General features: G+C 35.6%; 6 protein-coding genes and 1 non-coding gene across 13 annotated transcripts in view; 4 read left to right on the top strand and 3 right to left on the bottom strand.

Moving 5' to 3' along the window:
• Window positions 1-25,285: 25,285 nt before the first annotated feature.
• Window positions 25,286-43,796, bottom strand: LOC112049441 (myelin expression factor 2). 3 transcript variants are annotated; one of them, XM_052886475.1, is made up of 10 exons: window positions 43,607-43,796; window positions 43,100-43,530; window positions 41,670-41,820; window positions 41,100-41,163; window positions 39,477-39,639; window positions 38,419-38,544; window positions 36,935-37,768; window positions 36,184-36,319; window positions 32,891-32,970; window positions 25,286-32,383 (listed from the first exon to the last, which is right to left on the bottom strand). In XM_052886475.1, exons 2-7 carry the CDS (start codon window positions 43,484-43,486, stop codon window positions 37,493-37,495), a joined length of 1,167 nt encoding a protein of 388 aa, XP_052742435.1. In that variant the 5' UTR covers window positions 43,487-43,530; window positions 43,607-43,796; the 3' UTR covers window positions 25,286-32,383; window positions 32,891-32,970; window positions 36,184-36,319; window positions 36,935-37,492. The 3 variants fall into 3 exon arrangements, with proteins under 3 accessions (XP_052742435.1, XP_052742436.1, XP_052742434.1); XM_052886476.1 differs by having other exon boundaries at window positions 32,891-32,975; window positions 43,100-43,796; XM_052886474.1 differs by having other exon boundaries at window positions 43,100-43,796.
• Window positions 43,797-44,160: 364 nt separating this feature from the next.
• Window positions 44,161-51,193, top strand: LOC112049442 (survival motor neuron protein). 4 transcript variants are annotated; one of them, XM_052886597.1, is made up of 7 exons: window positions 44,161-44,351; window positions 45,285-45,429; window positions 46,189-46,362; window positions 47,634-47,813; window positions 49,349-49,479; window positions 50,303-50,457; window positions 50,547-51,193. In XM_052886597.1, exons 1-7 carry the CDS (start codon window positions 44,310-44,312, stop codon window positions 50,548-50,550), a joined length of 831 nt encoding a protein of 276 aa, XP_052742557.1. In that variant the 5' UTR covers window positions 44,161-44,309; the 3' UTR covers window positions 50,551-51,193. The 4 variants fall into 4 exon arrangements, with proteins under 4 accessions (XP_052742557.1, XP_052742558.1, XP_023943086.2 ...); XM_024087318.2 differs by having other exon boundaries at window positions 44,162-44,351; window positions 51,117-51,193; XM_024087319.2 differs by having other exon boundaries at window positions 44,163-44,351; window positions 49,370-49,479; window positions 51,117-51,193.
• A 131-nt stretch (window positions 51,194-51,324) lies between these two features.
• LOC112049436 (uncharacterized) lies at window positions 51,325-98,460 on the bottom strand. Its single transcript, XM_024087311.2, has 4 exons — window positions 97,797-98,460; window positions 59,443-59,528; window positions 58,801-59,143; window positions 51,325-56,839 (listed from the first exon to the last, which is right to left on the bottom strand). The coding sequence occupies exons 1-4, from the start codon at window positions 98,351-98,353 to the stop codon at window positions 56,734-56,736; spliced, it is 1,092 nt and encodes a 363-aa protein (XP_023943079.1). The 5' UTR covers window positions 98,354-98,460; the 3' UTR covers window positions 51,325-56,733.
• An 8,215-nt stretch (window positions 98,461-106,675) lies between these two features.
• Window positions 106,676-122,164, top strand: LOC112049431 (spermine oxidase). The gene is made up of 13 exons (XR_008251583.1): window positions 106,676-106,743; window positions 107,889-108,059; window positions 108,701-108,913; window positions 109,138-109,345; window positions 109,815-110,011; window positions 110,397-110,771; window positions 111,233-111,481; window positions 116,639-116,809; window positions 117,776-117,988; window positions 118,909-119,116; window positions 119,370-119,560; window positions 120,208-120,582; window positions 121,079-122,164. It is a non-coding gene; the product is annotated as a spermine oxidase (transcript).
• A 291-nt stretch (window positions 122,165-122,455) lies between these two features.
• On the top strand, window positions 122,456-128,877 carry LOC112049443 (histone H4 transcription factor). Its single transcript, XM_024087320.2, has 7 exons — window positions 122,456-122,950; window positions 123,874-124,018; window positions 124,537-124,778; window positions 125,386-125,589; window positions 126,181-126,401; window positions 127,641-127,895; window positions 128,464-128,877. The coding sequence occupies exons 1-7, from the start codon at window positions 122,717-122,719 to the stop codon at window positions 128,819-128,821; spliced, it is 1,659 nt and encodes a 552-aa protein (XP_023943088.2). The 5' UTR covers window positions 122,456-122,716; the 3' UTR covers window positions 128,822-128,877.
• Window positions 128,878-129,712: 835 nt separating this feature from the next.
• Window positions 129,713-131,922, top strand: LOC112049440 (ribose-phosphate pyrophosphokinase 2). Its single transcript, XM_024087315.2, has one exon. The coding sequence runs from the start codon at window positions 129,936-129,938 to the stop codon at window positions 130,959-130,961; it is 1,026 nt and encodes a 341-aa protein (XP_023943083.1). The 5' UTR covers window positions 129,713-129,935; the 3' UTR covers window positions 130,962-131,922.
• A 10,003-nt stretch (window positions 131,923-141,925) lies between these two features.
• Window positions 141,926-144,179, bottom strand: part of LOC112049437 (60S ribosomal protein L36) — a 2,661-nt gene continuing 407 nt past the window's right edge. For both annotated transcript variants that reach the window (XM_024087312.2, XM_024087313.1), the window contains exons 3-4: window positions 143,365-143,457; window positions 141,926-142,097 (exon numbers count right to left, since the gene is read on the bottom strand). In XM_024087312.2, coding sequence (XP_023943080.1) covers window positions 141,951-142,097; window positions 143,365-143,457 — 240 coding nt within the window. In that variant the 3' untranslated portion in view covers window positions 141,926-141,950. The remainder of the gene's footprint in view (window positions 142,098-143,364; window positions 143,458-144,179) is intronic.

Genomic DNA, 144,179 nt, shown 5'->3' with positions numbered 1-144,179 from the left:
CTATTTCAGTCTTTAACATCAAACTATTAACATAAACATAAATTTAATTGTGAAATGTTATCTACCTACTGTATGATATCCACCAGTAGACACCGGATGACATGTTACATAGAATATCAATTTCGTGTAAGGTAACTAGCATACGTTAAAGATAATAATGCCTGCAAAAAGGATTTCTACGGCGCGGCATCTAATTTACGGAAATAAATAGTTTGGCTGTAGGTCAATGATTATTTTATACTAAAGATATGTTACATGCCTACAAAATCACTGCAAAAACTTATCCGAATTTAGCTACTACACTGAGCGCACATATACACATTTCTGGGTTTACTTACATTAAGATATTAGTGTTTATATAGTTTTTACATATCCTAAACACAACTCGACATTGTAGACAATATTTAAATTATGTGTTTAAATAACTTTCGTTGTTTAATAAGCGACTAAATGAAATTAAGACAATTATGCACATTTATCCACTTCAGGTTTGATGCGCTAATGGCCTATCTCTAGTATAAAATATCGTTGTTGTAGTCTCCAATCCCAGGCTCCTCACCTACCCTCTTTAAAAATTAATTAATTTTAAATAGTCTCCGGGAAGGTTTTGAGGACCCAATAATTTAATTTTATTTATTTCTACTCTATATTGTATTTCTCACTGACAACTACTAATAATTTATTTAACACACTATATATATATATAAATATTATTATAAAGGTATATATATATAATTATTTATTATGTTCTTATTATTAATTATCAATTAGTAACACTTCTTCTTGTTGTTTCCGTCCGCGTCACCACATGGTTCCACGGAAGACCAGCGCTGCGCTGGTGCATCCATCACTAGCGTAGCACATGCTGAGTGGTGACCATTTTGGTACCACACACATCATTTTTTTTTTTGGATTTAATTTAATCATTAGTTTAATATCTTTAAATTATTAGTTTACTATATTTTTAAAATTTCTGTCTTTTGTTTTAGGTATTTGTTGTCTTTTGTGTATTATGTGTGTGTGTGTCCAAATAAAATAATTTTCTTTCTTTCTTTCTTTCTTTACGTATTTATGTTGGTAGGATAGTACTAGTTAACTATAAGCAATAGGGATGATGACAGTTTTTTAAATTGTATATAAATTAAGAGTATGCTAATAGTAAAGCAATTTTGTCAAAGTAACAGGGTGTCTACGATCATTACTTTCAGAGCTACAGGGATTTAAAGGGTCAGATTTGCGTCGCTGCCGCGGATCCCTGAAAAACGCTCCATACAAAATGGCACGAGTTAGTGACGTCGTTGGCTCGCTGATCGTTAGATTTGTACGGGCGTTCAAACAAAATTACTAATATCTTTGTTATTTGCGTTTATGTTTGTAGTTCATTTATTGAAAAATGTCACATTTAACATAAGGAAGCTAAAACTGTATGAATTTTTATCTAATTACGATAAAAGATTTTTATTAGATTTTAAAATTTTATAATCTTATTTATTTTGCAAATATCCAGTCAATCTTTGCCTTATTTATCCCATTTATTATAAAAATAAATATTTTTCAACCTAGTCATCATCCCCATTGGGCAGCTTTTAGTTCGAGAATCATTATGATTAATTCGGATTGGATGGAAAATACATAAGATATACAAAGCAAATACATACATACACTCTAAGACACATTTCACAATAGTCGAGTAAAAATTAAAAATCCCATTTTAATCTTTTCGCCCCAAAAACACAGCGTGACGACACTTTGATGATTAAAATCTCCAAAAGAATGAAAATATTTTTTTTTTGGAAAACTTTTAAAGATTCAAAAGAATTAAAGACAATACTTCCCCGACATTTTTACATAATGAATGTCTGTGATTAAAATAATCCCACTAAATGTAGTAGTTTCTTGTCTTTTGACAATACCGCAGACTTTAAACGCTATTTCAAACTCTATTCCATAGAGAACAGAGTTCAAAATTGCTCATCACGATCCGATAGAATGATTCCATACAATGTAACCTAACACTTGCATGAATTAATTTGCACAGAACATTCTAGAATTCAATTTGGTTAAGCAATTTGAATGTAACATTTTATATGAAATATATGATATTACGGAAATGCAGTGACCATTGTCAGCTCAAATGGCTTAATTTCCCAGAAAGCATGCTTAATTTCCTCCATTATAAAGCCTTGAGCAGGACTCGATACTCACAGGTCATAGGTTCAATCCATTTTTTTATTATTTATAAGTTAGCCCTTGACTACAATCTCACCTGATGGTAAGTGATGATGCAGGCTAAGATGGAAGTTAGGAGTTGGATGAAAATCCACACCCCTTTCGGTTTCTACACGACATCGTACCGGAACGCTAAATCGCTCGGCGGTACGTCTTTGCCGGTAGGTTGATAACTAGTAACGGCCGAAACTGCTCACCAGACCTAGACCAATTAGGAAAACCTCAATCGGTCCAGCCGGGGATTGAACCCCTATTGACGTACCCACTCCCAATACCTCTGGGACATAATTAATATAGTCCCCGAAAGCGTGTGTGCAAAAATGAAAAAAAAAAGACTTTTTTTTTAATTGTGTACAAGTTAGCCCTTGACTACAATCTAACCTAATGGTAAGTGATGATGCAATAGCTTGAAGCGGCATAAGTTGTTAGAAGTTGGATGAAAATCCACACTCATTTCGGTTTCTACACGACATCGTACTGGAACGCTAAATCGCTTGGCGGTACGTCTTTGCCGGTAAGGCGGTAACTAGCCACGGCCGAAACCTCCTACCAGACCAATTAAGAAAACATCAATCTGAGATCGAACCCATTCATAATATTAGGTATGTTTCAGTTTTATTGCATTGCATAATATTATATGAGGTACAAATTAAAAATCCTACTATTAATATTATAAACGCGAAAATTTGTATGCATGTTTGGATGTTTGTTACCCTTTAACGCCGCTACTGCTAAAGCGATTTGGCTGAAATTTGGAATGGAAATAGATTTTACTCTGGATTAACACATGGGTTACTTTTTATACCGAAAAAATCCATAGTTTCCCGAGATTTGAGATGATGATTTTGATGATAAGAATGTTTATTACTCTTTCACGTCTCGACTACTGAACCGAATGAGCTGAAATTTGGTATTAAGATATATTACAGCCTGGATTAACACATAGGCTACTTTTATGCCGAAAAAATTCATGATTCCCGAGGGATTTGTGAAAAACTAAATTCCACGCGGACGAAGTCGCAGGCGTCCGCTAGTTAATTAATAAATAACCACCACCTTTTATTAGTCGGCTATATCATAATAATACTAGTATTCATGTAATTTGTAAATAGATTATAGTACCTATTAATTTTGTTAATAAAATAGATATCAAATGTTATCTTTGCGAAGGGCAGGAAAATTCTCTCTCCGACATTTTTCTGCGGCGGAAAATTGAATTGTGGCCCCGATTACCGTTTACCTAAATGCGAGAAAACGAGGAAAAAACACAGCTTCCGTTTACATACTCTCTTAAGTTAATATGAATTTGGGTTTGAAACTTAAATTTACCTTTTGGAAAATTGACGAATTAAAGGAAACTCTGACACGAAAATGCTTATAGCCGAAGGGGAATCTTCTGCATGTGCTTTAGTGAGGCTTTGAAGCAGCGACATTTTATACTATAGACATGTTGCTTTTTTATACTTTACAAGTTAGCCCTTGACTACAATCTCACCTGATGGTAAGTGATGATGCAGTCTAAGATGGAAGCGGGCTAACTTGTTAGGAGGAGGATGAAAATCCACACCTCTTTCGGTTTCCACATGGTTGAAAACACACACACATCTCCGGTGATATTGTCCTGGAAGAGCATAATATTTAAGATATTGACATGTAGACATGTAGTCTTGTCCACTTGACTGAAAATTGATGATCGAAACTAAATGGCATATGTTATCAAGATTACATGACAATATCCTAAATCTTAAATGTTCGCGGACGCGCGAACAGACTGTTTTAACACTGTTATAAGGAAAAGATGTGTGTCGATGGTCCGAAGGGTGAGGGGCAGTTCCAACAGCATTATTAAATATGCTTTCCCATGACAATACAAACATTCCCTCCTACGATGTGTGGCATTACCTAGAAAATACCCCAGCACAGCATTTTGACCTTTCAATAAATACTCGCAATTGACAAAAAATATGTAACCCGACACGCACTTAACCGATTTTTTTCGCAAATTGCAAAGATAAAAGAACATGACAAAGAAAACGGCGATATCATTAAATATAACCGAAACAATTTTTGAATAACCATTCACCTAAACGGCCTTGGCTTATTTATTTTTTGGCAATTCATGCTAACGTTATGCCGTGGGAAATTACACTTTACGCGGATTCGTGCCAAAAAATTGCAGCTTATGTGACAGCTTAAAATATTAGTAAAGCTAACGATAATGGCGTACATCTGAAATTAATATTGCACGTGAACGGAATTTTTTTTTATGAATGGAAAAATTTTCGTGCGAATTATATAGTCCAAGAGAGTATTTTTACAATTGATTACTATAAATTCAGATGACAACCTAGAGGATGTGACCTCTGCCTCCGAATCCGGAGGGCGTAGATTCGAATCCGGTCCGCGGCATGCACCTCCAACTTTTCAGTTGTATACATTTTAAGAAATTAAATATCACGTGTATTAAACGGTGAAGGAAAACATCGTGAGGAAGCCTGCACACCAGAGAATTTTCTTAATTCTCTGTGTGTAAAGTCTACCAATCCGCATTGGGCCAGCGTGGTGGACTATTATAGGCTTAACCCCTCTCATTCTGAGTGGAGACTCGAGCTCAGAAGTGAGCCGAATATGGGTTGATAATGATGATGATGACTACAAATTTAATTTTCCGTGAGTAGCTTTATTTTCATCCGACGCTCAACTTTTATATTTACGAAAAATCTTGATTCTGGTAGTTAACAGAATCAAGAAATCAATAAAGAAGAATAAAAGAATCAAGATATCTAGCTAATGAAAACTTCTGAGTGTAGGTACTGGTAGATTCTGGTAGCTAACAGGGTTACTAGTTAAAAAAGAGGTGTGGTCGTAGGAACGAGATAACGTACCACACAATTTATAGGATGTGGATATAAAGTAGTATTACTATTAATTATTATTATTTAATTCAATTCAATTCAATTTATTTATTTGCAATTGTACAGTTACATTAGCTGGTATACAATAAATGTTGAAATAGGTACATTATACAATTCGCCATATACTGGCATGCAAATTTCTTAAAACACTATCTAAAAATCACTAGTCAAAATAAATACAATATTAAATTAGTTAGTTACAATATTAATTTAGCAATCAAGCAACAGTAAAAAAAACAGCTGGATAGTAACAATTTTTGATGACCTCGTTGTTGATACAAGGAGTTGTTCAGAAATTTGTACTAACCAGCTGTTTTTTAACTGTTGCTTAATTAATAGTCAAGGATCTGTAGAACATTTTTTACAACTGATTACTAACAAGTTAATTTTTCCTGAGTAGCTTCATCTCGATGAGACGCTCAACTTTTTTATTTACGAAAATTCTTGATTCTGGTAGCTAACTGAGTTACCAGAAAATAAAAATATCTGAGCGTCCGTACGAGATAATGTACCACAAAGTGTTATTAAAACAATCCACCCCATATAACTGAATATTATTGAAGCTTTATGATTTCATAAAGCCTTTTAGCCTATTATGTCCCTCAAACCGGACACCTATTATGCTGTAGCATTACCAGGTTAACCATAAAGAGCCTCATTATATTTAAAATAGTATTAATAAATGCTTTCATTCAATATAAACTATATTTCTCGTATGAATGGACTTTGTTCAACAAATATCCAGGCAATTAAGGCTAATAGCGGCGAACGAACGGCTGAATAGAGACCGGCGACTTACTTGATAACATTCACCTTTATGACGCGGCTAATGTGATAACTGATAACATACAAATGATAACATGATATATAGGACGTTAGCGAAACGGGTTTGATAATTCTAGTCTCATTAACAAATTTAAATAGGGTAATGCTTGGAATACTTGCGTATAAAAACGTCTTGTTCGAAATGAAACATGAATTGGAAGTTTTTAATTTTGATGAATAAACCCAGGTAGTGTACAAGAGTTATTGGTGTGTATTTTTTAAATCTTTTTTTTATATGCACTAAGGATACAATTTGCAAGTGGTTCTACCAAAAGTAGAGAAGTATCTTAAATACGACAAGGCGTTTTTGGAGACGACTTTTTTTGTTAATAAAATGCACTTTTTTTCTTTTGATTCCCGTTCTGTAATATCTCAGTATTTTTTTTACAAGCAACTTACAAAATAATAATTTTAATCAATACAAATGCATGAGTGTACGTCTCCCACTTTCACCAACCTCCATTGTGGGTTCTTGCATACAGACGGCAAATCTATACTTATAATAAATCTGTAGAGAGGTCAATTCTATACAAAAAAAAAAATTTCAAAAATGACTATCAGGGAGTGATCACTGATCGATAGTGATGCCAAAAATGCAATCAGTAAAAATTTTGTCTGTCTGTCTGTATGTTCGTTATAGAAACAAAAACTACTCAATGGATTTTAACGAAACTTGGTACAATTATTCTACATACTCCTGGGCAGGTTACAGGATACTTTTCATCACGCTACAATCAATAGGAGCAGAGCAGTGAAGGGAAATGTTGGGAAAACGGGAGAAGTTACACCATTTTTTAAGCTTCCGTCGCGTGTGCAGCCTCAATGGTAAAAGCTACAAAGAAATCATGTATGACCGAAATATTCTCCTTAAAGAAGGGTTGGCGTAGAGGTAGGGTAGGGGTAGGGTAGAGCTATGGTAAATCGAAAGGACTGTACTTCTAACAAGTTAGCCCACTTCCATCTTAGATTGCATCATCATTTACCAACAGGTGAGATTGTAGTCAAGGGCTACTTGTAGAAAAAAACCCAATGCGTAAGACCGTGAGACGTCAATTGGTGTAAGTCAAATTGACGTCATCTTTGCCGGGTTACTGATAATAATAATAATAATAATAATAATTTATTTATTCATGAGAAAGTACAGAAGGTTTACAGAACTTGCTATAGACATACATACTTTCTACCTTGACAGGTGTATGAATATTAAAAAATAATATTATACTAACTAATAATTCCATAATTAAATATTCAATCGGTGAACATGGTATAAATAAATAAAAAAAAAAATACAAGTACAATTAGCATAATTTGACGAAGCATTCTTAACATCAAATATAAATAATTAATATACTATCAGAATCCATTAAAATTAAACAATGTCAATATAAATGCTATGTCAGGTGTAATGCAACATTAAATCAATCAATGTCATATAATTAAAAAAATGAAGTCAAAAATTAAAAATTAATGTCAGAAATTAAAATTAAAATTGTCAATAATTTATAATAAAATCATAACTGATTATTTATTGTTTCATTAATGAATGAAGGGATGATTTTATCACTTTGCAGGCATCAGTGTGCCGGTCGTCTTTGTTACGCCTCACTCCCAGTAATCCCAACAACACGACAAACAAAACGATACTTTGCGGTAAGTACTTGGCAGTAGTAATTCCACGCTTTGTCCCAAGGACCCCAGTATACGACCAACTGAACATTAAATACAGATCCAGAGCTATCAATCTATGTTAGACGTCACAATACCACTCAAGATAAATTATTTATCCACTCAGTTGATAACAAACGTATCGGCTGACGAACGTCTGCGGGCTTCGGATCAGACAAAGCCGATAAGCCGGGGATTGGATTTGATATTGTTGAGCTGTTATGTTTTAGGATTTATTTATATTTCAACCGTTTTTAATAAATAGACTGGGCGGCCGAAGTTTTATTTTTCAATTACTACTGATCTCTCAATTCTTGGTGATATTGAATAAATAAAAGCATTATATTGATGTCATGTGTGCATTATGAAGGTCACACTTGGTTACAAAAAAATTATAATAACAAAAAATCAACCGACTTCAAAAACATAAAATGTACCAAGTAAACTAAAAAGCGATTTGGTAACTATAATAAAAAATGGTATAGAAGATTTTAGTCAATCAATTTAGTTTTTCCTAGTGCTCATGAAAAAAGCGAAATATAACATCGTATTATGTTCTACCTACTGATCAGTTTGAAGGCGGTGCTAACCCAGTGATGTATTAATACAAGCCATGACAGAATATCCTAAAGATTTAGGTTTAGGTTAGGATTTTAAGGTTTTTCAGATTGTGTTCGCTCTTGAAACGGCTTAAATTAAAACGACACCGCTTTTTTCTTGAGCACTAGGAAAAACGAAATTGATTGACATTATAATACGAAATCCAATTTTTTTTAAGTGTATACCAACAGGCAAAGACACCCGTACAGCCATGTCTTCATACTCGTATTTGCATCACAATTTAAATTACTGTACTGTTCAAATTGTTAATTAATATTAATATAAATAATTTTTAATAAAATTTATTAATTATTTAATTAAAATATACCTACCTGAAATTTTAAAATATAAACAAAACATTGTCAAAAAATCAAGCACCCAGAGCTGCACAAAAGACCAAAAACCCAGAACTTTAACTGTGCTATAATAGTAAAAAGTGTAGTGTAATAATGTAATAATAAGTAATGTAATTTTTTAATTTATTACAGTATGAATAATCTATGCCATTATAATATATTTTTTAATTTCATTAAGATTAAATAAAATACTTTAGATATATGAATACGTATTTTATAATCAAAGCACTCCTATTATAAAATACAAACAAAAAACTCAACCCTACGTGCAATTAACAAAACACCTCTTGCTCAACTTAATTGCTGCGTTTCTTTTCCGCTTTTAAGCCAACGCTAAACCTAGGTGAGGGGGAGTAATCCTGTAACACTCTGAGGCCCTTGAAGTCGACGCGAGTGAGTTCTCGACGAAAAACCACTTTGAAAAGCTCAAAAATTTTCATGTTTTTATGACTTTTAACGCCGTGGTACTTGACGCGAAAATGTACTAATGTGAAGAGGTGAAGTTATAATTTATAGATAACCCTATCTAGGTCCCTCTTCCCTCCTCTCATAGAGATATTTCATTCTTTCATAGAGGTAAGGGGGACTAATTTCCCCACTTAAACCCATACCACATCTATTAGAAGCTGCAGTCTCATACTATTTTAGCTGGTTTTAACCCTACATTTTAATTATTTTGATATCAAGTACTTGTTTGTAAAGTTAAAAAAAAGAATTTTCAAAATCGGTCCACAAATGACGGAATTATCGCTGGACATACATAAAAAAAAAAAAACATACATACAGCCGAACGTAGAACCTCCTCCTTTTTGGAAGTCGGTTAAAAACAACAATAAAGGCTCATTTTTATTTTATTTTATTTACAATCAATTGTAATGTAGTTGGTTGCATAGAGCATATGCCGTTTTTCACACCATAACAGTCTTCTGACAGAAGAAGAAAAGAAGAGAAGAAGAAGATGCAATGAATGCATGGAGCAATGAGCGGGGTACATCGTTCGAAGAGCCGATGGACGTTGGGGTCCCAAGGTGCTGGAATGGCGACCCCGCACTACAAAGCGCAGCGTTGGTCGACCCCCTACCAGAAGACGCTGGTTGCAGGCGGCTCAGTATCGTGATGTATGGAAGTCCCTACAAAAGGTCTATATCCTGCAGTGGACGTCCATCGGCTGATATGATGATAATGATGAATAGTCTTCTAATAAACCATAAGCTTTAAACAACTATTGTACCTACTATAAAGATAAGAATTCCCGCTCAGCACTGAACCGGTGACAATAAAGGGAAATTATTATATTTCCCAGTAACAAGCACTCACTGAAAAATATTCTCTTCGCGGAGCTAGAATTGAACAAACGATTCCAGATTGCAAATCGGAATAATGCATAGATAAAGAGGGGGATGTAGCTAACCGTAGCAAGTGCTCGCGGCTTGCTTGCCAAATAATAAAAAAAAAACTTACCATAGATAACTTTTGAAGAAAGCTTTAAAATTTTTAAACGCGGATATATTTTTAAAGAGCATCTTCAAGCACTGCTTACTTGAAATATTGATAGGACTCTATCTTTTGGCTATGGTTTTAAAACAAGCTTCTGTTATAATCTTTTTTTATGGAATATGCTGAAATTATCGTAGCAATAATTTGTATGTAAATAAAACCTGATAAATGTAAATATAACCTGGTATATTACTTTGGCAGAAAGTTTTAAATTAATATAATCATTAGCATATGTCTAAATAGTTTAGTACAAAGCTGAGCCCCCCTAGCCAAGTGGCACATCGATTCCCTTTCTACGATCGCTAACGCTTCGAAAACTAGAAAGATGTATGGGAATGACATTTGCTATCGACAGGTCACGTGATCAAGATCTGTCATTCCCATACATTTTTCTAGTTTTCGAAGCGTTAGCGATCGTAGTTAGAGAATCGACGTAACTTCCATTTGGCTAGGGGGGTAGGACCCCGTTTTCCTATAAGTGCGGGAATTGAGAGCGTAAAACTACCACGCTGTCCCAATGCACTATGGCGTAGTGATGATTGGAAGACAACGATATTTATACTATAGACATGTCAAGCGCGTCAAAAATGAGGCGCACAAAAGAAACTAATAATAATTGTCTTAATTTCATTGTGCTTGTGTAAGGTCAGTGGAGCAGCTAAATTCGGATCAGTTTTTGTGGTTTACAGACATGTAGCTTGTCTAATAGTATTAAAATCTTTGCTGTAAGGATAATTTTCAGTCGTTGATCGTAATAACGGCTGCTCTCACAGACACAGGGGTTTGACACAACCAACTTCCCAATTTCGGACTAAAATATCAAAATGCCCAAAAAAATAGCCCAACGCACATACGGTGAAGGAAAACATCGTGAAGAAACCTGCATACGAGATAATTTTCTTAATTCTCTGCGTGTGTGAAGTCTGGTGAAGTGAAGTGGTGGACTATTGGCCTAACCCCTCTCATTCTGAGAGGTGACTCGAGCTCAGCAGCCGAACATGGGTTGACAACGACGAACGACAACGACAACGCCCATAACAAATTTTTTAATTAATTTTACAGCCCTTTAAGGCCTCAGTAACAAACAAAACAGGACCACAATAAGCCTAATAGGTGAGTAAGATACGCACCACGACATATCTCAAGACGAGAAAAATACAAATGACAACAAATAGCGACGCAACCGAAAATATCACTCTCTTTTTCATTGCGTTGGGTCGAAAAAGATGGGACAACTCCACTGCTATTGGTTGACCAAAATCTGTAAACACTCAGACTAACCACTTAAACTAAAGAGGCAGTTATAGTATTTAATTAATTAAATTATAACAATTAATAGCCTTCCTCTTTTTGGAAAGCAGTTTATTCAGCCTCAGTTATCGTGATAATAGCGTCACATACCTAATTATTAATTAAGCCATTCATTAATACGATAAAAGCCAGTCTCACATCATTAGTGCGAGTTGGATACTTTTCCCAATTATTTCGTAGATATTTTGAATGGAACTGTTACTGCCATTGTGTCCATTGGGCACATTGTTTCGGTTATTGTCTACTTATTGCTCCTAATTGCGTATTCAAGGCTTTTTTTATTCGAAATTGGGGCTTGTTAAGCCATATGAAGTAATAATATGTGACGAACGCGGAATTAATCGTTATAAGATAACTCAAAATAATATTAATTTCATTTTATACATCGACCTTATCGATCGTAGACAGAGAAGTCAATAGACAAATAATTGATTGGCGTGACGTTGTTAGTCTAAAGATGTTTTGTTGATATTTTTATATCACAACACTACACTGAACCATTTTTTCGCCAATATATTTTAAACTAATTCGTTACTTATAATTTGCAAAATATAACTGAAGTAAGCTTTATGTCTATTTTTTAATAAAAGCATAAAATCTATTATTGAAAGACAATCGTCACTTGTTTGGTCTGTTGTTAAGACTGAAACGCGTCATGACACCAAATATCAAATCGCCCTCTATCGTTCTTTTACAGAGTATATGCATAAGTTTTTTGATACAATACGATTCTCTTTTGATGACCTCCGTGGCGCAGTGGTATGCGCGGTTGATTTACAAGACGGAGGTCCTGGGTTCGATCCCCGGTAGGGCTGATTGAGGTTTTCTTAATTGGTCCAAGTATGGCTGGTGGTAGGCTTCGGCCGTTACCACCTTACCGACAAAGAAGTACCGCCAAGCGATTTAGCGTTCCGATACGATGTCATGTAGAAACCGAAAGGAGTGTGGATTTCATCCTACTGCTAACAAGTTAGCCCGCTTCCATCGTATATTGCATCATCACTTACCATCAGGTGAGATTGTAGTCAAAGGCTAACTTGTAGAAAATTTTAAAAAATCAGTCTAACTACTTCTCTGTCTACGAGATGGGATTCTATGTCTTTGATCCCATTTTCTTCAAGTTAAAAATAGAACAAGTCCACAAAGGGTTTTGTACCTACTCTAACTAAAGGACATATCTCTAAGTGAGCATCATTTTTAATCTCGCCACGGCTCAGAAATTGATGAACCGGTGCTTAATTCGCTTGTAGAATAATCTGCTGGCTGGAGCCAATTAACATTTCCTACCAAAATTCGTCGAGTCAGCCAATTATAGCTGGGACTGCCCGCACAACGAATGTTTGGGATAATTGAATTATACCCAGATCTCACCGTAATTCCTTTACCATGTTGTTTTAGTAATATCTTATACTGGGTCACTCGAGGATAGACTCTGGTTAAACATAGACAAGGTTATAATTATTTTCTAGTCTAGAGCACCTACGACCTATATGATTGACTGAAAAATGAAATAATGTATACCTACTTAGTTTTAAATAGTCTATAACCTATAGGTAGACTTTAAAGCTCATTATCAGCCCATATTGAGACCCTGCTGAGCACGAGTCTCCTCTCAGAATGAGAGGGGTTAGGCCAATAGTCCACCACGCTGGCCCGATGAGGATTGGCAGAATTCACACACGCAGAGTATTAAGAGAATTCTCTGGTATGCAGGTTCTCTCACGATGTTTGCCTTTAATGTTTGAGACACGTGATAATTAAATTCTCAAAATGCACACAGCTGAAAAGTTGGAGGTGCATGCCCCGGACCGGATTCGTACCTATAGTCCTACACCCCCCGGAATCGGAGGCAGAGATCATATCCACTGGGCTATCGCAGCTCATACTACACCCGGCTATATTTAATCTCCGTATTCTCACGACAACAGAAACTATGCGGGTGAAACCGCTGGCCTCGGCTAGTGAGGAATCTAACAGAAATAGGAAATTTTCAAACAAAGAATTTAAAAATAACCTAAAAGAGTATCGGTAAATAACAGGGTATGTTATCCTGTCTACCTTTTCGTTCCTGTTTCCGTCATTTATTATTTTTGACGCAAATTGAAAGGAAGAACTCCTCGACCGCGCTCCCGCCTTTTACTTTAAGTGTTTGATCTCTGATCGTTGAGCACAGAGCAAAACTGGAAATTGAACAGAATACAGTTAAAGATAAGCCTATAAAATCTAACATGATACAGTACTAGGTTTTTCATTTTTCACTCTCAACGAAATCTGGTACTGAGCGGGACCGATGAACCAAAATAATTTGACCGCGTTCAAGGAAGGATTATTTTGGTTCATCGTTTCTGCTCAGTATCAGCTTCAACGCAAGCGCGTTCCGGTATAAGCAATTAACTCTAAAAACTTCGTGTGAACAATCATCATCATTTCATTACAAATGCAAGTGAAAAATATATTACGGTTATATTATATGTTTTTAATTTAAATTGTAGTTTTACGAATAGAAGAATAGAATAGTTTAAAATAAAAATATCATAGTATTATTATATCTACTCTATTTCAAACTATCTAAACGTATATTTTAATATTAAAACAATGAATTATTTTCCAGTTGGTATACGCTTTGAATTGAACGCGCAAGTCAAATAAAATATTTGTTAATGAAAATCAAACACGAAATACCGCAGTAGATTTTCACTGACAGACAAACAAAACAACAATTAGGGTTGACTACAATTTATAAGCATAAAATTGTTTTATTTTGATCCACTTTTCTACGTATTTATATTTACGTAAAATAGAGTAATTATCATTTTTTAGTTTGATGTTTAGTCTGAGTCTGTACATCTTTGTGTCTGTCTGTGGCACCGTAGCTTCGTAAATAATAATAGACCGATTATAGTGTGGTTTTTTGTTTAAAAACTGACGTGACCCAGTTTGTTCCTAGCTTTGATAAGCAAATCCGGAGGTTCCCAAAATTATATAAAAAAATAATGACATTTTTTTTATATGTTTTATAATTATTAGGAGATCATTCATGCTCAATTCATTGAGCAAGAATGATCTACTCAATTTTGATTTACTCTGTTATCAGCAAATAACCGATGAATCTAAACTAAACTCAACCTTTTTCAGTAACAACGTATACAAAACGAGCATTTCCAGATGTTGAATACACAAATACTTGCAAATTATTCTTGCAAATTTTAAGTTAGCCTAAAATATATTGCTGAAAAAATAGTACAATGACAAATTCTAAATATCTTTTGACATAAAATAACTCTCCAATCAGTTGTCTATTCACTTATCTGTCTACGAACTAAACTATCTTTATATTCTTCTATAATTTCGTTCGAAGTTTAAAAAGTTACAATATTACCCCGACTTGTAAAAGATTTCTGAAGAATTCCAAGATGTATATTTCATATCAATAAAATATTTCTTTCATAAAAATAAAAGTTTAAAAGTTAATAAAAGTTGTCAGCCCTATAAATAATTGAAACCGCGCCTTCCAAGGACCCCGAAGTTTGTTTCGAACTACGCCGAATGAATTCGAGAAATTGCCGAATGATAATTTATTGTGTGAATGTGAGGCTTTACGCCACCAATAGGCGAACTTCACACACAGTTCAGAACATGGGCGAACTTCACACACAGTTCAAAACATGCGCGAACTTCACACACAGTTCAGAACATGGGCGAACTCAAGTTCAAAAACTTAGCAATCTCAAGTTCATGCATTCGAATCTATGTTATAATCCATTCTTAATCTATACTGCAGAGTTTGTTTATTTGCTTGAATGCGCTAATCTCAGGAACTACTGGTCCGATTTGAATAATTCTTTCACTGTTGGGAAGCTACATTATCCCCGTATTCCTACGGGAATGGGAATGAAACCGCGTGGAGTCTGCTAGTCTAAAATATAAAAACTAATCTTGAAAATGTTCATAAGCGCAAATCTCTAAAACGACTGAACCGATTTCGCTAATAATTCTTACGGAGAGAAAATTTAAACAAAAGTATAAAAAACAACACTTTTCTATACCCGGGGTAGGTAGGTATAATGAATTAATGTTGAGTCAATCATTACTGTCCCGATAATCGTTTCAGTCTTATAGCGAAAAGCTTCGACCAACACCTTAAGAAGCTTTCGTTTAACTGTTGGATCAAGAGTCGGATACAGAAGGCCACTGATTCTTGAGACGGCGCGTATTGTGAGGAGATTCCTCACTCTGGAGCCCTGACCACCGGTTGTTTGGACACTCAAATGTTCCGCAGCGGGAAGGGAAGGTAAGGTAGGTTGTAATATATAATGTTTTGTGTAGGTATATTTAATATTTTATTAATTATTAAAAAATAAAGGACAAAAAATATTTGAGAGAAAAGTGAATGAATGATGATGGACGAATATAGTGCCTTAGTTTAGAACCTATTTATAAATAACGTTTATTTTACATTTGTTCTTCATGTCTATTAATATATTTGTTGTACAAAATTCCCAACTCCACTCACACACAGCGGGTTTACACAGCAGAGCAAATATATACGTTGTAATAATGGGAAGGCGTGTCAAGGTCCCGAAAGTTTACAAACTACGACGAATTTTGAAATTAATTTCTGAAATTTCCATACAGTGATCTGTTATGGAAGACTCCTCCTCCTTATTAGAAGGCTCAAAGTCACTCAGCTGGCGATGGAGCGATCTATGCTTGGAGTTTCTCTGCGTTATCTGATCAGGAATGAGGAGATCCGCAGACGAACCAAAGTCACACAGCACAGCGAGTCGCGAAGCTGAAGTGGCAATAAGCAGGCCACATAGTTCGAAGAGCCGATGGACGTTGGGGTCACGAGGTGGAATGGCGACCCCGCACCGGAAAGCGCAGTGCTGGCCGAATCTCTACTAGGTGGACCGAGGATATCAAACGGGTTGCAGGGAGCCGCTGGATGCTGGCGGCTCGAGATCGTTGCGCTTGGAGGTCCATGCAAGAGGCCTATGTCCAGCAGTGGACGTCTATCGGCTGATAAGGTTAGGTAAGGATCTGTTATGGAAGCATTTAATTCCTACTAATTCATGTCATGACACAATGATATTAAATACTTTTAGATGTGCTACTTGCGCCTGAAAAATGAGACGCCCGAAAGAGGAAATTTATAGTCAACTCAATGTTAGTTGTGTTAGTTAGTTAAACAAATAATACCTAAATATCGTCTACAATGTCGAGTTGTGTGTTGAAGTGTAAAAACTATATATACATAAATATATAATGTAAATAAAGACAAAATTGTGCATATGTGCGCTCAGTGTTGTAAGGTTGTAGCTTATTATGCGGATCACTTTTTGCGGTGATTTTGTAGGGACGTAACCAATCTACCGTGCCCAGTGGATATGACCTCTGCCTCCGATTCCGGAGAGTGTGGGTTCGAATCCGGCCCGGGGCACCTCCAATTTTTCAGTTATGTGCATTTTAAGAAATAATATCACGTGTCTCAAACGGTGAAGGAAAACATCGTGAGGAAACCTGCATACCAGAGAATTTTCTTGATTCTCTGCGTGTGTGAAGCCTGCCAATTGGGCCAGCGTGGTGGACTATTAGCCTAACCCCTCTCATTCTGAGAGGCGACTCGAGCTCAGCAGTGGGCCAAATATAAGCTGGTAATAAATGAATGAATTCTACTACTCCTCGTTTAGATACCTATATTAATATACCTAAACGAAGAGTAGTAGTCCGAGGTGTAAATATTTCAATATTTAATATCGCTGCATAATGATTTCAATATTTTATAACTGAAATATTCTTTGTACTACACGTACAAACAAAAATAATTGCACTTGTAATTACATTGCAATTTCGATCTCGCAAAGCAATGAAGAATCGCTAAGCAGTATCAATGATGCAATCAGATATTGCGAGCCTCTTAATTACTGTTTCGTACTACCCACCCTAGTACGAAATCATTCTACTCGGAAGCGTGTTCGAACTCGGAATGGTCTTCGAACACAATCTTCAAAAAAATCAACATAAACTACGTCTGCAATTTTTTTTCATGAGGTACTCATAATAATTATGTATAGAGTAATATTTAGAAATTTTGAAAGAAACATGATAGCCCAGTGCCTTCGATTCGGAGGGCGTAGGTTCGAATCCACCTCTTCAGTTATGTGAATTTTAAGAAATTAAATATCACGTGTCTCAAACGGTGAAGGAAAAACATCGTGAGGAAACCTGCATACCTGAGAATTTTCTCAATTCTCTACATATATGGAGTCTGCCAATCCGCATTTGGCCAGCGTGGTGGACTAAGGTCTAACCCCTCTTATTTTGAGAAGAATATAAATGTTATTGATGAATATTTGCAACCACTGCACGAAGCATGCAATGCACATATTTGAAAAATCTTTCTCTTTTACGATTTATAGGTATTGTTTTAATGTTTATACTAATAACAGTCGTAACGATATTAGACAGTCAAGTCGGCTCTGGAGAGATTTCATGGCGTGCATTGATAAATAATAAAAAAGATTGTTGTAGTGAAATAATCATTGCTCGTTAAAAGTTCTAAAATAACCGGACAAGTGCAAGTTAAACTCGCGTGAAGGGTTTCGAACGATGTTAGACTATCAAGTTTTTTTGGAATCTGACCTTTTCGCACTTTTAACGTGATCAAATGAAAAGCAGACCTAGGCAGGATCTATAAAATTTTGCCGATGCGTGTCTCTAGTCTCTGATCTGGTTTCTCAGACCGTGAACTCCGCCCGCCTTCGTAGATTTAAACTTTTTCTTATTTTCGATATTCGATACTCGAAATACGAACTTATACCAAACCTCATGCTAAGGGTATATGTACTAATGATCCTCAATTTCCTTTAGACCTTTAGTTTTTTTTGTTACAAAGGAAATACAAAAAGGAAAGTGCTCTCTTTATAAAGGCCAAACGCCCCAGAACAGTATTGACTCCTTGAATGTGCAATATTGCTTTGAAATGCTTGCAGAAATATTACTAAATGAATTCTAGAGATGTTTTGAACTTAATTGCACCAAGTTTCAGTGTTTAAAAACATGAAAATAGTGGTGCAATATTAATTGAAAAATATTAATTACATTTGTTAGAATATTTTGCATTTTTTGTAATGAATAATTGAAGTAACGAGCGATGGAACGGCTCGGAGTGTCTCTGCGTGATCGAATCAAAAGTGAGGAGATCCGCAGAAGATCATATATTCATCCTACTGTTGAGCACGAGTCTTCTCTCAAAAAGAGAGGGGTTAAAAATGAGAGGTAAGGGGCTATTGGTTCACCACGCGCGCTAATTACAGGTACTATTGGTCCGATTTGAAAAATTCTTTTAGTGAAATAGCCCATTTATCGAGGAAGGCTATTATATTTTATTCCCGTATTCCTACAGGAACGGGAATCACGCGGGTGAAACCACTCGGCGTCTACTAGTACTATTATAATATCCTTCAATAGAGTAGTTGACTCATATCAAATTTAATATAAACAATATTAATTTCGTGTAGTACATGGAATAAAGATCCGAAATATATCGATATCAATTAATGAATATTAAGGATTTCTTTTAAAACTTAATTCAAATATTAGCACGAGTTTTTTCAAATTTATCAAACGTCATAAACGCTGTCGTCCAATTTGTGACGTCACTAACACACTTGATGTACTAAACGTCAAAATAATTCTTAATTAATATTCTTGTCAAACGCTCCGTTTGTAAGGGATTTGTTATAGTGACGTCATGATACAGTTGAAATATAGACCGTCATGGCCGACAGGCGTTTTGGCTCGTATTGTCCAGTACAGATTTAGATGTTAAAATAAAATGTTCATGTAATCACATCTCGATTTTTTTTTCAATCTAGTAGAACGTGAACTTTTTAAGAACATTAAAAAAAGTGTCAACTAGCCTATTGTGTATTTATACCTTCCTAGTAATTAATGTGACCCACAATACGAGCGCCGGATTAAGCCGTCCGGACTCGTTTCATGACGAGACACGATTTCAACAGAATCTATTGTCATCAGGCATTATAAGGGGCCCTACCATAGTTTACAATGACTTTTTAATTCTTTAACCGACTTCAAAAAATAGGAGAATCTTCTCAATTTGATTCTGTTTTTTTTTATGTTACGCCTCGAAGACCGAGGCGTAACATTGAATATATTGATGTTTATGATACATTCGGGTAAATAAGGTTATAAGGTCGGCAATGTTAACTAATTTATACATAAAAAGCAAAGATTAACTGGATATTTGCAAAATAAATAAGATTATAAAATTTCAAAATCTATTAAAAATCTTTTAACGTAATTAAATGAAAATGTACCTATATCTACAGTTTTAGCTTCCTTACATTGAATGTTGCATTTTTCAATACGTGAACTATAAACATAAACGCACAAATAACAAAGATATTAGTAATTTTGTTTGACCGCCCATACAAATCTAACAATCATTATGTACCTACGACGTCATTTTGTGTCAACCATCTTGTATGGGACGTTTTTAGGGATCCGCGGCAGCGCCGCAAATCTGACCATTTAAATCCCTGTAGGTCCTAAAGTAATGATCGCAGATACCCTGTTACTTTTACAAAATTGCTTTGCTATTAGCATACACCTAATTTATATAGAATTTAAAAAACTGTCATCATCCCTATTATTTTTGTATTTGAAAGGGTAGGTATACTCCTGAGGTGGTCACATTGTCCCTGATGATGGTGGGTACAGTGTTATGTTGTGCAACTATTGTTTTCCATAAAAGCTTATATAAATATTTTATATTAAAATATTTAACTTTAATAAATGTTAATTAAGGAAATTTTAATTTAATAAGCATGTATTTTTTTCAAATTTTCCAAACGTAAAAAACGTTGTCGTCCATTTTGTGACGTCACAATGTTACTTGATGTATTAGACGTCAAACTAATTGCTAGCTAATATTTTTGTCAAACGCTTTGTTTGGTAAAGGATTTGGTTATGAACGTCATAAAACAGTTAAAATATAATATATTGGACATCATGGCTGACAGCGTTTTAGCTCGTATTGTCAAACAATTATTTAAAAATTAAAATTCTCGTGTAATCACGTCTCAGAAAAGAATGATATTTTTTTTCAATCTAGAAGAACGATAGGTAATGAACAATTTATGACCATTTAAAATAGGTGTCAACTAGCCTATTCTGACAATATTAGATAAGTACTAATAGAAACACGGGTCGGATTGATAACCTAATTTTGAAATTTGGGTAAAAATTGAAAATCCAGCACCCGTGGTAGGGGCCACAGCCGCCGCCCAATACAATAAAATGTAATCGGATTTCGTTATGATCATGACACTGGTTTTCATGTCACTGCGATCGCATCGAGCTTTTTATGAGGAAAATAATGGAAAGTTGAAGTTATAATCCAGACATACTTATAATATAAAATCACGAGGAAGCCAAATCTTCTGCTTTACTTAAAAAAGGTTTTGTTTTTTTTTCACGACAAGTTAGCCTTTGACCGAGGTCTGCACCTATAGTCTGGCAAGTTTGTTAATGACACTCCCATGATATGCGGGCGTCAAGGGGAAACACTCCGAAATCGTGCATTCAAGGAAGTGAGGTACATAAGTTCGACGGTTTTTCATTCATCGCTCACGCCCCCCGGCCTGCGCGGCCCAGGAAGTTGAGTGGAGTGTTACGAACGAAGTTGCCAAGCTATAATGTTAAGTGCAGTCTTAGATGGAAGCGGACTAACTTGGAAGAGGTACGAGTCTCATCATCTACATCATTATCAGCCGATGGACGTCCACTCGCGGAGAGGCAGACTTCACACACAAATTAATAAAATTCTCAGGTGAACAGGCTTACTCACGATGTTTTTACTTCAAAGTCAAAAGTCAAAGACAAAATTCATTTATTTCAATTAGGCTTAGTTTACAAGCACTTTTGAAAGGTCAAGATTATGTCATAATTTAATGGTGGTAATAATAGTCGAAAACTTAAAACTAAAGTTACGAGGGTTCCAAACGCGCCTTGGACCGAGTCCCACAACAAACTCAGCCAAGGTTTTTTTTTTGTTTACCACCATTTTACAAACTTATTTAAAAATAAGCACACAGTCGTATATTACAGTTTAACGCCAAGCTTTTTTATCATTACAGTTTAACGCCAAGCTTTTTTATCATTAATATAATCATTAACACTATAATAAGCCTTTCCCAAAAGTTTGCTTCACCGTTTGAGATACGTGATATTAAATTTCTTAAAATGCACATACTTACTGAAAAGTTGGAGGTGCGAACCTATAACCTCCGGAATCGGAGGCAGAAGTTATATCACGGCTCTTTGGGTAATAGCACTAACTTCCCCACTCCAGACTCTATTTTCTACAGAATTTTCACTAAAAATTCCTTAGAAAAGAACGCTTAGCTCACAGCTCTACCCAGGACACGAACCTAGATCTTCGCAATCCGATGAAACATAGTAACCACTGGATCCAACGAGGCAGTAGGTAAGCTGATTTAAAAAATAAAAAATTAAAAAAAATCCATTTCACCGCCAAACTTCAGTTTGAACACGGCACCTGATGATGATGATGATGATGATGATGATGATGATGATGATGAAAAAAATTTAGAAATCTTGGGATAATTTGCACTACTTATAAGTATCACTCGAGACAATTTTAAACTAATCTAACAATAATACTTAGGTTATTAGGTATCTAGCAATAATGTGAAATGGCGACAAAAAAACCTTGGCTGAGTTTGTTCTGCGTTCTTGGAACCCTAATTTTCATCACCGTGACAATGTAAAAACAATATCAAATGTTTTGAGTGATCAAAATGAATAGCTATTCTTAATGACGAATTATGACTTTAGACTTTTCGATAGCCCATCTCTTCCATCATAGTCATTTACTATGATCACTTAGCAGTACAGTCACGTCTCGAGTCTAGACCCCAATGTTTCCAGTCACTTCGCTAATGAACCGCACCAATTGAGCCAGTACTAATTAATTCCTTAGCTATGTACAACGAGCATCACTAGTACGGGGAGACATCACTCCAATATAAATAAATAAAAGTATTCAAGAAAACACTAACTCAATTTTTTAAATACTTAAATGTGATTTAGATATTTGTTGATATCTTGGTGATGATAATAATAGTTTTAGAGATGTCATCATTATGATATGATAATCATCCTTAACACTCCGACATTCCATGTCGTTGTCCTGTCTGATGGCTTAGGCACATTATTGATGAACTAATTTTGAAAATCTTTACAAGACTCATATGTATATTTCTATGTATGTCTTTGTCATAGGACGTCCAATGGCTGGTAATTATAATTTCTGGTTTACGATAAGAAAACAAAGAAAATAGGCACAAATAAAATAAAGTCCTGGAACAAGATCGCAGCTGTCCATATTGACTACAGCAGAGACACAATCAAACAAACGCTTTTATCAGTATCGGTCAAGCCGTTCTGAACAAATAGATAGATAAAATTATTGTCTCGTTTTAATAATCTTAATTAATATCAATAATTAACATAAACATAATAATATAGCTGCTAATGAACATTTTGATCTGTATTAGTATACACGGCCTAATGGTCCAGTACTTTTATAGTGTGAGACTGTAAGTTTGTATCACTTTCTGGGTAATCCAGACAAATAAGATAGTCGTAAAATTTAATTAGGTGATCGTCTATTGTATTGTATTGTCCAGACTGTTGTATCAAAACCTGATAACTTCGATATAAAACCAACGTATTTTGAGTCTAGACACGGTCTAGACATAACTAAGGGATGTCTAGATAAACTAATGCAGTTGCGGAATGAAATACACTTAAATCAAAAGTTGTGGCCATTCCAAGACGTGGGATCTCTAGCACGTGGTGATTTTGTGGTTGTTGCATAATCGGAGAACCGTAATCTATACTTCTATACTAACACTAGCGGACTTTGTTCGCGTGAAACCCCCTACCCCTACCCTACTCCCACTCCCTACCATAAGTATCCCTACTCAACCCTACCCCTACCCTACTTCTACCCTACCTCTAACTACTACCAATAATGAACACACCCGACAGAAAAACGGCTGGAAAAGTCCAAGTTTTTACCGACGGCTGGATCCTTTTGACCACAACTCTAAAATTATCCACGGGTTATGAAAGTTCTTGAGCATGTTGTACTGTGTGTCATGCAATTACCTGCGATGTTCGTAACGGGTTTACGTTACGAACAGCGCGGTAATTAAGTTAATTTGAGATTTCACCACATGTGACGTGGACAATACGAACGCCACGAGCGTACTGAAGCCGACCGTACGACGAGCGCTTCATATCGCAAGTCGTTCCCGCCAACCGATCGCTACCCCTCTCTAACTCCACACTCTTTACGGAAACAAGTTGCGCCACCTAGCGTTAGCACAAGCCAAAACGAGATCGAGCGACGTCATCTCAGACTACTATTTCCTTCATTTGTTTATACCTATTTAATTCGATACGAGTCATCTACCCTATTGACGTTGTTTGATACTTATTCTTTGTTGTATTAGTTCATTTATAGATAGGAGGGCACTTAAGCGATAATTGCGGCATTAAATTACCTTAATCTGGCACTGCTTTCTTCTTCCTTTCTTCCAGTTACTTGTTGGAAGCATGACTTTCTTCTATGTCATAAACTGCGGAAAAATTAAGCACCACAGGAGTTACAAGTATCACTAAGTGGATGGATAGTTTTGTGCAATATTTAAATATTTATGTACGCATATGAAATATAAAATCTGTGTAGGTATTGGTTCTAGATTGCATTCAATAAAAACAACAAAAACTGCTTAGACACACCACTACAACTTATTACCACTCCGGAGAAAGCAGGTTTACTCCCAAGTTTTCCTCCAAGACTCCAAGCTAGTAACCTTAGTGCAAAGAGTTAAATCCAATCGTTCGTTAAGGTAAACACGACACTATTATACATTCAGCGGACGCTGGGTCCTAACCCGGATAATTTATTCCGTTCCACGCAAACACCTAAGATGAGCTATATCCATTTTACATAATCTTGGCAATTTTTATTCCTTAGTCACCTTTGGACGACCGTTACCTACCTTACTCAGATGTTTTATTAACCCTCGGTTTAATTTCTATCGTGGATTATATTTTTAAATCTAATAAAGGTACTTACGAGGTAGCAGGCCCGTGTGACTTGGTCCGAGTGAAATAGGGATGATGATAGTTTTTTTTTTTTAAATTATAAAGGAGTGTGCTAATAGTAAGAGCAATTTTGTAAAAGTATCAGGAAGTCTGTGATCATTTATTTCGGAGCTACATTGATTTAAAGGGTCAGATTTGCGGCATTGCCACGGATACCTGAAAAACGCCCAATACAAAATGGCATGAATTAATGACGAATGAGCGAACGACTAGTGTGTGGGAACAAAATTTACGATAATAATCATGAATGCTTGATTTTAGGTATCAGCGGGAACGCAGTGACATAAAGTTAACATATCACTACCTAATATAAAGTTAATATTATAAATATTTTTAGGAACCAGTTGGGTAATTTAATAAAAAATAACGACATACAAATAATTTATTTACACACACATGTACTTTGTAATAAGAATTTAAAGAAAATTCAAGATATACACTACACTACATTATCCTAGTAACAAATTCTCAAACTCAAAATGTACAGAGTTTCGACCTTACTCGACCGAAAATTTTGAAAATATCGTCTCGAATGAAGCGCGTAGCGACTAATACAGCCTTGTGGCGCACTACCACCACCTTTTATCCCTACTTTGATGATGTCATCTCGGAATTCTCCTAACAATATAGTAAAATTTGCATATAATAAAAGACCATCTGTAAGTTGTATATTTATTTTTAATACACAGTAAATTAGGTGATTTGCCCTAATTTCGATGTTTAACAGTTAAAGCCCATAAATAACAAACAGAAAAAACTATACAATACAGACTAGTTATCTGTCAGAAATTCATTTAATCACAATTAAAAAACATTGATCTTTAAATTGGCATATCTGATCTTCAACGTACATAAACCATGTATACCTCGTGCGCATTAACCTGACACGTGGCTACCAAACAAAACACAGTACAAACATCATTCGAGCCAAGTGTCAACATAACCCGCACGATCTATACGTGTATGTATTTTAAAACTTATATCTATCCGTCGACGATCTTAGATGCCATAGATACACAAATACACAGAGACACACAAAAATACGTCAGGGACATAAGAGATTCCTAACTAACAATCACATTTAAAATAGGTACAACCAGAACAAATCTATTTTATTTTAGCTTAGTACATTATGGACATATTTCACAGCAATCGATGACAAAAAGATTTTTGAAAGAATTTGAAATTTTAAAAAAATCTTTTCATCTTTAAACATAAAGGTATCACAGATTAATCAATAATAGGCAGATAGAGCGTACGGAATACGACAGTGTCGTAGCCGCTCCAAATACAAAATTCAATAATGAATACATTCTCAAGTCAGTATGACACGAAGCGTCGCATTTCAATATTATTCAAGAATAATGGCGTCTTATGTTTTTAAAATATTAAAAACTGTTCACAAAAAGTAAAGAAATAAGATGGAGTATTATTAATTGATTATTATATTAACTAGCGGACGCCCGCGACTTCGTCCGCGTGGAAGTCGATGTAAACTTTCAACTACCTATATCCTACCTCTACCTTACCCCTACCCTACCCCTACCCTAGAAACCCCCTTTAAACATAAGAGTAGACAAATATAATTAGAAAGTTTCGAACTGCTAAGCTATCGGGAGTTACACGTGTTATTGTGAGTCAACCATAAAAGATAGACATATATATGCCGTTGTGTTTTTTTTATATAATTTTAAGGAGAACATTTCCGTCATACATGATTTCTATGTAGTCTTAACCATTAAGGATGTACACGCGACGGAAGCTTAAAAAATGGAGTAACTTCTCCCGTTTTCTCAACATTTCTCTTCACTGCTCTGCTCCTATTGATCGTAGCGTGATGAAAAGTATACTATAACCTGCCCAGGAGTATGAAGAATAATTGTACCAAATTTTGTTAAAATCCGTCCAGTACTTTTTGTTTCTATAAAGAACATACAGACAGACAGACAGAAAGACAGACAGAAAGACAGACAGACAGACAGACAGACAGACAGACAAAAATTTTATTGATTGCATTTTTGGCGTCAGTATCGATCACTAATCACCCCCTGATAGTTATTTTGGAAATATATTTCATGTACAGAATTGACCTCTCTACAGATTTATTATAAGTATAGATTTACGAAATAGTTGTTAGTGTTAATTATGAAAAAATTTGTTTGTATATGCGGATGTCAAGGAGACGCGTGACGTTTGTTTTGTTATGGGTTTCACCAGCTTCACCACGCTGCTTGTAAACACTCATTCTGTATTGTAAATCTTTATTCTGTGACATATTTAAAACTCTGCTTTAAGCCTTTATGGCTCATAGATTCAATAGCCATTAAGTCGTACTGAAATACATCAATTCAATCCCATCCATTGGACTATTAACGAATATTTGTATATACATAGCACACTACATACATTATAAAAAAATAATGACACTGTCTATGTTGTTACATTAATATGGAATGTTAAAAATGTTATACTAAAACCAGGACATTACTAACGCCATCTAGTAGATTATTTTTAAGACTATAAGATGGCGCTGGTAAGTCAAATTAAATCAGACAGATTTTGAATGAAAGAAATCACTGTTATTTTTACAGGTTCGTTCGATCGCGGCTATTCGACCAATCCACAGCTATTTTTTATGAAATTGGTTAACTAAAAAAAAAATCATTGATTTTTTTATGCATAATCTGAATTGTTTTATATAATACATCTTTATATGACCAGGCTGTTACCTTGCCAATTTAATTCTGTCTTTGCTAAAAAGTGTCTGGAAAAGACATTTTTTTTTTTCATTTATTTTATGGCCCTGGATACTGACTCTGGAAAAGACATCTTGTGTTTATACTATACACTGTTAGAGTCTGGCTAATGAAAGTAGAGACGGAAATCGCCCGCTAAATTTAAAAAATCATTTACACAAATTACAAAAACATGCGATTTCATAATTTGTATATGTAACCTATAAATAAGTATTAAACTCAGTTATTCCAATATTTACACTATAATTTTCAGAATTTACTCCGATTTCTTTTTAAATTTGGCGGGCGATTTCAGTCTACTTTCATTAGCCAAACTTAAGTATCCAGGGCCGTAAAATAAATAAAAAAATGTCTTTTCCAGACACTCTTTAGCAAAGATAGAAGTAAATTGGCAACATATGGCAACATCCTGGTATGTATGTATAAACTTTATACATAGACAATAAAAAAGAACTCAGACATACTTTACTTACTTTCAACTTTCAAAGTCCAGGAAATAATTCTAGATGGCGTTTACACTATTGTACATAAATTGGCTATAGATTAGTCAATTTTAAAAAAAATAAGCGTATACGCATTCTGGTTCTTTTAGTTGGTACTAAACGAACAGTAGAATAAATGTAGATAGATGTAATATTAAATATTACCTGTGATTCATTGTTTCTATTAGGAATCATTGTTTAGGAAGTAAATGTTCATGTAAAATATATAATAATTGTATTATATTTGGCACAATAAAACATAATTATATTATATACAAGATTTATATAGATTCATACATAGTTCATTAAAAAGGACACATTCATCCGACAACGATTTCCAAAAAGGACAATACAAATAAATACCTATACAATTTCATTATACAAAAAAAGGTTTTTTAAAAACCACATTAAACCGCCTCGATTTAAGTTCTTTTATACACAATCTTCATTATTTTCTACCTTACCCACAATTATTCAGTCTCCTATATAACAGTCCAAAATGAATAGATTTTATTATTATTACATTTTCAAGCATATCATGACGTACTTATTCAAAAATCCTGTATATCATTAACAACATACTTCAATAGGCCACTAAACCACTACAAGGCCAGGCCTCCCTTTTTTAAGGCGACGGAATATGGAGCTAAGACCCACCATGCTGCTCCAAGGCGAGTAGGCGGGCTTAGGATGATAATGACAAACTCTTTAACGATCACTATCAGATGTTAATGATTATCCACCACCAACTTCCTCACTCAAGGGCTGAGAAACTAACATACAAGATCAAAAGTATATTATTATAGTGCTAAATTAATCTAGGTACAAAATTAACAATATATTTGCAAAGTTAGTAATTTGACTTTACGGCTTAAAAGATAATACTTTTGAAAATATTAATCCCAAGGGAGATATTATAGCGTACCTACATTAATCATGTCCTTTTAAAATCCTTATTACATATTTATACACATTTTATACCCTTTCGTCCTACTAACATTTAGACATTGTCTCTAGGGACACTATATCTATGGGCTATTAGATAATAATCAAAAGATAACTTATTAAATGAACATTCGACTTGGTCGTTACAATTGGTTTATTTAATTAAAATATATGTATTTTAATAACTTAAACTTAATAATAATATAATTAACTATAGACCCCGGCAAGTAAGTTGAGCGAAAATAAGTCTGCGCTGGTACCTACAGTAGGCTAGTTGACACATTTTTTTAAAATGATCTTAAATTGTTCATTATCGTTCTACAAGCCGAAGTTCTGAAAACAAATTATCATATTTTTTTGGAGACATGATTACATGAAAATTTTGATTTTTATATATTTATTTGACAATACGCCTGTCGGATAAGATGGTTTGTATTTCAAGTTCTTCATGTTGCATGTTAACTATTTTTTACCAAACAAAATTAATTTAGTCAAACGCTCGCTCATTTTGTGACGTAACATTGACACGTTTTTGACGTTTGGAAAATTTTAAATAATACACGATTTACAACTTAAATTTTGTAAGAAATCCTTAACTGTTATTAAATAATATCGATATATTTCGGACCTTATTCCATGTACTACGCGAAATTAATATTGTTTTTTTTAAGAGTCAACAACCCTATTTTAAAAAAAAGTTAGACGCGTGCCCCGCAGTTGCCCGGTACATTATAAATGTCAAATAATTGAAACTTTCGTACGCGTTTGTAATGACATCAACATATTGCAATGTTATTCGTGGCATTGCTACAGTACGTCGCTAACAATAAACGAAAATGTGTTACTACGCATAGTTCAACTTGCAAGCCGCTTACTATAGCTTAAGTCTAGCCGCTCAGAGATTGCATTTCTAACACCTGTCAATGTCACCTTTTTACATTGGTTAATTCATTAAACTATACAAAAATGAATCGCTTAACGTGTTGCTAAGCGCAAATTGGCAACCAATTAATTAACAAATATAAAAAGGTGACATTGACAGTTGTCAGAAACGCAACCGGACTTTAATACTGATAATATTCATTTGGTACAGCGTTACTAATAGATGGCGCCACCAACATTTTCGTTTACGCTATCGAATCGATTGAAAATTGTGATTTTAAAATACGAAATTTAAAAATCGAATACCAACGGTTTTTAGCCGACTCCCAAAAAGAAGGAGATTCTATGTTCGGCTGTATATTTTTAACGTACCTTATAAAACTAGCGCCATCTATTGATAGTCATTCAAATTATCGATTCCCATACAAAGATAAAATTATTTAATTATGCTTATATAGCTAACAAATAGCTGACATATTATCTTTTTTCTTAAGCTACCAGTATAGCAAACAAAGCCCAAGAAAAATTAAATCAATAAAGTCGTTTTTGAATTTTTACTACACAGCAGTGTTTTTGTATATATTAAATCAGTGATTTGTAGTAGATAGTATATAAATAGACATATATCTATAATCTATATATTTAAAGTATTTACAACAATTTCATAGTTCATTAAAAGTTATTATTTTTAAATATTTCACGATAATTGAATAAATTTTATTCATTGTAATCTAAATATTTAGCCATTTAAAATTAAGAGGATTCAGTTTTGTTTTTTTTTACAATTTCTTCAATTAAAACTTATATTAGTCATGCTAATAATAATTACAGCCATTAAATATTAATTTACATAAAAACATTTATAACACATCTACTATATGAGCTTACACTTAGGTATATGCACAATAGACAATATAAATTAAATTTAGAAACAGTAGAGGAACTGGCTCTATAGGTATAATTCATGGCTAAAAGCAGTGGCGTGCATAAGGCTTATAACTAACATCCGTCCAACAATGACCTACGCTAGTGTAGTATTTAAGTAAGTAGACGGCCTCCGTGGCGCAGTGGTATGCGCGGTGTATTTACAAAACGGAGGTCCTGGGTTAGATCCCCAGCTAGTTACCACCCTACCGACGAAGACGTACCGCCAAGCGATTTAGCGTCCCGGTACGATGTCGTGTAGAAACCGAAAAGAGGTGTGGATTTTCATCCCCCTCCTAACAAGTTCCCCCGTTTCCATCTTAGACTGCATCATCACTTACCATCAGACGAAATGCAGTCAAGGGCTAACTTGTAAAGAATAAAAGAAAAAAAAAACTCTGAGTAAGACTCTAAAACCCTTTCAGGTCCTTCAGAACTAATTCATGCGTCAGGCAAAGGGCGCACCGTGGTTTGTACGCAATAACTTGCATAGAGACATAGATCTCCCCACAATAGCTCAATATATGAAATAGCTCTCGAAAACTTAATTTGAGAGAGCCGCCACCCACCCCTACCAACTAGTGGTTGAGGCTTGCAGCTACATCCCCGATTCTAACCCTGATTAATAAGTCATAAGTAGATAATAATTATAGTAATAAGGCCGCCTTTGCATGCCAAGTTTAATTTATATTTTTATTGTTTTAATTTATAATTGTATTTTTGTGTGCAATAAAGTATTTCTTTTTCTTCTTCTGATTGTAAATCTAGACCATTGATTCCCAAAGTGGTCCAGGTGGACCCCGTGGGGTCCACGAGAGACTCCTTGGGGGTCTACGTCGGCGTGCCCAAAAAATGGGGGTCTACAATTCGTTAGCGGGGGTCTACGAAAATTTATCTGATTTTATAGAGGTTTCATACCAAATGAGGAGTTTTCTCAATAAAAGTATGAATTGATTGGTTTTTTGTACTGTACCTAAGTAGCCTAAGTAGACATCAAATAGGTAAGTTGGCTGGAATCACTTTTTAGATTGGAAAACTTTATTTTTTTTTTTAAATTAATGAAGCATTTCGGAAGCCAAGATTTTATGTAGAATGTAATGTAATGTAGTTCTGTAGCAGGGGTCCGCTGGAACCACCAAAGTTTTGAAAGTGGTCTATGAGATAAAAAGTTTGGGAACCTCTGATCGCACAAAAAGCGTAATTTACGATCCTGACGATGACATAACGAACAACAATGCTTCCCAAGCAACACAAACACAAGCCACATAACGTCTTTAAAAATGCACTGCCTACCCTAAGGACTCAATACAAACCTATGGACCATAGAATAAATACATAGTTGGACAAGGAATTTTCCAACCTTCACTTAAAGTGCGTACCCTAGTTAAAAACCTTATGCACGCCATTGAAGGTAGCAGTGCACATCCATGAAGGGCACGCCACTGTCTAAGAGATAGAGCAGACTGTGCAGAAATAGCGCTCTGCAAGTCATCTTGGATTTTTAACACGTTCGCTGCGGTACGAGGTCAATTGACCTCGTACGTCTAGCGTCTTCAGCGTTCGGTGCGGTACGATTTTGATGGACCTCGTACCGCACCACATAAAGTTCTAATATGAAGTCAAAAAACCTCGTACTGCACCAGAGGAAAGTACAGAAAAATCAGTACCGCAACGAACGTGATAAGAGTTATTTATTTGTTTTAAAGAACATTATTAATAATTTACAAAGTCACCTTGGAGAACAACCTCGTATCTATTACGTTTCCTGGCTGAAAAACAATATAAAATATTAATTAAAAAAGAATCTTCACTTTAATAAAAAAGAGATTTTCCTCACAAAAATCGACTATGCAAAATGTGATTGAATAGATATACGTATTTAATTAAAGTTAAGTTCTACTTAACACGTTCGCTTCGGTACGAGGTCAATTAACCTCGTACCACACCACAAAGTTTTAGTGCGAGGTCTAAAATCCTCGTAATGCACGGTACCACAGCGCAAAAAGTATTAGTACGAGGTCAAAAAACCTCGTATTGTATTGGTAAAGTATCAGTGCTGCAGCGAACGTGTTTTTGAAAGAATTTCCAAACAAACTTACAAACTGTATCTCTTATTAATATTAGTTATCATACCATACCATACTCGTACCATACCATATCTATAACTAATCGCGCGGGTCGGAAGGTGGATAGCGCGCGCTAGTCTTAATAATAAAATAACCGTAATCGAAGAATTTTTAACAATATAATGAAATTACATATTAAAAGTAAATCACCTTTTCTGGCTGTCGGGCCATACTTGATCGTCTTCCTGGATATCCGATCTGATTTCATCCCATTACTTGATGATAATTCTCTGTACTATGACTTAAGGAAAATATTAAACGATCAATATAAATCTTAATTATTTTATTTTTAAACCATTTCCAAATTATGTAAACATTCCCTAAGGCTTTCTCTCAAAATTCCATGAATATAACCAAAACTCCATCCAAATCGGAACAATTTCCAGCTCGGCACTATATTAAGCGAGCAATATAGCAAATAAGCGATATGAAATTGACAATATATATTATAACTAGCGGACGCCCGCGACTTCGTCCGCGTAAATTTCGATGTCAACTTTACTACTACCCCTACCATACCCTACCCCTACCCTACCACTACCCCAACCCTACCTAAACCCCTACATCTACCCTACCCCTACCCGACCCTACCCTACCCCTACCCCCACCCTACCCCTACCCTACCCCAAACCTACTCCTACCCTACTCCTACCTTACCTACACCCTACCCCCATCCTACCCCTACCGCCATCCTACCCCTACCCTCCCCGTACTCTATCCCTTTCCTACCCCTATCCCACCCGTACCCCTATCTCACGCCTATCCTACCCCTACCCTACGCTACGTGGTGGAATGACCAAGAGAAATAGAGACTTCTATGCTAATAATATAAAGAGGTAAAGTTCGTGTGGTTGTAGGAGGTAATCTCTGGATCTACTTGGAAAATTGTTTTACCAATAGAAAGGTACGTTATTTGCGAGTGTCATAGGCTATGTTTGATCCCCATATTCACTCGGGAACGGGAACTACCTAAATGAAAGCGCCGGGCATCATATAGCGGAATTTCTGCGTCTTTTAGAAATTTTGTATTATCTCCGAAACTATTTAAGTAATTAACATACTGTAAAGGGCAAATCTTATCTCCATAATATCCTTGTGATTATTAAATAATTTATTTTAATAAGGATTAAAGTTTACGTGTATAAATAATGACGTAAACCTAAGTATATAAAATTAATAATTTTTAAAACACAAAAGGTACTATATCTGCTAATATATAGAAGATAGATATATGGTGTCGCGGACTTTTTTGTAGAACTTTTAAAGATACATAAAGTCTCCATACATTAATTTCAATTTTACACATAAGTTAAGGCAGCGCATGCGAATAAGTCTGTTTAAGAGGATTTTCAGTCCGACCTGTATGACAAAAACTGTGATAACTCGGCTAATATATATGATACCAATATAAAATAGCCTATAGCACTCCCCGATAATGTAGCATTCTACTGGTGAAAGAATTTTTAAAATCGGACCAGTAGTTCCGAAGATTACCCCATTTAAAAAATGTGACAAACTTACAAACTTACAAACTTTACCTCTTTATAATATTAGTATAGATTATACGAAAAATAACCATATACATATTAGTGTATTTATTTTATTTATATATACTTTATTGTACAAAAGGAAAACAATAACAAAGAAAATAGAATATCTGGCAGACAACCTTTGGGTAAAGGAATTATTGAATTAAAATGCGGGATAGTCAAAAAAAAAATAAAAAAGAAAATACAAAGAGAAAAGAAAATACCAATAATAATTAACTATAAAAATAAATAAATAAAAAAATATATATAAAATATACATAATAAAAATATATACATTAATTATATTTTAATCTACACTTATAATAAATCTGTAGAGAGGTAAATTCTGTACATGAAATATATTTCCAAAATAACTATCAGGGGCTGATTAGCGATCGATACTGATGCCAGAAATGCAATCAGTAAAATTTTTGTCTGTCTGTCTGTATGTATGTTCGTTATAGAAACAAAAAACTACTCGACGGATTTTAACGAAACTTGGTACAATTATTTTCCATACTCCTGGGCCGGTTATAGTATACTTTTCAGCACGCCACGATCAATAGGAGCAGAGCAGTGAAGGGAAATGTTGGGAAAACGGGAGAAGTTACTCCTTTTTTACAGCGATACTACTGTAAGGGCTGGATTAAAGAGGTCTAAGGGCGGACGAAGTTGCGGGCGTTCGCTTGTATATAATAAAGTATATAAATATATACAAAATAATTTTGAGTAAATATATCTCCTACACCATGTAATGTTTACAAAGTTCGCCACTAGATGACGCCTCTTGTACTTTAAACGGCGCTATCGACTTTCACTTCAGATTACATAAGCTCTTGTCGTATACGCACATAAATTAATTTCTTGAAAGAAAAACTCAATATTTTTTGAAGACTTTACCGGGTACTCCAGGACCTGGATTAGGTCTAAGATGTTAATTGGTATTTGGTAGATAAATAATAATTATATTTATAATTAATAATAATAATAATTAATAATTGTAATTAATAATAAGTTAGTTACGTTAATTATAATTTCGAGAGTCTAGATCTAGTTTAACAAAAAAAAATGTTAGACAGTAAATAGTCTTTCTCATTGGGCGAAAGGAAGGAACGAAACGAATTACGAAATATTTATTCAATATCCATGAGTTTTATGACCATACTGCTCCATATTCATGGGGAATCTAAAAATTTAGTTTATTTTTTTTTATAATAAATTAAATATTTAAGAAGTAAAAGATGTGTATGTATTCATAGAGAATCAAAAAATGTAGTTTAATTTTTTTTATAATAAATTAAATATTTGAGAAGTAAAAAGTTTTAGCCACCTCCAGCAAGGAGGATTATGCCTTAAACACATTATAACGCCTCGGACTTGAACCCGCTCCATATTGCCTCGAGCCGTTCAGTATAATTTGTATTATAACTCCACGATTCAAAGCACACTAATAGGATATTTAACGGAACGCCTCGCCTCGGGACCAGCTTACCGCACGCTGTCGTCATGATGGCCGTTCGCTAAAAGCTCGCTTACGTCACTTATATTTATAAGGCATATGAGGCAAATTAAAAGCTTATCCTGTTTCTCTCCAATGCTACCCTACACAGAACTGTATTTTTGCAAAAAAAAAATAAGGATTATTATTTTTACATAAAATATCCAAATTGAACATTCAATGGTAAAAATATTTATAATAAAGTTAATTTTAATATATTGAAAAATAATTATGTAAACATCTCAACGGGCTTAATTTTTTTTAATTATTTAAAGTTATAAAATTTTCAGATTGCATCAAGGATTTTTTTCTAGCTCTCAAACCCTCCTAAGTGACATAAGCGCGCGGCCGGCGAGGCGATAAGGAGGCGATCCGTGTCCGAGGCAATAGGTGAGTATTGTCCTTAAAAAGGATACGTAAACATCGGTCGGCGTCGGCAGGGGTCGCAAATCGAACGTTGGCGCAGCCAGGGGTGGTGAACTCTAGGAACACCACGTGGCCTAACTCCATCAACTTCTGGCCTAAATTCACGAAGTTCGTCGTTGGGGGCAACTGTAAATAATAAATTGTTTTTTTGATTTCAGTACTTAAAAAATAAATAGAAACGGAACGTTTATAGGATCACTTTGATTTTAGTCTGTCTATCAAGAACCTTTAACTCTGGAACAGGGGACCTGGAGGTCTAGACGAAATTGGCTATTTCGTCTATTTTTATGCCAAGCTTTTTCAAAAAATTTTTGAATTGGAAAGGAGATGGTACAAAATCGTATGGAACCCAGGATCAGTCATTGTACCCTGGCGGAAATAAAAGAATATATTTTTTTAACTCTTTTTGATTATGCAAATCTCCCAAGGAATGCAACACTAATATAGGTAATAATGGCGGATTGATGACGTTTTCAATGCAATAATCGATTTGACGTTTGCTGTCAATTGTCATGTCATAGTTGCTTTATGGGCGCCATCTTGATATAACAATTGATGAAAAACTTTGGTTTTAATTTTATATATTTCTTTTTATTTAGTTGCATTTATTCACTTTATTTGGATTTTTATAAAATCCTTGATTTTTTTTTAAATTTCAATGATACGGGGTACAAGAATGGACCTGAAATGGACCATCTCCTTTAGCACTTAGACAATTAAAAGAAATAGGAATAAACTTACATTAGTTATTTGTACCAACACTGGATCCGGTCCTTTGAACATCCTCACACTTGTTGCATAGGGTATGTTCGGTCTCATTGGACCATTCGGTACCATCGGTACACATGGCACCATACCGGGTTGTACTGATCCCATCATAGGCCCAGGTCCTGGGTACCGAGGTCCAACCATCTGTTGCCTGACCATCGGACTCATTGGACCTTGTACCGGACCTCGGATATTCTTATTCGGACCATCCAGACCCGGTACTGGTGGACAATTGGGATACATTACACCTTGGTGGACCATTGGAAAACCAGGTCTTTGAACTGCACCTTCTTGGTATGGTCTTGGTCCTTGTATTATCATGGATTGAATCGGTCCTCGGATAGGACTTTGCATTCGATTTGGGACCATCATTTGATTGGGTCTGGTTACATTATTATTTATTGGAGTATTTGTTCTTATTGGAACTGTATTAACCGGTTTTTGGCCTACAGGCCCATAAGACCCTAGAGATTTAGGCCGTTTTCTTTCTCCAAAGATTTACTTCTCTCTTTGCTCGGACATTTCTGATTTTCAACACAAACAAACTTGGCAATTTCGTCTATTTTTATCCCAATCTTTGTTCAAAAACGCCGTTTGGAATAAACACGCGTCCAAATCTGAAGGTTTTCCCTTTCGCGAATCTCTTGTAATGTTCGCCAATGTCTTGCAAAGGATTGCCGTGTTTGCCCAATCCTGGGCCAATGTCCGCCAATCCCTTTGGCAATGCTGGTTTGTGTTGTAAAATATACTCATTTTCACTTGCAGGGTTTTGCCGTAATATTGTTGCCCGTTTAACATTGAGACAGCCTGAAAAATAGGAAATTAGGAAACATATCAATAAAATGGCAACTAATTGCTCGTTTGTGATTTTTTTTAATAATTAAAATATCAAAATTGTATTGAATATTGATGTATTATACAATATAATATACTCCCAAGGTCACAAGTCCTGGGTTTATCTTATATTGTTTCATGTGGGCATGAAGAACATGTCCGACTTTCACTGGAAGATAATAATATTAAAAGTCCCATTAAAATCTGTTCAGACGTTCCAGAGATTAGCAACAAACAAAGTGTGACAAACACACTGACAAACGAAAATTTTTAAAAGTTTGTGTTTTAGTATTGTGTAAATAACAATAAGCGCTTAAGAACTAGGCATAACGATAGCAGCGACAGTGATTGTACCATTATTTTGTGGTAGAGGAAACACCTCGAGCAGGTCCCAGGACTTGTGACCTTGGGAGTAGGTTTAAGGGATCCCTTTAGAATGCATCAACACTCACCCTCTCCGCCCAACATGTTCTCATCATCAATCATAGGAGTGTCATCAACGAACTTGCAAAGCTTTACTACCTACTTCTACTAGCTATACCCTACTTGTACCCTACCTCTAAACTACCCCTACCCTACACCAACCCCCTGAAATAATAAAATTTAAATAAATATCATTTTACCTGCACCGCTTCAAGTGGGTGGCTGTACATAACGCTGGCGTGTTTCGTGTTCATGCTGACGGAGCAGACCAGAACTCTGCCCGCCAGCTCCAGAACCTCCTTCAGCTCCGATTTATCGCATCTGAACTATGAAATACAAAATAGTAGATTGTTATAGGTACAAGTGGTTAAATAGTTATATACAAGTTAGTTTTAGGGCACGAGCCGTAAGGCGAGGGCCTCTAAATAGAAACCGACTTCATAATGGGTTTAGCCCCGCGTGTTACACTATACTTTTCACTACGATTGCAAGAAAATAAAATAATTGAGTACAGCTGTATTCAATGTTAAAATTCTTTATGCAAACGCAGCTTGCAATCAATAAATATCAAATGAAAAAAATTACGCATTCCACACTCATGAACCCTGTTTTTCATTTCAATTTCAAATTTTTATCCAACAATCAGGTCATAAAATAAAAAAATATACAGGGTAAACTCCGTGTAACGTCACTCGATTGAACGACCAACTCCCTAAAGCGTCGACTTCACATGGCTTTGATTGGTCTAGCTTGCTTTCCATACAATGATACACTCTATATAGCGTTACACCCACTCTCTATAACGGCAACTAATAAAAGTACCTTTTAAGTTGCCGAAATTAGTAAAAACTGCACAGCTGTCTACGTTTTTTTGTCGCTTTATTATCCTAGCCCGTAATAAATTCGACTGTCTTGCTTAGAAATTCGTTATTTTGTTTACAAATCGAGATTTCACGTGTACCCTGTTGTTGACCATGACTAATAAATAAAAAACATAGACTTAATACGTCTTTCTTAGTTGCTCACAAACTTCAAATAGTAAACATGGCTAGTAAAAGAAAATCACTGTGTATTGACGAGTGTTTTACCCTTACATTTTTCTTTTTCCATATAACAACCACTCTCTATAACGCCATAAAATGTACCTACAGTCCTTTTAGTGTCGTTACACTGTATATACCAAACAGAACCTGGTCTTGTATCAGACTTAGCTTCACTTTTGTTGAAAACATTAAATAAAACTACATTAAACACTTACATCAGTAACAGAAACCCAGTTGGATATAGGCGATTTGATACCCAGCGTGTCTAGGTAACTCTCTCTTAAGTAGAACTCATTTGGATCAATGGCAAAATCCTCATCGGGCGTAGAAGATCCGGCGGATTCCTCTTCTCTCGTCTCTTGTTTAAATTTACTGCTTCTGGAAATTTATTACATATATTTGTTTTTGCAATATATTTATTTATTTAATTATAAAATTACATTAAATATTTAAATATATAATATACAGAGTCAAATAATCAGATCAGCTTTCGCCTCGTCAAATAGCCCGCCTCTAAAAGCACCTGGTTCAAAGGTGCCCATTAGGCTGGCGGCGTTACATTAATTAAGAACCAGCACATATAGTACCATGAATAGTTTAAAAACCTAAAAAACACGGTTGATACCCATATCATGGGGGTGAATTTCAAATAGCCTGTCCGCCATATTGGATATAAGTCACGTGACAATTTTTTTCGTAGTCCTGACAGCAAACCCTTTCTTTTGATACCCATATCACGGGAACAAACGGCCAGTCCGCTATCTTAGGAGGCCGCCATATTGGATTTGTAAAGACGTTTCTTAGCTAGTTATGTATTGTCATCAGAACTCAGAGCGTGTGCAAAAGTCATCCTAATCGAAGACAAATTAAGATTCCAAGATTTTCTTACATACGTAGTTACAAGTGAAGCTTGTATAAGCGTGTTAAAAAATGCGCAGTTTACCATAGGAATAAGAGGATAAAATAGTCAAAAAAATTTTTCGGTTCACTAGTTTCAGAGCTTATTCAATGCATACAGACAAACAAACAAACAATCAAATTTTTTCTCTTTATAATAGTAGTATAGATTCTATTTGGATATTGTTGGAAAGCTATACTGTAAAAAAATTAGGAATCCTTCCTAAAACTCCAATAATGTAACTCAAGGTGTAAAAAACTCCCTTCAAACATTGTTTACTTCGCATGTGCTGCAAAAGCTATTGATAATAGAATAAAAATGTACTACGACTTTACAAACACGTAATTTTTACAAAAAGTGTCGCTTACATAAACGCATAACTTTTTGAATGATTCAATTCGGATATTTCATTCAAAAGATATCAAATGTTTAAAAGTATTGTAAAAAAAGATGCGAAGTCGCCGCTCAACTAAAGAATGGTTGAACTGATTGATCTGAAAATTGGTGGAGAAGTAGCTTAGAACTAGGAGACCGGCATAGGATACTTCTGGTAGGGGTAGATATGGTAGGGGTAGAGTATGGTAGGGTAGGGTAGGTAGGGTAGCTGTTCGGTAGAGCTAGCGTAGGGGTTGGGGTACGGTAGGGTAGGGTAGGGTAGGGTAGGCGTAGGGTAGAGCTAGGATAAGGGTAGATTAGAGGTATGGTAGGGAAGACATGTACATAAGTCAAAGCAAAGCTTACATGGTAAATGTTTGTTTGTTACTCAATCGCACAAAAAACTGGGGATGGGTGGATGGGTTGGTCTATTGTCGTACCCACTCCTAACACAATCTTTCCCGACTAGCTGGAGGGAAATAGGGAATATTGGTCATATTAAAAAAAAAACATGTGAATTTCAAAGGCAAAGTATACTTTGTAATGCAAGTTATATTCTACTCACTTGTTTTCTAATACTAAAGTCTTTGCAGATTCTGCATCACTCTCTGGTTCAGCTTTCGTCTTGTCTGTAAAATTGAAATATGGAAAGTTTATTTTAATACAATGTATTCACATCTACCATTAGGCTCAAAGCCTCTTTCCTTCAAACCCTGGTATGGTATGGTGTTGAAAAGATTTCCCATTCTTGCTTTTTCATTCTGATCCATGATAACCCAGTAGATACAACCTCTGCTTTTACCGCAGAGGGTGTAGGTTCGAATCTAGTCTGGGGCATATACCTCCAACTTTTCAGTTATGTCCATTTTAAGAAATTAAATATCACATGTCACAAACGGTGAAGGAATAAAATTCTGAGGAAATTTGCATAGCAGAGAATTTTCGTAATTCTCAGCCCACCAGCCAGACCTGGACCAAGAAAACCTCCATTGACCCAGCCAGGGGTCAATCCCAAGCCCTCTGTTTTGTAAATCCACCCATAGCGCATCATACCTGTGCACTACAGAGGCCGTGAAATTGATGATTAATGATTAACTTCTTAACTTCTTATGTCAATATCTACATGCTCTCTTACCTATACAATGAACACTCAGTTTCCCTAGAGCCTCTTTTTCCCTCAGCTTTGCCAGAACGTGGTAGAACTTTTCCTTCTCATCAAATTGAAGATCCACTTGACAATTCCCGGTATTTTTCTCTCTGCTATCATTGACACTCTCGACTCCACACTAAAAGTATGTTTTAAAAGAACTTTCAAACCCTGAAACTAATAGGGATGATGACTAGGTTTAAATATATTGATTTTTATGATACATTCAGATTAAAAAATTACAAAATAAATAAGATTATAAAAATTCAAAATCTAATAAAAATCTTTTATTGTAATTAGATAAAAATTCATACAGTTTTAGCTTCCTTAAATTAAATGTGACATTTTTCAATATATGAACTACACACACATATAACAAAAATAATAGTAATTGTGTTTGAATGCCCATACAAATCTAATGATCATTATGACCTACAACATTATTAAATTATCCATTTTGTATGGAGTGTTTTTCAGGGATCTGCTGCAGCGCCGCAAATCTGACCTTTTAAATCCCTGTAGCTCCGAAAGTAATGATCGCAGATACCCTGTTACTTTTACAAAATTGCTTTACTATTAGTATACTCCTAATTTATGTACAATTTAAAAAACTGTCATCATCCCTATTGTCTGCCAAAGGACTAAAGAAAAGAGGACAAAAGCAAAAACTTATGATACAGTTTTAAAGTCCTACTGTCCCACTAATATTAAAAATGTGAAAGTTTGTATGTATGTATGTATGTATGTATGTATGTATGTATGTATGTATGTATGTATCTCTTCAACTCAAAATCTACTCCAAATTTCGAAATTTGGAAAGAACACAGATTGTATCCTGGATTAACTTCCATCCTGGAAAAAATGCTATGGGATTTGTGAAAAACTGATGAACTTCATAAAATCCCAGAGAATATGGCTATTTCCAGATTTAGGTCAGACATTCCAGTTTAGTTCATTTGGAAAACATTCCAAGCAAACTAAACATATAGTACTTGTAGGGCTTACTGTGTATAGGAGACAAATATTCCAAAGAATCACAATATTAAAGTGAATCAATATTGTGATCTAACAAATGAATAAGCTAAAAATGTCCATATATAGGCTGTACACCATAGAAGTAGGTGCTAGAGGATTACCAGCAAAGTCTCTATAACTTAAAGACCTTGGCTTCTCTCTAGAACTGCAACAAGTTCTAACAGAACAGGTATCCAAAACTGCTCTGACAGGATTTTACCAAATCTAGCTAGGCAGGCAGAACATGAGCATAGAAGGGGCGTGTTAATTGTCAAGGAATTCCTTAACCCTACGTCCATTGGTCACAAGTCCAGGCCTCTGCTCAGAATTTATGACTCTACCACACAATGTACCACACAATGTACCTCCTTTTTAAATTCTATTAAAAATAGATAACAACTTACTTCATGTTTGACAAATTTCATTACTTCATCCAAAGTCCAGTCTCCTGGTGAATTTGTTATCATCAATGTATAATTTTTCTCACCCAAACTGGAGGAATCATTGGACTTTGGAACCTCGTTTAAGGAGTCAGAATATCGCCTCCGTTTAACACTTTCATTTGAATTCTGCGAATCCTCATTCTCCATCTTGTTGGAATCTTCAGAGAATTTTCTCTTTGGATTTAATTGTGTATCTTGTATATCACAATCGAATTTGGAATCTTCTTTTTTCAAGTTTAGGCTAAATATCTCTTTCGCACTCACGCGCCTCGCTGCAGGTTGTATTATTTCGTCTGAATCAAATCCCGGTACCTTATCACTATCATTATTTTGTTTATTTGAATCCATAATAGACACACGAGGAAATTAACCCAAAATCATCACTTTCACAACTGAAATATTAACAATATTTATTTTTTTCTGTCTCAGTAAAGAATGCCGTAAACATAAAATCCACAAGAAAACTACACTGTTATATATTAGCACTGCAACTGAATTATTATTTAAGCAGTTCTGCCACAAGCAACTAAATAATCGAATTATTTAATTCAATTCAAAATTCAAATTCATTGTTTTGCCTTTTCTATTTAAAAAGTTGTCGGCAACTCGACAATTTTATTTTTCCGACACAGTTTTCCAAACATTATCTTTTACAGACTTTATATCGATCAATACTACAAACTGTCAGTGTCATTTGTCAAACCACAGGTAAAGGTTTTTAAAGTAAAGGGAACCCGTTTGTTCACTGCCAGTCATTTCTGACCTCAGACGAATTATATAGGGACCTGCCTCGCCATACAAGTATATGATCTTTGTTTTTTTTTTTTAAAATTAGAACATACTTTATTTTCAAGAACTACAAAATAAAATAAATTAAAACTAAGAATTACTTTATTACGGTATTACGTTTGTTGGAAAGTTCACTTGAGAGTGAACTTTATAATCTGTGTCCATAGTTGACGTAACCGATTAATCTATGGTTGACGTTGACGTTTAGTTGATGTTTCATCCCTATATTCAATGTACTCTATGGTTTCATGTTTTTATGTGTTTGTGCTCAAAAAGTCAAAAACATTTTAAAAAATTAAAAAACGTTCTATGAATTTGTAAATTTTTGTAAATTAATTCAACATCATCTAAAATAACGTAAAACTCCTGAAAAATTATAAAAATGTCGAAGGATGACCTGCTTTACGTGAGAAATATGAGTGCAGTAAGTGCAGTTGTCATTTTATATGTATAATTTACAGCATTCACATATATCAAAAACCGCCGATTTGGTCAACAAATTAAGAAAACTTGGGAAATCCACTTCAGCATAAATAAAATCTCGTGTCACGGTTTTTGTTGTCGCACTCTGACTGACCGATTTTAATGAATGTTTTTTGGTTTAATGGTTGGTATGAGAGTTAATTGAATAGTCATTTTAGTAAGTATAATTTTATTGAAAGAAATAATTTTTTACAAGTTACATGATACATTAAGTTACATGATTATGTATTGGTGAGCCTTTCATTAACTTCTTATCTATGATTTCTGGCATTAAGTACATAGGATTGTTATATCTTGTTGAATAATTGAACTGAATGTTTGTTTTATTCCATAGCTTTCTTTACATACTAATGCTGTGTGTTTAAATGTGTTTAAATGCCTACCTTACCAAGCTTTTAACATATTGCACACCAAACTTTAGCTTAAGGATGGCATACAGTAATAATATACAACTTACCATACCACTTCCAAAGCCAATGAGATTTCTCAAAAGTAGATAGCATCTCACTATCCAATGCAACATTGACCCTGGGAATCCAGGTATACCTCTGTATAAAGTTATATGGAGACAACAAATAAGGTTCTAGTTAAATAATTGGCTGAATAAAAGTATGTTTCTTGAAGAAAAAAACATTTTTTTATCACTCATCTTGATCAAAAAGTTTGCAGGTGTACCAATGTTAATGATCTTTGCTGTAAAACATTGTTGTAATCTTTTTGATAAGCAGTGGTTTCATTATTAAAGTAGAATTATCAATATTTTTTTAGGTATAAGTGAATTGCGGGGTGGTTAGGGTTAGGCCATTGCTGGGGTTATTGCATTGCTGGTTCCCTTTTATGGTAAATCAGTACTTTTTTACCATGTATTTTTCAGTCAGAATCAGAGGAAAACGAGGATCTACAAGACGTTTGGGATGATAGCAAGCTGAACAGAGCATACGACAAGGCTTTGAGCATGGCTAACATTGAAGTGGCCAAACGACTGGCAATGTCTACTAATACACAAGTTGCTAATGATGGTAGGTACTTTCAAATTTTTACTTTACTAAAGTCCGGCCGCTCAGTGATTGCGTTTCTGAAAGCTTAGTGATGTAACATGAGAGAGAGAACAAAGAAACGAGGCAGCTGAATATGTATGTCCTATTTGCACAACCTGTCAAAAACACAATTTCTATGCGGCCGGACTTTAGGGTATATCCTGCAGTTTCATTCGCTATAAAGCTTTATATTAAATAACCTTTAACTTAAGTGACACTATAAAAGTATTTTTAAACTTGTGAAATCCACCAAACATCTATTTAGCTTACAGCCATAACTGCCCTTAGACCTCTTTAATCTGGCCCTGTCTCAGAATCAGTTTTACTTCCCCTTTGTCTTTGTACAAAAAGCAATTAGTTTTTGATATTTTGTGTGGAGTGACTTGACACTGGCGAGATAAACTGTACCAAGTTGGCACACATGAAAGCCATAAAGAAGAATTAAAATGAATCGACCTTTTATATATCTTTGGATGATACATATAATGACTAGGTTTGGTATTTTGGACATATTGTTCAGAAAACACCTAAATGGTGTTAGTCAATTCATATTATGGGGACTACAACTACAACTTTCAATTGCAAATAATATAAAACATAAAATTTTCTTAGGAATATTATTCATATAGAAACTCCTTCAAATAGTTTCAAGCTTTTGAAGATCAACACAAGTGTGTTCATATATAATTACTTGTTGTTTAAATATGTTTGATTTGTTAGATAAAAACTTGTATCTTCCAGGATCTAAAACCAATAAACCTACACCAAACTCAGCTTCGAAAAGTCAAAAGAAACAGAATACAACATGGAAGGCAGGCATGCATTGCCGCGCTGTCTACGAAGAAGATGGCTTGGAGTATGAAGCGTTCGTCATAAGAGTGATTGACACGAAAGAATGTGTTGTACGCTTTTTAGGTATGTATATATACAGGATCCTCGGGAATATTTCCCATAACTCAATATTTATTCAAAATGTTCAAGGAATGTGTGTTCTAAAATGAATATTTTGAATATTTTTGAATATTATTTGAATATTTATCAATATTTTTCTGAAATTAAAAATCTAACATTTTCTCCATGCCATCTAAGTCATAATAGAATTCATAATAGTACAGGTACACAAGTAAAATGTCTAATAAAGATCACATAAATGACATGAATTTATACTTCGTGAAACAAATAATCACTTATTGCGGGTAGGTCGCCGTTGGATCGGGCGGACAGAACGTCGCTTCGCCGTCGTCACCTATCGATAAAGACATAGTGATGGGGAAACTTGTATCGACCATATTTATCGAGCCGTAATTTTTCGTGAGATTTACCTATCGATGAAATTAGTTTATTACGGCTAGTAGGGTTTTTGATGACGTAAAACTTATGAGTCAGTTTTAGTATGCCATCTAAGTGTAGCGTGCCTTAAGACTCGTCTGTAATGAGCCTTATTATAACGCACAATGCTTAGTTATGCAAGTTTATGCTACACGGCCGAAAACGGGTTTGCGACGCTCCAGTCACTCGTGGTCGCTCGACATTGACGCTCGATTCCTAAATAGTAATCCGCTATATATATTTCTTACTGTAACCTTTTGCTATCGATTAAATATTATTAGAACCTCAGACTTGTTTCACTATAATTCCTTCTCGAATTAATTCAATCCATAAATTGAAAACCTACACTAAGCACATAAAATGCGCGGCCTCCAGCCGCGCGCGTACCGATCCTCCGTACGTGACATCGCCTTTACAGGCTACGACCGGTAATTTCACCTAAGCACATAACTATGCGGAGTGTACATCGATTTTTACGCGGACAAAGTCGCGGGCGTCCTGTAGTCCTTAATAACGATGTATATATATTTTTTAAAATGCAATTCGGTATTATGTCAATTACTTGGTATGAAAGGATACTTTTTTTTGTAGTTACGAATAATAAAATATTAATTACGCAGTGCAGTTCCCATAAGTATTCTCATTAACACGTTCGCTGCGGTACGAGGTCAGTTGATCTCGTACGTCTAGTGTCGTCGAGAGATACGAGGTCGATGAACCTCGAGCCGCACCACATAAAGTTTCAGTATGAGATCAAAAAACCTCGTAGCTCACCAGAGGAAAGTAAAGAAAAATCAGTGGCGAATGTGTTACTACCTTGGAAGTTATGGGAAATACACGCATGTTTTAATTTTCAGGCTACGAAAACTCTGAAATAGTAAAATTGAATTCCCTGAAGCCATCTTTAGGTAAAAGGGAGCGAAACAAACAAATCGAGGAAGCGCTGGTCGACAATATGGACGATGGGTTGAGCATTCGCTCGCACACCATTCAGGACATGGACGTCAGCGATAGGCCACAGAGCTGTGTCAGCTTAGGTATACTTTTAAAAATACATTTTATTTATTCTTTCTACTTCAGGATTCTATGATATTAAAGCTAGAGTAAGAGCCATGATAGCCCAGTGGATATGACCTCTGCCTCAGATTCCGGAGGGTGTGGGTTCGAATCCGGTCCGGGGCATGCACCTCCAACTTTTCAGTTGTGTGCATTTTAAGAAATTAAATATCACGTGTCTCAATCGGTGAAGGAAAACATCGTGAGGAAACCTGCATACCAGAGAATTATCTTAATTGTCTGCGTTTGTGAAGTCTGCCAATCCGCATTGGGCCAGCGTGGTGGACTATTGGCCTAACCCCTCTCATTCTGAGAGGAGACTCGAGCTCAGCAGTGAGTAGAATATGGGTTGATGATGAAAGCTAGAGTACCCCAGGGCTCAGTGTTAGATCCAGTCCTATACACAATCACAAACTCCTGGAGTATCAGTAGCAACTTTTGCTGACGATACAGCATTACTAGCTGAAAATGTAGAAGCATCAAAAATCTTACAAAAAAGTCTACAGAATTCCTAGTTATTTGTATAACATACTTAACAGAAAACTGAATATATATATCCAATGAATTTATTTGCTAGCAAAAAAGTTTTGAAAGAATTCTTATTAACATTGAATTATGAAGAAGTTAAAACTCTACTGAAACATATTACATAATATGAGTACAACATTACACACACACAAACACACACACACACTTTTATGTTTTTAGGTTTTAGTTATACCCACTATGATTAATTATAAATATTTTTAATTACGGCTCGTTATGGAAGAGCGGAGCCTTCTGTCACAGGAGTGTACAATTCTTGAAAGCAGACTAGCCTTTAATTATTATTTGTTACTGATTGATGTTAACGAAATAAACTATTTGTTAACTACACTAAAAGTGTAGCAGGAACTATAAACTGCGATTGGAACACCATCCCAATACACTGGCAGCTCAGCTCACTATACCAGACTATCTTAAAAGACAAAGAATCTTGGAGCTGGATATGTAATAGTCCAGTTTTAACAACATTATGAATGTCCCCAGTGAGGGATACTGGTGTTTCATCATCATTGTCATGTCAGCCGATGGACGTCCACTGCAGGACATAGGTCTTTTGTAGGGACTTCCAAACATCACCATGCATCCAGCGAATCCCTGCGACTCGCTTGTTGTCGTCAGTCCACCTAGTGTCACATACCAATATCCAAAACTCATCTGCTCATAGTCAAAATCAAAATCAAAATCAAAAATCATTTATTTCAAGTAGGCTCAGTTTACAAGCACTTTTGACACGTCAGTTGACTATTTGTAAAGATTCTACCACCGGTTCAGAAGGCAGGTTCTGCTTTTCTTCTGTCTTTTTGACTGATTTTCCTTAAAGAGTATAACCCTAGAGTTATGGAAAATACCCTTCAGCACCCCATATAAGTAAAGCAGAATAATTAACGAAAACTTGCTTTTGAAATTCTCATTTAAATTTCCTTTTATTTTGGTCAAAATTTAATTGATCAATTTTTTATACATGTTTTAGAAAATAATTTAACCGTTCCAGTATCTGTGAAAAGGAAAAAATCAAAGAAGAACAAATCAAAGAAGACAAGCGAGCTGTATCTTCCAGAACTACCTTCCATGCCCCTACCAGATATTGCACACTTGAAGAATGTAAGTCAATACATATCTACATTCTTTTCGCTATAGAGGAAAGGGATTTAGACTCACCATGCTACTGCAGGGCAGATTGGTGGGCTTATACCTGAATTAGAATAGTATTTGATTGTGTAAATATCTTGTGTGACTTATCTTAGATGAAAGTATCTGAAATACAGATACAATAAACGTATTTACATCTTGTATTTGAAATGCTTTTTGTTTTGTATCTTATATTTATTTTCTATACATTACGATACATTTTCCTGGTAAATTAGTATTTTGAAGATACTTTGTTTCCCAAGATACTTTTCCTAAAATGAACTTCGCAGTTTTTCTTTTTTAAAGGTATATACGAAGTTGTTGTACCCACTTACTTATACCAACAGTGGTGGTATAAAAAGAGGTTATTGGATTACTTGAGTTTATATTTCTTAGGCACCGTGAACACCGTCACGCTGCCACAAAGTAAGTATTTGGATATTTTGGTAGTAATTGGTGAATTACTACATGTATCCATATTTTTCTCTTTGTGTATTATGTCTACTTCTAGCTAACGCCCGAAATTCCGTTCTTGAATTTATGATTTTTTACAATTCCAGCAGTAACCATGAAATTTTCTGGGATGGGAAAAGTTGCCTATGATCTGCTTCGGGGTCTAATGTATCTCTATACCAAAATTGTAGACTTATTTCTCAATTCTCTACGTGTGTGAAGTCTGCCAATCCGCAGTGGGCCTGCGTGGTGGACTATTGGCATTACCCCTCTCATTCTGAGAGGAGACTCGTACTCAACAATGAGCCGAATACGGGTTGTTATTGATGATTATTATTTTCAGATGGTTGCAATGGACTTGCCCCTTCCACCTCCGCCTCCCATCGGTTTCCCCACATCCAGCCACAAACCTGACAGCGAAGACCAGGCCATCTCCTCCATGCTCCTCAGCTGGTACATGAGCGGCTATTACACTGGACTCTATCAAGGCATGAAACGGTAAAAATAAAATTATTTTTTAATAAAATTATTTTTTAATAAAATTAAATAAATAAATTAATTTGTTTTTTTTTTTTGTTTTTTACAAGTTGATGCAATCTAAAATAGAAGCGGGCTAACTTGTTATGAGAAGACACAGAGTAACCAGAGTTTTTTTTTTTCTTTCTCTACAAATTAACCCTTGACTTCAATCTCACCTGGTAAGTGATGATGCAATCTAAAATAGAAGCGGGCTAACTTGTTAGGAGGAGGCACAGAGTAACTAGAGTTTTTTATTTTTTCTCTACAAGTTAGCCCTTGACTTCAATCTCACCTGATGGTAAGTGATGATGCAATCTAAAATAGAAGCGGGCTAACTTGTTAGGAGGATGAAAATCCACACTCCTTTCGGTTTGTATATGACAGCGTACCGGAACGATAAATCGCTTGGCGGTATGTCTTTTTAGGGTGGTAATTAGCCACGGTCGATGCCTCCCATAAGCCAGACCTGGACCAATTAAGAAAACCTCAATTAGCACAGCCGGGGATCGAACCCAAGACCTCCGTCTTGTAAATTCACCGTGCCACCGACAAAAAACTTGTATGTATAGACTAAACATAACTTTAATTAATTTTTTTAATTAAAGTTTTTTTTTTTTTAATTAAATTTTTTTTTTCAGTGAACGGAACGAGAAGAAACATCACTGCGAAAAATAATGATGTAGTACAGTTTTTAATTGATTTTAATATTTGTTTTGTTTGAACGTATATTGCATTGCTATACGACAAAGATGACAATATGTAGGCAAAGTTATATCATTATGTGAAAAATAATGTAAAAAATTAATAACTATGCAGGATGTCAAAAATAATAAATAAAAAAATTGGTTTTATAATTTTTAAAAAGTTTATTTTGTAATGCACGTAACATAAAAAAGGACTAATAAAAAAATAAAAATGCTGTATTATCGATTAAAAAATAAATTAAATTAACATTCGTGCTAAATTGGCCTGTAATGTCTAAACTAAATTGACAGGTCTATTTTTCGTTTTACAGTTTTTGTTGTAAATAAAAAGTTGTTTTTTGAAAAATGGTCTAAATATATTTTAGGAAGTAATATATTATGTGCTTGAAAGTTATAAATATTAATTTTTAATTTAGATGTAATATATGTTTTTAGAAAAGCAAAGTCCACATGACTTTGCTTTTCTTCAATGAATGTTGGAGATTTTTTTTAATAAATATAATCAAATTTATATAAACACTCTTCATGAAAACATTTATAAAAAAAATTTGGATATTAAATGTGATGTTAAATTGAAAATAATTCGCAAAAAAAAATATAACAAATGTCAATTTAGTTTAAAAATTCTAGACCAACGCACTATTATTATGCCTCCAGTTAATTATATTTGTTCAAACTATGTACAAAATTTACAGAAAGTTCTTATTATGAACAGTTTTATTTAGTTTTGAATGCTTCAAAAGTTTGTGATACATTCATTTACACAGTCATTTCTGAATAGAACTATTTTAACAGATCAAAAAAGGTTACTGCTAGTCTAAGATCTGGCATTAGAAATATATACCCTCATCTGTTATTCATTAGTGCTATGAAATAATTGATAGATAACGTTCACAGTGCAAATAGGTTGCCTAGTTAAATTTCGGCCAAACACATTTTTCATTCATCCAAGATCTAGAAAACCATGAACTAGGTCAAAGGCAACCTAATATAGTCAAATTAAGCATAAAATAAGCATTCATCAATATGTCAAATATTACACGACTAAATAGCTGATGAAGGTATATAAATAAAATGATTTAATATCTGGCAACCCCACAGTTGCATTGTGAAAGCAGACAACCTTTACTTTTTCAATTCTTTTGGGTATATTCTATTAACAAGTTTACGATTTTATTTAAACAACCAATGAGGGAAGGATAATAAATAAATTAAAAAAAATAATTAATAATTCAATACTGTCCGGCCGCAATTTTACTAGGCAACGTAATGTGTCAATGTGAATATTTACAATCATTTATACATTTCATAGGCCGGATCTCGTACTATGTCATCTACAGCTCGTGCGGACTTGACACCTGCCTCGAATGATGTTTGTACTGTTTTTGTATGATTGTGTTTGGTGTCAACTTAATGCGCACGAGTTATACATTCGTGCCAGTAGTTTCAACTGTCAAATTTGTACAGAACAATTGCAAAAATGTTGAATTGCAACAGAATTTACACCATATATCGTTTAAATTGTCATCATAAAGAAAATTGTTAATATCGTAAATTGTGACAAGATTCTCTGCGAGTTGCTTCGATATTTTATTTATTTTACATCATTTTAGATAAACTGTAAGTATAAAAAATAAATATAATTTCTAAGTTATTCGGATTTAATGTTACAAATAACTTGTTTATTTGACAATTAAAACGTTACGATTAAATTATTAAACAATTTTTTTTTCATTTACATTGGTGGGTAATCTCTGTGAAGTTCATTTTTAACAGACTTCCAAAAAGGAGGAGGTTCTACGTTCGGCTGTATGTATGTTTTTTTTTTTTTTTTGTATTGTAAATTTCAAAATATTTTAGGAATGCATGTAAGTACTTCGTCCTTATTTTATTGATATTTTCAATGTTGAAGCATTTTGGTATCTCTTGGTCAAAAATTAATTATTTTAATTTTCAATTTTATTTGAGCACTTATATTAAAGTCAAAAATGTTGAATAAAGTCCTCGATTAAAATTGAAATTTTTCGAGAATAATGTATATTTTTCGTTGAATGAAATTAAGCTAAAACAATAATTGTTTAAATTAATTGAATCCATGAATAAATAGTATTATTTTTGAACCAATTTAATTTTTTATTTCAATAGCCTATGTAGTGTTATTCAATATATTAATAATTATTTACATTTGAAAATCAATATTAGAAAGTCTATAGCTTAGCAAGCTTAAAACTCACTATTAACGCGCGCCTACCGCGCGTGGTCACCTCGCCGTCCGTTCGCCAGCAACGGATGTTCTAGAGCAAATGGACATTTTTGGATGGTGGCTTATTAAGGAACAATGCATTATATATAAATGTCAAACTAATATACTTTTTTTTAAGAATATTGAAATTCATTTTTTTAAATTACTTTATAAAACCATGTGAACAAAAATGGTATCTGATTATGGGATACATCATATTCAGCCCACTCTTGAGTTCGAGTCTCCTCTCAGAATGAGAGGGGTTAGGCCAATAGTCCACCACGCTGGCCCAATGCGGATTGGCAGACTTCACACGCGCAGAGAATTAAGAAAATTCTCTGATATGCAGGTTTTCTCACGATGTTTTCTTTCACCGTTCGAGACACGTGTTATTTAATTTTTTTTACATTTACACAACTGAAAACTTGGAGATGCATGCCCCGGACCGGATTCGAACCCACACCCTCCGGAATCGGGTCATATCCACTGTGCTATCACGGCTCACGGACATTTTTAGGTGACATCTTATACGTGTCCGAGGCGTAATAATGAATTTTGAGCTTAATACGAAACTGTGTAGAAATGTCAAAGTAATATTTTTTTTAACAGTATTGAAGTTCATTTGTTGAAATTCTGAACATATTTTTGGACTTCTTTTGAAAATGATTGCATCACACTTCAATATCGATCAATCTATTCGCATTGTCACAAAGTCTAATATTTTATGTTCCACATATAATTGTAAGCCGGATTGGATAAGAGTCTTTTAACCAGTATTATGTTATTGTATACTAGCGGACGCCCGCGACTTCGTCCGCCCTTAGACCTCTTTAATCCAGCCCTTACAGTAGCATCGCTGTAAAAATGGAGTAACTTCTCCCGTTTTCCCAACATTTCCCTTCACTGCTCTGCTCCTGTTGATCGTAGCGTGATGAAAGTATACTATAAACTGCCCAGGAGTATGAAGAGTAATTGTACTAAGTTTCGTTAAAATCCGTCGAGTAGTTTTTGTTTCTATATCGAGCATACAGACAGACGAAAATGTTACTGATTGCATTTTTGGCATCAGTATCGATCACTAATCACCCCCTGATAGTTATTTTGGAAATATATTTCATGTACAGAATTGACCTCTCAACAGATTTATTATAAGTAGGTATAGATTTCGTCCTTGATAATATTTAAGCTACTTCCTTAAATATTATATTACCTACTACTTAAAAATTAGGGCATGGCAAAGTGTAACTTATAAATATCAATAGAATAAAATAAAAATACAATATTATTTACATTAAATACCACAATTTACATATAACAAAAAAACCTTTAGGGTAGTGTCACACTTGTATGACTCACCTCTATAAATTAAATTAGTTCACGCCACTTATAATAGCTAAAAGGCGCTGTTTAGCAATCAAAAGTTAGCGTTAGTTATTGACAGTTAAACACATTTTATTAATTATATAATGATTTATTTATTTTGCTATCATCCGCGAAAAGTCGACGAACCGGAGCATCCTCAGGAGATGTTGACTCTACAACGTGCAATTGCAAAAATTGTAGAGTCAACATCTCCTGAGGATGCTCCGGTTTCGGGGTGAAACGTACGTAGAGAGTATTTTGTCGGACCTGGGTGACGTTGTCGCATGGGTTCGTCGACTTTTCGCGGATGATAGCAAAATAAATAAATCATTATATAATCATGATGAACTTCCGCAAAGTAACGCCTGCTTCTATCCAACATTTTATTAACATTTAAAACAATAGGGTAGTTGACTCATATTAAAATAATATAAACAATATTAATTTCGTGTAGGTACGAATAGTACATGGAATAAGGGTCCGAAATATATCGTTATTAGGTAATTAATAAAAGTTAAGGATTTCTTATAAAACTTAATTTAAAAATCATGTATTTTTTCAAATTTTCTAAACGTCCATTTTGTGACGTCAAAATGTTACTTGATGTACTAAACGACTAATATTTTTGTCAAACGCTACGTTTCGGAGGGATTTGTTAACGTGACGTCATGAAACAGTTGAAATATAGACCAACATGGCCGACAGCGTTTTGGCTTGTATTGTCAATAAATATTTAAAAATTAATATTTTTCATGTAATCAATAAAATAAGACTTTTTTAATCTAATATAACGCTAATGAACAATTTAGGACCATTAAAAAAAGTGTCAACTAGCCTATTTTTTCAATAAATGTTTTTTTATTATATTACTGTATATTACCCAGATTTGTTTTAACTAAAATGAATGGGTAAAAGGGTAAACACAATTTACACATAACAAAAACTCTATAAGGTAGTGTCACACTTGTATGACTCTCCTTAGTAAATAATAATTATTTCACGCCACTTACTTAAAATAGCTAAAACGCGCTGTTTAGCAATTAAAAGTCAGCTATTTGTTATTGACAGTTACACACTTGACCTCTGCATATATCAACACATGTATTATTAATTAATTAATAACAATCTCTTTAAATAACGTTTTTTGCATGATGTTATGGTATAGACCCCGACAAATAAGTTGAACCAAGATGACAGTTACAGCCCAGGTACAATAATTATAAACAAAAAGCGTTACGACCAATGATTATTTTATACTATAGATACGTGCCTACAAAATCACCACAAAAAGTGATCCGAATTTAGCGATTCCACTGAGTTACATACACAATTTTGTGTGTTACTTACATTATATATTTATGTATAAATACTTTTTACACTTCCTAAACACACAACTCGACATTGTCGTCAATATTCAGATATAATGTGCTTAAATAACTTTCATTGTTCAAAACGTGACTAAATTAAGGAAATTAAAACGCAATAGTGCCACTAGATGGCGCTGTTTCAATTCCTTAGATATTTACATTCAAGCGATCGTCACAGTATGAAAACATTGAAAACTCATACTAGGGACCCTGGTTGCCTTAGTTTTGATTCGCTAGTGCCCTATCTCTAGTATAAAATATCATTGGTTACGACGCGTTCTCCGTGGTTGTCCGGTATTATTAAATAAGTCAAATAATTTAAAAATTCGTACGCTATTGTAATGGCGTCAACTTGTGGGCTGCTAGACTCCGCACCACGAGATTAGTCCCGTAGACGCGGCGCTAATGTCTTAATTCATTTATGCGCTCTCATTGTCATTTGTGTAAGGTGCTCTCAATTTTAGTTCAAGTTTTAGCCGCGGGACTTCTTTCCTGGCGCGGAGACTATGGTTACTCGTGGCACCTCTTACTGTACAACCGCATTCTATACATACGAGTATATCAATTTATAAAGCTATGTTCAGACGAGCGTGCTGAGTTCGTGCGCGTCGTGGCTGAGGTCTATGGTGGCGGCTGGGACGCCTGGTGTGGCTGCACCTTCTCCAGGAGGTGTGCTTGTTGGAGGCCTGAAAAAAAAAATGTATAAGGTTAGTTGAAGTATAGGTATATTGACAAATCTCAGGCTTTCAGCGTACTAATCCAAGCGCGCAGTAGGTAAGTCATGGCGTAATAAAATAAAATACACTTCTACTTCCATTTCGTATTTTACTCTATATGGAACCTCAAACCATATCAAAAAGCTATTAATTCCGACAGCTATAGGTCGTTTGATAATGTTCATTAATTACCACACGGGTAAACCGTGTTACAATGATTTTACTGGCTAAGAAATCCAGGCTTCCATAAAAGAGATTCCATTCTCTGCCACTGCACATAATTAGCCATTGTAGCACTCGTGCTGTCTATTGTGCAACTCAACTAATTGCACTAAAATCACTCGTGCTGCAATGGCCCTAATTACATGAATATTCAATACAATAAATACAGAAAATTCACAAAATGCACAACAATAATATGAGGTTTCTAAGTTAACCAATTCTAATTTCTAACACAAGATTTTCTTAGACAGGGATAATTTTTTATATTCCTGAACACACAACTCGACATTGTAGACGATATTTAGGTAATATTTGTTTAAATAACGTTCGTTGTTGACCACAACTAACATTAAGTTGACTAGAAATTTCCTCTTTTGAGCGCCTCAATTTTCATGCGCTTGTAACACATCTAATACTATTTAATATCATTTGGGATAAGTCATGTTCAGAACAAAGTGATGTTAACTGAACTTATTTAAACAAACATTTATCTAACTAAATCTAATCGAGCCTTAGTTTGGTACCTGTTTATTGTAATAAAAAGAACAGTGTAAAAACAGCATCGCTACCAAGTTATTGTAAAAAATATGTGGTTAAGATCAGTGACAACCAGTAAATAGGTACCTACCTCTTTAATGTACGGTTTTTATGCATGTGTGGCAAAGTATGTAAAATGATACGGTTACGTACGGCAAATTGCGGACAAGTTTCGCTGTATAAAAATAAAAGGTGGCGGTTTATCACAAGTACCTATTTAATACATAAACAATAAACATATAATAAAACACTAAATTGCAAAATACTGCACAGGTAACATCTACATGAGTTTTAGACAAACATAATATTCTACCTACTAGCAAATTGACACCGCCATTAGCTAGATATTTTCAGGTAAAAAAATAAAGTTTAAAAACTATAACCCGACTACATAAAAAGGGGTCACGGTAGAGTCGTGGTGCCACAAATATTTTCAGACGTTTGGTTTCTTTTCTCCGCAACATGGCATTTTTAAGTGTCGTCGCACGCGACTGCCACAAAGGCCGCCACAAGAAGCAAGAAGGGGCCACAAAAGTAGCTGAAGCGCGCGACAGCCACTTGTGGCCGGTGGTCGACACATGCGGTCGGTGGCTGCTACTTTTTTTATGCAGCATGCAGTATCATAATGAACTCGAAGAAAGTTTAATTGCGCTGCTTTTGTTAAGAAAACGTCGTCGTAGACGACTAATTTTATGCAGGTTAAGATGGAAGCGGGCTAACTTGTTAGGAGGAGGATAAAAATCCACACCCCTTTCGGTTTCTACACGGCATCGTACCGGAACGCTAAATCGCTTGGCGGTACGTCTTTGCCGGTAGGGTGGTAACTAGCCACGGCCAAAGCCTCCCACCAGCCAGACCTGGACAAATTAAGAAAATCTCAATCTGCCCAGCCGGGGATCGAACCCAGGACCTCCTTTTGGTAAATCCACCACGCAAACCACTGCGCCACGGAGGTCGTCACGTTATTGGATACATCCAATTTTAACGGAGAGAAGCGAGCAGGAACTATTGTAGCGTGTGGCGGCCACTGGCGTCAACCGTGTGCGGCGAGTCTATATAAAATGTATGAAAACTACAGGAAATATGCCGGTAGTGGCGTTTTGTGATTGTGGCCGGTGGCCCGTGTGTGGGAGCCCTAATAGGTAGTGGTAATTTAACTAATGAGTACTTACCTAATAATATATGGACCTCCTTGCTGTAACAACGTGATGGGATGCGTGTACGGCGCAGTCATGCTATGGAAGCTCAGGTTACCGCCCACGCCCGTGTTATTCAAGTGCCCATTGCCCATGATCACGCCATTGGACGTGTTCATGTTTGTGTTATTCGCGCTCATGTTCGTCGTGGTCATGTCTGGACTGCGGAACGCTTTGACTAAGTTCGTCTTCTCTTTTTGCCACACGAAGACATTGTGTACCATCGCACAGCCGCAGAAGATTATGCCGACTCCTATGAAGACTGACGTCACGATTGCTGGGGTTGAGTGGAACTGGATAAATGTGTAGAGGATTATACCTGGAATGAGAAAGATTATGTTAATTTAATGGGGTAATAGAACAGTTTTCTTAACTTTGGTTATTTAAAATTTTTATTTTTAGACATTAGAATCAACTTAAAAGAAAGGTAATTTGAATCCACGCAACCTTAATAATGAAAAATTATTTGTGAACTTAACTTATGTCTATCGATACTTGAAAATTGAGTTGCAACTTACCGACAAAGAATTTCTTTTCAAATTCAGTAGCGAATTCAGTAGCTTTTTTCTGGACCTACACAAGAATTACTTACCCGTTAAAAAAATAAGAATCACTTACCCGTTAAAAAGACTGGAATTGAGATAAAAAAGCCTCCTACGGCGCAAACTCTCGTGATCGCCGACTTTTGTAAGTATTTGTTAGATCTGGAATAGAGGACAAAACAGCTGTTATAATATTGATAACTAATTACACAGTAGGTATAGGTCTATAAGCTGAACATAATAACCCATTTTCAGGTGTTAACACGTAACCATAACAACCATAGCAACATTACACGCATTACAATCGCGTACGATTTTTTTTATACATTTTGCACAGACACATGTCATTATGGTTCAACTTAATTGCCGGGACCTATACATAGTTACACGCCCAAGTAGGTACCTATCTAAAACATGACTGACAGCATACTAGTATTTTTTATAATCCTATTGTACAGTAAGCTAATAAGGTAATGTCTAGAGTTAGCTACATTAACCAAACATTAACATACTGTTTTGGGCTTGCCGATGGTTGTTTTTGTTAGCTTATCTAATACAGGTAGGTAGGTATATAACTATATGCATAGTTAAGCAAAAGATTTATCTTACTAGTTACCTACTACACAAGTTAGTATATGACTTACTTAATTCTTAGAATACATAATATTAAGCTAATTCTTAGAATACATATTATTGACGTGCACCGCCTAAGTGCCTAACCTGAGGACTGACTATGAATCCGTATTTGAGATGCAGTTTTCCAATCAAAATATTTATTCCACCAAATTTGATTCGATTTTACAATAAATGCACTAAAATCGGCTTTCTGACTTAAAAACACGTATCCATTCAGGCTAGTTGGAACTTTTTTAATGGTCTTAAATTGTTTATTATCGTTATATTAGATTGAAAAAATATATAATATTTTTTTGAGACGTAATTACCCAAAAATTTTAATTTTTAAAATTTTTTTTTGACAATACGAGCTAAAACGCCTGTCAGCCATGATGGTCTATATTTCAACTGTTTCATGACATCACTTTTACAAATCTTACCTAAATAAATTAGTTTGACGTTTAGTAAGTACATCAAGTAACATTGTGACATTACAAAATGTGACAACGACGTAACGTTAAGTTTTATAAGAAATTCATAACTTTTATAAATTAATATCGATATGTTTCGGACCCATATTCCATTTACCTACTACACGAAATTAATATTGTTTTTATTAAATTTGATATGAGTTAACTACCCTGTTCAATGATTGAGAGTTACAAACCAAACATGCGGTACAACATTACTTTCTTTTGCGTTGGGTTTTATAAACTAATAGTAGACGCCGCCCGGTTTCACCCGCGTAGTTCCCGTTCCCGTAGGAATACGCAGATAATATATAGCTTATAGCCTTCCTTGATAAATGGGCTATCTAACACTGAAAGAATTTTTCAAATCGGACCAGTAGTTCCTGAGATTAGCGCGTTCAATCAAACAAGCAAACTCTTCAGCTTTTTATTATTAGTATAGATTTCAAATTTAACTTAACGGCTGGTACAACCGTTAACACACCATGTGCAATTGTCAACGGTTATACTAATTGCATGTTTTATTGGACACGCTTCGCTAAATGGACACGTGGGGACTAACCCTTTTACGCTTCGGTGTAGAAACCGAAAGGAGTGTGGATTTTCATCCTCCTCCTAACAAGTTAGCCCGCTTCCATCTCAGATTACATCATCACTTACAATCAGGTGAGATTTTAGTCAAGGGCTAACTTGTAAAGAATAAAGAAAAACATTTTGTGGTTTACGGTATATGGTCTCCATATTACCTAAGTAATTAGATTGAAGTCGAAAGTCCAAAGGAATGTTAGTGTGTTTGTCTCTTTGTACAATAGGCAGTAGGTAGGTAGGTATGTCTATGTCCATTGGATGTCCATCGACAGACATGATATCTCTAATGGGATTATTACCTAAAGTAGTTTTTATAGTAAGTAAATATTATATCTGTAACAACATGTTATTATCTAATCACACAGATGCAATAAACATGTATATCAAATTGCAGCTTTGAGTGAACTGTCAATAGATTATGATATAAGTGTCTATTACTTGCTTTCGCGCCTCATAGACAAGTAAACTGTTTTACTTGTCTATGAAATAGAATTTAGGATTTAAGAATTTTAACGTCAAGTTAACTAAGAAATTACTTGAGCAAAAGTAATTACTTGATTAAAATACGGCGGTTAGCCGCATGTTATAATTCGGATACTCCGACCAACTCTAGTCTATGTAATTCAGTTCTATCAGCTGACTAAGCCGGTTATTTTGCTCAATACAACAATTTCCAACTAAAAATAAAAATGAAAATTTTCCAACTAACTAAAAAGTATATACGTACGAAATAAGTATCTAATTTATATACCTATCAATAAAAACTAATGTACAATCAAGGCCGATGCAATAAACGTAATGCAAATGTCAACTTTGAGTAAACAGTCAATAGATTATGATTATAGTTCGTTTCATGTAGGATGGTGCAGGTGACAGTTCGTTTCACTCTTGAAAGTTTGCCGCGATTCACGATAATAGTGCGTAGAACGTCGTATAGGCGACTGTCACTGTACCCATGCTATCTGCAAAACACTGTATGTTATCTTTATTGCGTTGCCTTCGCGCCTCTTAGCCGACACGTTGTATTTCGGATACTCCGACCATTTTTTTAAATTTTAATTCTATTTATTCTATCAGCTGACTGAACGGCCTCCGTGGCGCAGTGGTATGCGCGGTGGATTTACAAGACGGAGGTCCTGGGTTCGATCCCCGGCTGGGCAGATTGAGATTTTCTTAATTTGTCCAGGTCTGGCTGGTGGGAGGCTTCGGCTGTGGCTAGTTACCACCTTACCGGCAAAGACGTAGCGCCAAGCGACTTAGCGTTCCGGTACGAAGTAGTGTAGAAACCGAAAGGAGTGTGGATTTTCATCTTCCTCCTAACAAGTTAGCCCGCTTTCATCTTAGACTGCATCATCACTTATCATCCGGTGAGATTGTAGTCAAGGGCTAACTTGTCAAGAATAAAAATTAGGTACAGACTAAGTAAACAAACACATATTGCTTATCTATAATAACATTACATATATCTAATCAGACAGATGCGTTATACATTAATTATAATGCAAATAACTATACTATGAATAGTGATTATGTTATCAGCATCTATCAGTTGCCTTCGCGCTTCCTAGCCGCCATGTTGTAATTCGGATACTCGGACTAACTTTTTGTAATTCAGTTCTATCAGCTGACTGAACCGGTTCCTTTGTAGATTCATACAACAAATTCCAAGTAACAGGTACGTATACACTGATCGTTTAGAAACATCCCAGCAACAATGTGGTTTTATTGTTGGACGCTTCTAATCTGACATAGTTTAGTTATTGTAATATTTACGCATATTTTGCTCTAATTGTACCTGCTATTTTCCAACTTCATCTGGCTAGGTCCACGGTAGAGTCCGCACCATGAAACAAGTCCCTTAGACGCGGCGCTAATGTCTCAATGGCGCTCATTGTAATTTGGTAATGGCGGCCATAATGTGTAAATTTTAGTAGTTGTAGTTTTAGCCGCGGGACTTCTTTCGTAGCACGGAGTCTACAATAATTTTGCATTCTCACCTAAGCAAGCTATTACCAAGAAATCTAATCAAATATCAGAAAGTATTTCTAATTTATCTTCAAAGATTTGAACCACAAATACTACATGCGCGGCAACAGAACTGATAATTTTGTTTGCACATCGTGTCTTTAATTGCGATGTCTAAAAGAAAGCTTGTAAAAAAATTAATCTTTAATGCTTAATTTGTTTACACGTCACTCGTATATTGGCATTTGGCACTATTCTAAACGACCAGGCTGTACACGTCCACAATGCACGAAACGAAGTAATCGTGAACATTCCTCTGTCGTGGGATTTTATTTTCGGTTGTTTGTGAGTGTTATGGCGGGCGAAATGGCGGCAAAAGTGGCCCGGCGCCACTGCGATACATGCTATGATCTTAGAATGTACGGAAATGAGAATTCATATAAATCTATAATATAATAGGTACCTACTACATACTCTATACAAATCATACAAATTTTGTTTTTTATAAATCCGCGGGTACCGTTAATTTTTTAACTGACTTCCAAAAAGGAGGAGGTTCTACGTTCGTGTTTTTTTTTTATGTATGTCCAGCGATAATTCCGTCATTTATTGACCGATTTTGAAAATTTTCAAAAATTGTAGAGAAGGCTAGTGAGTTTCTTAGTATTTCCATAAGGTATTTTAAACCATTACAACTTTATGAAGGTTTGGAGTTGGTCTGATGATGGAGCCGAAACACAGACGATGGAACTCAACGATTTACAGCAGTTACCTTTTGTTTGATTTCAAAACCTGGAAAACCTTTTCCAGGTTTTCAAACTGATCAGAAGGTAGCACATAGGTGAGATGTTATTTTATGCTTTTTAGTTTAGGTTAATTTTTGAGTTGGAAGTCGGTTGAATTTTTTTTATTAAAATTTTTATTCAGGATAAAAAGTAACATTTATTGTGCTCTATTCTATTCTATCTATTTCGTCCAAAACGCTACCACTGTCAGGCAGTTAATCGATCAGAAACTTCAAATTGGTATTCAAGTTAAACGTGTAAAAAGAAAAAAATATTTGCTAAAATTGGAAGCATTTGACACTATACCTATAGATAAATATTGGTCAATAGTAAAATAAACATTTAAAAAAAAGGTTACGCACCTGTGATTTATTGCATATCTAAAGTACTTATGCCACTAGTGTGAATTCTAAAATAAACAAACGTTGCATTAGTGTAAATGTCTCATTCGAAACGTGAGACGTTTATTGGTCAATCCAACATCATTCACGATCTGGCAATTTATTCATGGATAGCGCGAACGTTTGATAGCTTCCTCAGACCAATTACCTTAGGACCTGCCTCGACGTTACCTCTATGTCAAAAGTATATGATCACGATCTAACGTGTTTATAAAACTGTTTTTATAGAATCGATGTTTCATTGTTGTAATCGTTTTCGTCGTGTAAAGAGATCCCTATAAAAATGTCGGTTTGTGTAGTTGCATGGCACTTGCATGAACAACTTCTAGTTTACTATAAGATGACGTTACATTTCATTTGTAAGTATTTCTACCTTAATTATATTATCAAATTTCTAATAAAAATAATATCTAATCTAATCGATTCTTCTGAGGGAACAGCAAAACATCGAATAAGTAATCGAGTAATCTGTGGATAGTCTAAGCGATGTGTTTGTTAGTCTGTGTAAAAATTACATGTGTGTGTAATGCGAATCATATGTAATACTAGCGGACTTAGCCCGCGACTTTGTCCGCGTAAAATTTAGTTTTTCACATATCCCACGGGACCCATGGATTTTTCCGGGATGAAAAGTAACCTATGTGTTAATCCAGAGTAAAATCGATTTCTATTCCAAATTTCAGCTAAATCGGTTTAAAATCATCTACGCAATCAAAAATCATCAATATAAACCTGTGTCTAAGCTCCATATCCTTATCCCCTTTAATAAGGTCCTTAAATAGATAATGATGATGATTCAATTTGTACCAAGTTGAACGTGAAAGGGCGAATATAATAATTACATTTACACGCAAATCGACGTGCACATCGGTTCACACGAATATAATTACCTGTATTACATTTTGACCAGTCATAATATATACTCTACTATATGTATGTATATTCAAACGAAACTGAACTTTAAATATAAGAGCGTTAAAAATTTAAATAAAACGGTTTCGTTACAATTTACATATTGTTAATGGCTAGGGCTGTCGATCATGTTAAGTAGTAAGTTTTTTAAGTAGTAGTAAGTTTAAGTAGTAAGTTAGAGTACTGCAAACAACTTTCTACATAATATAATTTGTATATGACAAGATAAGGAGCACATGTTTCGTCGGAATATTTACATGCCAATGGAGCTGCTATTATCCACTAATCTATTAACTTCAAAAGCTATGAGTTACCTAAAATGTTTCCTTTTGTAGGAGGACAATCAAACAGTGACAGTGGTAAGCTACAGACATCATCATCATTATTAACAACCCATATTCGGCTCATTACTGTACACGAATCTCCTCTCAGAATGAGAGGGGTTAGGCCTTGTCCACCACGCTGGCCAAATGCGGATTGGCAGACTTTACACACGTAGAGAATTAAGGAAATTCTCTGGTATGCAGATTTCCTCACAATATTTTTCCTTCACGTGATATTTAATTTCATTTAATGCGCATAGCTGAAAAGTTAGAGGTGCATGCCTCGAACCGGATTCAAACCTATGAACTCCAAATAGAAGACAGAGGTCATATCCACTGGGCTATCAGATCACGTCGCTTATCAAAGACAAACATCATAGCTTAATAATACCTACACAATATTATAACCACCACAGGAGTAATATCGCACCCAAATTCATGTACATAATTGTCTGTCATTTTCCGAGAACTAGCTTAGATTTGGTATAATATAACTTATACTAAACTTGAAGTTTTTGCCCGTATTTTACACTTTTACACTACACAAAAAGGTATTTTTACGGAGCTCTTTAGCCGTCGAACACGATTACAACTACGAAACATCGATTCTATAAAGACAATTTTTATAATCGCATTAAATCGTTGATCATATATTTTTGATATAAAAGTAAAGTCTAGCGAGGCAGGTCCTTATTATATAGTCTGAGATAGCCACAGAACACATTTCTTTGACATAAACAAAAATATTCCTGTGTACCTATTTTTTTGCGGTCTACTAAAAACGATTGATGATATTGAATTATTGAAGAGCAATTTTATTTACCAATTCCATTATTTAATACAACAAATCGTTGACATCCCTAAGTCTTAAGGTAGTAGCAATTTTCGAAGGAATTCTACCTGCAATGTTCACAAGGCTATAGTGATGTTGTAATTTTACAAAGGTATTAAGGTACAAAGTACTTTTACTCATTTCATTATAATTATTTAGACTTTATTTTAATACGAATAGAGGTCATAATGCATTGGAAATTACGATAATTAAACTAAAGGGCTCATGATATGGCTATGGGAATTGGAAAGCGATTATCAATCTTGAATTATTTAATGATAAGGTTTAAAATGCTATAGAACTTTTTAATTATTATCACGTTATTAAAGTTTTATGCCTACATTTAAACTGTTTACAGCAAAGTTAGTACAAACTTTGAATGACTTTTATAAAGATTGAGTAAATTTTCTTTCTTTCTACTACAATAATCTATCGCCCCTTTCGAATAAAATATAAAAAAGTTAAAAAAGGCACTTTTAAAAATATGTGTCACAAAGCATAAAGAAAGGCTAACCCGACATCCCAATCGCCTCGCTAACTCACTGGTGGTAGCGCCGCGAATCAAGCGCCTGAAGCAAGCTGACGTGCTCGATGAGTAGTTGATGGCAGAGCTCTGACTCTCCTGTCAGAAACCGTCCCTAAGTCACAGAACTTACCTGCTTATAGTCTCACGACTGATCGCAGATATCAAGGAAAAAACCTTCATCGATCTCCTATTAAAAAGTGGATACGACAGTCAGCGACCAAAAAACGTCCCCACTCAATGAGTGCCAAACACAACTTCTTGGCACTCATTTCAAGTAGTCGCATTTGCAAATTCAACCTTAAACTTAAATGGTTGAATTTGTTCTGAATTTGGAATTTTATTGAATATTGGGCTATATTTAAATGTCTTTATGTATAATTTTCTTTACCAATAATTTTAAAACTGTTAAAATTTCCCAGTTTTTAAGAGAATTTTTTTACATGATAGTGCGTTCTTTTATCATAAAAGGTCAATGGTTACCTACTTCAAAAGTGTAATTTGTACTATAATAAATAACTATGAGTATAATTTGTTACCTACTTAATTATGTACCTACTTAATAAAGTAAATAACAAGTATGTAATTTATTCGTCACTTGATAAAAATTTAGCGGTGAAAAGTTCCTAAATTCAATATTTCATCAAATAGGGTTAAAATCATCAAATATATCGTTTACGTTACTGCGAAGTTACGAAATACTACATATCTATCTATAATTTATGGTATTACAATATGTCAAAGAAGGTCTCATGTCGTTTGTAGGTCTTCGTTATCTGTGGTAGTCGGCGATTAGCCTATTTAACCGGTGGAAAGTAAAACTTAACGGCTTAATTCTATTATGAATCTACTAGGCCAGCCCTTTAACATTTTTAATATCAACACATGCCTACACATATTTTATTTATTTTAAACTATCAGACACCCCGCGGTTTCACCTGCGTAGTTGCCATTCCCGTGGGGATTTGATTCACTCAAATACTGGGATAAAATATAGCTTATGCTCATCAGGAATAATGTAGGATTCCAATGGTGAAAGAATCAGTCCAGTAATTTCAGGACCAATTCAACACAATACTTAAATGTTTTTAAATAAATGTAGTATATGCTCCTAATCCCTGGAGAGAAAAGACATTGGACTTGTATTGCACTCAAATTCACCAATAAAATTGTCTGTTGTTTTTTGAGGGGAACGAAGTAAACTCACACATCAAAAATATTTAACACCTATAAATCCTATGTCCTTACACTACACACAACTATAAATTTAAATCGTAATGCACAATGTAATTTTAACACAGTGAAACATCGATTCTATAAACGCAGTCGTGATCATAAACTTTTGACAGAGGGGTATAGCAATGATGTTAAATACTGTTAGATGTGTTACTAAGTTAGTAAAGAGGAAATTTTCACATCTCAAAGTTAGTTGTGGTCAACAACGAACGTTATTTAAACAAATAATACCTAAATATCGTCTACCATGTCGAGTTTTGTGTTCAGGAAGTGTAAAAACTATAAATACATAAATAAATAATGGAATTAAAGACAAAATTGTGCATGTGTGTAGAGTTTTGTAGCCTTTTACTTGGATCACTTTTTGCGATGATTTTGTAGGGATCGGTTACGTCCCTTGGGATATAGTCTAACGAGGCAGGTCCTATGGTAATTGGTCTGAGGCAGTAAGCACTTAAAATTATGTTGATGATAATTTTCGTAACCTGAAAACCAAGGGTTTCAAACAAGACTAAGAGAAACAGTTTTTATTTTTGTTTTCAAGACTCGAGTGGGTGTTGCGTGTTGACCTCTCTAGAATTCTAGCATGCCGCACCACCCACTACAACCAGTTTGTGGGGTCAAAATTCGGATACCTATCTGTGACTAATCGACGGAAACGGCATGGCGGAATTAATAATTTATTTATTTTGATTTATAGTTTTGATAATTAATTAAACAGGAGCCCAACAAGTTAAAATTAAAAAATAACAGTTAATATTATCTTGGCTATAGTAAGGAATTTCTTTATTCTAACAGTAATTTACAAAGAGGAAATGTATTTTAAGTTTGTTTGTAGCTTTAATCTTCACTAATATGAGAGTAATTTTTTTTTTTTTTTGTAGCGAATAGGCTCTGGAATTATACTGTACCTGATTCAAATATTTATTTCATAAATTTTTTTTAATCATTACAAGTTAGCCCTTGACTACAATCTCACCTGATGGTAAGTGATGATGCAGTCTAAGATGGAAGCGGGCTAACTTGTTAGAAGGGGGCCGAAGCCTCCCACCAGCCAGACCTGGACCAGGGTGGTAACTAGCCACGGCCGAAGCCTCCCAATCTGCCCAGGTGGGGATCGACCAGGACTTTTTTAACGGTCCTCTACAGAGTGTAGGAGAGATAATATAGAGCTTTGACCACCACGCTGTTCCAATGCGTACATGTGGTTCACATTCGTCTATAATTATGTGGTTTAAATCCATCGAGTCGATTACCGTACCATACTCGCACATACTGGTTCTATAGCTAAGTTAGAAGAATGACAAGAGTAATAGGTTGATCACGTGACCTATCGTTAACGAATGCCATCCCCATATTTTTTTTTAATTTTCGAATTAAATTAATTAATAGAAAGAGAATTGATGTGTAACTTGGTTAGGCCTTCAGAACATCAACGATATGGCATAGTTTGTGGACCATCAAGTTAGTGAAATACGCATCTTCTAGGCAAGCGTGCTTTAAGAGTGTGCAATATGTAATTTGGTGGTTACAAATGGTTCTGGATCTCAGATTCTCGAAATGTTAGGAGCCTGATATTTGGGTAAATGATATTTCAAAGTGTTAGCTTCGTTATGACTATACAAAATACACAATTTGTAAAACTTTTCTCGATAGTTTATTTTTTTGAAAAATACATGTTTTGCTCACATTTTGCTTTCAATCTCAGGAAAAGCAAGCAATTTTGACCTCATTATTGCTTTCCAGGCATCATTTTCGTTAGGAGTAAACCTGTTTACTACTTATATGTACACAGGGTGCTGGGGAGTATTTCCCATAACTCTGAGATTATATTCTTTACCGAAAAAAAGTTAAAAAATATATATTTGTTATGCAGTTTGGCTCGTGGACTCGTCAACCTTTGAAGTTTAAAATCCTCCCCGAGCACTCTATATAAATAATCGACAAATACGAGTGAATATACAAACTTAACCCCTCGTATGCTTTAGGGATTAAAAGTGATACGACACGTGTAGTATTCATACCTAACCTAATATGATATTTGAGCCGCAGGAATTCCGCCTTGAAGTCTTACAACAGCATCGCATTACCGCCGACCGCGCATTTCCGTACCCATACGCGCTTACCAACTTAAGGGCCATCAAGTGTCTATTGCAACTTAATAACCATTCTGCTGATCGATTGATCTACTACTACTGATCGACTGATCGATTGATCTACTACTACTGATCGACTGATCGATTGATCTATTACTACTGATCAACTGATCGATTGATCTACTACTACTGATCGACTGATCGATTGATCTACTACTACTGATACTACTGAGTGGCAGTTTTATACTGTAACTATCGCGTTAACGTAAACGCGAAAAGAAATTATATGTATATCATGTGTCTCAAACGGTGAAGGAAAACATCGTAAATTGTATGAAATAAATAATATAATAGGTTTGTTTGTATCGATGATAAAAGCACATAACAGAGTGCATACTGTTTATAATATTAGAGAATACATAATACATAGTACATAACAAGTACCTTCATTCATTCATTATCAACCCATATTCGGCTCACTGCTGAGCTCGAGTCTCCACTCAGAATGAGAGGGGTTAGGCCAAGAATCCACCATGCTGGCCTAATGCGGGTTGGCAGATTTCACACACGCAAAGAATTAAGAAAACTCTCTGGTATGCAGGTTTCCTCACGATGTTTTTCCTTCACCGTTTGAGACACGTGATATAATTTTCTTAAAATGCACACAACTGAAAAGTTGGAGGTGCATGCCACGGCCCGGATTCGAACCCACAGCCTCCGGAATCGCAGGCAGAGGTCATATCCACCGGGCTATCACGGTTCTTACAACAAGTACCTTACCTTTTTCAAATTCTATCTCAAAGAAAGCACCTTAAGTCATCTTCTTCAATTCCTATAGTGGGGAGTCGACCAACACCGCGCTTTCCGGTACGGGGTCGCCATTCCAGCACCTTGGGACCCCCAACGTCTATCAGCTCTTCGAACTATGTGGCCTGCCTGCCTTGCCCCATTGTGGGAATCTTAATAATAATTAACAAGGCTGTACCTAATGTAGTCAAGAGCGATCGCTAAAAAAGCAAGGAATAAAGAAAAATGAGAAGGATTTTCCTTTTCTATTTTCTTTTAAATATGCATTATGTTTTTCTAAATAGCTCTGTAACCTAAAACAGCGTTATGATTAGGTTACACCGAGTCAGAGCGGAACGGTTATACAATGAAAACTCGACACGGTTCGTCTATAAACAACTAATGTGCAGAACTGAGATTAAGTTACTTGAAGTTAAAACGGTACTACTGTTACGTAATGTTTACGTATACGTATTTATTTCCTAAATACGTAATTATTGTATACTAGCGGACGCTCGCGACTTCGTCCGCCCTAAGACCTCTTTAATCCAGCCATTACAGTAATATCGCTGTAAAAATGGAGTAACTACTCCCGTTTTCCGTTGGCTCGCGACCACAATGCCTTACTTCATGTCCCTCTTGAGAATTTTCTCTCTTCCTCGTCTCATATTTTTCTCTAATCTCTCTTCTCATTGCCCTTCTTATAATTTGTACGTATATATTTGTGCGTATCTTCTACACTACTCAGCAAACGCGTACAATAAAAACCCTGCTCCAAACTTATATTAATACTAGCTGAAGCCGCGCGGTTTCACACGCGTGGTTCCCGTCCCCGTAGGAATACGGGGACAATAAATATATAACGTAAAGTCAGTCTTCCTCGATCAATGGGCTATCTAACACTGAAAGAATTTTTCAAATCGGACCAGTAGTTCCTGAGATTAGCGCGTTCAAACAAACAAACTCTTCAGCTTTGTATTAAAATAAAGATACACGCGAAAATCTCTGAAAAATCGGTTTATAGTTAGTTTATTTATAAGTTACGCAATTGAACAAAATTGCAGACAATAGAGTAGATATAGGTACCTTAGAATTTACTACTTTTTATCTCGGAATCCATGATTCTCGTGGATTTAGTGAAAAACTAAAATTCAGACAGACGAAGTCGCGAGTAGTTTTTAAAAGAAATAATAATCAAAGTAAGCCTGTACTACTGTGCCTGTAATCTCAGGCGTGTACGGAATAAATTAGGCTTGTAGCGATGACTTTTACTATAAGTAATCCTATTACATAGTTTTAACAAATTACCCACGTGGTAAAATTGTAAGTTCAACGACACACATTGTTTAATGAGTCCATTCATTATAAAAAGTGGGAGATGAATGCTTAAAACATTAGCATCGAGTTGATTTGATAAACTCAAGTGCTCGTCCAAACTGTCGATTTGAATGCGTCAAGTATTAAACAATTTTTATATTATCTTGGGAACTTACTTAATGGATGTCTTTTCATTCTAATAAGTAATACCTCCCTACGTATATTCAATTAGTTTATCTATACTAATATTATAAAGCTGCAGAGTTTGTTTGTTTGTTTGATTGAAGGCGCTAATCTCAGGAAGTACTGGTCCGATTTGATAAATTCTTTGTGTTAGATAGCCCATTTATCGAGGAAGGCTTTTTTATATTTTATCGCTGTATTGTAGTAGATTATAATATCAGGGCCTCTAGCGATGTTACATGTATTTTTTTTCTACAAAGAATTTTTTTACACGTTGTAGAGTCAACATCTTCTGAGGTTGCTCCGGTTTCGGGGTGAAACGTACGTAGAGATTATTTTGTCGGACCTGGGTGACGTTTTCGCATAGGTTCGTCGGCTTTTCGCGGATGATAGCAAAATAAATAATTTTTTATTTGTTAATGATAAACTTTCGCAAAGTAACGCCTGCTTCTATCCAATATTTAACAATATTATAAGAAATGACGTATCTATCATGACATCCCTATAGAATTCTTTACCTTTTTTTTTGAAGCGTTATCGTTTATAAAGAAAAAAGTGAATCGACATAAGTAACATGGTTAAAACGTATACATTTAAGTATACATTTTAAACCTAAAAAGTGTATAGTATATCAGTATACTGATACCTATACACTTTATCTTTTAAAGTCTGATATATAAGGTGAGAACTCAGTGGATATGACCTCCGCCTCCGTTTTCGGAGGTTGTGGGTTCGAATCCGGTTCGAATTCAAAAAATTGGAGATGCATTCTCCAATTTTTTGAATTTTAAGAAATTAAATATTACTCAAACGGTAAAGGAAAAACATCGTGAGGAAACCTGCATACCAGAGAATTTTTCTTAATTCTCTGCGTGTGTGAAGTCTGCCAATCCGCATTGTGCCAGCGTGGTGGACTATTGGCCTAACCGTTGCCTAACCCCACTCATTCTGAGAGGAGACTCGAGCTCAGCAGTGAGCCGAATATGGGTTGACAACGAATATAAGGTAAACGTTTCGCTCATTTATTTTATGGTTTTCCGTCGAGTACATGACATATCACCTATAAATTATAGTAACAATAACCAAGTAGGTAGTGGACACATGAGAATACCTAAATCAGTGTGCCTAGTTGGAATTTTCAATATTTTCATACTGTTACTATCGCGTTGACGTAAACGCGAATTTATATGGAATTGATACAGTTGTGCAGTAGTGCCACTAGATGGCGCTGTTTCAATTCCTTAGAAATGCGCGTTTACGTTAACGCGATGGTAACAATATCAAACTGCCACTAGGTAGGCCCTCAGTTTAGCAAAATAAGCACGAAAACTGTCGGTAAGTATTTAGTCTAGCACTAGTATATCTTAGTAACAGTTGGTATATTTTCCTAAAAACTTAATTGAAATAAAACCCAATAAACGCAATCCCTTCGTCTGACCAATGGCTAGAGTTCAAAACAGGTTCTAGTAAAAAGCAAGGAGCGTAGTATTAAACCTTGGACAAGGCCGCGAACGAAAATTCCAACCATTTCCGACGGACGGCTCTCGACGGATTCGTAGAAGAATTTCACTGGAATGAAGCTTCTAATTCTATCATTTCGAATAGTATACATTTTTTAAAAAATTAAGATATTAAATGCCACTCTGTCTGACATTATTGGTCTGAGGTGAATATAAGTCGGAAATGTTGGTAGCTAACAAAAAGGATAAAAATCTACAAAAAAGAGGCTTTGGCTTTAAAAACATTTTCCACCTGGTACACACGGCTGAATAGGCTGTATGGTTTTCGACCTTTGCCTGTTGAATTTGAAAAACAACAATTTTATGGTAGGATATTTATTTTCTAATAATAATAATAAAATTTGTCGTCTACCACAAACTACATATAGAACATCTAAGAGTCCTCGTAGAAACAGGCAAAAAAGGTAAAATAATCTTTTTACGAGAACTCTAGAAGAATATACCTACCTGCCCAATGATGTTAAATACTGTTGTTAAATGATGTTAGATGTGTTACTAGGTCATGAAAAATGAGGCGCTCAAAAGAGGAAATATCCACATCTCTAATGTTAGACAACGAACGTTACAAATAATACCTAAATATCGTCTACAATGTTGAGTTGTGTGTTCAGGAAGTGTAAAAACTACCTATATATATATACATACATATACATAAATATATAATGGAATTAAAGACAAAATGATGCATCTGTGCGCTCAGTTTTGTAGCCTATTACTCGGATCAATTTCTGTGGTGATTTTGTAGGGATTACGTACCGATCTATAATATAAAATTATCATTGTATCTACCTATATTTATTTTACTCAACACCCTTTCAACATTTCAATATGGCTCACTATTCTGTGTATTTAGTATTGACATCCTGAACAGTCAATCGTGTTTTTCTGTCGTCACATTAGTTAATCAAGTGGTGTTAACTAATATTCGTTAACCCATAAACTAAACCCATATCATTATTAGGTGACAAATGAATTAAGTGTTGTCGGATGCCGAGAGAAATGGGCTGTTGACAAACGAAAGCTATTTCTGGACTAGGTTGAGGTTTTTTCTATTATTTTATAGTCATGAAAACTGTAACATAATAATAATAATAATAATAAAGCCTTTTTATTCCAATATCCTCAGTTTTTTATACATTGTGTTAGTGATTATTTTTTTTTTTTTTTACAAATGTACTTATAATATAGTGTTAGTTAATGTTAGTTAACTTAGATCTAAATTATTTGGGATATGGACCCCATTTTGGGTATAGGCCTCCCCCAACCTTTTCCACCTTTCCCTGTCCTTGGCTTGGTCAATCCAATTTCTCCCCACTGCTTGAGCGATGTCGTCTTCCCATCGCTGCTTTGGTCTACCGACTTTTCTTTTACCGGATGGACCCTTCCATTTGGTTGTTTCTATTGTCCATCTTCTGTCAGAACAGCGTGCGATGTGACCAGCCCATTGCCACTTTATTGTCAGTGCCTGTTTCAGCGCATCTGTGACCTTCGTTTTTTGTCTTATATTCTCACTTCGTACTTTATGTATTTTTCTGATCCGTAATATGCTTCTCTCCATTGCTTTTTGTGTATTAGCAATTTTTTGTTTTATACTGTTTGTGAATACCCAAGATTGACAACCATACAAGAGGCATGGTGTAATACAGGAATCCATTACAATTTTTTTCATGTGTAGGCTATAGTTACCTTTTAATATCTCCTTCAACGACCAAAACTTTTTCCATGTCAGATTTATTCTTCTTGTCACTTCTAGTAGGTTACTGTTTACGTTAAATGAGACTTGTTTCCCTAAATAAATATAATTGTCAACATATTCTATTAGGTGTCCGTTTACTTGTATTGGTCTTTTGTAAGTGTTGGTCATTATTTTTGTCTTATCTGTGTTCATATCAAGTCCTACTTTTTTACTTTCCTGATCGAGTGTTGTTATCAGTTCCTCCAGGTCTTTAGGTGATTCAGCCATTATCACAATGTCATCTGCAAATCTTAGATGATTGAGATAGTTGCCATTTATCAGTATGCCTTTTTGTGCCCAGTTCATTTTGCTAAAAATATCTTGAAGGACCGCTATAAAAAGCTTTGGTGACAGCGGGTCGCCTTGTCTTACACCTCGTTCAATATTGAAGGGTTCTCCACTGGTCTCGAGCTTTACTTTGCTGGTCCTGTTTTCGTATATGTTTTTTATTATATTTATATATTTTTGGTCGATTTTTAGCGAGTAAAGAGCTTTCCAGATAGCGCTGTGATTGATGCTGTCAAAAGCTTTGCTGTAATCTATGAACGCCACATAGAGGGATCTGTTGAATTCTCTGTATTTTTCCATTATTTGTTCTATTGTCTGAATGTGATCGATAGTGCTGAAACCTGACCGGAAGCCTGCTTGCTCCAACCGAAAACTGTAACATATAGTGTTAAATTATCTATACTAATATTATAAAGCTGAAAAGTTTGTTTGTTTGTTTGTTTGATTGATTGAACAAGCTAATCTCAGGAACTACTTACTGGTCCGATTTGAAAAATTATTTCAGTGTTAGATAACCCATTTATCGAGGAAGGCTGTAGGCTATATATGTATTATCCCCATATTCCTACGGGAACGGGAACCACGCGGGTGAAACCGCGGCGTCAGCTAGTATACATATAATATATTTAACATAATATAAAGAGTTAAAGTCTGTGAAAACCAAGTCTTCGTCATTTTTTACCTTTTATCATCACCATCATCAGCAAACCATATTCGGCTCACTGTTGAGCACTGTAGCTTCGTGGAAACCACTACAAAGGCTGCCACGAAGACTTTATATTATACTAGGCTGATGGGAGGCTTTGGCCGTGGTTAGTTACCACCCTACCGGCAAAGACGTACCGCCAAGCGATTTAGCGTTCTGGTACGATGTAGAAACCGAAAACAGTGTGGATTTTCATCCTCCTCCTAACAAGTTAGCCCGCTTCCATCTTAGATTGCATCATCACTTACGATCAGGTGAGATTGTAGTCAAGGGCTAACTTGTAAAGAATAAAAAAAAAATATATTATACTAGCGGACGCCCGCGACTTCGTCCGCGTGGAATTCAGTTTTTCACAAATCCCGCGGGAACCATGGATTTTTCCGTGACGAAAAGTAAGCCTATGTGTTATTCCAGACTAAAATATACTTCTATTCAAAAGTTCAGCAAAATTGCTTCAGTAACCGCAGTACAAAGGAAATCCTCCATCATTCCTTATTTTATCCCCATAGGGGTTGAATTTATCAAAATCCTATTTATGCAAACGTCTTCATCATAGTAGCTCTGATCTATAATTTCAGTTCAATCAGTCGAAAGTCTAAGAAGATTTATAACTTTCATACCTTATTTTATTTACTTGGGATGGAATTTATCAAAATCATTTCTTAGGGGATGCCTACGTCATATCTTTATGTATGCGAAGTCTCAGCCCGATCGGTTTAAAATTGACAAAGTTTAATGTAAGTACAAACTTTCATCCCCTATTTCATCCCCTTTATTTAAATGAGTATTTAGACATCTCCTAAATAAATAGCCGAATATTTGACTTATTAAGATATTAACAGTTAGATAACCCATAAGTAACGTTTGACATTTTATAATAAAGTAGGTATATTAACAATACACCATAAAATTTCTTTCACAGTTTGTATTGTCTTACTGATTTACTCTGATTACTTTGCCTGTTGTGTGTTTCACGCTAGCATGGGAACGACACGTCACTATAGCAACCAAAGTAGGTAGCCATCTTTATTACCCGACGACGAAGCCAAAAGGAAGGGTAATGATTTTGGCAGTGTATGTATGTATGTTTGTTCCACCTTAGTGCCTAAACTACTGAACCGATTTTAATAAATGAGGTGTCAAAAGATTCGTAATAATTCAAATTAAGACATAGGCTATATTAATTTTATAAAAAAAATATATGACGGAATTTAAACGTCATATTCTAACCTCGAAAAAAATCAAACCGAGATAATCACTACCTATGTGTTTGGTATCAAACGAATGGTCTTGGCGAGTACATTACAAATTTGTATATACTATATCACATTGTTTAAATCAAAATGCATATTTTTAATAATTTTTTTTCTTCCGATCGTAAAGTTCACGCGGTCCAATCGTTTCATATCAGAATGCGACAATGTAGGTAGTCTTAGGTACTAGTAGATATTGCAAGGCTAGGCTCAATCCGTTAACGGAAAAGTACTTATTAAATAAAAATTTAATTTAAAAACTTTAACCCGACTACGTAAAAAGGGGTCTGAAAAGAACGAAACAAGAAAATATTTCAGATTGAAATAGAGAAATGCATAGGAACAATGTTCATAGTAGAGCCGTGGTTTCCTTCCTTCACCGTTTGAGACCATTTCACATAACTGAAAAATTGGAGGTGCGTGCCTCGGACCGAATTCGAACTCACATCCTCCAGAATGGGGATGATGACTAGGTTTGAATATATTGATTTTTATGATACATTCCGGTAAATAAGGTCAATGTAAACTAATTTATACATAAAAAGCAAAGATTGTCTAGATATTTGCAAAATAAATAAGATTATAAAATTTCAAAATCTACTAAAAATATTTTATCGTAATTAGATGAAAATTCATACAGTTTTAGCTTCCTTACATTAAATGTGACATTTTTCAATAAATTAACTATAAACATAAACGCACAAATAACAAAGATATTAGTAATTTTGTTTGAACGCCCATACAAACCTAACGATCAGCGAGCCAACGACGTCACTAGTTCGTGCCATTTTGTATGGAGCGTTTTTCAGGGATCCGCGGCAGTGCCGCAAATCTGACCCTTTAAATCCCTGTAGCTCCGAAAGTAATGATCGCAGATACCCTCTTACTTTTACAAAATTGTTTTGCTATTAGTATACTCTTAATTTATATACAATTTAAAAAACTGTCATCATTTCTATTGGAGGCAGAGGTCATATCCACTAGGCTATCACGGCTCTCACAGGGCTATCACGTACAATTAGTTGGGTATTAAGTATCTACTACGAGTATTATCTAATCTGCAGTTATATGCATATCATAAAAATTTTAATAAAAAAAATTCAACCGACTTCCAAGTCAAAAAATAACTAACTAAAAAGCAAAAAATAACATCTTACCTATGTGCTACCTTCTGATCAGTTTGAAGGCGGTGCCAAGCCAGTGTTGTGTTTTAATTAAAGCTGTTTCTGAAAGAACCACAGAAATTTTGTAGTTAAATGGTGTTTAATTAAAACATCACTGGCTTGGCACCGCCTTCAAACTGATCAGAAGGTAGCACATAGGTAAGATGTTATTTTTTGCTTTTTAGTTAGTTATTTTTTGACTTGGAAGTCGGTTGAATTTTTTTTATTAAAATTTTTATTTTTTTATTTTTAGTGTTAGCATACCTACTGCGTGTGTACAGTCACAACCTATCTAAATGGAAAGTTCTTATCAATACAAAATTATCAAGTCCAAACCCAAGGTAGCTACTATGAGCCGTCGAGGAGTTCTCTTCACTGTGCTTCGTCTTCATCACCAGACCCTTAATACAGTCACAATCCATCTAGGTGGAAAGTTCTCATCAATTCAAATTTATCAAGTCCAAACACAAGGTAGCTACTGTGAACCGTCGAGGAGTTCTCTTCACTGTCCCTCGTCTTCCTCATCAGACCCTTAATACAGTCACAATCCATCTAGGTGGAAAGTTCTCATCAACACAAATTTATCAAGTCCAAACACAAGGTAGCTACTGTGAACCGTCGAGGAGTTCTCTTCACTGTCCATCGTCTTCATCACCAGACCCTTAATACAGTCACAATCCATCTAGGTGGAAAGTTCTCATCAATTCAAATTTATCAAGTCCAAACACAAGGTAGCTACTGTGAACCGTCGAGGAGTTCTCTTCACTGTCCCTCGTCTTCCTCATCAGACCCTTAATACAGTCACAATCCATCTAGGTGGAAAGTTCTCATCAACACAAATTTATCAAGTCCAAACACAAGGTAGCTACTGTGAACCGTCGAGGAGTTCTCTTCACTGTCCATCGTCTTCATCACTAGACCCTTAATACAGTCACAACCCATACAGGTGGAAAGTACTCATCAATACAAATTAATCAAGCCCAAACAAAAGGTGACTGCTGTAAATCGTTGACGAGTTCCATCGTCTGTGTTTCGGCTCCATCATCAGACCAACTCCAAACCTTCATAAAGTTGTAGTGGTTTAAAATACCTTATGGAAACACTAACAAACGCACTAGCCGTCTCTACAACTTTCAAAAGTTCCCCTCAATTTCTCCAGGATGCCACCATCAGATCCTGACATGAAAAAAATGGGACCACCCTGGAAGTAAACCCTTCAAAACAAAAAAAGAATTTTTAAAATCGGTCCATAATTGACGGAATTATCGCTGGACATACATAAAAAAAAAAAAAAAAAAAAAAAAAAAACATACATACAGCCGAACGTAGAACCTCCTCCTTTTTGGAAGTCGGTTAAAAACTCGGTGAAACTATGTCCAAACCAAACATCTGCCCGACACAGTTTCATGTAGGTATAAACACATTACCGCCTTTAAATGTTTACATAAGACGATGTGCTAGGAAACATATGATAAATAGTTGTGATATTACGAAAACATGCATTTATTACTTGGCCTAATTATTTTGTTCGAATATAGGTCATGATCTTTTTAAAGAAATGGATTAATATTTCGGTTTCTAAGCTGCAACTCTTGGAAATTGCGGCCTGCTGACGTATTTCCTATTTTGTTCTTTATTACTGATGGTGATATTGATGTTTGATATGCATCGATCTCCTATCAAAAGATGCACAGTCAGCGACCAAAAAACGTCAACACTCAATGAGTTTCAAACACAACTTCTTGGCACTCAATTCAAGTAGTCGCATTTGCAAATTCAACCTTAAAATCAATCCTTAAGGTTGAATTTGCTTTGAATTATTTTTATTTATTGAATATTGAACTATATTTAAAGCCTTTAATTAAGGTGTAGTTTTCTTTACTAATAATTCTTAAACTATCAAAGCAAAATTGGCCAGTTTTTAAGTGAAATTTTCTGCGTGATTGTGCGTCCTTTTATTATAAGAGGTCAATGTTGATATGCCATAAATCTGCTGGCCTATTCACTTTTATGATCTTTATTATCAACATATTAAAATAAACATCAAATTGATTGAGAAAATGCCATTTACCTACTGTATGATATCCACCAGTAAGCATCGGATGACATTTAAAAATATAATCTCAATGTCGTTAATTATTTCAACTAGCATACGTTATAGATAGGGAATAAGCCGGCTGGTTGACTAGCAAATGGACAGCGCGTTGTATCCTGCTAAACGCGAAAGTTTGTATGGATGTTTGTTACTCTTTAACGCCGCAACCTTTGATTATATGTATATAAGGCCGCAACTACTAAACCGATTTGTCTGAAATACACATAGGCTACTTTTCATCCCGAAAAAATTAATGGCTTCCACGGGTATTTGTGAAGAATAGAATTCCACGCGAACGAAGTCGCAGGCGTCCGCTAGTTTATTGATATCATCAGCCTTTTTACGATTAGTTAACGAAATACACCTACCTAATAGCAAAGATTTTATACTCTCAGATGTCACTATCGCGTCGAATCTGAGGCACACAAAAGTGGCTAACTGAATTTCATGTAGTCGCATTGAACAACGAAAGTTATAATATAAACAAATAATACCTAAATATTGTTTACAATTTTCAGTTGTGTATTCAAGAAGTGTAAAAACTATGTATACATTAACAATATAAATAAACACAAAAATGTGTGCGCTCAGTGGAGTAGCTAAATTCGGATCACTTTTTGCGGTGATTTTGTAGGAACCTAAAATACCTATCTAATAATATAAATCGTTGCCTAACTGTTGTTACATACGATGGTTTACCACTTAACATCATGTGAGGCATCTACTTATTCCGTCAACTAATCCTAAAAATGCTGACTATCAATAAATAACCTTATTTACAATACTAAGAACGCCGTCTACTAAATTATCACTCAAAATGCATGCGATGCACTGAGTTTACGCCATTTCCATTCTAAACACTGCAATACAAATATTATTCAAGTCACGTGTGTAAACACTACAAACCGTGTAAGATTGTAAAACGTAAAGCCGGGACGACATTGTGTTACGCTAATGGAATTAATGTGTATTATTTTAATATGCACTTGTGCGGTCTTATCAATTATCTATTTAGAAAGAAAGGAAAATTTTGTCTTACAAAGACAGAGAGAAAAAAAATTAATACTTTTATTTAATGACGTGAGTCAACACATCGAAAATAAATTAATACTAAGAATGAAAAGAATAATAAAATTTTAATTTTAATAATGAAAATGCATTAAAAAAACTTATTTTACAACTAGCCTGATGTAATCTTTTAAGCGTCTCCACTCAGCATATTGTTGTGTCCAGAAAATCATTGCTGTTGGACGGTATTTACTTGTGTAGATACTCTAGTTTTTGGTCATGGCTTGTGTTATGGTAGTTTTGATTCTTCAAATTCTTGAAACCTCAATAGCTTACTAAGGGGTCGAACTGTCACCAAGAGGTCACAGGTTCCCAAAGAACTTGTATAGTTGTATTGGAGAAAGCATTTTCCTGTTTGGAGGTACAGTTTATACGTATAGTACTTGCCCTAGTTATGAATCTGTGTACGCCACTAGCTGGTACTTATTATTTATTTATTTATTTATTTATTAAGTTTGCTAGCGACTTTTACATATTTTTACACATACAAAAAATCAACTTATGAACTAACATGCTTAGCGTATGCAAAATCGTATTAAAGCAAACATTGCTTGCAAAACCACTTTCATCTAATAGTTTACAAAACAAAATACTTATATTTTACAACTTAAATATAAATCTAAAGTATCCTAATTAAAAGCAAAAAAGAAAAAATTAAATATGTATTTATAAAACTGTGTACACCGCATTCTGATCCTTTAGAACGCAAAATGTAAGAAACCGGGCAATCTACATTCACTTTCAGGTACTTACACAATTCGAGAAATCCGTGTTCTCAAAAAACAATCTCGTTATTTTTTTTAAAAGACCAAAATTTGTTTTACATAGCTTTTATATAATACAACAGAAACATGGAACTTTTAAAATAACCGTAAATTCATCGACTTTTTGCATTTGGGTGCATAAGCGTGAAGATATCGAGACTTCTTAATTCAATCAGTCAACAGTATATCATATTATTATGTAAACCCAAAGATTTTATAATAAAAAAATAAGTCACTGGCGCGTCAAAACTTTGGGCGAACAAAAGCGGGTAATTCATCACATATCATTGAGCGTAGTAAACCACGAAAATTATTTAAAAAAGAAAATATACGTATTACAATGTTGACTTGTGTGTTTAGGAGTAGGTAAATTCGGCTCACTTCTTGTGGTGATTTTGTAGGCACGTAACATGTCTATAGTATAAAATGTCGTTGAGTAAACCTAAGTGATTTTTTTTTCTACAAGTTAGCCCTTGACTACCATCTCACCAAAGTTTTTTTCTACAATATAGCCTTTGATTACAATCTCACCTGTTGGTAAGTGATGATGCAATCTAAGATGGAAGCGGGCTAAATTGTTAGGAGTAGGATGAAATCCACACCCCTTTCGGTTTCTACACGACATCGTACCGGAACGCTAAATCGCTTGGCAGTACGTCTTTGTCGGTCGGGTGGTAACTAGCCACACCCACAGCCGAAGCCTCCCACCAGCCAGACCTGGACCAATTAAGAAACCTCAATCGGCCCAGCCGGGGATCGAACTTAGGACCTCCGTTTTAGTAAACCCACCGCGCATTCTATGAATCGACCGGAGGTCGTCAAACGCACCGATGTGAACCGATATTGAAAAATCTCTTTTTTTTTTCTCTCTCTACAAGTTAGCCCTTGACTACAATATCACCTGATAGTAAGTGATGATGCAATCTAAGATGGAAGCGGGATAACTTGTTAGGAGGAGGATGAAAATCCACACTCCTTTCGGTTTCTACACGACATCGTAGTCTTTGTCGGTAGTAACTAGCCACGGCCGAAGCCTCCCACCAGCCAGACCTGGACCAATTAAGAAAACCTCAATCGGCCTAGCCGGGGATCGAACTCAGGACCTCCGTCAAGTAAATCCACCGCTCATACCACTATAGGTAAAGCTATGTTATTTGTGAATGTCATAGGCTATATTTTATCACGATATTTTCACGGGAACAGAATCTACGCCCATTTCTTAGGTACCTACCTACTTGTTTTACATTTCGTGTGAAAATTACATACTTGTACCTATAGGTACATTGTCCACTTCGCGTTTTCAGAATTAAGTAGGTTACATGCGATAAAACAAAAACAAGTCCAAATAGTTAAGGCATTTTATAAGTACTTACATTGAATGGTCGAAAGGGCAATAACCTTGCGATGTCTTTATGTAAGGGGTAATGTATTACGTCATATAGGTTTTTCTCTATCCACTGCATATCTGAATGCAGGTGCGGTTTCTTGGTTTCTTGCCATGGCATAAACTTTATATCAATTCTCGCTGAGCAAGTTCTACGTACTAACAACTTGTTTGAGTTTTCCAATTAAAAACGAGTCGATGGAGCCTTTTTAGTATATTTAAGTGCAATGGAATAGTTTTGATTTTATTTTCCCACGCGTGTCTAATGATGTTACCTTGTAGAGTTATGAGATTTTTTTTGGGTCCCATTCAACCATATTCAGCTCAATGTTGAGCACGAGTCTCAGAGAGGGGTTAGGCTAATAGTCCTCCACGCTGGCCCAATGCGGATTGGCAGACTTCAAACACGTAGAGAATTAAGAAAATTCTCAAGTATGCAGGTTAGCTCACGATGTTTTCCCTTCACCGTTTGAGACGTGATATTTTATTGTGAATTTCTTAAAATGCACATAACTGAAGTAGGAAGCTTGCCCCGGACCGGATTCGAACCTACGCTCTCCGAATCCAAGGTAGAGGTCATAATTCTCTGGGCTATCATAGATCTCATATCCACTGGTCTCTGATATTCGAGATTTTAACGTTGTTAGTATAATACAGTTTCTACGGTTAAAGAGATTTAATTTTCACGATCCGAGGGGACGTAAGTTCCAGTAAATCAAAAATCTATAAAGTGAGAATAATGGCCCTACAAATCTATACTAATATTATAAAGCTAAAGAGTTTGTTTGTTTAATTGAACGCGCTAATCTCAGGAACTACTGGTCCGATTTGAAAAATTATTTCAGTGTTAGATAGCCTATTAATCGAGGAAGGCTGTCGGCTATATATTATCCCCGTATTCATACGGGAACGGGAACCACGCGGGTAAAACCGCGCGGCGTCAGCTAGTGGGTCATAAAAATAGACCATTGGTGATAAATCTGCCCACAATAAGTATCTAACTTACGGAGTTGCTAGGCAGTAACGACAAAATATCGGTTTCTATGTAATTATAGATTTAATTTCCTGCTTTGGTGGAGCAATTTAGTAGCGTGACCCGCTTCTATCAATAGACTTAGACAGAAATGTTTGTTTGAAATGAAACTAATAATTAAAAGCAAAGGAATAAAATAACACAAGCTGGAATGTATAAACTGTATTTCAAATAACTTATTACTCATTCTTAAACAAATCGTTACTTTGGTAGATGGATAATACATTAATTAAATAAACTTCACGCCACATAATCGCATGTTCGCCTCTTTTACATAGAGTATATCACAATACCCTACCAACCTCAGAATAAAACCATTATCATTAATAAACAGTACAGATTAAAACATTTATCTGGAAGAAGGAGTTTTTATATGTTGTCTTATGTATTTATAATTATTTAAATAATTAAAAATCTAACATTCGGCCATACTGACTACAAGTTTGTCCTCAAACTTTGTAAACACAAATAAATTCTAACATTACATTATTATAAAGATTCACTGAACTATGTCTCATAGTATTTAAAATTTTAATTTATGTTTATTACCACAACTCATTAATTCTCCAATAATTTCTAATTATAACAAAAGTGAGTCCCAATTAATCTATTATTATTACTACTTGCTAAATTCACTGATTTACAAGTAGTAAAATTCAATTTTGTCATTACAGATATTTTCTAATTTTAAACCTTGATTTAACAATATGTTGAAACACCCTACAATACATTTAATTATTCTTTAAGAATTATATAATTATAGTTTAACAGATTTCTCATTCAATATTTACAAATTGTGAATACAGACCTATACAGATTTTGATAGTGATTCTATTGATAAAAATCCAAACACTTAAATTCAGTTAAACTGGTATGTTAATTCTTGTTTTTACAAATTTGAAATAAATTCAATCTTTAATCACTTCCAGATTCAGTCCAATTACCCAAATTCATGACAAAATTGTCTGTCATTTTGTCATTCCTAAACTAAACTAAAAGTTATGTTAATATAAAGTTATAACTATGAAACCTCGATTCTACAGAGACAGTTCTTATAATCGCATTAGATCATACAAGTAAATCATGTACTTTGACGAAAAACAACATCTAGCGAGGTAGGTCTTATGTATGTCTGAGCTTCCAGATGACAAGAGGGAGCTTTACTCTAGACAGAGACTTATTAAATATTGTAATTAACTTAGACAGAGTAGTAGATTAATTTAAAGCATTAAGTACATAGACGATATGTAATATTTACCAATGTAATGTCTTTATCTTCTAATATTTGTCTGAGCTTCCAGATGACAAGAGGGAGCTTTACTCTAGACAGAGACTTATTAAATATTGTAATTAACTTAGACAGAGTAGTAGATTAATTTAAAGCATTAAGTACATAGACGATATGTAATATTTACAAATGTAATGTCTTTATCTTCTAATATTTGTCTGAGCTTCCAGATGACAAGAGGGAGCTTTACTCTAGACAGAGACTTATTAAATATTGTAATTAACTTAGACAGAGTAGTAGATTAATTTAAAGCATTAAGTACATAGACGATATGTAATATTTACAAATGTAATGTCTTTATCTTCTAATATTCGGCCATCCTTACTAAAAGTTTGTCCCCAAACAACACAAGAATATCATGAAATTATGACATTACTATAATATCAACTATAAATAGAACAATGTTAACAATAAAATTTTATAATTAATTATCACACAGCATCCCATAAGTTATTTAAAAGAATCCAATGAAACTATAATGAAATTCTTGATTTCTTCTATATACTTTTATCATAAAAATGTTAAATAAGAATAAGAGTGATACATATTATAAATAAACATAATGTTCATGTGAAGCTTTTGTCAATCAACTTATCTATTTTCATCATTTCAAAACATTATTTATATTTGTCAAATTCGTCATCATCGATTAATGGCATCTGCACCGAACCCCTCACCACCCAGTCCAGAACTAGTAAAGTTACAGGACTTTGTGATCGTGTTAGACTTCCAGATGATGTGTGACATCTGCACCGAACCCCTCACCACCAAGTCCAGAACTAGTAAAATTACAGGACTTTGTGATCGTGTTAGACTTCCAGATGATGTGTGACATCTGCACCGAACCCCTCACCACCAAGTCAAGAACTAGTAAAGTTACAGGACTTTGTGATCGTGTTAGACTTCCAGATGATGTGTGACATCTGCACCGAACCCCTCACCACCAAGTCAAGAACTAGTAAAGTTACAGGACTTTGTGATCGTGTTAGACTTCCAGATGATGTGTTGCATCTGCACCGAACCCCTCACCATCAAGTTCAGAACTAATATAGTTACAGGACTTCATGATCGTGTTAGACTTCCAGATGACATGTGATAGAAGATAATCAAAATATAAAATCAGATATAAATACATATACATACATTTTTAAACGACTTCAAAAAAAAGGAGTTTATCAATTCGTTGGAATCTTTTTATATTTATTTATTTATTTTATTTTGCTGTGTAATAATCAATAGAGAAATTATTATACAACAAATATATCCATAATCATTCACAAAACAAATAACGGTATATTAGTCGTCATAACACTACTATACTATAATACTATCTAAAATATTATCGATAACACCGGCCGACAAATGAATACTTTTTGAACGTTGTTTTGATTTCAGTAAAAATTATCAGTAATTTATAGTATTTTGAACACAAAAATACCTGCACAATTACTCTATCACATCATTTTTTTTTACAAAAAGGAAAACAAATTTTACTTTAAAAGCTTCTAACATACAGCAAAAATAACAATATCTGTATGATTGTCTTGCTTTCACTATATCATAGGTAGTACCAAAAGGTAGAGATTGTCTTTTGCTGTATGTCCAGTGTCCACTGCCTTAATTGTTCAACACGATTAGTACAAACTGCAGAGTCCACGATTTTATTTGTATTTTGAAGTCAAAATAAGCTACATATTTATTATACATATTTTCCACAAATTTTTCAGTTTTTGCTTAGAATCATAAAGTTTCAACAAATGTAACAAAATATATCTGGACTATTGTGACACTTTATAGAAGACGTTATGTTTATCAGACGTTTTCCAACAACAAAAAAAACCATTAACTAAAATATATATATTTTTTTTTTTAACAAAGGCACTATAACAGCTTATTTCCACGAAACGCGTTACAAATAGGTGTGTCGTTGTTATAACTGAAGTAATTTCTCATGAGAGGTCGCTTAATTCAAAGAAAGAGTGCCAAAACTCGAAAATTTCACTGAAAAATCAAAACTAGCGAATATATTAATTTTACTAAAAATCTGATGTGATATGATAAAATTAGGTCTGATTTCGTAATCAGCACTACAAAATCAGTAGAAAAAAAATAATTATATCTTGGACAACGAAAATCGTGTCGGCCTGTGTAATACATCTATCCTTATATTAAAATTTTACCAAAACACAAATCGTCATCAGTAAGTCATAATTAATGAATAACATCATGGATGTGAGCAAATATTTAAAATATATGTATATATGATATCAAAACTAATAACTCTCAATATAATACATAATTATAATATCATCATATCATAAATAAAAATACTAAATTTAAATCGTGTGTTATCAATACATAGTGTAACTTCTCTCATCTTTGTGATTTGGGTCAACTGTCGAATAGGGCTGTGTTCAACCCAATGATTATCATGAGAATCTCATATATCCCATATTCATCAATCAATATCCATGCATCTCGGATCTGTAATCAAATATTTTCACACAGTATCACATAGCTCAGTCACTTAATCGTTCAGATAAATATCATACTTGTTTGACAAATAATTTAATTTAACATAACTAGCATACCTAGCATCCAAGAGAAAATCAGTCTATAATTGAATGAACCTTAGACCCGGTACATAAAATGAAATAAAATGTTAAACATGTGTTAATCTATCAATTTACTTTAATTCAGACAAAAGACTCTTTCTCTTAAAGAAATGCTTTTTTTTTTTAATGATAATAAAGACTTCTTGAAAATATTGCGATTTATGATTGTAATAATTTTAGTATGTAATCCAATCCTAGTAGTTATCACTAGATAAGAAAAGATGATATTTGACTATGTATTGTATAATTATCTTCAGACTACCCCCTTTTTTGTAATAATAGTAGCATAAACCTGTCTTAGACCAGACCACCCCCTTTGTTATATACCTCTAGTTTGCTATCAGAGGTTTTACCTATTCATTAATTTTAGTATATTCTTTTTTTTTTAATTCTGTTAAATTTTTTTTTTTTTTTTTTGGCTATATCCATTAATTATTTTACTGATGTAATGATTTAAGTCTCTATATTGATTCATACTTGATGCAGACCACCCATCAGTTGCATGCAGGTACCAACAACTCGGTGGCGTGCACTTTGTAGATGCACAAATGTACTGACTACCTAAGGACCCAATACAAATCTATATTCAAAACCTATACCACTTAATATGTTGGCCAAGGAATTTTCTAATTTTTTTTTTTACCTTTAGTGTACTAGTATACCCTAGTTAAAACCTTATGCACATATCATTGTAACCATCCGAATATATAATTCTAACCACAACCCCATAATAATTACTAATTTTCATAATTATACAAAATGTTGCAATCTAATAAAATGCTAGAAATAAACAAATGAGACATGGATTAAATACACTAGTGTATCTGCAAATATTAAACTGATTGATTGAATCTAAAACAACAGCAATAGTATGGTTAATTTACTTGTATGTAGAATCTATACATCTGCACATGACCATTAATGAAAAGAGAGCCCAACGTCACCCACCCACAAAACTGTCAAAATATGTCTTAGACAAATATTTTACAACCTATTTATGGCAATCTGTGTCTCTTTACTTGAAGTCCATACAGACTGGGCTCTAAGACAATTTGTGATCAATGATATTATTATAATTAATTATTTATTACTCAATTGTCACACAAGTAACTTTTTAATATCACCCTAAAAAAAAATCTCCAATTTAATTAATTATAAGATTTCATTAAGATGAATATCATAATATCTCTTAGTACTCTTGTAGATAAGCCGAATATAATAATATTCATGGATAAGAATCATTTACTGTGTTGCTGCAGATTGTTAATAACTGTTCTATACTAAATAGGCTGAAGGCATGTTGTCAACGCTTGAATAGTTAAATAGGTTTTCAAACATAACTACAAATTTATTTTTCAAGAAATCTATCAATCCAATTTCTTAAAAGATTTAAAAAAATTTATATTAAGTACATACAGTAATCTACATAATGATATATCTAAGCAAATCCTATCTGAAAATATTGTAATAGCTGTCTCAAAACTTGTTATCAGGTACCTACATCAAGGCCTAAAATAATACTTGAACCATTACATAAAACTTCATATATTTTTAATTTTTATGTTATTCAGTCATAAAAACTCACATATAACAAATGTATAGTTTGAAGTTACAGGCACAAAAAAAAACAATATTTTAGTTAATTCATTTTAGTCCCATGTCAGCAACGGATGTAATGTAGTTCTATAATTAAGATTTCTCAATATTACATTATGCCAGTGTCCTACATCCTAACAACCCTAGAGTGGTCTGTCTTCATACGTTAATTTCTTGAGCAGTGTGTATGTGTGTGTGTGTGTGTGTACTTTTCACTTAAATGATTTTGGTTTCCTAGATATAGTCATCTAACAAAAATGTTTTGACAATAAGCCAGACAAACTGACAACCTATCAACCATACTTAGTTTCACCTAGTGATTATTTATTCTTTGTAATTTTATTTCATATTAGTCACAACTGAATAATTTATGAGGCTGTTTAATCAAAATAATAAAACTCACCAGACACCTAGTTTAATATATTTAGACATCATTGGTATTTCTCATCCGTCAAACCAACAGGATTCCATCTCATATAACTCTGCAGCTAACACCACACATGCATCTTTGTATTTTGTTATTAATTTACACGTTCTTCTCTGTTCTCTCGCAGTTTTTCAAATAATATCCTCTTATGAGTGCTGTTGGACTGTTTGACTGTTTTGCTCATAAATATCGTCAACATGGTATAAGTGTGTTACGTTTACGTTTCTTCATTCTTGTTAGATATTGTAAGCATCGACAACCGACATCGCATAAATACTTTTACCGGGACCAGTGCGGCGTGCGTCCCATAGCCGTCAGTGGTATACATACTTAATGGTTGTACACACGTATGATTTTTATCGCATTTCTCGTAATGTAAACCACTGTTTCCCAAATACACACTTCATTTAAATGCCGTTACATTTCTTTCTGTAGATCGACTTTAATGTAGGTAATGACATCGTGTTCGTAGGTACTCTCACTTCTGATAAAAGCAAAGGAATAAAATAACACAAGCTGGAATGTATAAACTGTATTTCAAATAACTTATTACTCATTCTTAAACAAATCGTTACTTTGGTAGATGGATAATACATTAATTAAATAAACTTCACGCCACATAATCGCATGTTCGCCTCTTTTACATAGAGTATATCACAATACCCTACCAACCTCAGAATAAAACCATTATCATTAATAAACAGTACAGATTAAAACATTTATCTGGAAGAAGGAGTTTTTATATGTTGTCTTATGTATTTATAATTATTTAAATAATTAAAAATCTAACATAATGAATGTACCTATACGTAGGAGTGTCTAATCTTTACCATATTTACTGCTATACTGATAGTACCTATATAATTATTATCCTAAAGAGGTAAAGTTTGTGGTTTATCTCTGGATTTACTAAACCGATATTGAAAATTCTTTAACCACTAGAAACCCATGTTATTCGTGAGTGTCATAGGCTATATTTTATCCCGATATTTTCACTGGAACGGAACGGAAACTACGCGGGGCGTCGTTTGTCGTACGTGGGAACGGTAATACGGGGATAAAATATCTTCTACTGTATAAAAATAAGTCGGGGTTTCCTTCCTGACGCTATAACTTCAGAACGCACGAACCGGTTTCCACGGTTTTGCATTCGTTGGAAAGGTCTCGGGCTCCGTGAGGTTTATAGCAAAGAAAATTAGGGGTAGGGTAGGGTAGGGGTAGTTGAAAGTTTAAATCGACTTTCACGCGGACGAAGTCGCGGGCGTCCGCTAGTAGCTTATAAAACTTACAATTGACGTGTCTTTATAGTGGAAAGAGATTGTTTTTCAAAATCGGTTCAGTAGGTCCAGAGATAACATGTTACAATATCACAAACTTTAGCTCTATATAATATTAGTATAGAATATTGTAACTAAGTAGCTACCAAAAAAATCAATACTAATATTATAACGCTGTACGGTTTCTTTATTTGTTTGAATGCGCTAATCTCAGGAACTGCTCGTCCGATTTGAATAATTTTTCAGTGTTAGATAGCCCATTTGTCGAGGAAGGCTATAGGCTATATATTATCCCCGTATTCCAACGGGAACGAGAACCACGCGGGTGAAACCGCACGGCGTAATAGGGATGATGACAGATTTTTAAAATTGCATGTAAATTAGAAGTATGCTAATAGTAATGCAATCTTGTAAAAGTAACAGGGTATCTGCGATCATTACTTTCGGAGCTACAGGGATTTAAAGGGTCAGATTTGCGGCGCTGCCGCGGATCTCTGAAAAACTCCCCATACAAAATGGTACGAATTAATGACGTCGTAGGTCATAATGATCGTTAGATTTGTATAAGCGTTTGTTATTTGTGCGATTATGTATATAGTTTATTTATTGAAAAATGACACATTTAATGTAAGGTAGCTAAAACTGTATGAATTTTCATCTAATTACGATAAAAGATTTTTAATTAGATTTTGAAAGGAGAATGGCGAGGTTGCATGTATTTTGGGACTAGCAGATAGAAGTAGCGTACATAATAGAAGCCCATTAATAGTTGTTAATCGTGATTAAACTAAGAAAAAAAGAAAATGGTAACCAATCTTAAAATGCATTAATAATTAAAATTAAAATTACTATGCTAAATAAAGAAGTAATCTTGATTCCCGTTCTGTAAAATCTCAATATTTTTTTTAAAAGCATCTTATAAAATAATAGTTTTAATTAATATAAATGTAAGAGTGTACAACATTTCTGAATGTGACTCCCACTTTCGCCATCCCCCTTTATAATCTTATTCATTTTGCAAATATCCAGTTATTCTTTGCTTTTTATGTATAAATTAGTTAACATTGACCTTATTTACCCAATGTATCATAAAAATCAATATATTCAAACCTAATCATCATCCCTATTATAATATGGAGAACGAAGGCCGTTATTCATTGGTTATCGCATTGTGAGATAGGAATGTAAGAGTAACGTTATCACGTTTTCGTTGGCTGTGGCGAGTGATTGTAGGCTTTGTAGGAATCCAGCTTGTCGGCGGCGACAGGTAGGTGGGAACCGGTCGTCTTCCGCGAACGCTCGCTGACCTTATAAACTTGTTGTCATAAGCGCCTAGTGTTGTGCCGAGTCGCAACACGCCTGGACTTGACCATGATTGGTGCTATGATCGGCAGTTTTGGCAAATGCTTACTCATACCACAGATTATCAATAATATAGAGACGTAGCGTACGGAACACGACTGTGTGTGGTAGAGATTACTTAAAGTAATAATTTGCATGCTAAGTTTAGATCAGTGATTCCCAAAGTAGTCTATATCGACCCCTAGGACTCTATGACAAACTGCAAGGGGTCTATGACAGCGAAAAAAAATTTGGAGGTCAATTAAATGAAAATGGTTTCCACGACAGTGGATCATAACACATACACTGATAGTACCTATTTTTTACATCATATTATCTTATAATATCAAAACATACATTATTTTAAAAGTAACTATGAAGTAAAAAAAATATTATATCTATTTTAATATTATAAAGCTGAAGAATTTGTTTGTTTGTTTGATTGAACAGGACAGGACTTGACAGGAACTACTGGTCCGATTTGAAAAATTCTTTCAGTGTTATATAGCCCATTTATCGAGGAAGGCTATAGGCTGTATATTATCCGTATTCCTACGGGAACGGGAACCACGCGGGTGAAACCGCACGGCGTCAGCTAGTATGTTTATAAAATTGTGTAAGTTGTAGGATACAGAAAATCAATATCAAATAAGTAGGGGGTCTACCCAACACGCAAAAACATGGCAAGGGTCTACGACACAAAAAAGTTTTGGAAACTCTGGTTTAGAATATTAATGTTTTTATTTATTACTGTATTTTTGTGTGCAATAAAGTATGTCTTCTTCTTCTGTGTCGTAGCCGCTCCAAATACGAAATTCATAAACGAATACATTCTCGAGTCAGTACGACACGAAACGTCGCATCCGTAATTTTCAATATTATTCGAGAAAAATGGCATCTTATGTTTTTAAATATTTTAAAAACTGTTCACAAAACTAAAGAATATGGAGTATTTTTTATTGATAATTAATTATTGATTATTATATTTATTTACATAATTGTTGTTAGTGTTAGACATGCATATTATGAAGAAAGTTTGTATATGCGGATGTCAAGGAGACGCGTGACGTTTGTTTTTTTTTTAAGGCTTTCACCGCCTTCACCACGCTGCTTGTTAAGACTCACTCGGTATGATCTTTACTCTGTGACTATTTGATTATAAATATCAACAGTGGCGAGCATAAGGTTTTCGATCAGGGTATGCACTAGTAATAAAATTAAGCAAACTAAAAAAATCTGTATTTATTAAGCACTAAGAAGACAACTCTTAGGGTATGCAGTACTTTAATACATGTATGAAGTGCACGCCATTGAATATAAGATGTCAATAATGAAGGCAGGGACTGTCAGCTTAACGTGCTCTTCGAGGCAAAGGGGTGTAATAACACATCCCAACACTTGCCTCCAATTTTTAGTACTCGAACCTCGAGTAACCCGAACAGACTAAACAATGGACCAATAAGGCAGTTACTCGGAGAGAGAAATATTGGTGATGAGAGGTGGACATTCGACATCAAGCGAGTCGCAGGGATTCGCTGGATGCAGGTGGCTCAGTATCGTGGTGTTTGGAAGTCCCTACAAAAGGCCTATGTCCTGCAGTGGACGTCTATCGATTGACATGATGATGATGATGATGAACCTTTGCACAGACTAATGAGAGAAAAAACGGGAAAAAAAATCTCTGACAAATCAGATCAAATGGCGCAGTGGTATGCGCGGTGGATTTACAAGACGGAGGTCCTGGGTTCGATCCCCGGCTGGGCAGATTGAGATTTTCTTAATTTGTCCAGGTCTGGCTGGTGGGAGGCTTTGGCCGTGTCTAGTTACCACCCTACCGACAAAGACGTACCGCCAAGCGATTTAGCGTTCCGGTACGATGTCGTGTAGAAACCGAAGGGGGTGTAGATTTTCATCCTCCTCCTAACAAGTTAGCCCGCTTCCATCTTAGATTGCATCATCACTTACCATCCATCAGGTGAGATTGTAGTCAAGGGCTAACTTGTAAAGAATCATCATTATCATCATATCAGCCGATGGACGTCCACTGCAGGACATAGGCCTTTTGTAGGGTCTTCCAAACATCACGATACTGAGCCACCTGCATCCAGCGAATCCCGGCGACTCGCTTGATGTCGTCAGTCCACCTGGTGGGGGGTCGGCCAACACTGCGCTTACTAGTGCGGGGTCGCCATTCCAGCACTTTGGGACACCAACGTCCATCGGCTCTTCTAACTTGTAAAGAATAAAAAACAAAAAAAAAATCCTACACAAATAGGAACTCCAAGTAACACTAACAACACGACCTGGTTTCAATCATTCTAGTGTTATACGGCCAGTACTTAAGTGCCCTAGTACTTATAGTACAGCTATTGTACCTACTTAATCAGGAGAACCTTGCCAAGTACCGGTGCACGGTGTTCTCAGACAACCACGGATTTACATTTAACTAGATACCGGAAGTCATCCATTCGAGTTTCCTTCGACAGATTTTAATGTATTCAGTAATAAAATGTGGTATCTTTAAAATCATCAAGTCACACTGGCTTATAAACTACATTGGAACAATCGTATTTAAAATAATTTGTTTTTCTTTAAACACTTAATATTTTAAAAACAAAAAAAATCTATGGTCAAAAAGTTCAAAGACTGATTTAAACGTAGACAGAGAAACTCTGTCTACGTTGACGTTGTTTTGTTTCAATAATCATTGAATGAAAACTTTCAAAGTATTGAATTGTTGACAGGCATATCAAAGCACAGTTCATTCATTCGATGAGATCAGTAGGGTTATTATGTAACTCGGTGTACCATTCAAATAATGAGTCGCTACATCGTTTTTCATCATATTTTCGTAATTATGATCAGCTAACATAGTTATTTTAACGAAATGACTACGTAATTTTACATCAAATGGCAAATTAGCGATCATCTTACATGATTATTTTAAAGAAATTACGTAAATAACTGTTTTTCGTTGAAATAACCTTACTATTTGCTACTACCAATTCTATACTACTGCAACTTTACGTAAAATGAAGATACTTCTGTTGATTCGTTGAAAATACGATGTTAGATGATTGTAACACCGAAAATATGAAGAAAAACGATGTACCTAGTGACTGATTGTTTGAATGGTACACCGAGTTATATAATTACCCTGTAGATTTCGATGTAATTAAAATATTAGGAGCTGTGATCTACATCAAAATTATATTGACAGTGCATTGTTTATTTTAATACCTGATAGACGACATATTCAAGGTTTCAGTGTGTTTTTTATACGTAAACATACCTACCGTCTATTTATCACGATATAAAAAACCGTGCAAGTTATCAACCGTTGAGCGTTGTTCATTTTTTATCGCTATTCAGATGTAACCGCCACGAGGGACCGTTACCACCTGCCTCAGCCTACACGATCCGACAATGATACGGGAAAAATGTGGTGGATTAACTAAATCGAAACCGGTCACTTCCAATTTGAAATTCATATTCGTCGGCTGCACGACAGCTATCGATATTAACTGTTATAAATAATGAGGAGATCCATAATGGTTTCATTAAAAAAAACTCTGCTTACAGTTACTGTAGGTTTATGTAGGTACATAACCTACTCGTAAATACGAACTTGCGGTATTGAAATGTCGCAAATTCAACTGTGAAGTTCCAACTTCCAAACATTGTGCGTATTAGTGAAACAATCTCAATGTCCATTCGATGTCATTTTACGAGTATCCTAACATACTGGAACGCAATGAGCATTCAGCGAAACCGGTTCTTTGGTATTCTTAACGGATAATAGTCCCAGAGCCGAGACCAGATTGATGTAAACAGTTTCAACTCACCGGCCGTTAGGCGCTGAGGGGGAATGCACTAGCTTCACGGCGAACAAGAACTGGATAGCACAAACTAGTAAACAACATAGGTTCAACGATAGTGTCAACGCGCACAGTGCTAACGTCACTTCGTACACCACAGCGAATTCCTCGGGCGAACTGGTCGCTGGCGCGGATATCTTCAATAGAAACAATAACGCAAGTAAAGCTAGCAGTAAACTGACGAGGCAGAGCAAAGCTAAGGATGTCAGAGCCTCTTCTGTGGCTGCACGCGTGCTTCGTGTCCTTGATACAGTTCGTATTGGAATTGTAACTCCTGTAGCGTTTCCGTTCGCGAGTTTCGGCGGTGATACAACTGGTATTGGGGTCACGACTGGTATGGGAGCGGTCGTTGGGGGCGGTTGAGCCCCTGGGCTGACGCTCGCAGAGGTGCCTCCCACAGAATGCTTGGAGGAGTCCAGGGTGGAGACGTTGAGCGGGAGGTGGTGGTGCGGCCGCCGCGGCATGTTCTGGTAGCGGTGGTCGGCATCGTTCGCCGCCGGCGGCCGCTGAGCATGCTTCAACATCACGCAGCTTCCAAGCCGCAAGCCGCCATCGCGCGGGACACCATAGACTAGCGGCTACGCGTCACGCGACTGTAGCGTGCAACGGGCGCGACTCTACTGAAGTACTAAGCGAGGCGGAGCCCCCCTCGCTACCTGCACCACGTTATTATGTCAATCAAACCGGTGCAGGGTGCTCTTGGCTCTTGCGTCCTACTGCACCTCAGACCAATTATTGTATAGGACCTGCCTCGCTAGACGTTACTTTTCTGTCAAAGTATATGATCAACGATCTAATGCGATTATAAAAACTGTCTCTATAGAGTCGATGTTAAATAGTTGTAATCGAGTTCGTCGGTTAAAGAGCTCCGTAAAAATACCTTTTTGTGTAATTGAATTGTGTAAAAAACGGACAAAAACTTCTAGTTTACTTTAAGATATATACCAAATCTAAGCTGGTTTTCCTAAGAAAATGACAGTCAATTTTGTTCGTGACTATGAGTGCGATACAGGTCCTTCTATAATTAGTCTGAGTACTGCACGTTCTCTATGCACCCGGCTCTATCAAACCTTCCCTAACAATAGAGTTAAACACTCAAATTGTCACAAAGATAATATAAGCAACTAATGGCGAAGACAATAGTTGTTGATATAAGACACGTGGACGGTTGAGTGTTTGCTTGTAAACTTTGCATAGGTCAAAGTATAAACTCGTTAACAGTATTCTAATAATGACCGTCTAGTTTAATAATATAGTCAGGTCAGTAGCTTTTGATACACTGGCGATGTGTTTATATTTGGTTTATATTTTTAACTCTTTAACAAGTCATAATATAGACTTGCTAATTAAATTGTTCGTGTACATTACTAAACATAAACCATTACATCAAGTGGCAAAACTTTTTCGTCATTATCATCATATAACATCATCATTATTTCTGGTTATTTCAACAAAATGAAGTTATCATGCGTGTACTAATACACTTGATGTAAAATGACCGTATTACATTGATTTTAAACTATTAGATATGTCACTAGCATGTCGAAACTGAGACGAACAAAGGGAGCTAATTGTCTTAATTTCATTGAGTCGCATAAGTGTTATTTAAACCTAAATATTGTACGTATAAAATGTTAAGTTGTGAGTTCAGTAACTTTAAAAAATGGTTCTACATAAATATCTATACTTATAATAAATCTGTACATAAAAAATCTTTTCCAAAATAACTATCAGGGGGTGATTAGTGATCGATACTGAATCCAAAAATGATGCTACTTGACAGATTTTAACGAAAATTAGTAAAATTATTCTTCATACTTCTAGGGGTTACACTATACTTTTCATCACGCTACGATCAATAGGAGCAGAACAGTGAAGGGAAATGTTGGGAAAACGGGAGAAGTTACTCCGTTTTTTAAGCTTCTGTCACGTGGTAGGGTAGGGGTATGGTAGGGGTATGGGTAGTAACCAAAAGTAACTTTTTTTTTATTCTTTACAAGTTAGCCCTTGACTACAATCCCACCTGATGGTAAGTGATGATGCAGTCTAAGATGGAAGCGGGCTAACTTGTTAGGAGGAGGATGAAAATCCACACCCCTTTTGGTTTCTACACGGCATCGTACCGGAACGCTAAATCGCATGGCGGTGCGTCTTTGCAGGTAGGGTGGTAACTAGCCACGGCCGAAGCCTTCCACCAGCCAGACCTGGACTAATTAAGAAAATCTCAATCTGCCCAGCCGGGGATCGAACCCAGGACCTCCGTTTTGTAAATCCACCTCTAGAAGTGAAACCGATAAATCTCCTCTGTGACCAAAATCCACATTGTCTAAGTATAATAAGCTAGTTATTATCAATAACACTGTAATGAAATGAGCATCATCGTCATCAACCCATATTCGGCTCACTGCTGAGCTCGAGTCTCCTTTCAGAATGAGAGGGGTTAGGCCAATAGTCCACCACGCTGGCCTAATGCGGATTGGCAGACTTCACACACGCAGAGAATTAAGATAATTCTCTGGTATGCAGGTTTCCTCACGATGTTTTCCTTCACCGATTGAGACACGTGATATTTAATTTCTTAAAATGCACACAACTGAAAAGTTGGAGGTGCATGCCCCGGACCGGATTCGAACCCACACCCTCCGGAATCGGAGGCAGAGGTCATTTCCACTGGGCTATCACGGCTCTCATACTGGGCTATCACGGCTCTCATAATTAGTAATAATAATAATAATAAAGCCTTTTAATTTCCTTATACTCTAGTGTTACAATAGTTTTCTTAATCTAGTGTTAGTACATTTAATGTTTATATTACTTAGTTTGTTAGTTTTAGAAATACATTGTTTTATTTATTTATTTTTCTTTGTAGTATTAGATTAAGTTTAAGGGATGATGACAGTTTTTTAAATTGTATATAAATTAAGAGTATACTAATAGTAAAGCAATTTTGTAAAAGTAACAGGGTATCTGCGATCATTACTTTCGGAGCTACAGGGATTTAAAGAGTCAGATTTGCGGCGCTGCCGCGGATCCCTGAAAAACGCCCCATACAAAATGGCTCGAACTAATGACGTCATAGCCAATGTAATAATCGTTTGATTTGTATGCGCTTTCAAACAAAATTACTAATATCTTTGTTATTTGTGCGTTTATGCTTATAGTTCATATATTAAAAAAATGTCACATTTAATGTAAGGAAGCTAAAACTGTATGAATTTTCATCTAATTACGATAAAATATTTTTAATAGATTTTGAAATTTTATAATCTCATTTATTTTGCAAATATCCAGTCAATCTATGCTTTTTATGTATAAATTAGTTAACATTGACCCTATTTACCCGAATGTATCATAAAAATCAATATATTCAAACCTAGTCATCATCCCCATTATAAAGATCCCTCATAGGGTATAGGCCTATAATAACATAATTAGTTTTATTAAATTTTGTACCTACACAACACGTAGTGTCGTTAGCAAAGAAGGTCAAGGTATGCTTTTTCAATACCAAAACATTCCAAAAGGCCAAAACTGTATGGAGATTAAATCTATCTCGTGGGTTTTTTATTAGAATTTTTTGTTGTGTAATAGCACATAATAGTGCCTACATTGGTCCTTATTTGTATTCATAGAATTTATAATGAAAAAATATCATGACAATATTTTAAGTATAAAGCTGTTATTATAAGTATTAGTTTAGGCTGACAACGAAGCTTTTTGACGGCCTCCGTAGCGCAGTGGTATGCGCGGTAGATTTACAAGACGGTGGTCCTGGGTTCGATCACCGGCTGGGCCGATTGAGGTTTTTTTAATTGGTCCAGGTCTGGCTGGTGGGAGGCTTCGGCCGTGACCATGACCGTTCTGGTACGACATCGCGTAGAAACCGAAAGGAGGGTGGATTTCATCCTACTCCTAACAAGTTAGCCGCTTCCATCTTAGATTGCATCATCATTTACCAGCAGGTGAGATTGTAGTCAAAGGCTAACTTGTAAAAGAATAAAAAAATAGCTATAAATTCCCTCTCTTTCTAGAACAGAGATCTAGTCCTGTTAGAGACCATAAAAAGAAGACTCCTAGTAATGTTCTGTCTGCTCTAGAATAAAACATTTTTCACATCGCTTTCTCAGAAAAGTTTCTTTTGCTCTGCAAAAACAGGAAGCAAAAATAGGTCGGAAAAGTAATTTGAATTTAGAACGCAATGAGGCACGTAAAATAGTGCAGCTTTTTGTATATAGGTCAAGTGTAGGAACTATGTTTTAAGTAACATTTTCTTTGAACATGGAAGTTCAGAAGTAAGATCCTTAAGGTTTTGTTTTTGAAATGTTAATTAACGTTTAGTTTATTAATACTTTCATTTATTTTTCTCTGTAGAAAAAGGCATTAGGTATCATCATTATCAACCCATATTCGGCTCACTGCTCGAGTCTCCTCTCAGAATGAAAGGGGTTAAGCCAATTGTTTACCACACTGGCCCAATACGGATTGGGAGACTTCACACACACAGATAATTAAGAAAATCTCTGGTATGCAGGTTACCTCACGATGTTTTTCCTTTACCGTTTGAGACACGTGATATACCTATAATTTCGTAAAATGCACACAACTGTAAAGTTGGAGTTTGCCCCGGACCTGATTCGAATCCACACCCTTCGGAATCGGAGGCAGATGTCATATCCACTGGGCTATCCTGGCTTCATTTGGTATACCTAATAATTATTTAATACATTTAATTAATTTTAATTCAGCGCTTCTTGATCTTTGTTAACAACCTTTTGAGATCATCAAATCAACTGAGAAATGTCATCTACCTATGTACCTACTGTATGATATCCACGAAGGGTTGTCATTAGGCACCGGATGACATTTGTAACTCAATTTCGTATATGTCAACTAACATACGTCAAAGTTAGTGAATTAGCCTGATGCATCTGTTTAGGCTGGTGGTAGGCTTCGGCCATGGCTAGTTACCACCCTACCGACAAAGACATACCGCCAAGCGATTTAGCGTTCCGATACGATGTCGTGTAGAAACCGAAAGGAGTGTGGATTTTCATCCTCCTCCTAACAAGCTAGCCCGCTTCCATCTTAGACTACATCGACACTTACCATCAGGTGAAGTTGTAGTCAAGGGCTAACTTGTAAAGAATAAAAAAAAACATCAAGAGCGCTGAATAAACTTCCAACAACTTCCTTTGGTCCGAAAATGTGTTACATTTACGATGTAGTAAATATACCAAGTAAATACTTAAATGATATGCATCTACCATATGGCCCAAGTGGAAGTAAGTAACCTTAAACCAATGTCCATCCATGTGTTATCACCTACCTACCTACGAGCAGGCTGGACACGCGTGAAGACACACACACACCTTGGGCACCTGTCTGGCAGATGTTTTGATATAAAAAGACATCAAAACACACAAAAAATGTTCTTTTACCACCCGAACAAAGCATATCAAATTGAGATGAGTTCAGTAATTATTTTTTTTAAAGTTCTAAGTACTTCATTATAATTTCTCTTGAAAAGTTCTTCATCATCATCATAATTATGTCAAGCTATATTTAAACCTCTCATTCTAAGAGGAGACTCGAGCTCAGCAGTGCGCCGAATATGGGTTGATGACGACGACGACGATATTTAAACAGCCTTCGTGACTAGTTGAGCTATGTCGGTGACTTTAGTTTTTCGGCGAATCTCGTGTCTGATTCGATCACGCAGACATACTCCGAGTATAGCTCTTTCTATCACCCGCTGTGTAACTCTGAGCCTTCTTATGAGGCCCATAGTTAGCGACCTTCAATCTCGGAACCATAGGTCATCACTGGCAACAAGCACTGTTCGAAGATTTTTGCATGAAAATACTCGCGAAGTTTCCCAAACCAAGCCGAGTTGGATTCGGCGGTTTACCTCTTTTTTTCAATAAATTCAAGAACAACGAGTCACGAAGCTGAAGTGGGCTCATATTTCGAAGAGCCGATGACTGTTTATGAAGAGTCACAAGGGCTAGAATGGCGACCTCTCCTCTAGAAAGCGCAGTGTTGGTCGATCCCCCACCAGATGGACTAACAACATCAAGCGAGTTGCAGGAGTTCGCTGGATACAGGCGGCTCAGGATCGTGATGTTTGGAAGTCCTTACATAAGGCCCATTTCCCCCAATGGACGTCCATCGGCAAACTCCAATCCAGGACCTCTCTCAGGATCTAAGGGCTCATACTCGAAACTGGACCCACGAGGCGTAATCTTCACGAAAACACCGGGACCGATTTATAATTTACTAGCAAACGCCGCGCGGTTTCGCCCGCCTGGTTCCCATTCCTGTATGAATACGCTGTTAAAATATAGCCTATAGCATTCAGGGATAGTGTAGCTTCCCAACAGTGAAAGAATTTTTCAAATTGGTTTAGTAGTTTCAGAGCCTATTCAATGCAAACAAACAACCAAATCTTCCCTCTATAATATTAGTATAGGTACCTAGATTAAGTGCTCCTGTAATAGGCAATCATTACATAAGGCAATAAACTTAAACTATTATTATTAACCACCATTGACAGGACATGTCCGCGACATCAGTGTAAGGTTACATCTTCGCTGCGGTGACAATCATTTTTGATTTATGAGTATATTTTGACGACCTTTCTGACGCAGTTGGTAGTGCTGTGTTGACCAAGTCCTGGGTTCGATTAAGTTAAGCACGGGTCAGTTTCAGTGCCAAATTAAGGAAACATGATGCCCGAAGCAGTGGCGTAGCGTGCTTTGGAAAGGCCCAAATGAAAGATAAAGATTTCTCACAAGAGAGACAAAAATGCTTTAAATAAATATAACATTGTCTTAAGTAACCTAATATGTAGGATATAGATATGAGGTTTTGTTAATTGGTCCAGGTCTGGCTGGTGGGAGGCTACAGCCGTGGCTAGTTACCATCCTACCGGTAAAGACGTACCGCTAAGCGATTTAGCGTGCCGGTACAATGTCGTGTAGAAATCGAAAGAATGGGTTTTCATCCTCCCCCTAACAAGATAGCCCGCTTTCATCTTAGATTGCATCACCACTTACTGAGATTACTGAGATTGTAATCAAGGGCTAACTTGTAGAAAAAACCTCGGCCAATCGCGGGTCGAAATACATAAATATGTGTATTTGCATCGACTTTTGCCAGAAAGGCTAGCTCATTTTTTGCGCAAAGGATCAACCTCGCTGTCCAGCGAGGAAATGCAGCCAGTATTCTTGCCACCATTCCACGTTAACATGATTTGTATAGAATAATTAGTTAGCTTAAGTCCTTTATTGTATTATTTCTCCATATTGAAAATATACTAACCTTCATTCCGGAAAATGGAATATCCGCAAAAAAATAACATCATGGTGTTTCTACACCGTTGCATGTGATAGTACGGGTTGTCAAAGAATGCAGCCTGTCTAGTTCACGCCGCAAACAACATACTGAGACTTGTCTCCTATTTACTGAACGTGGTTAGTACATACTTCAGTAAATATCTAAGTTGCTCTTGAATTACTTTAATGTCCGAGCTTAATTACTTTGGACCAATGTTTCAAATACTTTATATCAAAGAATCCCGCCATGTCTTTCTTACTGCGATATTAACTAATCCGAGCTGGGAATTGAACTCCAGAGCATTTTTTTTATCTATACTAATATTATAAAGAGGAAAAGTTTGTTTGTATGTTTGTTTGTAATGAATAGGCTCGAAAATTAATGTACCGATTTTAAAATTTTCTTTCACCATTCGAAAGCTAATTATCCACAAGTAACATTGTAGTAGGTAGGGGTAGGGTAGGGTTAATGCTAGGAGTAGGATGGGGGTAGGTTAGGGGTAAGGTAGGGGTACGATAGGGGTAGTTAAAAGTTTACATCCAGTTTCACGTACCGCCAAGCGATTTAGTGTTCCGGTACGATCTCGTGTAGAAACCGAAAGGGGTGTGGACTTTCATCCTACTTTTGACAAGTTAGCCCGCTTCCATCTTAGATTGCATCATCACTTACCATCAGGTGAGATTATAATCAAGGGCCAACTTGTAGAAAAAAGAAATCGTACCTAAAAGCTAAGTCGCTTAGTAACTTTTACGCCTTTACGTTAATTAACGGTATGTTTGAAGTACTTAATCCTACTAAAAAAAACAAAAGAATGGTGTTAACGACTAACATACCTTAATGTAGGTAGGTATTACTTTTTTTAACTGACTTTGGTCTTTGAGGCTTTAAGTTCTAGTCCTTTATAGTCCAAACTTCAAAAAGGAGGATCTTATTTCGATGTTTATTTTATTTTTTTTAATATTTGTTATCTTATATCACAGAATATCTATTATGTGCCTCATAGCTAAAAAAATTATGAACTCGAATTTTTTAAAAGGTTTTTGTCCTAGATCATAAATATACGATTTATAGGATAAATCTATGGTCCTACATTTGAATAATCAGGTAGGTATACATTTATATAGTAATCATTATTATCTATACTAATATTATAAAGCTGAAGGGTTTGTTTGCTTGAATGCGCTAATCTTGGGAACTACTGGTCCGATTTGAAAAATGATTTCAGTGTTAGATAACCCATTTAACGAAGAAGGCTATAGGCTATATAATTATTATCGCGCTAAGACCAACAGGAGCGGAGCATCAACGAAGGATGTTTCAAGGTTAAAGTTTCGCAAAAATCATGAATGACAGAATTGTTCCCCCTTAAAAGTTATAAAAAAACTCCGCGACAGTTCCCGCGGGATTTGTGAAAATCTGAAATTCACGCTGACGAAGTCGCAGGCGTCCGCTAGTGAATTATAATCGTACGATTATTGTAATTATTATATTGGATCTGAAGTGAGGTCACAGTTCTACAGATAAGCTGTAGATATTTGCGAGTATTCTTTAGTAGTCAAGTTTAGCTCGAAATGGTTGCGTGAGTATCAAGATTTATTTTATTATTTAAAGTAAAATTATTATAATACGTAGGTACAAAGTTACTGTAGAATTGTTGAGTAAAATAAAACTATATTTAGTCGCAATCGGAAAAGATCAGATAACCATCAAGAAAGTATTTATTTAATTTTATGAGATTTCTGTATATAACCTTGACTTGGAAGAACTTCGTAATCTTCGTTTGTTTACCTAGTACCTACTTGTCATTGTCAACGGACCGGTTACTATGTTACCAGCTGGTCGAACTTGTCCCGAAATTTGGGGAAAATTTGATAATATATATATTACCTACGGAATTATAAAAAAACGGTTGAACCAATTTTGATTTGTTGTCCGGGTTTATCGACATATTTTATATATTTTTTGAAACAATGTACCCTAATATTTAATCGATTTCAGTATCTGCTACTAATTACAAACTTTTAATTAACTCACTCTGCTAGCTATTAAGTATAGGTAAACACTAAAATGTTTTATTGGAACTCTCGCAAAACAATCAATGAAATTCGACTGAATTTAGACACACTTGTCTATCTTGATATCTTGTGCTCCAAGCAATAATATGGTAACATGAAGCTGATCTAATGATGGATGGATGGATGAATCAGATAAATGCCAAAGCATTTTTTAAACTATAAACCCATCCAAACACCCACTTAATAAACACCCACCCAAACAATGAGCCCATCGAGTTTGCTATAGCTCATTGGTCATGGTACTTCTTTTATTCTTTACAAGTTAGCCCTTGACTGCAATCTCACCTGATTGTAAGTTATAATGCAATCTAAGATTAAAGCGGACTAACTTGTTAAGAATAGGATGAAATCCACACCATACAGAACATCGTAATTAAACCACTAAATTGTTTTATGTTAAAATTTAAATAGTTTTAAATACATAGCCGTTAACTAAAATAGGTGTAAGTTAGGCTTAGTTAGTAATTTAGTGTTATGTTGACTGTATGTTATTTATATAAAAACATGCTTGTTTATAATATTTCTGCTTAATAAAAAATCTTGAAAAACAAAAAAAAACAGCTTGGCGGTACATCTTCTGCATGTTGAAGCATTTGTATTTTTATTGTACTTGTATTTTTAATTAGTTTGTATTAAATTACATTTACAGACCAGCTATGGATGTTATAGTGATAGGGTGCGGTGCATCCGGCATTGCAGCTCTAAGACGCCTCCACGACGCTGGTGTCAAGGCCATTGGGCTGGAGGCTGCTGATAGGATCGGTGGGAGGATTCGCACCGTCGAGTACGGCGATTGTTATCTTGATTTAGGAGGCGCATGGTGAGCATTTGATGTATTCTTTTATAATAGAAATCGGAATTTAAAAAAATAAACAATAAATTAGCAATATTTATTTATTATTCAACAAAAAACACATTTAAATTAAGCCTAACCATAGTGCAACACAAACCACAGTTGGTTTTACCGTGCACAGGTTATTATTATATAATACAATATTTAGGAACAAAAGTAATTAACAAACAGAAGAGGATAAATACCAAGAATAATCATTATAGGGTAGTTAAATAAAAGTGTGAGTGAACCGGTGCTGCGACGCTACACAGGCTGTCCCAAAAAATAATTCTTAAGTTTCCGCTTATGTACGTTCGTGAGTATATTAGAATCTTTTAGAAGATTCTTTACCGTATCCGGAAAATCGTTAAAGATTTTTGGAACAATATATTCCAGCCTTCTCTTCTAATTATGACGCTGATTTGCAATGTTACTTTCTTGAGCCAAAGTCACCGTCATAGCTGAGTCGCAAAGTTGGCGGGGCAATAGTTCGAAGAGCCGATGGACGTTGGGTTACCAAGGTGCTGGAATGGCGATCCTGCACCGGAAAGCGCAGTGTTGGTCGACCTTTGTCGAAGCGTGAATTTGTCACGAAAAGTAACTATTAATTTTATTTATTATGTTCGCAGGTGTCATGGCGAAAAGGACAACATTGTATTCGAAATGGCCAATCCACTTGGCCTCCTTGCTAAACCCAAACCCGATCACAGATACTTCTTACTGTCTGATGGAAAGTTAATCTCAAATGAGACTGGAGATAAGATTCTTCAGATATTAGACCAAGAAGTTGGGATAGCTGATAAAAATAATTCTAAATCGATTTCTGACTGTATACGTAGCGCGTAAGTATTTAAGTATGTAGTATCTCTCAACGAAACTATATTTGAGTAGTTGAAGTAAACGATAAAATTATTTTAACTTACTTAAGTACTTTTTTTATCTTTAAGCTGAGTATCTGTCTACCTACTTCTTCTGAAAGTAGATTAACAAATTAAATTTTATATTATTTGTATATTGTAATTGTCCTGCCAAATTGTCATTGTAAAACATTATTTTCATTTTAAAGGGCAAAAACAAATCCAGATCTTCAAAATGACCCAAAACTAGTACAATCTCTTGTTGAATGGTATGAAAGGAACAATCATTTGGGAGGTCAAAATGATCCTAAAACAGGAAAATCTTTAAAAGGATTGGAAGAGTGGTGGGTATGTGAAGGAGAGCCCTTTATCAATTGGAAAGGAAAAGGATATAAAACTGTATTGGATGTTTTATTGGTAAGACAGTAGACTTTGATTCTTTCACATCAATCGTCATTTAATACCGATCACGTAAAAAAGGAAGAATGAAGGAAGAAAGAAAAACTTTACTTTAAATTGTGGCACGCACCACAATGCCTAAGCAGTAACCACTATTGTAATGTCAGATGCCTCGACCACCTCGGCAATTCAATGCCACAACTCAAGTAGTAGAAGCATCAAACTCTGATATGTTTGGCACAACCTTGCAAAGAATTGTGCTGCATGAACCAAGCAAATTGCTAGACCATGCGGCGCTAATTTTCAGCAATAACCTTGATCTAAGTGATTTCCCGGATAAAAAATATTGTCATGTGTTTTTGACAGAAGACCGAGGAAGTCTTCTGTCACACGCATTTTTAAAATACTCTGTAAGTTAGGTAGGTAATACTATAAGATATGTAATATTGTAAAGGGTAAACAAACTTTACGTACATTTATGTTCCAGAATAAATGCCCCGATCCCTCAAAAGAACTTCCAATCGCCATCCATCTTAACAAAGATGTAGAGACCATAAAGTGGTGCACAAACAAGCCAGACTTACAACGATGTAACCCACTGGTGCAGATAAAATGCAAAGATGGCAGCTTGTATGCAGCTAAAAGCGTTATTGTTACACTTTCCGTTGGAGTTCTTAAAGAGAGGTAACTGATTTCTGTTTCCTTTTATATGAGAACAATACTTACATACATCTTCATCCAGCCCGAAAGTAAGCGTAGCTCGTGATACTAAGACAACTGTTATATAGAATAATTATATTAAACATAAATAAACGGTTATAATATAATACAAACCATCCAGCCATTGAAAAACATGCATGGTCATCACACAAATATTTTCTAAGTGGAGGATTCAAACCCAGCCTCGGATGCAATAGGCATGTCCACTGCACTAATAAGCCGTCGTATAAACCTAAAATTATGGTATGATATACAAGCTTTTTATGTTTTCAAATTTTATCATCATTGATTGATTATTATTATTATTTATATACAAATATGAACTAACCAAAGCTCTTATTACTTTCAGACATAACCAGTTATTTAGTCCAGCGTTACCAATTGAGAAAATCAACTCAATAAACAATCTTCAGTACTGTATTCTGGATAAAATTTATATAGAATTCACCCATCCCTGGTGGCCTAAATTTCCGTCAAACTTTTCCATATTGTGGAAAGATGAGGACAAAGCAAAGTTTTCCAGCCAAGAATGGTGGATCACGGAAGTTTTTGGTTTCAATACTGTTGAGTATCATCCGAATTTACTCCTTGCGTGGGTATATGGAGAAGGTGCAATCCAAATGGAGAAAACTAGCGAAGAACAAGTCAAAGCTGGTATCGAGAAACTATTGCATGTTTTATTCAGCAAAGAATTCAAACCGAGTCCAGTGAAATCCATCTTGAGGTAATTAAGTTCAAATTACTTGTAATTTCTAATTCTGTAAAAGAACGGAAGGCACGGGTTAGATGCATAAAATAAATGGACGTTATATTCACAGCATTGATAAAAATTCAACAAAATTATATAAACGTTATTTGAAGCTGCAGTCTCAGTTGTGGCTTTCAGAATTTTTATGGTAATCAAATTAATTTATACAATGAAATTGTAACGAAGCCGAGTAAAGCCGAGTACGCTAAATATTTTAAATATAAATAAAAATACGTAACTCATTACAAAACAGCCTAATTTAAATAGTCATTATATCAGTTGATGTTGTGTGTTACTCAAAAATCACTTTAAAAGTAATAATGGATGAACACTGATAATGTTCATCTTAAAACTGTTTCATGCAGCACACAATTACAGTTTATTAAGTTTGAAGACATTGTTGGCTAGCAAAGTACAGTTTGATTCTTTTTTCACAGATCACAATGGGCATGTAACCCATTCACGAGAGGCGCTTATTCATACCGTAGCGTTAACACAGAAGAAAATGGTGCTAGTGCTATAGTGTTGAGCGAGCCGTTATACCATGGCGATGGATTCCCCGTGGTCTGTTTCGCTGGTGAAGCTACGTCACATCACAGGCATAATGCTGTCCATGGGGCCGTTGAGGCAGGATTTAGAGAAGCTGATAGATTGATTGCCAGTTTTAAAGAGAATGAGATATCTATGCCATAATTTGTTCTGTCATTATTATCAAAATATACTTAGTCTAATCTAAAATTGTTTTAATGTGTAAGAAGAAAATGTAATTTTACTGTACACCTGTAACTTTTTTTAAATGTGCAAGACATTTTCTTGCCATGCCGCTTCACTGTATACAAAGATTTGCTCGCACATTTTTAGATCTATTAATTCCACGGTTAATTCAGGCACTAGCAATGTGTGCCAAGAATCGAAAGCTTTCCATGTCCTGAAAAGCCTGCTCTGTCATGTTTTCTTATTATTACTAAGCCGACAGATTGTGTAAATTAGCGAACACCTAAAATAATGTTTATTAGAGTAGGCTTCGACAGATTGTGTAAATTAGCGAACACCTAAAATAATGTTTATTAGGATTCCATTGAAGATTACTTTTACAGATTATATCTACTTTGAATGTGTTTGCATTTTATTTTCGTATTTCAGAAAGACAATCTCAATCTAATTCTCTAATCTAATCTATTCCTTAACCCTACATCCTGTAGTCACAAGTTCAGTACTCTGCTCGGAGTTCTTCTCTCTACCACGCGATGGACCCGGCACCCGCACGGTGAATCCATGGAATGCTAAGATATTATCAATAATATCAGCCAATACGTCCACTGGACATAGGATTCTTTTATGAACTTCAAAACACCTCGGTCTTGAGCCACAAGCATCCAGTGGATCGCTGTAACTCACTTGATATCGTCGGTCCACCTAGTGGGGGGCTTACCCTTTCCGGTGCGAAGTCTCTCTTCCACCTTTATAATCACAAAATGGCTACATTAAATCAAATGATTATTATTTTTGACACCGTCATGGGGAACTTAGAGTTGAACATAGCAACACTAAAATTAATTGTCATAATAAGCACAAAAGTATAATTATTTGAGTAAACAATAAATGATATTTGGTTTTTTAATTTTTGTTTCTGTTACTGATTCTATTCAATCATAATTATATCATACGAATATTTCGTCGTACCTTTACTATGTATTGTACCATAAAGTGCTCTTTTAACACAATCTTTTAGCGGACCCTGAAATGATTACAAAAATAAGAAAACTAATGTCGAACAAAGGTTATGATTCACAACATTTGTCAGGACAACTTAATTAACAAATCAAACTGTAACCAAAATAAGACCCTAGAATGGCAAAGACCTTGAGTGAAGTCACGCACTTGTGAACGATGTGTGTAGGGTTAAAGGCGCTTTTGACAAATATCTAATACTCCCCTTTTCCACTCAAGTCACTCTCCCCGCCTATCCCAAGTAACCCATAAATAATTACACAATAAGAGATGTGGACGGCTCGAACGCCACGATCACACTGAAGCGTACCGCAAGTCGTTGCAACGCGACGATAACAAATCATGTAAAATTATAGGTAAATGTTAATTTTTTAATTCAATTTATCTTTATTTATATTCTAAAGACCAAAAAAATGTTGGCAACCCTCTCAGACGAATTATATGTATACCAGTATTACCAACCTACCTGCCATCCTACATTAAGTTGAATCTAATATTACTTGACATAATAAAAACCTACTACTAATAATAATTAGCTATTTATGTCTGTGTCATGACTTGTGTACAAAGACACAGTACAATTACGTGTACTGTGACAAAGATGTGCATGCGCATCACAGATTAAAGAATAATAGGCGGATAGAGCGCACGGAACACGACGGTGCCGAAGCCTCTCCAAATACAAAATTCAAAAACGAATACATTGTCGAGTCAGTACGACACGAAGCATCAGTAATTTTCAATATTATTGAAGAAAAATAGCGTCTTGTTATTTTAAACATTTTAAAAAACTGTTTACAAAAGCTAAAGAAATAAGATGGAGTATTTTTTATTGGTAACTGATAAGGATTATAATCATTTACGTAATAATTGATATTAGTGTTAAATTTTTAAAAACTAATTATGACAAAAGTTTGTATAAGCTGATGTCAAGGAGACGCGTGACGTTTGTTTTTTAATAGGTTTCACCACGCTGCTTTTAAAGACTCATTCTGGGATCATCTTTATTCTATGGTACGCATATAATCATATAATTCGGTTGGTTCTGATATACCTTTGTACGATTAATGTGATAAAAAAGTGAAATACAGCATAGATAAGGTCCAGAAATTATTTTGTGAACTCTTCCAGTTATTTACGTTTAGCACCAAGCGAAAATGGTCGCGTGAGTAATCTACCATTTTTTTTAAACGACTAAAAAAGAAGGTTTATCTCTATCCATAAATAATGATAAAATCGTAAACCAACCGTGTCTGTACTCTGTAGGTACATAAATACATTATTACATTACGTTCTTTTCAATTAACTAAGAAATCTTCTCACAAAATTGTGATTACTGTCATTTGTCGGTTTGTCTGTACGCTAACTCAAGAACGTCTTAACCACTTTACTAATTAATTGCGGTTTTAACTGATGTACAGGCACTGTAGATATAATAAGGTACAGGTGCTTTATTTAGATCCCAGAGTTATTTAGTGTTTTGTTATTATTAAAATAGATTTATAAACAAAAAGTTAACCTACGTACTTTGAAAAGTGCACTAAACAAACGTTTCGGTCGATTTAACTGAACGTTTAGTTAACTGTCAATTGTGTGATCTTGCTAAAGCGGTTCTCTATTCTGTGGTGTAACCATGTTTGGATTTCCATATGAAAACGATTAATACATACAGCCAAGTGCGTGTCGGGCCACGCGCAGTGTAGGGTTCCGTAGATTAAGTTACCACTATAAACCTTAACAATACTTACGCAAATATATCCCGAAATCGTGCTGACTGCTTTCACACTAACAATATTATAAAAGATCTACATAACCAACTATACTCCAAAATAGGGGATAGATGAGATATAAATCAAACCATTCTTTTACAGTCATGTTGAGAATATTGTTTATAGTTAAAATTAACTGATCCTTAACTTTTAATAATTAATATTATACATAAAGTGTGATAATAATTTACAAATAGTTGGTTTACCTTTATTTTAACTTACCTAATTAATAATATAAAATAAAAATAGCAGACTATACTACACATCTCCTCTCAGAATAAAGAATTCCTTTATCTTGAAAAGGTCATATGGGTCATTTACGTCAATGGTCAAATAGATATTTTCCAGATAATTTAAGAGGTCATCAGGTAATATAATGTTACCATTATAAGGACGATACTCCTAAATTAAGGGTAATTTAGTTTAAATTACAAATCCTAAACGCCATACGTGGCTATACCTCTTGTGATTATCTTGAATGAATATACCTACTACCTATGTATTTTGTTTTTAATAAAAGGGTGATTGAAAGGGTGTGAAATACCGTAATGGGTAAGTCCTTTTTTTACACGACTGCCTCAGAAGGAGGGTTATGTTTTTCGAGCGTATGTATGTGTGTATGTTTGTATGTGTGTAGGTATGTATGTCAATTTCTTTGGCACGCCCTAGAGCTCAAACGCCTGGACGCATTTTGACATATGAGGTGTCATTGAGTTCATTACAATTGTGGTAGTGACAAAGGCTATATAAATTTTCAAAATGGCGCCCGTAAATGAAAAAAAGGTGGAGGGTAGGTAAGTTTTTTTTACCTTAACCTAATAATATGGGTATCAAATGAAAGGTCTTAAAAAGACAATTTCAAATATATATATGTATTATATTATGTTTATATAACTGTTTTAACACAAATGTTTAATGCATCTTAAATATATGTCTGTACTTACTTATATTTAAAATGAAAGGTGTGTCTTGAAGAAACTAAAAAGTTCGAATAAAATATTATTAAAAACTTTATACAGATATTGTGATTCCTACTTCTTTTTCTCTTTTCAGTTCATTTTAAGCAGGTTTTTTGTTTTTATTATAATTTTTTTTTAGATCTAATATAAAAGTAATATAACTAGGTACTGTCATTTAAAAAAGCAGTTTGACGTCATACTTAATTTTGACAAATTAATTTTATGGGGTTTAGGGTTTAAGCCAGGAGACTTATGATGGGCTGTTTATTAAGCTTCTTATTATAATGAAGTTTGAGTAAAGGAAAGTCATTATCCCTGCCACTCATACATACAAATAATAAATACAGTTAAATTGTAAGCGCAATATAAAAGTCAGGTGGGTTTGAGGTTCGTAACTATAGTGAGGTCAGAATTACATACATAAGCACATCTCCACATATTCTTAGGAAAAGATTCGTTTTGGTTTCATTTTCCACGGAACAAAAATGGTTGGGTAAGTTTTTTTTTATGTTATTGACAAGTTAGCTCTTAACTGCAATCATTCTGTCAATTATGTTATTATTATTTTTCTCTCATTTATATTAGTTCTTTTATTTTACTTTTTAACAATGTCAATATAAGTATAAAATGCAAAACACTATTAAAAATTTATAAAAAAAAATTACACTGGCTGACGCCGCGCGGTTTCAACCGCGTGGTCCCCGTAGGAATATGGAGATAATATATAGCCTTCCTCGATAAATGGGCTATCTAACACTGAAAGAATTTTTCAAATCGGGCCAGTAGTTCCTGAGATTTGCGCGTTCAATCAATCAATCAAACAAACAAACTCTTCAGCTTTATAATATAATAAAGTGAGGCGATTTTTTTTTCCATAGTGTGTGATAATAATAGTGTGTATCGTTTTCGATATTTTTGCAATAAAAGGGTTTAAACTGCTCATTTAATCTACGGAACTAGCCGTTTTTTTATCATAAGCATGATTGTTAATTCATAACTATCGTCGTTATCAACCCATATTCGGCTCACTGCTGAGCTCAGGTCTCCTCTCAGAATGAGAGGGGTTAAGCCAATAGTCCACCACGCTGGCCCAATACGGATTGGCAGACTTCACGCACGCAGAGAACTAAGAAAATTCTCTGGTATGCAGGTTTTCTCACGATGTTTTCCTTCACCGTTTGAGACACGTGATATTTATATTTAATTTTCTTAAAATACACACAACTGAAAAGTTGGAGGTGCATGCTCCGGACCGGATTCGAACCCTTCACCCTTTGGAATCGGAGGCAGAGGTCATATCCACGAGACTATCACAATATATCAATTCTTGGCTATATTTTTTGTATTGTATGTAGATTATTTTAAATATAGTTGATTTTGACAGACCAGCAATGGATGTAATAGTGGTTGGCTGTGGTGCATCCGGCATTGCAGCTTTAAGACGTCTTCATGATGCTGGTCTCAAAGTCATAGGGCTCGAGGCGGATAATAGGATTGGTGGGAGGGTCCACTCTATACAGTTTGGTGACTGCTATATTGATATGGGAGGTGCATGGTGCGTATTTTTTTTCGTAGAACTTTTTGTTTGTTGCTAATATCATTGTAATATTTATATTAATACTAGCGGACGCCCGCGACTTCGTCCGCGTGGAATTCAGCTTTTCACAAATCCCGCAGGAACTATGCATTTTTCCGGGATGAAAAGTAGCCTATGTGTTAATCCGAGTAAAATCTATTTCCATTCCAAATTTCAGCCAAATCGCTTCAGTAGCCGCAGCGTAAAAGAGGAACAAATATACTTACACACTTTCACACTTACACACAAACTTTCGCCTTTATAATATTGATGTGACTAGCACTTGTCTACACTAAAACATATCTTAACATTTCTCTTGTAAAGGAGGAAAGAGACAGGTCACTAGAGGCTACAAACAAAGGCTTGAGCGCCATAAAAACGGCCTAGTCGTCAGATTCTTAGACGTCAGGGACTGCAAATTCCGTCTGAAAATGACACGAATGGCCAACATAATATAGTAATATATACTTACTTCTGGAGGGACGCTACATCAGTGGACAGTACATACTACATACAGTACAGGATGTGTAGAGCCCGTAACGACATACTATGCAGTCATTTGATTGAATTATGGCCCAGAGACTGATCTCCGATAGACAAAGGAAAGGGGGAAAAAATAGAAGCAGGTCCAACAGCTATTTTCCTGATAGGACATTATTTTTTTTTCTATCATCATCAATGTAACATTTGAAAGAATAAGGCAGAACTTTCCCTAACTAAAAACATTAGTCACACCGCGCGGTTTTACCCGCGTGGTTCCCGTTACCGTGGGAATACGGAGATAATAAATAGCTTATAGCCTTCCTCGATAAATGGGCTATCTAACACTGAAAGAGTTTTTCAAATTAGACCAGTAGTTCCTGAAGTTAGCGCGTTCAATCAAACAAACAAACTCTTCAGCTTTATACTATTAGTATAGATTAATTACGTGGGTAATTTTTACAGGTGCCACGGTGAAAAGGACAATGTAGTATTTGATATGGTGAAAACTCTGGGTCTGCATTCTAGAACTGAGCCCAGCCACGTATACTATCTACTATCTGATGGGAATTTAATACCAAATGAGGCAGGCAATTCTATTCTCCAAATTTTGGATGAAGAAGTGTTCAAAGCTGATAAAAATAATTCTAAATCAGTTTTAGAGTGTATTCTTAATGTGTTAGTATAATGTAAACTTTATTTTGTCCAGTGATCAGTTAGAAAAGGACAGTGCGTCGAAAAACACACAAATCCGTCGATTTAGCTCTTGTTCCTTCTCCAAACGTGTTAAGATTTGAAAGTATTTCCATTATTAATTTTTTTGGTTCCGTCTCCGGAATTCTCGTAATGACATCCTCAGTGTATGCTCCGAGTGCATGTAAACCCTATTCTAAAGTATTGGCTTACCGTGCATCGCGACAGGAACAGGAAATAAGAAATGTTTGCTCTCCTAGAGAAATGTTTTAACGTACCAAATTATTTAAATTAGGTACTTTACTGTAGATTTAATATATAATTAATTAATTACCTACTATTATTTATCTGTATATTTTAAATGGGTATAGCCTGAAATAAAGACATATTAATATTATTATTATTATACGTATGGGATGATAATACATCGTCCCATACGTATAAATGAATAATGGAAATACCACCTGAGTTTGCGTGGACTTAGGATTGAAATATCATATCCTGCGTAAATAGGCTTACCTCAAAAAGAGGTTGCTGTGGCCAAAATACGGCCAGGAGAACATTATAATACATTATTATAATAATTAAGTATATCTAGACTAGAAGTATCTAAAATACCTATACATCCTTCGAAAATCGATAATCGAGCCGATGGACGTTGGGGTCCCAAGGTGCTGGAATGGCGACCTCGCACCGAAAGCGCAGTGTTGGTCGAGTAGGTAGGTCGAGGACAACAAGCGGGTTGCAGGGAGCCGCTGGATGCTGGCGGCTCGAGACCGTTGTGTTTAGAAGTTTATGCAAGAGGCCTATGTCCAGCTGTGGACTCCATCGGTTGATTATAATGATGATGATATTTCTCCTAGATTGTTCTTGACTTTAGCAATAGGAAAATATTCATTTTTAAGGGCAAAAACAAATCCATCACTACAAAAAGATCCTGAACTAGTACAATATTTCGTGGAATGGTATAAACGGGGACATCAATTAGGTGGTGAGATTGATCCAAAAACGGGAATATCACTGAAAACATTAAAAGAATGGTGGGTGAGTGCTGACGAACTTCTTCACAATTGGAAAGGAAAGGGCTATAGAATCATCTTGGACTTTTTGTTGGTAAGAAATTTAAGGTTTTATACAGACAATTTTAGTTTTTTACGCATTCATTGTAAAGAAATCGATTTTTTCGTGTTTTTAAAACTACCTTAAATTATTATATTAGATAGAATAAATAAAGAAGAATATTAGAGCAAATATAACAAAACATCTAACCGGTTTTAAGTCTTAGCAAGACTAATAAAGAGCAACTCTATTATAGTAAGTTTTTTGTTTTTTCCTAAGTTAATCGGAAAAGAATTCCATTTTTCAGAATAAAATTCCCGATGCCACAAAAGAAATTTCAATTCCAATCCACCTCAACAAGGAAGTTGAAAATATAATGTGGTCCGCAAGTAAGCCTGAACGCAGTAGCCCACTGGTACAAATAAAATGCAAAGATGGCAGCTCATATACTGCTAAAAGTGTAATCATTACAGTTTCTATCGGAGTTCTCCAAGAGAGGTAAATTATATGTCTACACTCTACATGTATTAGTTATTTTTACCCGATTGCGAAGGGTCATTTTTCATTCATTTTTCATTTTTTGCGCGTATCTTGTGTTTGTATGTAATTAAGTTATCGTTAGATTGGTCTTGATTCTCCAAGTATTCTTAGATAAGTGAAATTGAAAAAAAAAACAACACGACGAATGCGATAGACGAGGTGAAAAAAATGTTTGTTCCGAATATTACAATATGGGTATCAAATTCATCAGGATAAAAATCCCCATTAAATATTATAGGTAGACTAAAAACATTGTATCCAGTATTAGTCCCGATTGTTTTCAAATTGCTTTCTACACTTCTGGTTAAAACTTGTTTTAAGTTCTTTTCAGCTTTTATATTTTATATTATGTCGGGATTTTATATTTTTATATTGTTAAACATTATTGTTTTTATAGTGTTAAATGTTGGGTACATAACCATTCAACTAAACAAAACGTCTTCGCTAATTGTTTGTTCAGGGCTTGGACCGAGTCTAAGATCACTCGAGAAATTTTGAGTCCGACATCTTAACCGTGCAGTTAATGAGGTGCCTTTATTTTAGGACACATTTTACCCATTTTTCTTATAAATGTAGCGTAATGTCCATTCTAAAAACTGTTTCAGACATAGCCAGTTATTCAACCCACCATTACCAGTAGAGAAAATTAAATCTATCATGAAACTTCAGCGTTGTGTTCACGATAAAATTTATATAGAATTTTCCCAGCCATGGTGGCCCAAATATCCCTCAACTTTTACTATGTTATGGCGGGAGGAAGACAAAGCGAAATTTTCAAACCAAGAAAGATGGATTACAGAAATTTATGCAATAAAAACTGTAGAATATCATCCTAATTTGCTTCTTGCGTGGATATATGGCGAAGAGGCAATAGAAATGGAAAAGATAAGCGAAGAAGAAGTCAAAGCAGGCATTGAGAAACTTTTGACTGTCTTATTTACTAAAGAATTCAAACCGAACCATGTGAAATCAATAATATGGTAATTTTAATTAGTACATTCAAAAACCATTTAAGGAGAGGATGGTAGCTAAAAAATAATAGCTTTTGGAGATCCAAACATTATTGTCTCTCACAACTGGCTGGTGGGAGGCTTCGGCCATGGCTAGTTACCACCCTACCGATAAAGACGTACCGCCAAGTGATTTAGCGTTCCGATACGATGTCGTGTAGAAACCAAAAGGGGTGTGGATTTTCATCTTCCTAATAAGTTAGCCCGCTTTCGTCTTAAATTGGATCATCACTTACCAGGTGAGATTGTAGTCAAGGCCTAACTTGTAAAGAATAAAAAAAAACACCACAAACTTTACCTCTTTATAATTTAAGCGCCAATCATCATGATTATCATTATTAGCCGATGGACGTCCACTGCTGGATATAGGCCTCTTATAAAAACTTCCATGACTTCCAAACATTAAATTGTAGCTATAATTTTTTAGGAAACAAGAATTTTGATCAATATTTTTTAACATTTTCAGATCACAATGGGCAATCAATCCTTTTTTCCGAGGATCTTATTTCTACCATGGCGTTAACACAGAAGAAAATGATTATAACACTTCGCCACTAAGCGAGCCTTTGTACCACGGTGATAGATTCCCTGTGGTTTGTTTTGCTGGCGATACCACATCAAATAAATCACCTAATGGTGTCCATGGGGCAGTCTCAGCAGGATTTCGAGAAGCTGATAGATTGATTGCTAGCTTTAAAGATTTGTAATGAAGACACCTACCTACACCTACCAGTGACGTGCACTTCATACATGCATTAATACCTGCATACCCTAAGAGTTGTCTTCTTAGTGCTTATTAAAAACAGATTTTCCAGTTTACTTAATTTTATTACTAGTGCATACCCTGAGTTACTGCAGGCACGCCACTGCCACCTACCTTACATTAGTAATTAGCTATATTGATTTCTAAAATAAATAAATTCTAAATTAAAAAATAATTAAGAAAAAGAAGTTTAATAAAAGCTGCCGTTTTCAATTATGTAATCGTTGATATTATTTTCTTGTAAACTTTTGCGAGATAGCGACATAGACCACAATATAATTGTGGTTTGACTCAATGATATTTTATATTTAGAGATAGGGCACTAGCGTAACAAAACTGAGAATGTAATTTAATTATATAATACCTTAATATTTTCTACAATAACAAGTTGAGTGTTTAGGAAGTGTAAAAACTATATATACATAAATATATAATATGTGTGCGCTCAGTGGAGTAGCTAAATTCGGATCACTTTTTGCGATGATTTTGGCACGTCAGCCTAGCCGGAGAACGAACCCAGGACCTCCGTCTTTGTCAGAAACGTCCTAAAAATTGCATCCGACTACCCTAGATCTCAGAATACAGTAAAACACATGACATGATAAACTGTACACTTAATATTACTTTGCCTCTAACTTTCTAAAATTTTACCAAAAAAATAGGGAAAATTTTACAGCGCATGCGCAATGAACTCGCAACATTACGCGGGTGGGAAGTGCGAGGGGTGCGGATTGATGTTATCATTTTTGGACATAGTCCTCGCTGTATAATGACGCCTGAACGTACCATCTGGTTATCTATTAATCTGTACATCTAGTGTATGTTTTTCTAAGCCCTAGATACATCCTACTCCATGCATCCGTCTATCATCATTATTAACCTTCACTGCTGAGCTCAAGTCTCCTCTCAGAATGAGAGGGGTTAGGCCAATAGTCCAGTATGCAATATGTACTTATATATATTATGTCGGTAGTCTATCCTAGAGTATTAGTATTCTGTGCTCCGAGCCGCGTCCGGTTCCGATATTTATCTGTGTCGTGGATGTATTATCTGTGACGGAGTCATGATCAATGTCACATTAATAGATATCAATGTCAAAAACCAAAAATTCAAAATCCCAAACTTTCAATTTTTAAAATATTTTTTTAGTATCATTAATCAATCTCAATGCTATTTATTAATTTACAATTTTATTCGTGCTCGTGGTGCTCGTGCGTTGCGTTGTGTTTAATTTTAACTTGTAAAATAATGTTTTAGTAAATTAAATCACTGCAAATGTTTAAAAACATTGAAACAACTGCGATATTTGCCATAACGAAAACATTCACTTGTAAATAAACAATGCAGAATTCAGTTGAATGTGTTGAAAATCGAGTTGAAACTCAACCAAAAGTGAAACTTCTTCGCTGTGTGGAATGGCTGCAAAACCAGAATGAATTGAAGAAAGCTCCAAACGGGAGTAAGGAGTTTGATATTGATTCCAATGCGTCGCGCAAAGAGTTCTTATTGTCTGGCGGAGATGATACGACGGTGCCTTCTGGGGTTGATGAACTAGTTATTCAACCCAAGTTTGTGGTAATCCATCATTTTTTACTGTAACAGTTGGTAGAACAAATTTAGCGGCTACCAGGGTGCTAGGGGGACCTATGACGTTTAACAGAGCAACACATTCTTCAAGACGCCAATGCTATTACCAATATAACATCATCTTTAAGCATAGGTAAGAGCCGTGATAGTGTGCCTAGGACTTGGAGGACATAGGTTTGAATTTGGTCCGGGCCATGTACCTCCGACTTTTCAGTTATGTGCATATTAAGGAATAAGGAATTTATTATCACCTGTCATAAATGGTGAAAGAAAATCATGAAAAAACCTGCATATTTCAAAATTCTCTATGTACTTATGTGAAGTCTGCCATTCCGCATTGGGCCAGTGTGGTGGTAATAATCCTAACTTCTCTCATTCTGAGAGGAGACTCGTGCTCAACTTCCACGCTTTGTGAGCCGCTTCATATGCCTTTTAGTCTGTTTGTTTAATAGTAATAAATAGTAATTTATTAGCACAGCTTTGTCAACATAGATCAAGCTGACTAAAGGAATAATTTTCCACATTTTTATTGATACTGGGCTCTTTTGGCCCTAGTGTTATATTATATAATTATAGTCTATAGTTTTTTTTTTCTTTTCTTGATATCTGCGATCAGTCGTAGACTTTAAGCAGGTGAGTTTTGTGACTTAGGGACGGCAGGAGAGCCAGAGCTCTCCCATCACTACTCATCGAGCATGTAAGCTCGCTTCAGGGGCTCGATTTGCGGCGCTACCACCAGTGAGTTAGAGTTAGTAAAAAATAATGTATACCAAAGGCTGTTTGAAATAAAAAGCTTTCATTTATTTATTATCATTTACGCTTATCTTAGTGCCGTATGCTCCTAAGGGATGTAAAAGAACTTCAACAATATGAGAGCAATAGTAATTATAAAAACACTTATGCATTTACAGCCAGTAAGACATTTACGCACAAAAGATCTGGAAATGCAATGCGAGTGGCAGTCCTGCTTCAGTTGTTTCTCAGACTATGAACAGTTTCAAGAGCATGTCCGTAGTCACCAGTCTCAACTACATGTCATACAAACTGAAGAAAATGGTGAGTGACTTATTTAGAACAAAAAAATAACCATTAGACCTAACATGCAAGCAAAGATATATCTTTGTGACAACAAATCAATGAAAAGATTTGTTCATATAAAGGAGAAAAGATTCATTGCTATAGGAAGAAAGATTTATTGCTATTGGAGGAAAGATAGGACAAAAGAGAGAGCAATATTTCCGGTTTGCCTGATCATTCGTCAAAATATGTTCTGGGTCACATGCTGGGCTTGTTTCTGAATTAGACATAATTGTTATTATGTTATTGTTATTAGGAATGCGCCCAGGTTCAATCCCCGAATCGAACTCATGAAGTAGCATCTTGTAAATCCACCGCACATCACTGAGCTACAGAAGCCGTCATAACCTTATTGGTTGCATGTTAGAGCCACAGAATGCTGCAGCTGTATGATCTTGGCAGTAAAAAAGAAAACACATTACTAGCAATGATTTTTATTACAAATAACTACATTGTAAGTATAACTGTGATCCCAAAATCATTTATATTAATTTCAGTGGACTATGTCTGTCTATGGGATGTATGTGGTCACAGAACATCAGACTTCTCAGAAATGATACGCCATATAAACTACCACGCTTACCATGCGCGCCTTTTAGCAATTGGCTTAAATGGTAGAGCTACCTTGAAGTTGGAACAATGCAGGAAGGACTCCAGCAAGAGAAACCAGCTGCCTCCATTGAAGCATAAACACAGTTGCATGTGGGTGGAGTGCTCACAGAGTTACAACTCTATACAGGTAACATTAAATACTCTTTGATAGTTATAGTGCCCTGGTACAGTCTTGGCTACTTTTGGAAGTCTTTGGATATTCTAGTAGACAGTGTGACATTCTTTAAAAAAAAAAGAATCTTCAATTTTCATATCTTACTGGCAATGTGTATAATTCAGGCATTCTATACACTACCTAGGGATTGTATAAATTACCTACTAGTTTACCAGCAATATCTAAAATAAATAGATATAATTTGCATAATAGGTTGTTAATAACAAACAAATTAATGAATAGGCCAGCAGATTGGTCAAAGCATGGGCAAAGTGGGTGAGTTTGTGCCAGAAATGGAACCCCACTTATGGGACTACGGTAAGAAGAAGAAGGTCACATAGTAGAGTAGTATAAGTTACATTTATTTTATTTTTAAATGAAAATATTTGCCATATCTTTTAAATATGACTAATATTTCCATTCCCCTCCAACTAGTCAGGTAAGACTGTATTGTTGTAATTGGGTATGACAATAGACCAACGGGGCGGGGATCAAATAACCACCCCTCTGTGATGAGTATGACTGCTCTTACCGTTGAGCTATTGAGGCTCAGATAAAACAGTTTCGTCTGTGGTTGCAGTCGCTCTTCGACCATGTGAAGCACCACATATCATACTCAGAGCGGCACTTGTGCTCGTGGGCGGGCTGCGGCGCCGTGTTCCCGCGCCGGCCGCTGCTGACCATGCACGTGCGCTCGCACACCCGCGAGCGAGTGATAGCATGCTACCACTGCGGGCAGCACTTTGCCTGCAACAGGAAGCTGAGCGACCACCTCATAAGGCAGGTCGGTCTTATTTGGATCACATGCATGTTCCTTATTGCATAATAAGCAATGAAATATTATGTATTTTGTACGATTTTCAACGTAAATTTATCTTTTAAACTGATGCAACACACGCACGAAAAAAGTTAGCTTGTCCACTATTTATTGTACACACATTTACTGTGACATCACCTGGGTCTCAGCTGAAAATCAGCACTGGGCATTGCTTTTCTGTGATGAACGGCTAATGCTGAGCTGTAAACTCTTTTCTTTTTTGGTGTCACAGACAGTCATATAATATCTAAGATAGGATGTACTGTTTGTGACACTAAACATGAATGAACTTATTTTCTTTCTTACCCCTTGTTTCTTCTTATTTGCTAAAGTTAGGGGTTGGTTAGGTTAGGTTGGTTTCCTGTCAAGATTGATAATAAATTGTATTTTGGCTCTAGATAAAAGGGTTATTCTTATTTGGTGTTGAGACTCATATTTCCCACATTTTTATCTCTTTAGATGTTCATGGAATAGCAAAAGAAAAAATTATATCAGCATTATGTAAAATTATATCAGCCGTAAACCGATTTTACAGACAACCATTTTTTTTTTTTTCAGAATGTCGATCCCTCAACGGGTATACCATGCAGCATGTGCGGCGTACTCTTCGCATCGGAGTACCTGAAGCGCGAACACGAGCGTCAACACATCTCCGCGTACGCGTGCGCCATGTGCGACATGTCGGCGCCGTCGCCCGCCGCGCTCGCGTACCACATGCGGTACAGGCACCTCTCCTCCAGCGGCACACGGACACACGCCTGTCCGCACTGCTCCTACAAGTGAGTACCACTTGTAGTACTTGTAGTCACAGTTGGCCACACTTGTGCTCGCGTGCCACATTTGGCACAGGCTTCTCTTGTCCAGCGGTATACGGACAGACGCCTGTCCGCACTGCTCCTACAAGTGAGTATCATGTATGAGCGGCGTATTCTTTAATGTTGGCAACACGTGCTCGCGTGCCACATGTGGCACAGGCTTCTCTTGTCCAGCGGCACACGGACACACGCCTGTCCGCACTGCTCCTACAAGTGAGTACCATGCATAAGCGGCGTATTCTTCACTGTTGGCAACACGTGCTCGCGTGCCACATGTGGCACAGGCTTCTCTTGTCCAGCGGTACATGGACCTACACCTGTCCGCATTGCTCCTACAAGTGAGTACCATGCATAAGTGGAGTCTTCTTCACTGTTGACAACACTTGTGCTCGCGTGCCACATTTGGCACAGTCTTCTCATTTCCAGCAGTACACAGACACAGGCCTGTCTGCACTGTCCACGCTGCTCCTACAAGTAAGTACCATGCATGAGTGGCGTAATCTTGCACAACACATGTGCTCGCATGCCACATGTGGCACAGGCTTCTCTTGTCCAGCGGTACATGGACCTAAACCTGTCCGCACTGCTTCTACAAGTGAGTACCTACAATGCAAACGCATGAGTGGCGTACTTTTCAACGTCGTCAACACACGTGATCGCGTACCACATTTGGTACAGGTATCTCTTTTCGAGCGGCACATAGACACACGCCTTTTTGCACTGCTCCTGCAAGGGAATACCATCCAGGAAGTGCCGCATAGTCTTCGCCGTCCCGCGTGCCAAATGTGGCTCAGGCATCCGTCCCCCAGCGGTACACGGGTACGTGTCACTGCTCACAGAAGCAAGTGCTTTCATTATTTTGATGCCCTGTAAGCCTAGGATAGGCATCGCATTTCTCGGGACAAGAAAAATACAATAACGGTGAAATAGAAACTATCGCTCTTATCTTCTTCGTCGCAATATAATGATATGGATATTTATGACAAACATTTTAATCTAAAATTCTATAGAAATAATGCAAACATACTCTACATAATTTTCATTTCCAATTCCACTCCCTTCATAATACTCGTATGTTATTTTAACCATATAAGGTAGCGTAATTACCACTCGAAGAGCCAATATGTCTCTACACTGAAATTTGTCAAAATTAGACAAAAAGTTCTGCATTTTTATAAGTGATGTATGTATTACTTTTTACAGGGCTGTTACAAAAAGTGATCTCCGAAAACACATTCCAATCCACAAAAAGAAGAAAAGGAAAGCCAAAGACATTGAGGTGATCTCTGATAGTGACAGTTCAGAGGAAGAAGTTAGGAAGAAGAAAGTGCTGAAGAAATACGCTTGCCACATGTGTCCGGAAAAAGAAGTGAAAGTTTTCTCAAGGGGTACACGGCTGACCACACACTTGGTCAAAGTGCACGGAGCGCAGTGGTCATTCGGTCATAGTAGATTTAGGTACTAAAAAAAAATTAAATGTTGCCAGCTTTTTCTCATATTTTCCCTTTTTAAGTGGTGATAAGAAGTTAAGTTACAATATTGAATATGCAAATGACATGTCCCAATTTTGTATTGAGGCTGGGCCTTTATTCCGAGTGTCAACTAAGCAGAACAAATTATTTTCATCTTAAAAGAACATAGAATATAGGGCTTAAAACCCAAAATAAAAAAGGTTTGAAATTCGCAATTTTTTAAATTAATTAAATAAAATGTATTTTTTTCATTAGTTGAGTTAATTAGTGTCAGTCAGTGATCTTCTCATAGTAGCGTTCGTTTATGGCGTTTTTAAAGCAATTTAAGGTTCTTTTTTTGTTTAATGTTTCTATGTCTATGATTTAATATTTCTTTTTAACTTGTGTCTTGTTGACATTTGATAATATTACGTGACATTGACAGCTTACACCGGTTATGTATTAAATTCCAGGTATTTTATTTATTACTTTGATAAAAAAGCTTAATAAAAAAGAATTATTGTTATTGTATATAATTTTCAACAAATCCGTGATTCTATTTGTATTTTTTTCAGGTATCAAATAAGCGATGACGGCATGTACAGATTGACAACAACCAGATTTGAATACGAAGATATTTCCAAAAATATTTTAGATGACTATAGTCGGCCGAAAGAATCTTTGAACAAAACGTTAGAATTTGAAGTCATTGAAATAGCTGATGCCACTAAAACAACGCCGAAACAATTCGAAATATCTCTTAAGAATAATGACATAAAGGAAGAAGGACAAGCAGGTGGAGAAAACGTGAAAAAAGAGAACAGAGATGAAATAGATCAAAATAGAGCAGTGGAAATTACTATGTGTGACGTAGATCATGATGGAAATATTATTAATACGAAAATTATACAATCGTATCCATTGCAATTATAAATATATTATTAGTATAAGTATTTTTAGAAATCAAATAAATATTTTTACAGAATAAATTATGTTGTCTAATTTGGTAAAAAATTTGGAGTGGACAGGAAAACGAAACTTGACTTGCAAATGAGGCTCGGATTAATGATAATTAATAACTAAAAAAAATTACGGTTGAATTGAGAAACCTACTCCCTTTTATTGAAGTCTGTGGAAATATACGGTACAGAGAATATTCGTCGATGTTTTGGTATTTGACTGAAGAATCGATTCTTTTTAATATCGTCGTTATTACCGATTGGATATAAATAAGTAACTAGAAATTGTTCAACTGCACTGTATTTTTAGGGAGTTCTTGAAACGACAAAAACGATTACAACAATGAAACATCGATTCTATCTAGACAGTTTTTATAAACGTTAGATCGTTGATCTTATAATTTGACAGAGAGGTAACGAGTCTGGTCTCAATGTAATTGGTCTGAGAAATGGGGTAATTAATTTATTGACAGATGGCAACATTTTACACAGGAAGTGGTTTTTACACGTAGATAGTTAAAGTAATAAACGGACAACATCCGTCACATTCCCCTAATAAAATATCTCAAATGGTTTATTTAAAAGTAAGAATAAAAAATCTATTAATTAATGACGAATATCAAAATTGTTCAAAATGTCTGCAAAAACGGCCACGCATCGAACCGAACATCGCTCTGCATCTCTTTCGACTTTCGCTTGAATCACCTTGTTGTTTCTTTATAAAACAAAGTCCATACTTAAGTTGTCGCTTGAGAGAGCAACTATATATGTATAGTGAGAATGCGACGGATATTGTCTGTTATTTTATTTGTCTACGTTCGGTTTTTTATTTTGACATACTGAATATATTAATTTTTAAGCTGGTCACACCGATGCCCTTGCTCGACTGTCGTCTTTTTGATTGACATTTCATTCAATAAATATAAAAACGTGTGTGCGAGGCGGCGAGCGCGTAAATTGCGGCGTATTTGCAGATCGAGGAGTTACATTAAGTGCTTCATCATAATCAGACCTCCGCGGGCGTAACATAGCTTCGTTCCCGTCGCCCAAACAACGGTGAACGAGCGTGGGATTCGTCTCCGGTGCTGATGAAATCAACTGTTACTCTCGAGGAAGTAGTGAATAAATTAGACCACTTTTCACCCCTAACAACCAGAATGCCTAACATCAAAGTGTTCAGTGGTAGCTCGCACCCCGATCTGGCGCAAAAGATCGTCGACCGTCTCGGCATCGACCTCGGGAAAGTGGTAACCAAGAAATTTAGCAACATGGAGACATGTGTCGAGATTGGCGAGTCCGTTCGCGGTGAAGATGTGTACATCGTGCAAAGTGGCAGTGGTGAAATAAACGACAACTTAATGGAACTGCTCATTATGATCAACGCTTGTAAGATCGCGTCCGCGTCCCGCGTCACGGCTGTCATTCCTTGTTTCCCGTACGCGAGACAGGACAAAAAAGACAAGAGCAGAGCGCCTATTACCGCTAAACTCGTCGCTAACATCTTATCCGTCTCTGGAGCTGACCACATCATCACTATGGACCTTCACGCTTCACAAATCCAAGGTTTCTTCGATATTCCCGTCGACAACCTTTTCGCTGAGCCCGCTGTGCTAAAATGGATCAAAGAGAACATACCAGATTGGAAAACTAGTATTGTTGTGTCCCCTGACGCTGGCGGTGCTAAAAGAGTGACCTCGATCGCTGATAGGCTGAATGTAGAGTTTGCTCTTATCCACAAAGAGAGGAAAAAAGCCAATGAAGTTGCATCAATGGTCTTAGTAGGTGACGTCAAAGATCGTACTGCTATACTAGTTGACGACATGGCAGACACATGCGGAACTATTTGTCACGCTGCAGAAAAGTTGATTGAAGCTGGAGCTGTAAAAGTTTATGCGATACTAACTCATGGAATCTTCTCTGGCCCAGCCATTTCGAGGATTAACAACGCTTCTTTAGAAGCTGTAGTAGTAACTAATACCATACCACAGGAGAGGCATATGCAGGATTGTCCTAAAATCCAGTGCATTGATGTATCCATGATGCTCGCGGAAGCTGTGAGGCGTACCCACAACGGCGAGTCTGTTTCATACCTGTTCTCCAATGTTCCATATTAGTTAATTGATAATAGATTTAGGTTACGGTCTCCAACTATATACAAATGCTTGAAGATTTTTGTCAATTGATGAAATCGCTAGTACCTAGCTTTGGAAGCAAATTGCTATAAATTGATATCTGAAACCAGTGACACATCTGGAATCTTTTCTTTGTTGGACACCAACTAATTTAGTTTTTAGCTATAATATTAGATATAATCTCAATAAGTTAAGGCTAGTGTTGCCCTGTTTGTGGCACGCGAAAAAAAGAACATTTTTGTCTATGAATTTTTTTTATATAAAATGGAATACACTGTATTTTGATACAATATTTCATGGCTATAACTATGCTATAGTTGATGTAGTAAGTAATACAGTCATAAACATGCATTTAAATGGACTTTACTGCAGTTTGTTTTCATAAAACATTTGTAATTTACAAAAAATTGTGATATATAGGCAAAAAATTGTATTTTTTGTATGAGCCCTTCAACTTTACATTAGATCTGTTTTTGCAATAAATAATTAAAGAAGCACAGTTTATAAAGTTTTAAATATAATTTCATTCTATGAAATTTTAAAAGACATTTTTCTGTTTTTATTTTCTTTAATTAATTTTATTAGTTAAATAATGTTAAGATTAATCTTAAAAAAATCTAGGAAATGCTTCTAAATGTTACAATTTGTCTGGAAGAAAGATATGTTGCCTTTATTGATGTTAAAAGATTGTAGTAACTAAAGAATATATTGGAAGTATGATGTTAAAATATGAGTAAAATTAATTTTTGTTTAATACAGTTCATTAAATATGTGCACAACTATTTGTTTAAAATTAACACAATGTATTATTTTTATTAGTAAAAAATTAAGTCACTTTTTTTTTATAAAATTACAGCCATTTTTTTCTATATTTAAAATGTTAACTAGGACTTATGTAACATTTGGTTCTTAGACATAAAAAAATAATACAAGATATTCTACATTTTTGTTTTTCAATCTTATTTCAAACTGATGCATTTCCAATGATAATTTTATACTACCCATAGATTAGTTACATACCTACAAAATCACTTCAAAAAGTGATCTGAATAATAGGCTACAATATTGAGCGCACACATGCATAATATTGTCTTTAATTCCATTATATATTTATGTATATATAGTTTTTACACTTCCTGAACACACAACTAGACATTGTAGACAATATTAAGGTATTTGTTTGTTTGTTCAATAATGTTCATTGTTAACCACAACTAACATTGAGTTGATTATAAATTTCCTCTTTTGAGTGCCTCATTTTTCATGCGCTAGTAACACATCTAACAGTATTTAATATCATTGTGCATTTCTGTATTTCCAATTTTGGAGTATTATTAAATATTTTTGTGAGGTCTTTAGTAAGTTTACAAGGCTTCAGCAGTAAAGCTGAAAAGATCCTCAGAAGAGTGGTGGACTGGTAGCACAACTCTGGAAAGTATTGGTTGTCCCCATTAGATGAGCCAACACTTATCATACCACAGACAAGCAACTCGATAACAGTTAAGGAGTCCTTACTAAAACCTTTTATTTCCATCAGTGGAAGTCTATCAGCTGTTGATTAGCTTTACAATCTGCCTTTATCATGGGGAACAAATTGAAATGAAAAAATTAGGGTTATCCATACTAATATTATAAATGTGAAAGTGTGAATCTGTCTGTCTGCTTGTTTGTCTGTTTTTCACGGCAAAACAGTGTGAAGAGTGACATAGGCTACTTTTTGCCTCTTTCTAACCCCCCATTTTCATAAAATGGGGTGTGGAAGTTTGTATGGAACATTTGTAGGGTAGGGGTAGGGAAGATCACACATAAGTGAAAGCGAAGCTTGACTGGGTCCGCTAGTTATGTATAAATGTTCTAAATTGGAAAAAATAGCTATGCTAGCTGGTTACAATGTAATATGTATAAATATTCTAAATTAGGTACATAGTTTAAATTGTTTATAATATTACATCATTTAACAAGCTATCACCAGCAAGTTAAGATTTGACCTGGAGGTCAATTGACGCTGGTGTTCACTTGTGGGCGCGTCTGTTATCGATATAATGAAAACAATATAACTATAAAACTTAGATAGTGTGTGTTTATGAATTCTCAATACCAATTTGCTAATTGCTGGGATGGTCTATTTTATATGGCGTTATCTCTAACATATTGCTTGTGGTAGGTACAGCATAGCTTTGGTATAGGAAAAACATGATGTTTTTTCTGAAATGAAAAATTTCTGATGACCTCTTTGGCTCAGATGGTTTCAAAAGAGAGGTCTTAGGTTCGATTTTCAGCATGGGTGTGTTTATGTTTTCTATATTGGCTGAGGTGTGGTGGTAGATAGTGGCTGTGGCTATAGTCCTATGATATGCGGGCGACGTGGGGAAAGACTGTGCGGGTCTGAAATTGTGCGTGCGGGGAAGTTAGGTGCATCAGTCGTCGGTTTTTCATTTATCATTTTCGGAAGTGTTACGAACGAAGTTGCCAAGCTGTAGTAAACATACTTACATCTAAACTGCAACGTTACTTAACATCTAGTGGATCTTTTTTTTTATTCTTTACATGTTAGCCCTTAACTACAATTTCACCTGATGGTAAGTGATGATGCAATTTAAGATGGAATCGGGCTAACTTGTTAGGAGGAGGATGAAAATCCACTTCCCTTTGGATTTCTACACGACATTGTACCGGAACGCCTAATCGTTTAGCCGCTTGGCGGTACGTCATTGTCGGTAGGGTGGTAACTAGCCACGGCCGAAGCCTCCCAACTAAGGCTAACCTGTCATTGCATTAAAAAACAATCTCAATATCAATAAATAGAGACAAGCTGCTAAGTGCCCCTAGCCTCATCATCATCAACACAACAACCCACACTCGGCTCACTGTTGAGCACGAGTTTCCTCCCAGAATGAGAGGGATTAGGCCTTTATTCACCACGCTGGCCCAATGCGGATTAGAAGGCTTCGCACACGTAGAGCAATTGAGAAATTTCTCAGGTATGTATCCTCACGATATTTTTACTTCACCGTGATATTTAATTTCTTATAATGCACACAACTGAAAAGTTGGAGGTGCATGCCCCGGACCGGATTCGAACCTACGCCCTCCTAAGCCAAGGCAGAGATATCCACTGGTCTATAACGTCCCTCTTCAAGTCTATTAAATGTATTCTTCAAAAAGAATCTACAACACATTTGGTCCGGTGCTTTTTCTACTCTTATTGCATTATCACGGGTGAAATCGCGGTCAAGCTCGATTCTGTTAATAATAAACAGTGATAGTAAAATGATTTGGCACTGAGAATTGTAGGTACCAAGTTAACTACGTTCTATCAGGGCTACCACCTTTTGGAAATAATCAGGGCCACATTTTGGGACAATCCGGGTAAAATCAGAGATATGCACCATGCGAGAAGAAACAAAGAATCGTTAATAGCTCTGCGGTAAGAAGCCGGACTGAACACAGAGCTAATGACAGTTTTTGAAATTGTATACAAATTAAGAGAATACTAATAGCAAAGCAATTTTGTAAAAGTAACAGGGTATCTGCGATCATTACTTTCGGAGCTACAGGGATTTAAAGGGTCAGATTTGCGGCGCTGCCGCGGATCCCTGAAAAACGCTCCATACAAAATGGCACGATTTAGTGACGTCGTTGGCTCGTTGATCGTTAGGTTTGTATGGGCGTTCAAACAAAATTAGCAATATTTTTATTTGTGCGTTTATGTTTATAGTTCATGTATTGAAAAATGTCACATTTAATGTAAGGAAGCTAAAACTGTATGAATTTTCATCTAATTACGATAAAAAAAATTTAATAGATTTTGAAATTTTATAATCTTATTTATTTTACAAATATCCAGACAATCTTTGCTTTTTATGCATAAATTAGTTAACATTTACCTTATTTACCCGAATGTATCATAAAAATCAATATATTCAAACCTAGTCATCATCCCCATTGTCGTATACTCCTAACAGTCTTAATTAAGTTGACTAATTGAGAGAGGAACAGATTTATTAATTACTCGCGTCATAATAGAGTGGGCGGATAACTGTGCCTCTGAGTAGGTATAATATAATGATATGCCAAGTATCCTTTAAATAAGTTCTTTGATTTTACGAGTATAATAGGTAGGTAGGTTTATGAACACAATTTGACGGTACAAGCAAGTGGTACCAGGTCTGCAAAGTTGGTAAGAGCAAGCAAGATACATGTTCTAAAAAGTGCTGTCCTTATGTCCATGAATCTGAGGGTTGAGGCGTAGATGATAAACCTCATTAGGCGTATGTAGCGGGTGGGCCGGGCCCACCCTAGAATAGTCCAGTGCCCACCCTAGGATACTGTGCTACCAATTTGAAATTCTATGATGGACGCCGAAGTACTAATAATTTTACACAAAATATCATTTAATATATCAAATAATAACAATTACAACTTATAATAAAGAAAAATTATAAAGTACCTAAGTAATAAAGATTTTGAAAAATATATTAAGACCTTTTCTGATACTTACCATAGATACAAAGAAAAAATAATAAAATAAGTCGAGCCGTTTCAGAGGTCTGCGTCAACAAATATTGCTAACGAAATTTTTATATAGTGTCAGCTCTGTTCAGTAATATGTAGGCCCACCCCAGGAAATAATCCTAGATACGCCAATGCTCATTAGCAGGTAATCATACAAAAAACCAACCAAGTTTCTTAGCTGCAAAAATGTAACAGAATGAATGAAGCCAAACACAGGAAACCAACCATGTTTCTTCTGGAGTAGAATGAATGAAAGTTTGCCTCTCATTTCCAAATGAATTTTCCAATTGTTTTCCAAACTGTTTAAAAATAAAGTTTTATATCCGACCAAAATTCTAGTGCCTCGAATAAACATTTAATTTCGCTCATCAATCACGGCGTAGCTTCCCGCGTGCGTTGTCTTGCTATCTCGATTATAAATAGTCTTGAGAATGACATACATCGCTCTATGTAATACACAGACATACTTGCTAATAGTAGATCTATCATATACCGTAATTCATCATTATAAACCCATATTCGGCTCAATGCTGAGCTCGAGTCTCCTCTCAGAATGAGAGGGGTTAGGCCAATAGTCCACCACACTGGCTCAATGCGGATTGGCAGACTTCACATACGCATAGAATTCAGAAAATTCTCTATACCGTAATTATTAGGTTGGTAATACGGTAATTAGTAGGTAGATATATATGTATTCGGAGGGCGTAGGTTTGAATCCGACCCGGGGCGTGCACCTCCAATTTTTCAGTTATGTGCATTTTAAGAAATTAATTAACACGTGTCTGAAACGGTGAAGAAAAAACATCGTGAGGAAACCTGCATACCTGAGAATTTTCTTAATTCTCTACGTGTGTGAAGACTGCCAATCCGCATTACACCAGCGTGGTGGACTAAGGACTTACCCTTCGCATTCTGACAGGAGACTCGTGGTCAATGTCAATGATGATGAGATACCTACAACCTACACAATTTCTAACAACGCTTATATAAAGGAATCATCATAGTATAATCAGCTAATTTTAATGATCCACTTAAGCCAGGCCAGCTTTATCCATAAAACAGGGCCTAGTGATCCGAAACCACATAGGCTAGCCACTGGACCAACGGGGTAGTAGATTCTCTTATTTGCACGCAGTTGGATGGACGCTTTGCGTGACCTTCAATATAGTAGATCCTCTTTTCAACGACATACGAATATCTCTATCTACCTACTTTTAACCTTTGTACCCAGAACAAATTGTTTCCGGTTCCGTCAAAGGTCACGTCTTGTATATTAGTGTTTTGATGTGGCGCAGTTGATTTACAGGAGGTCCTGGGTTCGATTGCGGCTGGGCCGATTGAGTTTTTTGAATTGGTTCAAGATTAGCTGGTGGGACTTCGGCCGTGACTAATTACCAACCTACCGCATAGCATAGGCGTACCGCCAAGCGATTTAGCGTTCCAGAACGATGTTGTTTAGAAAACGAAAGGGGTGTTTTATCCTCCAGTTATCCAGTAACGTACTCGTAACCACAGGGAAGCAGGATTGGCAAAATGCCACGGCCCACGACTAGTAAGCATAGAAGTAATATGTCATTTAACATCAATACAAATAAAACTGTTTGTCTGTAATTACAAAACAACTGTGTTATAGTTATTTACACGACACCAAAAAATAAACAAGCTTTCTTAAATTTTTTGTCTGTCTGTCTTTCCGGGCTAATCATTGGAAAGGCTGAACCGATTTTAAAGCACTTTAACTGGAAGATAGAGGAGTTCATTGAGCAACGTTTACGCTACTTTTAATACCGGAAACAACCATGGATCCCGCGGTATTCGTAAAAATCTTTCGCGCCGACGAAATCAGGAGCGTCCGCTAGTTGAAAATAAATTATAAATTGACGATTTTTCTGGGGTTTAGGTAGTTTACGCCACTGCTGCAAATACAAACCTTATCACGGTACCTACCTACTCTTAAATCCATGCTTACCTACCACTTACCTACTCTCGTCCAACCCACCGATTTCTATTTTTTAAAGTACTAGTATTGGGTGTCGCGATTTTTTGTATTGACAGACAGGGCAACATCGTAGCAGCGCAAGTAGCTTTATGATTAGTTGCTCAGTGCTCTGTATGTTATAATAAGTGAACGGATTTTTTTTTATTCTTTACAAGTAGTCCTTGACTACTATCTCACCTGATTTAAGTGATGACGCAATCTAAGATGGAAGCGGGCTACACGACATCGTAAAAAAAAACTGAATTCAATCCTTTTTTCAAGATGGCGGAAAATGCACATAGGAAATCTTGGTTAAAAAAAGTTTCAAGTTTTTCTACGCCCTGCGACATATCCAAAATTATTATATTGCACCTTTCCGCTTTCTCCGCAAGTCATCAGGGGTTGCCTGTTTATAGATTGCATATAGCAATAAGGCCGCCTTTGCATTCTGTTATTATTATTTTTTAATTTGTTCTATATTGTGTGCAATTAAGTATTTCTTCTTCAGCTTTCTTTCTTTCAGCAGCTTATTTGCATGTATAATCATTGGCGTAACTAAGATTATTTCCTAGGCTGTGCCTGGCCCTCCGACATCAGTCCTCCGATGTTATTAGTATCATAACAGAATTCCATATATATATTTTTTTATTCTTTACAAGTTAGCCCTTGACTACAATCTCACCTAAGTCTAAGATGGAAGCGGGCTAACTTGTTAGAAGGAGGATGAAAATCCACACCCCTTTCTACACGACATCGTACCGGAACGCTAAATCGCTTGGCGGTACGTCTTTGCTGGTAGGGTGGTAACTAGCCACGGCCGAAGCTTCCCACCAGCCAGACCTGGACCAATTAAGAAAATCTCAATCGGCCCAGCCGGGGATCGAACCCAGGACAGGAATCCACCGCGCATACCACTGCGCTACAGAGGCCGTCGAAATCGCTAGCCCAGAATCCTAGGGTGGGCACAAGTTTATTTTAGGGTGGGTCCGGCCCACCCGGCCCTCTTCTATGTGTATACTAAACTAATAGACGTCTACAAACACGGACAAGTAGTCCGTGTCCACAAATAATAGGGAATAGTGATCGTCATTACGTTGGTGTCGAGTAGGCAAACATGTCTGACGACTTGTTTAGTAAAATTACGTTAACACCTTGACCTCACACTATCTTTGTAATGAAAACAGATAGTGTTCATACTTCATACAATAACGTCAGAATATACTATAGAACAGTTTTTATTTAGGTTATTTACTAGGTAGTAAATAACCTAAATAAAAGCCGTGATAGCCCAGTGGATATGACCTCTGCCTCCGATTCCGGAGGGAGTGGGTTCGAACCAGTCCGGGGCATGCACCTCCAACTTTTCAGTTGTGTGCATTTTAAGAAATTAAATATCACGTGTCTCAATCGGTGAAGGAAAACATCGTGAGGAAACCTGCATACCAGATTTACCTTAATTCTCTGCGTGTGTGAAGTCTGCCAATCCGCATTGGGCCAGCGTGGTGGACTATTGGCCTTACCCCTCTCATTCTGACAGGGGTAAGGCGACTCGAGCTCAGCAGTGAGCCGAATATGGGTTGATGACGACGACTAGGTAGTACCTACTCATTAAGGCATTATGTTAAGTAGGTACCTAACATTTCGCTTTGCTTTAATAACTTAATCTCGAAAAACATCATTTTACAGGAGGCTATATTTTTTACTTTCAAAAAATTAAAAAGTTTTTGAAGGTTAAAAAAATAGCCAACTGAATTCTATGTAGGTATTTTATTTAGTTACTAGCGGACGCCCGCGACTTCGTCCGCGTGAAAGTCGTTGTAAACTTTCAACTACCCCTATCCTACCCTACCCTACCCCTACCCTACCGCTACCCTACCCTACCCCTACCCTACACTACCCCTACCCTACCACTACCCTACCCTACCCTACCCCTACCCTACTCATTAAAGCTGCACTTCTTTATTTATTCCTCCCACCGCGAGTCGCGTCGAGCGCGGCAACCGTTACACAAAAATAATCCATATAGCATGAATTAGTATTCACATGAATAGGCTCAGTGTATTTCTTGTATAACTTTGGTGTTTCTTTACCGATTTTTATGATTCTTTTTTTATTGAATAGGTAATAATGTTAACTTTCTTATTTGGGATGAGTGATGAGTGTTATAAAGATAAGAGTAGACAAATATAATAAGAAAGCTCCGAACTGCAAAGCTATCGGGAGTTACACGTGTATTGTGAGTCAACCATAAAAGATAGATATATATATAGGCTGTTGTGTTTTTATAGATAATTTTAAGTACTTAAGTGAAGAAACTTAGAAATTTAAGTGTTTTTATAGTTTTTATAGATAAGGCTGTACACGCGAAGGAAGCTTAAAAAATTTAGTAACTTCTCCTGTTTTCTCAACATTTCCCTTCACTGCTCTGCTCCTATTGATCGTAGCGTAATGAAAAGTATACTATAACCTGCCCAGGAGTATGTAGAATAATTGTACCAAGTTTTGTTAAAATCCGTCCAGTAGTTTTTGTTTCTATAAAGAACATACAGACAGACAGACAGACAGACAGACAAAAATTTTACTGATTGCAATTTTGGCATCAGTATCGATCACTAATCTCCCCCTGATAGTTATTTTGGAAATATATTTCATGTACAGAATTGACCTCTCTACAGATTTATTATAATTATAGATATATAGACTAGTAATTAAACATAGTGGCGTATATATTTAATTAGAAAGTAAATAAGTGATAATATACGTAGCAAATGACGCAGGTATTTAATTATTAAAGAAAATAAATAATATGCACAATAATAACAACTGATAATATGCACATAAAAATACATCTAAAAGAAAAAACACGCGATTATTTTACCTACAACTGACTTTTTATGCGCCTGCAGATTATTATAAATATGAAAAGCAGTTAGGATAGTAGGGCGTGCACTTGTAAAGGCGTTAATGTCCTGTTAACTGTTTTATAGTAGGGATAATATTTAAAACAAACGTGAAATCTGTTCTTGTACTTTGTGTACCTACCTACAGCTGACTTCGTTAATAGTGCTAATACCCTGAGCCAAGGCCCTGTTCACGCCACTGACAAATAGTGTACCTACCCCTAGTTGCCGATTTCGATAGTAGTAGCTTGGCATATTCATTCGTAACACTCCCGATGGTCCGCGCGGGTCGCGGGGGGTAACGATGCCCCGCGCGCACGCCTTCATACCCGCGAAGTCCTTAATTCTTCTGCTCCGCGCGTACAACTTCACACCCGCGCAATCTTTCCCCCCGTCGCCCACATATTATGGGAGTGTCATCAACGAATTTGCCAAGCTATAATTCCCTGAGCCAAAGTCCTCACGCCACTGACAAATAAAAAACATTACTTACTTACTTACTTTTTTTTCTATACGAAAGAGAAAATATTCACATTACGATAATACAGCTTTAATTTTATATTGCATTTTTCTTCAGAATTTTTTTTCACTGTGGTGTATAAATTATTAGGTCGTAAAATCAGCGCCATCTATACTTACGTAGTGTGCTTTCTTAAATTAAAACTAGATGGCGTATGGATAAAATTGCATTAATTTGTGCAAAAAATCAATCGCCACCCGTTATAAAAGATTGTAATAGCCGTTAGCCAGAAATTCGCCACAAGCTAAGGGTTAATAGCATGCATATTAACTCCGAAAGGGATCGGCAGTGCCAGTTTTTATCACTACCATACCAGCGCCCCTGGGCGAGATTTTTACAGCACCCCTCTGCCATTTATTACTAGCAGACGCCCGAGACTTCATCAGCGTACAATTCAACTTTACACAAATCCCGCATCTCGCTTGATATCCTCCCATTTAGTGGGGGAGTCACCATTCCAGCACTTTGGGACTCTAACGTTCAACGCACTTTGTACTATGTGCCCCGCCTATAGATGTAAATAAACCGATTTAAAACGTTTTAAATAAAACTAGCAGATGTCCGCGACTTCACCCGCGTGGAAATCGATGTACACTTTGACCCCTTCGCCCTCTATCTTCTATTTATATTTTCGTATGTTTTATATATGATAAATACAAAATCACAACCCCGCGGGCCTTTTTTTTTTGTGGTAGCCAAGGTCGGAGGCTATATGACAAAGTTCCGGCCAAAGGCCTGTGAACAATGTTAAGTGCGCGGCCGGAAGCCGCGCGTTTTTTGTCCTTGGGTAAAATGCCCAGCCGTCGCGTTTTTCTGTCAAATTTCAAGTTTGTAGCACTTTCAACCCTTTAGGGGTTGAATTTTTATCCCTATTGCATTTCACATTCTATTGATAGACAATGTTATCTGTTACGGTAAACAAAATTTGAGAAATGACGGACTTTCATAAAAAAAGTTCAACCCTTATTTAACTGCACAGGGGGGAAATTTTCAAAGTTGCTACAAGCCAAGTATTGTAAAATGAAACACAGTGTATCTTACATAAGGTTTATTACAAGTTAGTGAGCGTGTGTGTGGTGCGCCTGCGCGGCCGCCTTCCTCATCTGCACCAGCACGTTGCTCATCTCTTCACGCTTCCTCTTGGCGCGGATGTGTGTGCCCAAGCGACGCTTGAGGAACTTCAGCGCGCGTTTGTCCTTTGACACCTGTAATATTATCCACATTAATATTATAAATACATACAGTAGAACCAGCTTAACACGATTTCCTGCTTAATACGTATTTTACACCAGACCCTACAACTTGAGACATGTTTTCATACATTTCTTAACGCCTACGATCCTTCATCCCGTTTAATATGCCTACATTCCGCATGTGTGTAATTCCAAATGCGACGGGCAAATTACAACAGATAGATCAGGACATCATAAAGGTCGTTAACGTTGCTGGACAAGACCAATACATGATATCTTAAAGATCTAAGACCCTGACAGCCAACAACCCTTGACTGTGCATGATACCATGCTAAACTGAAAACTTTGAAGACGCACTGCAAATGTTAAATTACATTGAAAATGTCATAATTGCTGAAAATGAATCAAAATCTTTTGTCAAACCAGAATAAGTAATTACCATAAGTAAGGTACTAATAAGGTAGTCTATACACTAAATACACAATTTTTTATAATTAAGTATGTGTACATTACGTTTTATTTTTCACTATTGATGATCCCCCACCCCTGTCCCGTATAATACGCTTTCCCGTCCAAGACGCGTTTTAAGTTGGGTCCTTGTGAAATTGTATTAAACGGGTTCTACTGTAGTTATAATAATACATCTGTCACTGCTAAACCACCTGTATCAAGCTATACAGGTGGCTCCAAGCAGCTTGTTTGGAAGTCCTTAAGAGAGGCCTTTGTTCAGCATCGGCAGATGATGATGATGGATATTATTAATGCAAAAGTGAGTGTGTTTGTCTGTTACCTTTTCTCAGTTAAATCAAAATTTGAAAAGACATTAATCAAATTTAGTATGGGGATAAATTAGCCTAGGAACAGAATATGACAGAACATACTTTTGTATCCAGGAAAAATTCATGGTTTTCCAAAACTGAATTCCACCCAAAAATGTTTTTAACCATTTTAAATCGTAGCAAATTATATAAAACTTTCTTATGAATATCTATTGGTGTATACTGCATGAAACTCTCAACCTTAACCTAGATGAAACAATATATTTCAGTCCATCACAGGGTTATCAGGATTTGACAGAAATCAAAGAAAGACAATTTTTTTTTATTTAGATTCCACCTTTGCTTACCGCTCCTTCCAAAAAGGAGGAGGTTCTATGTCTAATGTTAACTGCATTAATTCAACACCACTTAAATATCTAAATGTAGTGTGTGCATAAAACTTGTGATATCCATAATTTCTTTGAAATTGAGTAAAAACAAGTTGAGTTTAGAAAACCAACCTTCAACAATTCCATAACCCTCTTCTCATAGGGTGCATGGCCGACAACCTCGCGGACCAGATCACGGACAAACTTCGAGTGCTTGGTTTGTAACTGGAATTTAAAAACATAAATAATATTATCATCTATTTTGTAACTCTTTAAAAGATTGCCAGTATATAAAGTTAAAGCTGCATTTCCATTGATGAGTCCAATTAAAATTAATTTTAGAATTAATGTTCTTTAGACACTTTTAATTAATTATCCTTAAAGAACATAACCCTAAAGTTATGGGGAATAGTCCCGAGCACCCTGTATTGCAAGAGACCACTGTGAATAAATATTATTGTGTATATTCTTCTTCTTTAAATCTTTACACTCATAAGGAAGGGTGGAATACTCCCTACATGTTATCACTTAAACATGATTTTTAATAAAAACACTTTAATTAGGACTGATCACCCATTAGATGCCCCTCTAGATTTAAAATACACATCCATACATTGGTGAAGAGAGCCAAAGCTCGACAATTTTGCTAAATATATGTATATGTAAAAATAAATATTGACATTTCGGCTTCCAAGAATTTCTCAGCCTAAAGTTATTTACCTATAAGTGCCCATACTTAAAAGTGCATATGTAATGATCAGGCATTGGTTAAATAAACATAAACAAACGATCAAATATTTACATCCTGAAGTCGACGATAATGAATATTGGCCAAACAAGACAAAGCTAGTTTGAAAACAATAAACTGTAACACAAGGCAGCCGACAAAGTTTTGAAAATACACAATTATGTAAACTTAACCTCTGAACCTGAAGTTAAAAAAAAAA

Source organism: Bicyclus anynana, chromosome 17 (assembly GCF_947172395.1).
Source record: "Bicyclus anynana chromosome 17, ilBicAnyn1.1, whole genome shotgun sequence".
Lineage (NCBI taxonomy): Eukaryota > Metazoa > Arthropoda > Insecta > Lepidoptera > Nymphalidae > Bicyclus > Bicyclus anynana.
This window is presented reverse-complemented; position numbering and strand designations above follow the sequence as displayed.

Coding starts and splice junctions, on each gene's coding strand:
- LOC112049441 (XM_052886476.1), bottom strand. CDS start 43,486: ATGGATTCAAATAAACAAAATAATGATAGTGATAAGGTACCGGGATTT. Junction 41,821..43,099: donor TGAAATTTGTCAAACATGAA/GTAAGTTGTTAT, acceptor ACATACTTTTAG/TGTGGAGTCGAGAGTGTCAA. Junction 39,640..41,099: donor ACTTTAGTATTAGAAAACAA/GTGAGTAGAATA, acceptor ATAAATTTCCAG/AAGCAGTAAATTTAAACAAG.
- LOC112049442 (XM_024087318.2), top strand. CDS start 44,310: ATGTCGAAGGATGACCTGCTTTACGTGAGAAATATGAGTGCA. Junction 44,352..45,284: donor ACGTGAGAAATATGAGTGCA/GTAAGTGCAGTT, acceptor TGTATTTTTCAG/TCAGAATCAGAGGAAAACGA. Junction 47,814..49,348: donor ACAGAGCTGTGTCAGCTTAG/GTATACTTTTAA, acceptor TACATGTTTTAG/AAAATAATTTAACCGTTCCA.
- LOC112049436 (XM_024087311.2), bottom strand. CDS start 98,353: ATGTTGAAGCATGCTCAGCGGCCGCCGGCGGCGAACGATGCCGACCAC. Junction 59,529..97,796: donor CCCTCAGCGCCTAACGGCCG/GTGAGTTGAAAC, acceptor CCTCTATTCCAG/ATCTAACAAATACTTACAAA. Junction 56,840..58,800: donor GGAGGTCCATATATTATTAG/GTAAGTACTCAT, acceptor TTTTTTTTTCAG/GCCTCCAACAAGCACACCTC.
- LOC112049443 (XM_024087320.2), top strand. CDS start 122,717: ATGCAGAATTCAGTTGAATGTGTTGAAAATCGAGTTGAAACTCAACCA. Junction 124,019..124,536: donor CATACAAACTGAAGAAAATG/GTGAGTGACTTA, acceptor TATTAATTTCAG/TGGACTATGTCTGTCTATGG. Junction 126,402..127,640: donor TGTCCGCACTGCTCCTACAA/GTGAGTACCACT, acceptor TACTTTTTACAG/GGCTGTTACAAAAAGTGATC.
- LOC112049440 (XM_024087315.2), top strand. CDS start 129,936: ATGAAATCAACTGTTACTCTCGAGGAAGTAGTGAATAAATTAGACCAC.